General features: G+C 42.0%; 14 protein-coding genes and 2 non-coding genes across 27 annotated transcripts; 7 read left to right on the top strand and 9 right to left on the bottom strand.

The window, feature by feature from the left end:
- Positions 1-5,237: 5,237 nt before the first annotated feature.
- On the bottom strand, positions 5,238-9,473 carry LOC132260108 (bromodomain-containing protein homolog). Its single transcript, XM_059758046.1, has 2 exons — positions 6,586-9,473; positions 5,238-5,950 (listed from the first exon to the last, which is right to left on the bottom strand). Exons 1-2 carry the CDS (start codon positions 9,387-9,389, stop codon positions 5,464-5,466), a joined length of 3,291 nt encoding a protein of 1,096 aa, XP_059614029.1. The 5' UTR covers positions 9,390-9,473; the 3' UTR covers positions 5,238-5,463.
- On the bottom strand, positions 6,132-6,250 carry LOC132261353 (5S ribosomal RNA). The gene has a single exon (XR_009468421.1). It is a non-coding gene; the product is annotated as a 5S ribosomal RNA (ribosomal RNA).
- Positions 6,433-6,551, top strand: LOC132261347 (5S ribosomal RNA). The gene has a single exon (XR_009468415.1). It is a non-coding gene; the product is annotated as a 5S ribosomal RNA (ribosomal RNA).
- A 45-nt stretch (positions 9,474-9,518) lies between the features above and the next one.
- Positions 9,519-11,969, top strand: LOC132259432 (leukotriene A-4 hydrolase). Its single transcript, XM_059757068.1, has 4 exons — positions 9,519-9,795; positions 9,860-9,975; positions 10,041-10,519; positions 10,740-11,969. The coding sequence occupies exons 1-4, from the start codon at positions 9,753-9,755 to the stop codon at positions 11,935-11,937; spliced, it is 1,836 nt and encodes a 611-aa protein (XP_059613051.1). The 5' UTR covers positions 9,519-9,752; the 3' UTR covers positions 11,938-11,969.
- Positions 11,951-12,949, bottom strand: LOC132259433 (uncharacterized). The gene is made up of 2 exons (XM_059757069.1): positions 12,542-12,949; positions 11,951-12,126 (listed from the first exon to the last, which is right to left on the bottom strand). Exons 1-2 carry the CDS (start codon positions 12,884-12,886, stop codon positions 11,965-11,967), a joined length of 507 nt encoding a protein of 168 aa, XP_059613052.1. The 5' UTR covers positions 12,887-12,949; the 3' UTR covers positions 11,951-11,964.
- A 471-nt stretch (positions 12,950-13,420) lies between these two features.
- LOC132259301 (uncharacterized) lies at positions 13,421-15,536 on the bottom strand. The gene is made up of 2 exons (XM_059756867.1): positions 15,404-15,536; positions 13,421-14,276 (listed from the first exon to the last, which is right to left on the bottom strand). The coding sequence occupies exon 2, from the start codon at positions 14,265-14,267 to the stop codon at positions 13,587-13,589; it is 681 nt and encodes a 226-aa protein (XP_059612850.1). The 5' UTR covers positions 14,268-14,276; positions 15,404-15,536; the 3' UTR covers positions 13,421-13,586.
- Positions 15,537-15,694: 158 nt separating this feature from the next.
- Positions 15,695-31,611, bottom strand: LOC132259134 (tyrosine-protein kinase Drl). Its single transcript, XM_059756685.1, has 13 exons — positions 31,597-31,611; positions 31,390-31,508; positions 30,101-30,147; positions 25,941-26,068; positions 25,494-25,731; positions 24,508-24,667; positions 19,536-19,684; positions 19,316-19,464; positions 18,310-18,511; positions 17,130-17,289; positions 16,920-17,060; positions 16,564-16,860; positions 15,695-16,497 (listed from the first exon to the last, which is right to left on the bottom strand). Exons 1-13 carry the CDS (start codon positions 31,609-31,611, stop codon positions 16,386-16,388), a joined length of 1,917 nt encoding a protein of 638 aa, XP_059612668.1. The 3' UTR covers positions 15,695-16,385.
- A 1,295-nt stretch (positions 31,612-32,906) lies between these two features.
- Positions 32,907-33,414, bottom strand: LOC132259947 (small integral membrane protein 12-A). The gene is made up of 2 exons (XM_059757791.1): positions 33,157-33,414; positions 32,907-33,088 (listed from the first exon to the last, which is right to left on the bottom strand). Exons 1-2 carry the CDS (start codon positions 33,284-33,286, stop codon positions 32,958-32,960), a joined length of 261 nt encoding a protein of 86 aa, XP_059613774.1. The 5' UTR covers positions 33,287-33,414; the 3' UTR covers positions 32,907-32,957.
- Positions 33,415-35,598: 2,184 nt separating this feature from the next.
- On the top strand, positions 35,599-37,389 carry LOC132259133 (nucleolin-like). The gene is made up of 3 exons (XM_059756684.1): positions 35,599-35,677; positions 35,957-36,479; positions 36,729-37,389. Exons 1-3 carry the CDS (start codon positions 35,599-35,601, stop codon positions 37,387-37,389), a joined length of 1,263 nt encoding a protein of 420 aa, XP_059612667.1.
- A 17-nt stretch (positions 37,390-37,406) lies between these two features.
- Positions 37,407-39,428, bottom strand: LOC132259811 (chaoptin-like). The gene is made up of 2 exons (XM_059757594.1): positions 38,001-39,428; positions 37,407-37,877 (listed from the first exon to the last, which is right to left on the bottom strand). The coding sequence occupies exons 1-2, from the start codon at positions 39,396-39,398 to the stop codon at positions 37,614-37,616; spliced, it is 1,662 nt and encodes a 553-aa protein (XP_059613577.1). The 5' UTR covers positions 39,399-39,428; the 3' UTR covers positions 37,407-37,613.
- An 8,751-nt stretch (positions 39,429-48,179) lies between these two features.
- On the top strand, positions 48,180-49,525 carry LOC132259132 (carbonic anhydrase 2-like). The gene is made up of 5 exons (XM_059756683.1): positions 48,180-48,231; positions 48,386-48,507; positions 48,594-48,633; positions 48,697-48,976; positions 49,045-49,525. Exons 1-5 carry the CDS (start codon positions 48,180-48,182, stop codon positions 49,523-49,525), a joined length of 975 nt encoding a protein of 324 aa, XP_059612666.1.
- Positions 49,526-50,311: 786 nt separating this feature from the next.
- LOC132259922 (peroxisome biogenesis factor 2) lies at positions 50,312-51,307 on the top strand. The gene is made up of 2 exons (XM_059757745.1): positions 50,312-50,350; positions 50,408-51,307. Exons 1-2 carry the CDS (start codon positions 50,318-50,320, stop codon positions 51,203-51,205), a joined length of 831 nt encoding a protein of 276 aa, XP_059613728.1. The 5' UTR covers positions 50,312-50,317; the 3' UTR covers positions 51,206-51,307.
- A 1,304-nt stretch (positions 51,308-52,611) lies between these two features.
- LOC132261027 (cAMP-dependent protein kinase type II regulatory subunit) lies at positions 52,612-84,326 on the bottom strand. 8 transcript variants are annotated; one of them, XM_059759521.1, is made up of 10 exons: positions 83,775-84,326; positions 78,312-78,532; positions 61,316-61,601; positions 61,150-61,245; positions 60,925-61,072; positions 60,773-60,848; positions 58,785-58,967; positions 56,367-56,443; positions 56,237-56,311; positions 52,612-56,181 (listed from the first exon to the last, which is right to left on the bottom strand). In XM_059759521.1, exons 2-9 carry the CDS (start codon positions 78,520-78,522, stop codon positions 56,285-56,287), a joined length of 1,104 nt encoding a protein of 367 aa, XP_059615504.1. In that variant the 5' UTR covers positions 78,523-78,532; positions 83,775-84,326; the 3' UTR covers positions 52,612-56,181; positions 56,237-56,284. The 8 variants fall into 8 exon arrangements, 5 of the variants coding, with proteins under 5 accessions (XP_059615504.1, XP_059615503.1, XP_059615499.1 ...); XR_009468398.1 differs by lacking the exon at positions 52,612-56,181 and adding an exon at positions 57,277-57,806 and having other exon boundaries at positions 56,300-56,311; XR_009468397.1 differs by having other exon boundaries at positions 56,237-56,443.
- Positions 84,327-84,447: 121 nt separating this feature from the next.
- On the top strand, positions 84,448-88,122 carry LOC132261332 (condensin-2 complex subunit D3-L). The gene is made up of 4 exons (XM_059760118.1): positions 84,448-85,031; positions 85,090-86,992; positions 87,047-87,335; positions 87,472-88,122. Exons 1-4 carry the CDS (start codon positions 84,533-84,535, stop codon positions 88,120-88,122), a joined length of 3,342 nt encoding a protein of 1,113 aa, XP_059616101.1. The 5' UTR covers positions 84,448-84,532.
- Positions 88,052-89,723, bottom strand: LOC132261333 (lethal(2)neighbour of tid protein). Its single transcript, XM_059760119.1, has 2 exons — positions 89,385-89,723; positions 88,052-89,320 (listed from the first exon to the last, which is right to left on the bottom strand). Exons 1-2 carry the CDS (start codon positions 89,653-89,655, stop codon positions 88,134-88,136), a joined length of 1,458 nt encoding a protein of 485 aa, XP_059616102.1. The 5' UTR covers positions 89,656-89,723; the 3' UTR covers positions 88,052-88,133.
- LOC132261334 (sestrin homolog) lies at positions 89,466-110,380 on the top strand. Of its 5 annotated transcripts, XM_059760124.1 has the most exons (7): positions 94,814-94,994; positions 96,038-96,175; positions 98,912-99,116; positions 107,890-108,054; positions 108,437-109,098; positions 109,421-109,715; positions 109,785-110,380. In XM_059760124.1, the coding sequence occupies exons 3-7, from the start codon at positions 99,066-99,068 to the stop codon at positions 109,869-109,871; spliced, it is 1,260 nt and encodes a 419-aa protein (XP_059616107.1). In that variant the 5' UTR covers positions 94,814-94,994; positions 96,038-96,175; positions 98,912-99,065; the 3' UTR covers positions 109,872-110,380. The 5 variants fall into 5 exon arrangements, with proteins under 5 accessions (XP_059616105.1, XP_059616106.1, XP_059616107.1 ...); XM_059760122.1 differs by lacking the exons at positions 94,814-94,994; positions 96,038-96,175 and adding an exon at positions 89,466-89,572; XM_059760123.1 differs by lacking the exons at positions 94,814-94,994; positions 96,038-96,175 and adding an exon at positions 94,710-94,798.
- Positions 110,381-116,753: the final 6,373 nt, after the last annotated feature.

The following is a 116,753-nucleotide window of genomic DNA, read 5'->3' as shown; positions in this document are numbered from 1 at the left end:
CGTCCGTGCAAGGGAATGATTTGCTGACGGGAGAGATGACGGTCGGGATGCGCTTCGCGAAGGACCTCGAGAGCGAGTCTTTTTTAGCGAAAGGGGGTCCCTCGAGGACCCCGACGAATCCCTCCATCAATGCGACGCCCACATCCCCGGTTGCGGTGCCTGAGACCGCGAAACACACCACAGGGCCGCGCCAGAACCCCAATCCTGACATCCAGGATATCATCACAGGTGAGAAAATAATTGATTTACTCAATCCTTTCCATGCATTTAAGGGTTTTCAATTCCTGGGAATTTGCTAAACGATTAAGCGAAGTTATGAAATGATTTGTGTAGAGAATTTCATCCTTTTTTTTCATTAGTATTATTAGAAATGTACCATCAATATCTGAATTTAACATTTTTTTTAATAAAATTTCTTCATGGGTGGTTTTAGTTCAGTGGTTAACGCGTTTAGGACATTCAGAACTACTTTAGAACCACCTTTGAGAACCACCTTTAGAACCACTATTGCTAAAACCTGCTCTTTGGGCCTTTCTTAAGTAGAAAAGTCATTAGGAGCTCATTAAGCAAGGGTCTTGTTCAAAATTCACATTTAATCACTGCAAAATGGTAAATTAAACTGCAAGTAATGACACAATTAGTCGAACTAATGTACAAATTTGTAACGAAAACATTATTTATATTCCAACCTTGAGTTGAGAGTCCTTATTCACATGAATTCTTTTCGCCAGGTGAGTTGAAAATTATAAAACAGCAAACTTAACTTAAATTTTTGAGTGTCTAACATGTCTCAGAAGACCACAATTGATCGATTCAGATGAAGTGAAAAGTCACGAGAGAAGAATTTGCTGCTTTGTAAAGACTTTTTCAGACTTATATTTGGTACTCGAATATTACAATAGAATTTTCAGACAATAAATAAATAAATAAACAAAAGTAACTAACAAATGCAGATTGCGAAATCGCCAAACTCCATCCGAATGTAGTCAAATGAAGGATGTCTTCTGCGGAAGATCATCGACCGGATCTTTGGATTGGTATAGATGATTTCCCTGGATTTAATCATTGAAAGTTAGCATCGGGTTGTCTTCTCGCAGGACTTTGCATACTTACATAATACAGTCTCTCGTGTAAGAAGCGCTGCAAGTCAAATACAGGTCAAAAGTCACAGACTCCAATTTGGTACAAGACCATATAATCTTCTCCATTATGTTCTCCACGCTGATGTTCTGCCTGTCCAAACCCTCGAAGGACACGTGCTGCAGATTCGGCTGCAAAGCCAGGAAGATGCCGATGCTCTGCAAAGAAATGCCTTGAGTGTAGGAGAAGTCCACCGTCGTCAGTGTTCCGTGCCGAGCGATGTGTTGGACGAACTCTTCAGTCACTGCTGTGTGGCTCAGAGTGAGACATTTGAGGTGTTTTAGTGCAAAATTCAGAGTTCCTTTGAAGTCGTAGGTGCACTTGTTGATGATCAATCTCTCGATCCGCGGATTGTTGCTGAGTATTTTGAAGAATGTCTCGTTCAGGACCATTGAATGACGAAGTGTAACTTCACGAAGTCGTCGGCAATTTTCCCCAATTGCCAGCCAAAAGTACTTATCACAAGAGGTTTTACAAGAGTTATCACAAAAGCCTTCAATTGAGCGCATATCGAGGATTTCGAGGCGCGAAAGCATTCTTTCGGCGATCAAACGATGGTCAATGGAAGTCTGCCAGAAACTATAGATGTCTGTTAATTTCAAGTGCGTCGCGATATGTGTTACGATTATGTCTTCGATAGGTAAATCAAAAAATGTCGTACTCATGATTCACTGTCTTTTCCTACGCTTCCTTGCGAAATATATCTTTCTTGTTCAGAAGTTCAAGCCCAAATGCTACCGAACACTTTCTTTTTCGTGTCTTATATATACACTGAAAAGATATTAGAAAATCGTTATTTGTTAAGAAGGTTAAAAATCTCATTCCGTTTAAAAGATCTCTTCATACTAGTTGGATGAACAAAGAAGTTCTTGATAATATTAATCTCTTAAACTGGTTAAAAGTCTGTTTTGTCGTTTTCAAGATCATTTCTTTACAATTTTCAATAATCTGATCACTTCTTCCTGTCTTTCAGGAATTGTGAAGCTTCTGAATGGAAACGTGAATGTTCAGGCCAACACACAGATCAATCGTCGTCCCATCACGACTAGGATCAACAACAGAGGCCCGCCGAGGATTTCTGAGGCTCAGCCAGTGGCAGAATTCGAAGCGACGCCGACGTCTTCGCTTCGTCCACCGCCACCGTATCCTTTCGACCGTCCAGAGGCGCCTGTGCGTCCCTTCCTCACGGGCGTGCCCATTCCCGAGCAGATCGTGCCGTCCATGCAGCAGAACTACCGTCCGGGCTTCATCTCGCAGAACCGGCCGCCGTGGCAGCGTCCGCGACCGCCCAGGCCGCCGCTCGGCACAAACACGCGGCGCCCCATTCCGCCCTACAAGCCGCTGCCGCTGTCCGAGCATTTGGCCGGCAAGGAGCCGCCCACGCTGGTGCCTTTCACCACGACCACAACGGAGATGGCGGCGGAAGGAAACGCAACGGACGCGAATCTGGACGTGAATTCCTACGAGGTGGCGATCGAGGGTGTCGAGAGTGGACAAGACGAGGCGCCGGTGAAAAAGGAAGAATTGTCGAAGAAGAAAGACAAGCCCAAGGCGACAGAGAAGAAGCCTGTGATTCCCGTGACGCCCTTCGAAGTCACCACCACAACTGAGATGGCCAGCATCGTTTCCTCCACGACAACGACTGAGATTTCGCCCTCAAGTGACCCTCCAGCGATCCTCATTGAGTCTTCCATTGAGGAGATTCCTGTTTCTTCATCCATGTCGACGGAGAGTCTGGAGAGAGTGTCGGAAGTGACGAGCATTCCATCGGAGAGTTCCTCAACGAGTACAAGAATCGAGATCTCTTCCTCAGAAGTTCAGGCTTCATCGTCAACTTCACACTCCACGATTCCCTCCTACCATCCTCGTCCGGGGATTGTGCTGGATGATCCGGAGTTCAAGCCTGGCCAGGGAAGACCGAGGCCTTCTCAGAGGCCGGCGAAACCTCATCCGTACGTGAGCAATTCAGCGCATCCGCCGGGCTATGGAGAGATCTTCGACGTCACTCTGTCAGCCATTCAGGGACCAACTGGTGGGAACTCCGGCGTGCAGACGGTGAACATCAAGCCATTTGGAGTGGTTGGATCTGGGGATATCATCGTCTCGCCGACGGGCGACGAGGGCTTCGTGTCGATTGACGGCAAGAGGACGTACATTAATCTGTTCGGGGAGCCAACGGAAGCTCCAGCCGCCGCCACGAAGACTTCCAGCCACATCAAGCCGACGCCCACGCTTCCGCCCACGGGCACGGGCTATGCCGTGGCGGAAACGGAGAGCGTCAAGCTGCCCCCCAGAGTGCCGCAGTACCGGCCCAGACCGCAGCCGCCGGTGAGGATCGACACGTGCATCGTGGGCGATGACTCGACGTGCGACCAGGCGCAGAATGAGAAGTGCAAGACGGACAACGGCGTGTCCAGCTGCCACTGCCGACCAGGTGAGAAAGTGTTCACTGGCATTCCTTTCAGATTCAACAATCCCGCTGTTTTTCAGGCTTCTCCCGGCGGAAGCACAGGGAGCCGTGCCGGAAAGTGGTGTCGCTGCTGATGTCGCTGCGTGTGGATCGAATCTACGAGCGGCGCGTTGTGTGGGACGCCAAGCTGGCAGATCGCGCGAGCGAGGCTTTTGGGCAGCTGAGCTTCGAGACGATGCGCGCCATCGACTCGGCCATGTCCATGACGCCCTTCTCGGATGAGTTCATGGAGGCGCACGTGAACGGCATCTACAGAGGTGATCCGGCCAAGGGATCGGCCGGCGTGTTCGTCAACGTGACGCTGCAGCTGGAGGAGAACGGCGACACTCTGAGACCGGCGCTCAAGGGAGACATTCAGAGGCACTTGCTGGGCGTGATTCACAGGTGAGTTGCTGGCTTCTCATCGTAACCATCGCTGACGGCGTTTTCTTCTGCAGACGCAACAACAACATCGGCAACTCGGCGCTGTACGTGGACAGTCCGCCGGGCGCCGTGACGAGTCTGCAGGACGTGGACGAGTGCATGTCGGCGGAGCTGAACGACTGCCATCCGGACGCGGCGTGCTTGAATGTGTGGGGCAGCTTCCGCTGCGAGTGCGCCGCCGGTCTGCGCGATCCGTGGGCGGATCAGCCACAGAGGGCGGGCAGGACTTGCCAGGCGTGTCCGGACGCCTTCTGCAACCACCGCGGCGTGTGCAGCTACGACGCCGCTGGCGCGCAGACATGCTCCTGCATGAGCAACTACTACGGCAGCCAGTGCGAGATCGACGGCGAGGTGTTGGGCGTGGCGATCGGCGCGTCTGTGGCGGCGGTGATCATCATCGTTCTGACGCTGATCTGCCTAGTTATGTGGAGCCGGCGGTGGCACAGGGAGCAGAAGAACGCCATCGGCAGCCCAGTGTTCGGCTACATGGCAGGCACGCAGGTGAAGACGCCGGTGATGGGCCAGGCGCCGTACCAGATGACGCTGGAGGACAGAATGCGCTGGGCGCAGATCGCCGACGTGATGGCGCAAGCCAATCACTACGCTGCCGAGCCTGTGGCGGCGTCCACGCGGCCCTCCTCGGCCATCTTCGGCTACCCGGGCATGCAGACGATGGCCAGTCTGAGCAACATGTCCATGGCGGGCACTCTGCCCATGCACTCTGGCACCATGCCGCCAGTGCCGCTTCCAAGGTAAGAATGTGATGCGCTAGTGAGTCCCAGAAATTGACGCCTGTGCTTTCAGACTGACCCTGAACAACCGCTCGAGCGGCATGAGGACTCTGGAGAACTCCAGCTCCAGCGAAGAGGAGGACCGAACGGATCTCCTGGGGCGCAACTTCCAGGTGCCGCGGCCCAAGTCGCGCAGCAACACGAGCGTCACAGTAAGTGAGCCACTTCTTGGCCGCGCGTCCAATTGCCGCAACAAGTTGGCACGACATGTGAAGACTCCTCAGAGTGATTTTGTCTACTTCCAGAACCAATCTGGCATCTACTACGATGTTGACTATGAACCAAATGCGGGTGATATGTACGGCGGCGGCCAGACGCCCAGTCACCCCATCCCGGGGCCCCAGGGCATCCCCATGAGCACGTACACGGCCGGTCGCGCGCCGGCGTCGTACTACATGAAGTGAGAGAGTCCTCGCGAGTCAGTAGCAATTAGACAGCGATTTATTTTGCAGTGTACATAGCTTAATTAAGGACAGTACTTTGTAATTAGGGAGTGTTTCTCTATTATTCACGCATTAATCCCATGTAAATTGTATATTTTCCACACACGATGTGAAATGCGCGCCGATATAGCAAATAAAGACAATGGAACGACGAGGATGTCTTTCACTGACCACCCGTCGCTCAGAAGAGGAAGCGTCAGGCTCTGCCTTTGGCAGCTTGTCCGCCGCTCTCGAGTTCAGATACTTGGCTCTGGTAGAACAATGCGTTCTGATACGCCTTCTTCACGGCCTTGCGCTCCTTCGGCTTGCGCGACTCCATCAGCTTGGCCTGGTCCACTTCCTTATCCAGCCCTAGCAGCTCCAGCTTGTTTACCGGCAGCCACTGCCACGTGCGCTTCACGTCGAAGAAGAGCACGAGGAAGACGGGTTCAGTGTTGTTCTTGCGCAGCGCCATCACGTCCTGCGGCGGCACCGGCAGCGGCACGCCGTTGTGCACGAAACCCTTGGGCATCTGCGGGTCGATGATGAGCGCCGGGTACCAGGGATAGCCGGTGCACTTCGCCCAGACGAGCTGCAAAGGCTCCAGGGACGCCGGTTTGTCCTCTCGCGCCGCTTTGGCCTCGTCATTGTCACTCGAGTGCATCTCGCTGTCGCTGTACGAAGAGTCATCGTCGAAACTGGAGCTGAGGGGAAAGATTTTGTGTTATAAAAACTGAATTAAAAGATTGAAGTCTCAGAAGACACGCCTACTTGATTTCCCCGCCCTTTATTTCCCTTCTACGCGAAACTTCGTCAAAATTAAGGTAATTAAGCTATATTTTACATTCATGCAATAAATCTGATCTAATCTGCGCAAAAGGCAGCTGCCAACGGCACGCGGTGTTCCCAGGCGGTCCCCCATCCAAGTACTGACCGCGCCCGACGCTGCTTAACTTCGGTGATCGGACGAGAACCGGTGCTTTCAGCGTGGTGTGGCCGTTGGCGAGGGAAGATCTTCATTTCACCTGGTCATCGTGATTTGGCGTGTGCTTGTAACCACTTTAAATTACTCTCAAGCGCATTTAGTGAACAATGGACATCGCTTATGACCGAATTAGCACATTCCCATGAAAAATGAGAAATGGAAGATCAAAAAAATGACCAATCAAAGTGATTAATTTCCCTCGCCAACGGCCACACCACGCTGAAAGCACCGGTTCTCGTCCGATCACCGAAGTTAAGCAGCGTCGGGCGCGGTCAGTACTTGGATGGGGGACCGCCTGGGAACACCGCGTGCCGTTGGCTCTCTTTTTGCCTCGATTTTCCCTGATTCACTCACCCGAAGTCCGATCCAGTGCCGTCGTCCATGAAGCCGCTGCAGCTGCTGCACGTGCTGTGCGTGAAGCTCATGTCGCTCTCATCGGAGTCCGGAACGTCCTTCTTCGGCTGCGCCCTGTACAGCCGGAAGCTGTCCGGGATGCTCTCGAAGGGCTGCTCCTTGACGGGCGACGACTTCTTCGGACTCCCGCTCGAGCTGGGACTGAACTTCTTCTCCTTCTCCGTCGACGTCGCCTTCTTCCTGCCCGGCTTCCGAGCGACCTTAAACTTGTCCGCGATGGGAACGTCGCAGGAAGAGTCCTCCTTCGTGGGCAGATCGGGCTTCTTGAGCGCTGCCTGGGCTTTCCTCGTGAACAACACCGCCGTGCGTCTGTTCACACCAGATGGCGAGGCGGAATTGTTGGCCGTCTTCACGGGACTGCACGGCGGCGTCTTGGCGTTCTGCTCCTCGTGCTTCACATCCTTGGACGCTGTCTCCTTCGCCGCGGCCAGAGACTCCGCCTCGCGTTCGCTGGTCTCCTGCTTCGTGATGGCACGCTTCATCTTCGAGATCTCCAGTTTGATCTGGCGCACGCGCTTCGTCTTGGTCAGTCCGTGACGCGCCACTGCGCGCTCCAACAGGATCTGCAGCTTAGTCACGATCTTCTCCGTGGGCGGCTGCTGTAGCAGCATCTTCACCTCCTCGTCGATCTCCTGGCCCACGATCTCGTCCGTCTTCTTCACACTGATCAGGCCCTCCTTCTCCAGATCCTTGCGCACCGCCTTAAACAGCGCGCCACCTTGATCGCGCATCCTGGCGCCGGCGCGATAGAAAATCGTGTCCTTGTTGTTGTACGCCAGACAATTGCGGATCATCAGATCGAAGTCCGCCTCGAGATCGTCGAGACTCTCATAGGCGCCGCTCTTCAGCTTCTCCGCCATCGTGCTGAGATCCATCGGATGCTTAACGATGTCCATGTAATCCGGCACCTCGTTCACGTCCACGGGCTCCCGGAAGATCTCAGACGTGTCCTTCTGCTCCAGTCCCTCCAGCAACTTGTGCATGGCCGCCTCGACTGGGTTCAGTTGCATCATCAGCGTCTGCTCCTGCACCTTAATCAGCGCCACCTTGAGCTTCTCCCGCTTCCTCACCAGCTCGCACAGTAGCCGCGCCCTCTCAAGATCCTGTCGCAGCGATTGCCAGTACTTCAGTTGCTGGTACAGCTCCGAAGTGTCCGGCGAGCCTTCAATCCCACTCCTGGCCGCCGCGAAGGTGCTGTGCGACTGTCCCTGACTCTGCAGGCGCCGCAGCAGCGGAACACCGTTCCTGTACTGCCTCTTCAGCGTCCAGTACGCGATCAGGCGCTGGATGAAGGGCGACTTCTTCTGGATGTTCACCAGCTGCGCGATCTCCTGCACGCGCTCAGGCGGAATAGTGGGAATGAGGATCACCGGCACGGACGTGCGCTTCTTCGCCAGTAACTTCCGCGCCTGCTTCATCTTGTTGCGCGACTCCTCGCGCGCCTTCTCTGTCGCCTCGTCGGGCGCCTCTGTGCTGCCCGCCGGCGTGTGAGCGTCGCAGTACGCCGTCTTCTGCACAATGATGGGCTGCGCCTCAGTGCCAGTCACGCTGTCGCGCACCGTGTCCATTCGCATGTGCAGACCCGCTTGCTGGGCGCACGTGACGTGAAAGGCGGCATAGCAGTTCGTGCGGTGGCATTGGATGCACGCGCCCACGGACTTCTGCTTGCAGATGTAACACGAGAGGCGCCAGCGCGCCGTGGGGATGGTCTCGATGGAGTCGATGGGCTCCAGGAAGACTGTGTTTGCGAAGCGCACCTCTGGAATCCACAGCGCACACACAACGTGTGCCCACTGGCCACGGTCGGTCTGCTTGAAGGCGCCGCCCTTGTTGGGGCACAGCACGCAGTCCACCGGGCGGCTGGGCGACTGCAGACAGCGCCGGCAGAGCCATTGACCCTCGGGAATGTACGGCACGCCGTAGCAATCCTGATGCACGGCCAAGTTGCACATGTCGCAGAAGAGGATCACGTTCGTGTTCTGGCACTCGCCGTCCATGCAGATGCAGCACACGGCGTCGTCGTCCACCACGGAGCCGCTCTGCCCATTGGCTGCGGCCTGGAAGTACGACTCCTTCTCCAGTCGATCCATCAGCAGCTCCAGCGAGTCCACGCTCACCGGATTCAGTCCCTGACTCTGCCGTTTCTCGTTGATGATTCCCAGCCACGTGGTGTCCTCCTCGTCCACGTCGTACTCCACCTCGCCGTCCAGCTCCTCGGCGGACTTCTCGATGAACCGGATGTAGGCGTTCGGCCGCGGCGGAGCGTCGCAGATGTTGTAGTTCTTCAACTCCTTCACCGCCGCTTCAGGCAGCTTAATGTGTGGCTCTGGAGGTGGATCCGCCGCCAGCGGGCCATATAGCCTTTTGTACTCTTCCAGATCCATCAGCGGAAGATCCTCGTCCACCGACAGCTGCATCGTGCGCCCCTCAATCTCGAACTGAACAACGCCCAGCGCTTCGTTGTACGTCACAGCTTCTTTGGGCGTCTCAGCCGGCGGGGCTTGCTGTGGCGCCCCCGGCACGCGCGTGCGGCCCTTCTTGCGCGACGGCGTCACCACGGGCGTCACGGTGGTGCCGGTGTCGTGATCGAAGTTCAGCAGATGGTACTGCATCCCAATCGCCGACTTGTAGGACTTGTCGCACTTCTCCACGGGACATTTGTAGGGCGGCGCGGATGCTCTGATGGTCTTGATGAATTCCACCACGTCGAAATCTTGCCCCATACTGCGCTTGGCCAATTCCATCAGCTTTTCCTTTGGAAAAAGGCCGAAAATGCCACAGAAAATGCTCTCTCTTCACGCGGTAAACAACAACACTCACTTCACTGGCATGCAAGACAAACACCTGTCAGCCAGTTGTTGCGCTCTTCGCCGCCAGAGGGTCAGTAGGGGAATTCACTGGAGTGTTTGAAGGTCTCGAGTGTAGCATTTATCGCCTTTTTATCGCTAAAAAGGCAATTTCAAGTGTTTTATTTCACAATATTCAATCAGTCAAGTCCTCAGGCACACGACAAGTACAAGTGCTTGGCAATTCAGTGTGAAAATAGAGAGAAAAACAGGTGTTATTCCACATATTTTGCCCCTCCCGACAGAATTGACCAGTGCAAAATGAGACTGAGCAAAGTTGATCCGAGTTCTTTCTCGAACGCCGGTAAATTTATCTTCATTCTTTGCGCTTTTTTCAAAAGAATTAATTGGTTTTCTCTGGTTATCAGATGAAATCGTCACGACGCATGTCAAGCTGGATTGGACGGTGGACTTCCAGAGGAGTGTCTTGAGCGGAAGCGCGGAGATTTCGATGAAAATCACGGCGACTCAAATCGACCAAATCGTGAGTTCACCAACATTTTTGCTTGAGGAATTAGTTTTTATCTGTTTATCTCGGTGTTTTCTCAGTTCTTGGACGTCAGCGATCTCAAGATCTCCGGTGTGAGTCTCGTGCAGCCGGCAGGATCCTTCCCGGTCACGTTCAGCGTGTCGGATTTCACGGAGAACATCGGATCGAAGCTCACGATCGATCTGCCCACGATGACGTCTGGGAAAGTGACGCTGCTGGTGGAATACGAGACCTCGCCAAAGGCCAGCGGCCTGCTGTGGCTCTCCAAGGAGCAGACACTGGGCAAGGAGCATCCCTACCTCTTCAGCCAGTGCCAATCCATCCACGCGCGCTCGCTCATGCCCTGTCAAGACACGCCGGCCGTGAAGTTCCCGTACTCGGCCAGAGTGCGCCATCCGGAGGAGCTCGTGGCGCTCATGAGCGCCATCCAGAGCGACAAGCAGAAGGGCGTGACGAGCTTCGAGCAGACAGTGCCGATTCCCAGCTACTTGCTGGCCATCGTCGTGGGAGATTTGGTCAGCGAAGACTTGTCGCCGATGTGAGTATTGAGCTCTCAATTGAGTCAATTGAGTTAACTTCTCAATTAGAAATATTGACACCAGTTCCGACTCTAATCGTCTGATCTCACATTCAATGAATTTCGATTCAATTCCTGTCTATTTTGCTGTTCAAAGTAAAAAAAAAATTTGCAACGCATGTAAAATGAGTCACAAATCAAAGATATTGCATTACTCATTGTATTCTTTCTCCTTCTGCAGCACCAGAGTGTGGGCGGAGCGTGATTTGGTGCGTGAGGCCGCGCAGGAGTTCAGCGAGACGAGCGTTTTCCTGGAGAAGGCCGTGGAGATCTGCGGTCCGTACGTGTGGAAGCGCTACGATTTGCTCGTGATGCCGCCCAGCTTCCCGTTCGGCGGCATGGAGAATCCCTGTTTGACCTTCGTCACGCCCACAATCATTGCCGGCGACAAGTCGTTGGTCAGCGTCGTGGCGCACGAGATCTCGCACTCGTGGACGGGAAATCTGGTGACGAACAGGAACTTCGAGCACTTCTGGCTCAACGAGGGCTTCACGGTGTTCGTGGAGGACAAGATCAAGGGCGCAATCAATGGGGAGGCGTTCAGGGACTTCTACTCCTTGCTGGGTCTGAGTGAGCTCAAGGACTGCATGAATGTGCAGCTGAAGGACAAGCCGGAGATTCAGAAGCTGGTGCCGGATTTGACGGAGTTGTCGCCAGACGACGCGTTCTCCACGGTGCCGTACATGAAAGGATCGACCTTCCTGCGATATCTGGAGAATCTCTTCGGCGGACCGAGTGTCTTCGACCCCTTCTTGCGCTTCTACTTGAACAAGTACAAATTCCAGTCGATCGAGAGCAATGACTTCAAGAGCACCGTTTTCGAGTACTTCCACGAGAACAAGTACAGCGAAATCCTCGCGCAGATTGATTGGGACAAGTGGTTCTTCAGCCCTGGCATGCCGCCAGAAGTGCCGGCTTACGACACGAGTCTCGTGGATGCGGCTCAGAAGCACGCACAGCTGTGGAAGGACTCTCAGGATATCCATGAGATCGAGAACTCGCCGCTCTTGCAAACGCCGCTGTCCAGTCTGCAGATTGTGGAGATGCTGTCGAAGTTGCTGGATCAGAAAGTCGTCTTCGGCAGCGACAAACTGACCGCCTTCACGAAGGCTTACAAGTTCGCCGAGACGAGGAACTCGGAGATCAGATTCAGATACTTGAGAATGTGCATTTTGGCGCGCAATTTGGACTCACTCGACGACATCTTCGCCTTCGCCAACAGCAACTTCCGCATGAAGTTCACGCGGCCGCTCTACAAGGAGCTCTCCCAATGGCCGGAGGTCCGTGAGCGCGCCATCGAGAGCTTCCATCAGCACAAGGACGAGATGATGAGAACGTGCGCCGTCCAGGTGGCCAACGACATGGGAATTGCGGTCTAACAATGATACAATAAATTTATTATGCAATCAAATGAGCACAGATTTGCGAGGGCGCAATGTTGTCGTGGGCGTCACGGTGGACGCCTGGTCGTCATTCTCATCCAACACGGTTTCTTTCTCCAGGCTCAGCCGGATGAAGAAGATGGAGGCGCTCGTGGCGAGGCAAATTGAGCCGACAATCGCCAAAACCTGCACACATTGCAAAGTAAGAACTTGGGTAAGAAGATTAATTCAGTTATTTCCACAAGGTGAAGCGCAAAAATTGCAAGGTTTTCTCTGCACGCGCACTTTCAAAGTGTGACGAAAGAGAATTTTATTGCCAAATTAAGAAATGTAAGTTTTCTTTTGGAAAAGATAATGATGTAGAGGGTTTTTGGGATCAATTCTATCAAATTAGGAAACTGTTTTCGTGTTTCTTTCCCTTTCTTCTAAGGAAATAATTGAAAAATACGGATTGTAAGTTAAGTAATTATTCTCTTCTGGAGTCAAAAATTAATCCAATTATCGCGAAAGAGTTAAAAAGTATCCTAATCGCTAATAAAAATCACACTGAAGTCTCACGACTGAAAAGCGGTACAATTTGTGTGAGTCACCGTGTACTTACGCTAGGCAAATACTCGGACGGCACGCGCACGTCGTCCGACGTGATTGTGACGATGGAGACGCTGAGCAGCGTGATGCAGAACATCATCGTGCAGACGGTGTCCGTGATGTTGAAGCAGCGCAGCGCGCATTTCACGGCGCCCGTGGCGAACATGAGGTAGAGCAGCAGACAGCCGGCGCCCGTGGCGGCCGCCGTGATGGGGAAGAGCAGACCCGCGAGGGCCGTGTAGAAGTGGTGGATGAGTGCGCCGGCGACGATCAGCACGATGCCGATGAGCTTGAGAATGCCCTCGGGCGAGATGATGTAGCGCGACTTGGAGAACTTCTTCTCGCCAACGATGGACATTTCGCGCGCGACTATCGAGTGTGTTGTGCGTCGGAAATTGGCGCGCGATAAAGCGACCAAAAACGCGACAGATTGCTGATTTTCGCTAATGGAATTGATAGCAGAAGTGCTTCCGTGTCTCGAAAGAGGACGGGAAAAAGACAGTGGGAAACGCGCTTCGCCACGCAGTGCGAATCCCGAGAAATTCTAGTCATTATGAGCACGAAAGTGCACTTGAAATTGCTCAAACAACGCGTTATGATCAACTTTACTGCACATTTTATGTAAGAGAGTTTCTCGTGTAATACTTAACGTGTTTCATTTCACTTAGTTTCACATGTTGAGGAGAAATTTCAACAAGTGTGTAAAATAGTTGCGATAAGAGGCGGAATTTGAGTGGGTTTTTCTTCTTTTAATGTAGATAACATTGAAATAATCATGAGAACTTGCTGAGGAAGAAAAGATGCTGAGAAACTTGAGGCTTGCGAAGTGTTCTTAAGACACACGATGATGAAATGAGTGAATGTCAGAATTTTTACGGCTCTTTTTGCGCAACGAATCTGCGAAATGCAACTCAAGGCGTTCATTTCAAGTCTTTATTCTTAATTCATCGTAGTTTTGATATGTTATCTTACCAAAGAGAAGTACAAAAAAATAATTACTTCGCGTAGAAAATGATTGTAGAAAAGGTATTCGAGAGTGTGTTTCGCACGTCGGCGCCTCAGTAGAGCATAATCACGCCCTGCGTCTTCTCGTCACAGAGCAGCTCGGGCGGCACGCGGTGCTCCTTGCGCTCCAGGAGCACGGCGATGATGAGGCAGACGATGTTGAGCACGACGATGGCAATTCCGAGGACGAGGATGTGGAAGCTGAGGCCGAGGCGCGCCAGACCGCCGGTGTACCACAGGTTGCTCTGGTCCTCGCGCGACAGCACGTTCTCGTGCAGGTGCAGCAGGAACTGCGCCAGCCAGCACGCGAAGGCGATCAGGTGCGACAGCACGGACGCCACGTTGGCGACGAACAGCAGCACGACGGTGCCTTTGCGCTTGCGGCGCGACGCCGACTTGAGGATGGCCGCGATGCCGCCCACCGTGCTGCTGAAGAGCGCCAGGCCGCCGCCCAGCGCCGTGCCCAGCCACAGCCAGTAGCTCATGAGGTCGGGCTCGGCTGCGATGAACGCCGGCACGGAGATGTCGTGCTTGCGCGCGCCATAGCCCACGTTGAGCTCCTTGGTGCCGGCGAAGAGGCCCAGGTTCACGCGGCCCGTGGACTCGCTGCTGTTGTGTCGGCGCGCGTCCGCCTCCACCCAGCGATCCGTGGTGAAGGCCGCCACCAGCAGCCCCACGGCCACGAAGTTGCCCAGGAACGTGACGAAAACCAGAGAGCGTGTTTTCAGGCTCATCTCATAACTCTGCGGAGGGAAAAGGGGGTTTTTTGATAAGCTTCGAGTACATTTTGGTGTGAGTCACATTTGTAGAAAGCAATTTGCAAAAGGGAACTTGCAGTTTAAGTGCCCAAAATCATAATCATGTTATAGCAATTATCAATCTCTTGAAAAGCAGGGAAAATCGATATATTATTTGCACGCAAATAAAGCAAAAAACACTTGAAATTTGGTTTTAGCTCCAGAATCGAATTAATCAAAGGGTTGTTTTTGTGGTCAATTGTGTGGTTTTTATTAAATCCTGCCGAATGAAACATTTCCAGTGGAATTTCGACCATCGCAAACCCTCATCAAGGGGCCGAAACGTGAGCCTGCAAGTCGATGGGCGGCCAAATTGCCTCCCATCCGCACTAATTGCTGGCAAAGCCGAGCCTCGGGCGAGTGTTTAGTCATCAGAAATTATATTTCGCCTTTGCAAATCCCGATTAACTGGCAAAAGCCGAGCTCGAAGCGACCGAGGAATAATTGGTCATTCTCGATTCTGGGCAGCTGGATAATTCCATTTGCCGATAAGCGAATTTATATCGAATAAATACATATTTGCATTGCGAGCGCACAATAAATGAATCGAAATCCACACATGAATGAGATTATCTGTTTTGGGCGCTTCGCAGCGCTTTTTCCACTGTACAAATTTCCGAAGTGCATTGAATTTTGGGCGCGTTTTGGGCAGTTGGAGAAATTCTCGAACAATTGTCCTTTGTCACGAATTTGTAGGCTTCAGCGAGAAAGAACAATGAGCAGCCCTGAAAAGCGCCGAGTGTGCATTGAAAATATTGATATTTGTTTTTGTCACTTCGCGCTGTCCCACAAAATCTCTGCAGACCACGAAAGATTTCAATGCTACCTCGATGGATGTTCAGAATTGGCGCTGCGGAGGACGAAAATCGTGCTCACAATTGCGCCAAGGCAATTGAAAATGGGATTTTTGATTCCATGAAGGGGCTTTTGTGGGGGAAAATAGCGAGAAAACTGTGTTAAATTCGAGATGCGGAATGCAAAGAGTGTCACTTTGATGACAAAGGGCGAATCTTTGAGCAACCTCATTTCATGATTTCTCCCAATTCCCCAGCGAAACACCGTGCATAACTCACCTGAAATGGTGTTCAACTAATCGAAATCACTTTTGTGTCAGCAGAAGAGTCAGAGGAATGGTATCATAATTAAAATACACTATTTTTAGAGATGTCGTGATTACCAAACACTGCACTGCACTCGCTTACAATGGAGAATCATGGCGACTGTCGTGACAGTTTAGCGGTAAAACGGCGCCGTTAAGTGTTTCGTGTTTCATGGTTTCAAAAGAGTTTCTCGCCGCAACAGTCGTTCCCCCCCAAATTGCCAACAACAAAAAGGCGAAATATTGTTAAAAATACATATTTAATATGAGATACAATCCATTTCATTGTAGACTTTATATATGGGTTCACATTTAATAATAATAATTCGATTTCAACACCAGTTAACATTCCGATGAACACAACGTCTGCTTTTCTTTGGTATGTTTTTAGACAGAAAAATTTTCTTGTGGTTCTTTTCGATACACTTAGATAGAAAATGTGTGGTTTTTACAGATATTTTGTCGCTGAAATGGCCACTTGAGACAGCAATACAGTGAGATTTACAGAAAAAGACATGAAATTACGAACATTTCCTCCGAAAAAGTTATTAGAACAATTAGAATGATGAAAATCACGCTTGAAGAGCGACCCAGCTGACCATCTCTTCGCGCGATGATCTGAAGACAAAGTGTTTTATTCCCATTTTTCCATATTAACATCTCTTTCAAACTTACATATTTCTGAACGTCCATTAAATTAACGATACTTATTGTCTTCCAAAATGCTTCTCTTTGGTATATGGTTGTTCCTTTTGTTGGAAGATATTTAGCTATAGACTTTTAGTGTACTGTGTTAAGATATGGCTTTGACTAGTTGATAGTGGGTTACGATGTGGTGAATGATGGGTTATTTTGGAAGTTACAACATCGTATTACATAGTAATATCATATTCAGATACATGAAATATTAATGGTTCTATTGATAAAGTTGTGTGTGCGTGTCTACGAATATACTCTTAGATGTACTTTTCCAAATCCGCGTGAAAGTCATGCAAATATGCAATGAGTTGTGGGAAAGAAGGTCGCTGCGCGTGATCCTGAAGCCAGCAACACGACATCACAGTGTAGCTGCGAGGGAAACCGCCAATTATTAGTCGAATAGTGGGACATAACCTCAATTTTCCAACTACTCACAATTCATCAGGGCAGTTGACGGGTTGGGCCAATCGATACCCGTCCCTGAGATAGGCCTCCAACTCGAAAGGATCGACTTCCTCGTATGGCATCGCTGCCAGCGTCGTGAGCTCCCAAAACAGCACTCCCAGACTCCAGACGTCACTCGATATCACGAAGAGTTTCTTCTGGAGCGTCTCCAGGGCCAGCCATCGCACGGGCCTGTTCTCATTATCGCCCAGGCAGTGGTAGTCGTCTGGGAAGAGATCCCTGGACAAGCCACTGTCGCAAATTCGCACATTCATCTCAGCGTCGATGCTGCAAAGTGAGGTTATGTAGCTCAGTCTACGAATAGCCCTACTAATAGCGCAACTTACACGCAATTGCGCGTGGCCACATCGCGATGCAGAATGCCGATGGAGTGCAGATGGGCCAATCCTCTGGTGACTTGCAAGCCAAACTCAACTAATTGATGTGTGCTCGGAGGATTGGAATTCTCCCGGCTCTTCTGCAGATAACTGGAATTGCAGATGAGAATCGTGAAAATATTTACACACAGAGCTGCCGAGGAAAAAATCAATACGCACAGTTTGAGGTTCCCATTGAGCGGCCACGGGTAGGCGATTTGGGGTGGGCCTGGCAGTTCCATGCACGCCGCCACGGGACTGTGCAGATTGGGATGCGAAACTCCCATGAGGATGGAACCTTCAGTCAGTAAAAAGGCAACTTGTGTCAGAGAAGCACCATCTGTGGAGGGGAGAAATTTTCCAATTCAATGAAATTTCCAATGATTGTAAAACCCGGCGAACTTTGCCAATTCTGACGCTATCACGGAGCGTTATCAGGTGTGAATTGAAAGTGAAAAGTTTGGACTGGAGAACAATTGGCGCAAAGTTTCTTATAAAAGCATGGGCAATCAAAGGGTGTCGGAAGAGAGGGGTATTTAGCAGTCTGGCGATGTAAGAGGAGTTGGACGTAAATGTATAAGCAAAACCCAGCGTTAATTAGAATTTTGATACCGCGAAAACATTGTGTCAGGTGAAATATGTAAAACAATATCTCTCTTGCTGCATGGCTGAGCTTATAATGGATTAAATTTGAGCGTAATTTTCATGAGCTGAACATTAAGAACACAATATGGATTGTATATCTTTACATTGATTTGATTTATTGTGTATTAAATTTTGTGATTTTGCCTACTATTTATGAAAATTATGAGCAAAATTCAGAACATATTACTGCAAGCATAACGTAAGGCTTTCAAAGTGACCATTGTGTAATACAATATTCTGGCTTCTGGTATATTTATTTCGGTTCGTGCTGTTTATTTTTTAAATTCACCGAATTAATGAGTTTTTGCAGATTTTAATTATCAATTCACACTTTGACAACGTATTATCACAGAATAAAAGTTTAATCAGCCTTTAATGAGGTGTCAACGCAGACTCTTGAAAATTTGATATTTTTCGCACACGATAATTGCGACACTGTATAACGTTGACGAGGACAGGGGGTAAATAAAGAGAGGAGAGGGCGAGACTTTGATGAGAGATAGTCCATTATTCACCGGAAAACTATCGGCGCGTCCCCTGAATTCCCGCTGATTGCGAAATGAAATGTGATATATGGTCGAGGGGGTGGAAATTCCCCCTAAAAATCGTGCCTGTTCAAATATCGCATTGACCCGAAAATCGATTCTGTAGCACTTCATTATCCCGAAATTGTCTCCCTTTTATCTGCAAACGTCCCCTAAGCCAGAGCACTCACCTACGACAGTCTTTACGAGCACTTCGTGCGCCTCTCCAGTCAGCGCGTTCTGGAGGATTCCGCTGTAGATACGCCCATATGTTCCCTCCTGGACGACGTCCCGGCAGTGGATGGTTCCCTGCGGCACGGCGACGCGCCTCAGCTTGTCCTTCGGGTCGAACACGTTGCTGTGAAAGCTGCGCGGCGTCGACAGGCTGCAAATCTGTCACGCAATATCACGTGAATTTCAGTGAATGTGGTCAGGTGTAAAATTGACTCTTTGAATTAATAAATTGGCGCCACGCTGGAATTTTTTCCTCTCTGTATCGCAGAAATTTGTGTCCCACATGAAATATGGCTTTCGTGCCGCTCCCAACGCGCGCTGAAAGCTCCCAATGGGAATTTGAATTGCAAAGCAATTAAATAATTGGGTGGCGCGCCGAGTCAAAGATAGCGTGAAGGGATTATAATGAATTATTAAAATGCTCTTGACGTCTTATTTTGTGATGTTTTTGCTAATTTGGAACAAAGCTTGAATTCTGTCACGATTTCAGGCCTTTCACGCGCAAATACAAAAGACCCTTTCTTTTATTGTATTTTTTAGAAGGAATTTGTCAGAACACATTAATCTCCATTCTTTCACTTATTTTTTATCGAGTTTACATATAAACTATCTAAAATCTGGGATAATCAGACAAATATCTTTTAAAGTTCTTCGATTCCCAAAAGTGATAGGAATTTAAAAAGATAACTTTACAGTCTGCAACACTTTGGAACTGTTTTTAATGATGTCTCGACAGATCTCTTCGAACTTAGCTGAACGTTTTCTCATGCATTTTTCAATTGAAAAATACTCATGGCCGCGCTATTTTTGATCTGATATTCGGTAAAGAATTTTCTGAATTTGTGGAAAAATGTTTTCAAAGCTCCGCCTATTCATAAGCCCCGCCCACTCGCGAAAGCACAAAAACGACTTATCAAAATTGTGTCAATTACGTCAATTACAGTCATGGGAAAGGACAATTACCTGAGTCAATTGAGAAGAAGCGTAGTAGGAGACGCGAGACGGGCAGAGAGATTCGGGCTTGGAGTAGATCGTCTCTGCCACCTCTTGTGCCTGCGGCAGAGCCAGTAGAGCTGTGGCATATGGCGATGGCGAGGACGGCTTGCCGAGCCCTATGAAATTGCGCAAAAATCGCTAGTGATTACAATTCAAACGGCAAATCGCTCTCGAGGGAGACACTCACAGTTCTTCTTCGACTCCGCCAGCGGGAATTTATTGAGGCTGGTGATGGTTGCGTACGAGTCGCTGTTGATGCTCGCCGGGCGTCCCACAGCATCCAGGCGGATGAATACATTCTGATTGCTGCCGTATGCCGCCGTGGTGAAGCTGGTGCTGAGGGTGAAAGAAGTGCCATTAGGCGAATGGCGAGGGGTGGGAAATTGACAGACTCTCGCAATGTGATAATTCATTCCCAGGGCGGAATAATGCGAAAACTTGTAGCAGTTTATAACGTTTTATGGGCTGATTAATTATTTTGATAATTTTTTGGGCTCTTCCAGAGGGATGAGAGTGCGTCGATGACGCCGCAGGCCATCAGGCACTTTTGGAGCTCAAAATTATGAATATTTAATTGATATAGTGGCGCTTGGGATCATTTTGTGCTTCGGCCAACTAATAAAGGCCATATTTTTCGGGAAATTGATATTATTTTGCATGTTATTCGAAATGGTCGCGGTTTTTTGGGGGATGGGCGAATTGATGAGTTGCGAAGGGAGAGCAAATACCACATCGCCAACATTATGAGCAATGAATAAATATTTGGTTGATAAATGAAGCAATTTCCAGTTTTAATCATTTTTGAATTCATTTATGGACTCACATATCAAGAACACTTAATCAAGCCGAAATTGAATTAATGTGTGTAAATTGAAATTGAAAAATTCTGTCGCTCTCATTTCCCGGTTGGGAAACACGTACGTTTTCCAAATGAGTTTCTAATGTCCTGAAAGGACTACATACTATGAGTATTTCTATTCCTGGATCAGTTCTGGTTGCAATATCCAATAATTCAGAATTAAATTGTCATCCAGTATTTCTAGCATTGCCACAATATCGATATTTCTCTCCATTTGAATATGCATTCATCGTGACTTCAAATTGTTGGACATTCAGCGTGAATGAAGATGAAGATTTTAAATAAAACAGACAATGAAGAATTGCTGACATTCTATCGATTTAACAGATCATTGTGGACTGAGATGACAAATCAAGAAAAATTAATTCCTAGTGAGTTGACAATGGAAAGAAACAATGTTTGTGTTCTTGGAAGTGCTGAGGATTTCATCGCTTACAGTGAGTGCGGAATTTGGCACAATAAATACAATAACGATGTTGAAATTCACGACATGGAAATTTTAGTCGGCAGTCGACTTCATCGTGATAATTTTAGCGTTGAAGATTTGAGTAATTTAATCAGAAACACATCGAAATTCTTGATTGCTTTTGATCTAAGCTATCGTCAAATATTCTTGTATAACAAAAGTGCAACGAATTGTCTTTACAATTGCACAGATTTGCTTAACTATTGGCATGAAAAACAAAACATCGATTTTGAGGAATTGAAAAAAAAACTTACAATTATGAACTTATAGTTACCATAAGTATTATTATTTTGGTCGTTTGTGGGTTTTGCATTGTGTGCAATTTGCATTGCTTCAAGAAGAAATAATCATGACAAATTTATGTAATAAATATTATTTGACGAAACAGTGACTTTTTCTATTTCTCAAGACTTCTTTCCCAAATTCTTGTCATTATTGTACAAATTTGAACCATTTCTCATGACTGAGTTGCCAAACCTCTTCTAATGAGTTTCTAATGATTATTTACACCCTGTAATCTTTTCTATGCTCAGTTTTCTATGTGATTTTTGGGCAAAATGTTGCCCTTAACACTTATTTTGAGTGCTTTTTTGATCTTTTCTACCGCATTTTCAATGCGAATTCCCAAGAATTGTAAAATTCTTTCAAGAGGAAAATTTAATACGATAGAGATTGATTGGCATCCAGTGTTTTACGCATGGCCTTATTACAAATATGCTTTTCCTTTTATATGCTCTTCGCTCATGAGTTCTTCTTGTTGGACTTTCAATGTGAGATCTCCGAAAACATTCGATTACGCCTTCGGTATAGAATATTCGATGGATTATAAAAGATTGCGTATGAATAATAAAACATTCAATGCTGAATTGATGAAATACGACGAATTGTCATATATGAAAGAATACAAGATATCTTCATTTAATCAAGTACTGCAACAAAGTGAAGACTTTATCGCTTACAGTGAGTGCAATATTTGGTATACCAGTGCGGATAACACTGCTCACGACATGGGAATCGTGGTCGGAAGTCGACTACATCCCGATGATCTTCGCGCTGAAGATTTGAGTGATTTTGTGAAAAATATTACGGATTTCATATCAGCCTTTGATCTTGTCGATCGTCAAATTTATCTGCATAACAAAAGTGCCTCGAATTGCATTTATAACTTCATTGACTTGAGTTTTTGTTCTTCTGCAGAAAACCGAAAAATTGATGTTAAAAAACACGACGAATCAAAAAGTTATGAATTAATAATAATCATAGTTGTCATAAGTATTATTATTTTGGTCATTTGTGGCATTTGCATTAAATGCTATTTGCATTGTTGTAAGAATTGGTGTAAGAAAAAATAATGATTGTTAGAAATTGTTCCATTTAGAAATCTGGTTTCATCATTCTTAGGATTTGTTACGAAACACTTCTCCAATGAGTTTCTAACGACCTCAAATATCAATTTCATATAATAAGTGTTTCCTTTCTGTTGAATCACTTTTAGCTTAAGTGTAGCAAAATGCAGTTCTTTTCCTTCGTGTGCATTTCTGCAAGTTTACTGGCTTTGGGACAATCAAAAGCCTCTACTAGGAATTGTTCAACAGTTTCGGGAATAAAATCACCCAAAAAATTTGTATATTGGCATCCAGTTTTCTACGCTCTTCCAGAGTTTCGTGAAAACAGCTTGTTTTCATATTTTCTATTCATGACTTCATCTTGCTGGTTGTTCGAGATTGAACATGGATATGAGAGTACTAATTTCGCTTATAGAACAAATCAGGATAAACTTGATGAAATTTGCTACAAGGATCTTTCATTCTGCGATAAATTGGTTGAGAAAAACGAAAGAATTCCTTTTGATTTATCTTACAATTTTAAAGAAGTGAACGTTCAGATTCTGCAGGAAAGTGAAGATTTCATCGCTTACAGTGAATGTCGAATTTGGTACAATATATACAATAATTTTTCCCAAATTCACGACATGGCAATCTTAGTGGGAAGTCGTCAAGACCCTGAAGATTTTCGCAGTGGAAAAGTGTCTCAGGATGATTTTTCTAAAAATTTGGGTGAATTTGTGAAAAATTTATCGAAAATTATCAATTTGTTCAATATTACTGATCGTCAGGTTTATGTGTACAACAAAAGTGTCACGAATTGCGTCTATGATTGCTACAATTCCTCTACTTGCGTATCTCAAGAAATAAGTAACGAAAATGGTCAAAATGGTACAAATATAAATTTTTCAGATACAAATATTGTTGTCATAATTTCAGTGGTTTTGACCATTTGTTGCTTTTGCATTGTGTGCAATTTGCGTGGTTGTAAGAATCGTTGTAAGAATTTGTGTAAGAGAAAATAATGATTATAATGTTGGAAATTGCTTTCGAAGAGTCCATTTGGAAATATGATTTCCTCATTCATTCGATGTTTGTATGAACTTGATTACGAAACGCTTTCTCCAATGAGTTTTTAACGATCTAAAATATGTTCATATAATAAGAATTTTCTTCTTGTTCAATCATTTTTAGCTTAAGTGTAGCAAAATGCAGTTCTTTTCCTTCGTGTGCATTTCTGTAAGTTTACTGGCTTTGGGACAATCAAAAGCCTCTACCAGGAATTGTTCAACAGTTTCGGGAATAAAATCGCCCAAGAACTTATTTGATTGGCACCCAGTTTTCTACGCTCTTCCTGAGTATCCAGAAAACGGTGTATTTTCAAATTTCTTCGTCAAGACTTCATCTTGTTGGTTCCTTGACATCATGATGATCAATTCTAAATTACAGTGTTTGCCAAATCTGGATGAAATCAACAAAGTTTGCGATAAGAATATGAAATTTTGCGACGAATTGGTTCTGAAAAGCGAAATAACTCCTCTAGAATTACTTTATAATGTAGGAGAAATGAACACTCAGATATTGAAAGAAACAGAAGATTTCATTGCTTACAGTGAATGTCGAATTTGGTACAATCAAACCTATGTGTTTTCTCAAATTCATGACATAGCAATTTTGGTGGGAAGTCGACAGAATTTTCGCAATGGAACAGTCTCAAATGAAGATTTTATAAGAAATTTGAGTGAATTTATTAGCAATATTTCAGAAATTATTACTTTATTTGGTATCAATGAGCGTCAGGTTTATTTGCACAACAAAACTGCCACTAATTGCATTTACGACTGCTCCAATTGCACATCCCTAGAAATGGACAAGAAGGAGTATACAAATATGTATTTTTCAGCTATAAATATCGTAATTATAATTTTAGTGGTTTTGGTCATTTGTGGATTTTGCATTGTGTACAATTTGCATTGTTTTCGAAAGAAAAATTCAGGATAAAATGTTATAACCCATTACATTTTGATTAAATGTGGTTTTTCTGAATAAAAATAAATGGCACAGTTGAAAACCTGACTTTAAACTTCAAGAGATTTTTTCCCAAATTGGATTATCAAAGCATTTTTTATCTGACAATAATGAGTTCTCGTCCGTTCGTGACACGAAAATCCTTTTCCCAAGCGCCATGAGCCAGTCGAAGCTGAAATTGGCTTTCAGCAGAGGAAGTGTTCCACCCCGTATTATTTCCTTATTAGGCGGAGTGAAATTGTGTTATTTTAAATTCGACGCAAGCACAGGACGAAATGTGTATCTCTGGCTGGGAATTTATCGAATTTCCATAATTCAATTTTGTGCTCTCTGCGTTGTTTCTATAGCCAAGTTAATTTTGCAACATCCGGCGCACAAATGTAAGCAAAGTGTATCACATTGGCTCACACATCGAGGCGAGAAGGGGTGGTTTTCGGGGGGTGCCTGGGAATGGCTTGTCGCAGCAGATGATGCCACTTACTGGAGCGAGTCCTGTCGGATCTGCTTCCTCGCCCGGATGTACATGGCGCTGGCGATGAGGCCAATCACCAGCACGAGGCCGAGGGCGCACGCCACGGCGCCCAGCAGCGCCGAGGTCTGCGACGGGGCCTTGGCCGGCGACGGCGACATGGAGTTGAGTCCTGGCGAAAAGAAGAAACTTTTCAGACGACCACACAAAAGGCCATACTTCAATGCATATTGAGCATGCTAAGCGAAAGTTGTCCAAGCCGCAGAGATGGCAAACAAGGCTGCGACATTATCTAATATTTAGTGGTGAGATAAAAGCGGCATGTCTCTTATTGTCTCTTTTGAGATGCCTGAAATATTCATCAGCAGACAAAGAGCGATCTTTGGATTTGTACTTGGCCTGCAAATGGGATAATTTGGAGCGAAAATACGCGAATTGTGACAAAGAATTTCGTTAGCAATGAGATTTTGTGATATGCGAGGAGAAATGAGAGGATTTGGTAAGAGATTTTAAAAGGATTCCTTTCACAGCTCATAATCCTATTACATAGCGTGCGGCAGTCAAAGTGCTGCGGAAAGTCTTTTCATTTTTCCTTGCTTTCATCCATATTTAATGTATGTTCTTTTCAGAAATAATAGACAAATAATGAAGTCAAAGCAAAGATATAGGGAAAGTTACATATCTTTGTTAAAACTTGTTAGAATGATTACAAAATCGCATTTTGGGGGCCGCATTGAACCACCCTGATGTATTTTCTGTATCATTTTAGTGAAAAACTTCAACTCTGCACCTGAACTGCCGCATCCTGTGCTTCCATTTCCCTCAACGAATGGGTTTTCCCACCTCCCGAGGGCTAATATTCATATTTCTGGCTGAGAAGCTCTGTGCGTAAGCCCCTCTTCCGCAAACACATTGTCATGTTCCCCTCTGGCTTAGGGGACTTCCTGAAAATAATTCACGCTCAGCATCCCGGGCAAAGAATGGCAAAGCATGCTGACCTTTGAGGCAGATCTTATTGCGCTTGAAATTGAGGCGGGTGTCGTTTCGGCGAGAAGGCGCCCGGATATGAAGATTAATGGCCACTGGAATCTCCTCGGACTCCTTTCCGGAGCACGGCAAATGAACTGTGAAAGTGTCCTGGACTCTGGGAACGACACCCCTGGCGGGAATGCTGAGCTCTGGCGGCAGCAGAGCACCCAACTCCGTGGCGTAGTCGATGTTGATGGAGTAGGAGAGCTAAAAAGGCGAAAGGAGGAGATTCTTCACACACAAACTTTTCTCACGAAGGTGCTGAAAAAAATTCCACACTCTTGTTTTAGCCTCCTTTTCACACATTTCAACCCATTCTTTCACCCCATTTTTTTCCCTGCTCTCAGCGCGACTGTTTGGCAGTGGCGCGGAATTTAAGGTATAATGTGATGTATTATAAATCAAGGATATCATACCGGATGTTCGACAAGGCTTTGCCAAGAAAACTCCAAGTCATTTACATTCGCTGGAACGGGAACCACGAAAAGCATTGCATATGTATTAACCACTCCTTCGTGAACGTAAAATAACTCAGCATCGAGTCCTGGAAATATAAACAATTCGTTTGCATCAAAATGGGCGGGTTTTTCATCGCTCTGTTAATTGAATTGTTTTTCTGTTAATTGGAAATGAGTTTGGCGGACAGTGAAAAGTATCTCTGCAATCCGGGGAAAACACACTGCAGATAAATTGTATACATATTTTGTTTATTTTCCAAACTTCTCTGCATTGATTAAAATAACCATTATGTTTCTGGCTGTGTGCTAGAAAATCCACCCAACTTATGCAACGTTGAAATAATGTGAATAATATTTATTTCATGAATTGCTTCGCATGTGAATTTTTCACGAAAACACACTGAGGGAAAATCGTGAAAGCAGCAGCATTTATTAATTATGAACAAGACTGGACAGAATGTTTGCTGTTATTCTTCCATCATCAAAATGCTCTTCCTCGAGGTGATTTTTCCGTCTTCCTCCATCTCCAAGAATGCCATCATCCGCTCGCATTATCTCAGGGATGATTTGTTTTGCGGGCGAAATAAGTGGGTGGAAAATCTCTGTTTGCGTCTTATTTTCAATTTCGCAGCGCCATTTGAATACACAGTATTTTCTCGAGGAATACGCAATAAATTCCATCAATAAAATTCACTTGAAAGTAAGTATGAAAGAAGAAATCAAGAGACGCTCATTCTGAGGGAAAAAGAACTTGACGCAAAATATGTATATTATAGTTGTGAAATATGAGAATTAAGTTATGGTGAAAATAAGCTTTTTTATGACTCTTCGAATGAAATTCTCAAAGAACTGCATCGTTCCGATGGAGAAATACTCAAAGAGAATAATTGAAATTTGAATAACTAATGAGTCGTTTAACCAATTTTTCCCTCTCAATACATTTCTTCCCTCTGTCGTTCATTTCATATTTAAATAATTCATTGGCCTGCACTTAATTTCCCCATGAATTACTTAAGGTATTAAGCGGAGTGGAATTTAAGTGACATTTTCGAGAAATGTTGTTAATTTTGAAGGCAGATTGAATCCGCTGATTTGCCTATTCATTAATGGCAGATAAAATTGATCTTAGTGACAGTAAAGCATCAAAATCAGACAATACGTTATAAGGATAATATGAGAATTTATAGCCACTTATTCGACTGTGAATATAGACTAATACCTAATACTTGTTGACAATATGCGTAATTTAGATGCTGAATGCGATAGAGAGAAGAATACGACAGAATTATTATCAAAATCGATTGTTTCATGCCTTCCGTGGGTCACCAACCCGATGACAATTTTGAAAAAGAACCCCTTGAGATTTAATTACGGGCAACACTCTGTCAAAGACATCATTAACCCGACGGACAGTGTCAATTAATCGTGAAACTTTAAAATTGTTCGAAAGAAGTAAATGTGTTCCTCATCAGAGTTTCTTCAACTTTCCCTCGTGCGCGATTTTTCATGTTTTCCCGGGGAAAAAGCAATTAAGCACGCAAAGATGAAACGTGAAGTATAGAAGTGGAATTTAAAAAGTTTCCGAAGCTCAATTTTCCCACCCAAAGACAAAAGGCCAGGAGAGTTGAAATTAACATCAATTTGTGATAATATGAAAAAGGGGTGTGGGACTTTATTGAAGGGCTGCTCGGGGAGCAATTTGGGCAGAAGGAATTAGCGCAAATAGACTCATGTTTCATCGTGATAAATTAACTTCATCTGGGCAATCTCGTGAATGCGGTGAATTGAGGCCAGAGATGGAATTAATAGACAAACCAAATCCCTATTTTGGGAGTTAACCAGCTAGAGAGAGAGAGTCACCCTTCTGTCGGCTTATCGGCCGCCCTGATATGATCTGTGACAAATGACTAAAGCGCAGAGTCTCGATTATGATCGGAATATTGGAAAAGTCAATAAGGAGGGCTTCTTTGCGGCCACCATTTGAATAGAGAGGATGAATGGAAAGGTGAAGAAGTGAGGGCGAGACGTGGACTATTCATCACTCTCTCGTGGTGAAGATCTTATCATAATTGCAATTTCACCACAAGAGAGCAGAGACTCTGCTTTTAATAAGGAATGCCTCTTATCGCCCCGGTTCTCCCCTGCGATATTCCGGCGGGCGATCTGGGGAGAGTGTGCGAGGCATAACTCTTCTGCCGGAGTTGGCTCAATGTACATAGTTTCGGGGCGAGATGAGACAAATGGAGGGCCGCCTTGGGAGGAAAGTAGCAATAAATATGGAAATTGAATTACTCATGCTACAATGAAATGAATGCTCCACGAAATACACATCTTCTCTTTCAATCTTATTCAACTTAAGCCATAAAAGCCATTTGATGGTAGATAAACAAATTCACAATGTATCAGACGAGAGAGTGAGCTTCAGCCTTCATGAGAGTGTTCGGATGATGGGTGAAAAAGTCCCATTACCAACTTGCTGGCGCACAATTGAAATGACTACATCCCGAGTCATTTGTATCCTCCTTTAGACAACCCCAAAAGTCTCCTTGTTTTTCAGTCGCCGAATGAAATGGAATCATTATGGATTCCCTATCAAGTTGCAAAATAAATGTTTATTCAAGAAAAATCAATATGCAATTATGGCGAATGGCTGAAGCGAGGAAGGATTTTCCTGCGTCTCCTTTTGTGTATATGTATTATCATTGCAAATTCCGCAAAAAGGACTATCGAATTACGCTTCGAGGAAAAGTGCTTCTGCATCAGAAATCCCACAAAGTATCGGGGAAATTCAGTGGAAATTGTTATGCATTCGCAATACAACTTTCTCACAGTATCGTTTTTCACTGACATTCAGTTTGCCGTTTGGTATATCAAGATGAATATTCGTGGGAGCAAATTGGAAAATAATGTACATAAATTAAGCTCAAGATGAAGCTGCATCTTGAGAATCACAGTTCAAGATTTAATCATGTGCAGTGGAAGAATCAAATGTGCTTAAGAAACTCTTGCTATTCATTAAGAAGAACTTGCGTCTGCGGTCGAAACAATATGTGGAAGATTAAACGAAATAGTATTGAAAATGATTCACAAATAATAAATCAGAATAGTGTTTGAAATTAATTTAAAACTTTTCCATATTTTAACTTTACTCGTCAAAATGTAAATTTTTCTCACAATTTCCTATTTATTTTCTGAAACTTTTTGTTTCTTACTAAAACTATGTTTGTTTCATCATCCTACAAACATTTCGCTCAACACTTTGATATTGCTTAACCTAAATTTTATCATTCAGCTAAAGTTTTTCTATGCAACCAGAATAAGTAAAAAGATCTAAACTTCCAACAATCTCTAATCACGATCAAGAGCACAAGAATGCAAAAGTTTCTCAACATTTCATTAGTATTTCCTACAGAATGTTGTCTAGAATTTTTAATAAGCTTCAATCAATATCAATATCAATAATGCAGTGGCACTTCAGTGTTTATAAAACCCTAAAACCGATAAATATTTCAGAGTTATCGACAATTGAAACAACCCCAAATCTGCAAATTGTAGTTGAATTGCTCAGTTTTTAGGCATGGAAATCGCCTATTAAGCCATGAAGTGCTCGATAAATATCCCCCATAAAATATATACTGAACATTTAATCCCAAATCTCGCTTTATTTAATTCCGGGGATTCACAGAGTCGTTTCGGCCGTCCTTCCGCAGTCCAGACACCCATTGAGGGCCATATTTCAGGTCCGCTAAGGACGCACTTCATTAAAATTTTATCGCCGAATGAGGCACTTTCTCGCATGTTAAATTCACCATGATTTTTCCCCGCATTTGGTAATGATATACCTTCTTGTGGGAATCCATAATTCAGTCCCTTCAGTCATGGCAGTGTCTTGTGATGCCGTAAAATCCTTTCTTCGGATTTTTAGCACCGACGAAAGGAAGCCATAGAAGGCGAAGGAAGTGTTGCAATATTTTCTTTGGTTTATGGGGTGGAAAATAGAGGAAATATCCGCAATACTTCTCCCTCAAGAGATTTCATCTCGAGAATTTTCACACTGTCGCGCAAGTTTGTGATGTCAATGTTGACAATAAGTAGAAGAAATGAGAATGAAGACTCACCCATTAACTTCTTCATCTCCTTCTGATTGATGAACACGTTCAAGTAGCTGGAGACAAATGGCGTGCTCCAGAGCAGGAACACGCCACAGATGAAGGGAGTTACGATCCACATTTCGCTGGTCTCGTCTCGGTGGCAATAACACTTCCCACTGCGGTGCGATTACTCATAAATAAGTGCAGACACATTAAGAGAGCAGTTGCCAGATTATTGCTCTTGAATAAATTTAGGGACGAGAGAGAAAGGAAGGGGTTTTTTCAGAATTCGCAGAGGGTGAATTTATAAACTTCAAATATAATCACATTTCACTTTTAATTCTCTCTCTCTTTTGCCAAGGGTTTAATTGATTCTGATGGGATTTCTGGTGTGTGATTCATTTGCGATGCCGCGTGTTCGGTCCTCTTTTTGTTTGTGGGCTCGGGAAAATTTATTTCACGATAAACACTCATAAATTATGTCGCCGAGCATGGGATAATCCCGAATTTTCCGTATCGCATTACACATGGCATTTTATTAAAGTCTCACGTGATTTTCAGCACTTTATATCATCATTATCACACAGTCGTATTAATTGTGGTGGCGTTTTAGTCCTGTTGTCGCAATTTTTGAATACACAGAGATTTGCCTGTGATTACCACAAACTGGAAAATTCACACATTTTGTGGGGTTGCAATTATTTTTTATGCTCTCAAATGGATTAAAATATGTTTTCATTTGGGTAATTTTCAGCTCAAAATTGCCTGAAAAATCTGTTGGATGTTCGGACACGCTTAAGTTACTTGTCAGAGTGTCTGAGACTACAACAACTACACTCTATAAATTTTACATTACCTCTCATTACTGCTTAACGATGAATTTTGAGTAAAATTGATCCCGACATGAACATTTTGCACTTTACTGTTGATTAGGACTTTTTTTACTTTCCCCGCACCGCTGAAATCAAGCGACAAACTCTGCAAGTTTATCTAACCGCTCAAAGCACAATCAATTGGAAGAGAATTGCTCACGCGAGTAAATGAAATTGTGCTGATAGTTCATGAATATTGCCGAAGCAAAGCGACCAGGAAGCAAATGGCAAATCAATACGTGTGAAAAAGTATCTCTTAATTTAATAAGCGCCCATGTAAAATGGTGGAAAAAATCGCTTTTCCACCCCACAATTTTCACCCCACAACGTCAATTTGGACTATCACGCCAAGCACTTTTCGCATTTTGTCCACTCGTTCGCCGACAGGCCGAAAATTGAGCTGAGAAGCGCGTTCAGCGGGGGTGAATCGATAGTGAGTCGCACACACAGAGGGAAGCGAAATGGGAGGAAAGTACACAGTCAAGAATGTCCTGGCATTTCTGCGGAGAGGCGAAACGCGGGCTTTCTTCACGGCAAAAGATGCAAAACTGAACTGAAATCCTCTTTATGTGTGATTGAGGACAAAATTCATATTAGAGGCATTTAGCGAAGGGGAAGTCAAATCCCAAGCCGGCTGTCACCCGAGCGCACCCTTCGGGCGCACATGCGCCCTCCGTTCACCCCCGACCGCCAGCAAGCACCCTCGGTCGTGTAAAACTTGTTGAATTACGCCAATACTCTTTTCAACCCCAGCGCCGAGACAATTTATGCCAAGAGTATGTCCTACAGGTAAATTTATACACTGCGCGCTATAAATTGTCAGTATAGGTGTTTACACTCAACTTTAATCTACTTTCTCATGTTTCGTGCAATGATGCAGAACTGCAGATTAAATGTCCTCACAGACGGAAGCTGAGTTTCACCATTTTCCAATTAACTTTTCAACAAAACTCTGCATCGGAACATTTTATTAAAATGCACACACACTGATTCAGCAGGAAATATTTAATTAAATCCCCCGCCCAGCGAAAGGGCGCTGAAAGGAGCCAATCTTGCCAGGCAAATGTGCCAAAGCGCGTCCAAAGAGTGCTTTTTAATTCAACTGTATCCACTTTAACGCCATAAATTTCCAATCATTCGACGTGGGAGCTCTTTGTGTTCGGGATCGCTTCACCGGAAGACATTTAAGCGTGTATAATTAATGATTTTCCGAGAATATCCACAGCAGAAATGATGTTTGTATTCATTAGGACTGACCGGAATTTCACCTGGAAGGGAAATTCTGATGCGGGCTCATGTAAAAATCAGGCGCTTTACGGGCAGAATGATTTTGAAATCGCAAAGGAAAAATTATATGCTTACCAATATATATAAAATATATTCGTCCAAGGGGAAAATATAGCCAGATCACGAATATTGCAGCATTTTGGAAAATTCAATATGAGTTTTTGAAGTCGCTTTCATCCTGGGAATTTAATAAATTTATGCTTTATACAAAAATTGAAATTCAGCTTTATACAAATTCAATATTTCATACTTTTGCACGCTTCTCAATGCATCGAAGATCGAAGTTTAGGAAAAAATCATTAAGTGCAAAAACCTCTTTTGAAAATGCGAACTCACCAGATATTTCCTCCTTGGCAAGAGTCATTCTTTTTTCTCATCATATTGAGAATAATTGATATCTCACCGAATTACTTCTATCGCACTTCATCTCACGACAGCTTATCTCACGGTTTGAGATTAATGTGACTACAAATTCGGCGATAAGTCCTTAAATTCCGGCTAATATGCGAAGATCAGCTCTCAAGGAAGGCTTGATAATGTGATGGAAGGAATAAATGGGCCTCGAAGGTGCGTTTGAGGGATGAAAAGGAGGGCAGATATTGCGAGTGATTAAAATAAATATCCTCTTAAGGGGCTTTTCAAGAGTGCAAAATTAGGATGTATTCCTTCCGCGCTTCTATACAGTATCCTTTTATTACGCTATATACACAATATCAGGGCGCAATTTATTTACGTAATGACGGTGATAAATTCCTCTCAAGAACATCCTCACGCAGTCGGAGTTTTTCCACATTTTCCGCATTTTGCAGCCTCCCGTCGTCAGTCAGGCGCTCGGCGCGGTTCTCTTGGATGGACTCTGGAAAAGCGGGAAAGTCAGTGTAGTCACACTCGCTCGTAAATTGCCCATCGCGGCGCCCAATTTACTGCTGTACGGCGTGTATTTGTCCGACAGAAGGTTCTCCAAATTGTAGCCCACGAAGCCGATGACAGCTGCGACCGGCAGCGTGATGTACACAGCGTTCGAGCGCAAGAATCCCAGCACAACAGGCCACATCGCGTTTGTGGAGGACCAGGGGGTGGATGAGGTTCGCCGAGGGTGGCTTTGCAGTGGGAAAAGCGTGTAAATTTGCCTCAAAATATCACACCGACTTTATCACTTGTGCACTGCTAGAAATAAACATGTCATTTTAGTGACGGCGCATGTCGTAAAATGTCATGTGGCGCTGTTTGGCGGAGCTTTTAAATTCTGAAATTATACGTTTGCGCGATAAGATGAGAAGCAACGAGTGGAGAAGCTCATATGAGATGTTTTAGAGAAAAATACACAAATATGGCACTTGACTGACTGGAAAATATTGATCACAATCGTGTACAGTAAATAACACGATAAGCCAATAATTTCTGTTTGAACTTTCATTGGGGCGAGTCACAGCAAAAGACCCACTTTCCAGCCCCTTTCGGCAAGGCCATCTCTTAACTTTGAAGTTCGGGCATTGCTTGGCGTCTTCCGTCGCATGGATCGCGATGCTTTCTTTTCTTCCACGCGTGTCGCACAATTGCCACGGCAGACGGAGTGAAAGTTAAGAAGTTTCTGGACCAAAATGTGTGCCGCCGTGTTGTGCAATGTCTCTTAGTCAATATTTAGTGAGATTGTCGCGCAAATAGTCAGCGCTCGAGTGCATCCGTTTTGGGTGTGATCGGATGAATTTCAATTTCATGCTCTTTAGCACCAAAACCCAAATTTCATCGGCGCATGGATCATGAATATGGAGGAGATGATCTTGGGTGCTTTGCAATCGGTCACAGGATCCGAATTGCAATCATGGGAAATTGAGTGAAAACTCTCTCGCGCGACGCCCACCTGAACTTGTCCACATGGTGAAATGCGCGCGCTGATGAAGAGCGAGAAGTCTTGTTATGCCGCCACTGTTTCATGACCTCTTTTCCACTCGACGAGCCACTGAACGCGTGAGTCTCGCGCTCATCTTCGCTCTGACCAGTGCGAGAGAGTGAGGAAAAGAAGTGCACTGTGAAAAGTGGCGCGCAATCTCTATCGCCATTGAAGTTTACGGAGATTTACAATGTATTTATTTTAATTCCCATTCTCATAAGGGTTTTTAAATACACATTGAAAACAGGCCAATAAAATGTCTTCAAATTATCCTTCGGCGAATAAAAGTAACTGAAATCTAATGAATTTACAGAAGCGCATTGCAGCAATTTCTGGCGCAACGATCAAGAACCCTTAATCGTACTTGAGAAATAACACTAGATGTCACTACTGGACAAAAGCAAAGGAATTTGTGGATTACTTACTCATCTAACTGCTGTAGAATTGGTTTAAGACAAGAATTGTGCCTTTCCGTCCCGTTTTTAGCAGTGCACTCGGCGTCGTTTTACCGTAAAGCCCCACTCAGGTGTAGTCTCAGAAAACTCGCGGAGTTGAGACGACCGGAATTCAATGTGGAGCACTATTCCAAATCAAGACGTTGATCGGAAAGCAACGATCGAAGCGCGCGCGCATCTTGAAGCCACTGTAGCTTTCGAGAGAAAATTATCAGTGAGAAAGTGTCTCTTATCATTGGATTTTCTGCCCTTCAACAAAGGTGAGTGTCATGCTGAAGTCTTCACTGTGTAAACTTGATTCTCGGTCTCCCGTGGGTGGCATAAAAAAGTGATGCAAGAGAAGTGACTCAATGGAGAAATGCTCCACTGAGGATGCACTCAATATCCGCCTAAATGAACTTCAATTCTCACCTGATATGCAGAACAATAATTGTGCTTCAATTTGCGCTCCAGTGCTCGCATATTGGCGCAGCCACTGTAAAATTAATGGTGTCAGTGATGCAGTGTCTTGCTATCCAATTGATTCACCTGAGATTCTGGGAGAAATCACTTTGAGCGCCCTAAATTTCCATCGGACAATCAAGTGAATGACCCCATTTGAACTCTTCCGCCTCTCCTAAGCGACTTAGCGTCAAATTTTAATACTCTTCCTAAGCGTGGAGATTTTACAGCCTCTCAATAAAATCTGTTCATCTGGGTGAGAAAGATTTTTATTGCAAAAATTTCTTTTGCCAGCAAAAAAGGTCTGAATCTTTGCCGTTCAATTGAACGCCTCACTTGCTTCGACATTCTCCTTCCTGGCTGCTCAACTAGAGTAATGGTGTAGAAGTTTAATTGTGGGGTTTTTTGGCCTTAGCAGATATTGCAAGAAAGTGGAGAAAATGCTCCATTGACTTGAGAATCGCTTTAGAAGAAGTAGAGAGAATATTGAGTGGCACACATTTGCGGCTTAAGTCGCGTTCTGCTTGGAAGTTGGGTTGAATTTGCAATATTTTCTCTTATCTTTTTAAGGCTGTTACAATGAAGCTGTCTTTTCTTCTGGAGTTGTTGCTGATCTTCATCATAATCGCCTTCGCAGCGTCGAAGCCCATTGATTCAGGTGAGGAATTTTATAAATTCAGAGTCTCTAAAAGATTCATTATATATTCAGAATCTTTCGTATTCTAAATAATGACTTTAGGCGGAATATGAAGGATATTTCTGATTCTGAATCCTTTCAGCTGTGCTTTTTCATACAACATCAGTATTTCTGATCTCTTTTCCTATGAAACACACAAATTTGTTTAACTAACACAGTGAAATTGCTTTATTTTGGCACCTAAAATCTTCATCTTTGACTGTTCAAAGAAATTAATTGCAATTCTGACTTCTTTTCCAGAAGGTCGGGCTGTTAAGCATGGGATCAAGAAAGTCGGTCTGAGACAGCAAGTTCAGGCGTCCACAGCGAGTCCAGTTGCCGCCGTTGCTGAGGACGACGATGACGACGATGATGAGGATGAATTTGGCTTGGATGATGACGACAGTGACGAAGATGACGATGATGACATCCTTGGATTCGGCGATGACGATGACGAAGATGAGGAGGAAGAGGATGTCTCGTCGGACGGCGTTCGTGATCCCGAAGAGGGCGACGAAGAGGACTTGGATGGCGATGAATTGGGCATTCTGGGCGATGACATCTTCGACATCTTCGAGGATGACGACGAGCCGCCAGTGAAGAAGCCAGCAGCTGTGGCTCCAGCAGCCGAAGTGGCGCCAGCGGCTCCGGTGATCGCGCCCTCGGCCGTCGTTGAGGCTGTAGAAGTCGCAGAATCTGCCATTGTAGTTCCCGGCGCTCCCGCCAAGTCCACCAAACTAAAGAAGAAGCCCGGCCTGAGGAAGCCCATTAAGCCAGAACCCAGGTAAAAGCTGCACAGCATGAATCGCGTTCAAATCAATGGCTAACACACTTACTTTCGAATGAAACACATGAATCGAACATATTTGCATGCATTTAGCGAGAGTTTGGACATAATTTAACATATTTTTCGCACAGAGAAGATAAGAAACTAGTGATTTTTCTTCACTTTCTCTACGGATGAATAAATTGGTTGAGAAAGTGTGTTTTGGCGGAATTTTGAAGACTACAAAGAACTTTTCTTTTCTTCCAGTGTCGAGGAGAGCAGCCACGGTGACGACACGTACAAATTGCCTCACACGGCGGTTCTTCTGGCCCAATCCATGGCCAATGATGGCAACCGAGTGCCGGAGTTCAAGCCATTCATCCAGACCACGAAGCAGGAGGTGCACGATGAGGACGAGCCCGCGGAGGCTTTCAAGAGCGAGCCCGTGAAGGAGGAGAGTGAGAAAGAGGCCTCAACGGAGAACGCCAAGGAGGCTTCCACCACACTTCCCGAGGAGATCAGCGAGTCCTCCAAAGAGAACAAGATGCCCGAGAAGAAGGTGACGAAGAAGAAGGACGAGGGCATCATCGAGGTCATGACGTCATTCCTAGACGACGACGATGACGATGATGACGAGGACGAGGATGAGTATCTGACCAAAAAGGTGGAGAAGCACGAGGAGGAGGACGAAGAGGAGGATGATGAGGAGGACGAGTCCAAAGAAGAGGAGTTGGAAGAGGAGGAGGAGGAGGAGAATGCCGAGCGTGAAGAGGAGGAGGAAGATTCTCCGGATGCCAATGAAACGGAGGACAATTCAGTGAATGAGAGCACAATTGCGAGCCAGAAGAAGGATAAGAATGAGTTTGGCATTGACTCAATTGGCGAATCCCTCGGTCTGTCCAGACGACTGAGAATAAAGCGAAATTAACATAGCTTATAGTCTCCTAGCATTAACTATAGTCGTTAAAGTAATTTATTTATTGTATTTTCGCCTCTATTTATTTATTTATTCCACCCCTCACCTTTCCACACTGCTGCGAATAAAGTCTGGAACATCTCATCATGATATTTTTGTTAGGCAATGATTTTGTACTTAAAGTGTTGAATAAGATGAGATTTTATTACTAAAAATTGTGTGGCTTCTTATTTGCACTATTCGTAATCATCCAAGAGGAGAATATCTTGGAATTTGTTGTCGTTGAAGAGGTGCCAATAGTCCTTGACGAAGTCCTTGCCAACATCCGTTCGACATCCCTGATCGTTCACGATGCAGGCTGGCTTCACACCTGCTTTCACTTTCTCATCGTAGACTTTGAGATTGAAGGACTTTCCCTGCGCCCAAACATGCAACAATTCCAGACAATCACACTGGAAAGGATTGTTCTCCACATTAAGCAGTTGGATTTTGTTTAGCATCTAAAGAAAGGGAGAGAAATCGATGAATATTTCAATATTTAATCAAGAACAAAGGAGGAAATATTGCGATTTCCAATTATAATTTCTCATAATTTCTAAATCATAAGAAATTACAAAACCCACACTGTTGCTTTCTTCAATTTCATTAGTTTGTGGATTCCATCCGGGGATATAGAAGTGTGCCATGTTGTTTCCATTCAGGAGAAGCCAAGAAAGTGGCGTTTGATCGAATGAATTCGGTGAGAGTTCGTAGATGAAGTTGTTGCTGAGATCGAGAGTGTGCAAGTTTATCATCTTCTCAAAAGCCCCAGAAGCTATCGAATGGATCTCATTGTTGGCCAGATAAAGATTGATCGTCTTGCCGAGCCATTTGAATGTATTCCTGCCGATCCTTTTGATCTGATTGTATGTCAAATCAACGGAAATGAGCTTCAGATCATCACTTCGAGACTCAAAAAGCTTCGCGGATCGAAGCAAATTGCTCCTCAAGCTCACACTCTCCGCATTCGGCAAAGAGTCATGAATAAAGAAAGGGTCAATTGAGTGAATGTTGCAGAAATTGCACACGAGTTCCGTGAGACTCCCAAGAGACGATCGCGGCGTCATTTCAAAGACTTTATTAAAGCTGAGATGAAGCGATGAGTGATTAACGAACTTTAACGCGATGTTCTCAATTGTCTTCAGCAGATTGTAGTTCAAGTCTATGTAAATCAAATTGAGGCTGGGAAGAGAGACTGAATACAAGAGATTGTGTGATAAATAGATATTCTGCAGCTTTGGTGCATTGCTCAGCATGTCTTCGTTCAACACATTCAAGTGATTTCCAGTCAAGTACAAATGCTTCAAGTTCGGCAGATTCAAATGCGCTTTCGTGAAGTTTTTCACACAATTATAGGAAAGATCCAAACTCTGCAGCGTTCGACTTTCAATGCCAAACCGCCAAATGTCGTTCTTCTCGAGATCCAACACTTCAAGCTTAGGCAAATACTGAACTTCAGATTTAATGTAGAACGACGTGAGCCTGTTGTTTCCCAGCATGAGCATTCTTAAGTCCCCCATTCGCACACTGTTGAGATCAATGTCCAAGATTTGATTGCTGTCCAAATTCAAGCTGCGCACTCGCACTTGATCAGACTGCTTGAAAGCATCCAGAGAGATTGATGTCAGATTGTTTCTGCTCAGATTCACTGTTTCCAAGCTCTTCATTCCTCTGAAACAATCCACATTCAAGCTCATGACGCCCGAATTGGACAAATCGAAGTGCTGCACTTTCGTCAACTGCTCAAAAGTCGGTCCGCCGCACAGGAACATCTCAGGCACAGTATTCCTGTCACTGGGCGTTTCTGGGAAGTTCACGTGCACAATTTTCCACTTTTCCGCATGGGGAAATCTCAAAAGATGATCGAAAGAGTTGCAGGAAACACTAAATTCACTGTCTTCCTTGCAAGAATTGCAGAAAACATCATTAATCAAGACACCTAAAGCAAAATGCAGCCAGAAAATTATCCTTTTCGGCCACATTTTTAGAGTTCTTTCCTTGAGAGCTGAAAATCGACTGAGATGAGCTGCTCGGAATTGCAAATCCGAGATAATTGCGGTAAAAAGTGTATAACCTTTTAGACATTTTGGCCACGATGATAAGATAATTATGAATGGACAGCAGCCTGAAGTATATAATGGAAACAATGAAGAACCTTTAAAAGGTTTCAGTCTACTTGTTTATTATTTTATTGTGTACATTTCATCATCTGTATACTGAACTTGCTTAATATAATATATAATACTAAATCACTCTACTGTTGTTACAAAAAGCGTTCGTAGTGTTTGGCATAAATTAATTCGACAGAAGGGCTCAAACTATTTCCAATATAGAGACCTGAGAGATAGGAAGCAGTACATTTTCCTGCATTTCCCGCAAAAGTCTTCACCATCTCAAATATTGCATGACAATGTTTGCTCAAGCTTATCTTTTTCCCAAGTTTCTGAGCTATTTTGATGGCATTTGAGTGAATAAAATCCTTTGCCAAGTTGATGAACACTTCAAATGCCTCCTTAGTCAACGTTAGAGCGATTTTGGTTAGAACATCTTGAAGAAAGTCAGTGCAGATGTTCGTGAAGAAGGTCGTGAGTTCAGCCAAAGCCCAAGAAACCCAATCATAAGGAGTATTGCCAGGATTTATTACGATATAGTCAAACATCTTCAGGTTTAATCGCTGCAAAAAAACACAGAATTTGTGCGTGATTAATAAATGTTCAATTATTTACCATAAATTCTACTTGTGAATGAACTTGATAAAATAGCTTCCGACTTTCACTAAAAACAGCTTGAGACCAACTATGCCTTATTAAATATTCTTACTTCTTTTATAGTAAGATATTATCGTGTAGCGGAAATTGTTTGGTCATAAGAATTTATCATCTGTTTCGTATAATTGTGATTACCCAGAAAAAAAAGTATGATTATGAGTGACTTCTTTTAGTTCTCCTTATTTCAGTAAAAATTTGTAATATTCTCAGAAAATAGTTCTGATAAAAAATTTTGATATTTTAATAAAAACAATAATTTATTCAGTGGATTCCCAAAAAACCAGTCGCGGGTTTTGATTTTGGAAGCGTTATGAGTTCGCCCTCGAGACGTCCACTTTAGGGCTTGTTCAGGACTTTGAAATTTGTCTAGCTCAGGCGTAATTGTGCCTCGGCTCAATCACATGTACGCATTTTTCTCAATTTTTCCTATTTTCACGCATCGACGTGGCATTACTAGGACTTCTGAAACATTAAAATGCGCGAGCAAACATTTTTGTGCCATTTGCGAGCAGAAACCGCAGAAAAAATGCCACAATCGAACCACCAGCGAATCCAACATCCAAGCCATTCAAACGTTCTAATCTAAGACGCTTAGAATGCTTGCCAAGGCGGAGTGGTACATCACCAACGAAGTCTTTCATCGTGACCTAATTGTGAAATCTGTTCGCGAGGAGATTGAGCGCTGTAGTCAGATTTGACTGACAAAACATGAATGTCACCCCAACGTATTGGCTGCCCATTTGCCTGGAAAGAGGCGATCTGCACGTTTGAAATGCAATGACCCTAGTGACCTACCCGTCATGCGGTCATTAACATCCCAGAGTTAAATTTGCTGGTAACTTTATGTGTCCCTTATGAGTCTATTCATTGGTTTATACTTATTCCTACCCGTAAAATCAACTGTGTCAAATATCGCTAAATGTCTCTAAGACAGATTGTTATTGTATTTCGCAAGATAGTGAAAAAAAATAGATAAACGTATAAAGTCGTTACACAAGCGTCGAAACATATAGCGCGGTGATGCCATCTCTCTTAAAAAACCTTTTCCATCAAGCAGGCATTAAATTACCAACAATGGTTCTTGCTTTTTGATGATTCTTGGATAGCTGAACACCCATTGGGTTTAGAGTAAACCCCGTATAGGAAAGTTTATAATTGGTTCTAGTTGCGGAGGAGCCCGAAAATGCATTTTTCTGTCGCGCAAACTATTGTTTTTTTTTCATTGTTGGAAGTGAATTTGATTTAAACGACCTTTGCGAACATAATCTCTACGATATCTTATCGATTCCCATGCAAAATAAGCTTCTTGCAAGATTCTTAACACTTCCAAATAGATTTTCCTCCTCATAATCTACGAAAAAGTTTGTAAGAATAAGTTCTTTTCTGATTTTTTCTTATAAATAGAAGAAATAAGTGAAGGTAGTGTTGGAAGTGTTGACTTTTTTGTGGGACACTGCGAAAGTATTAAAAGTGTCAGGAGTCCACCATACAAACTTGGAAGTGGTGTACAGATTTCAGGCAAATTATCCCCCCCTTGGTTTTTTTTCAGTCAGACTGGCCAAAATTTGCGTGAAAATGGCAGAGAGCGTGCAGCTGTCATTTTTCTTTGTGTATGATGAGGCGGATTGAAAAGGTGAAAAAGACCAATATCTCGACTCGGGGGTATCAGACATAACACTCGAGTTATTTTATTTATTATCACACTTTCATATTTCACTTTTTAGTAAATTGAAAATCATTTACCTTTGCAGAAATCCCGAAGAAATCACTGACAAAATCACAAAAAACCCCGGAGAAACCACTCACACTGCACACGCAAAGGAAGGCAGCGAAATATTGAAGAAAAGTGTGGCTTGAAAATATGGCTGACTCTTTCGCGCATCGTTTGCGTATAGACCGCCCAATGCGCTCAAGATGACCCATTGGTCGTTAGGCATAAGTCTATGTTATGTACTAGTCTCAGTCTTATATAGACTTGGGATCGGTCTGTCTACAACTCTTCAATACATGCATATGAGACGCCGAATGGAGTTAGCAAATGTCAAGGCAAATTTTCTTAAAATGTTATTAAATATTCGCACCTGCGAGCTATCGTGTTGAATACTTTCTGATCTGAGAATATGATATATTAACTTTGAATAATTCAAAAATAAGTAGAAGAGTTTTCAATTTTTTTGCTCAGTCATACATTTTATAATCAAGATGCCCTTCATCGCATGATCCCTCTTTCTCGCTCAAGTCTCGCTCCTCTCGCTCGCTGAAGTCATCAACGTGGCGCCACACGCGCCACCATCTTGAACTCATTGCGAGAAAATCACATGAAAACTTTTGGGCTTAATATGCAATGATTTGGAGCCACTGGCATCGATTTATCGAGTTCTCCGGTCATCTTATGAATTATCAATTCAATTGGCATGCTCACATTCCTCGGTCACCTTGGAAAAATTCCGCGGAAAATGAGTGGAAAAATTTTTCATTTTCCGAGATGGGATGCTAATAATCGGATTCAGAAAAAATTTTTCTACAAGACGTGAGTATTTGCACAAATATCTCATGCGTGAAATGCAGCCAAGCGCGCATGTTGGTTTGCGATTTTATTCAATTTGCTTGCCATTTGTCATTTATATATATATTTTTTATATATTTCATTTGCCATATATATATTCTATCGTGTCCATGGAAAATATGTTGCCGAATTGTTCTATCAAAAACACATTTCGTTCAGTGCGACGCAGAGTGGCGAAAAATATAATTCACTTTTTCAGTGCGCTCGAGCGCCGCTGTGCGGAGAAATACAGAAAAATGAAAGGGTTATAAAAAAGGATTATTCTCGCACAGGTTTTTGACTGTTTTTTCGATGCTTCATGTATGTTCGTCAGCTGCTCAAAAGTCGGTCCGCCGCACAGAAACATCTCAGGCTCACTATTCCTGTCACTGGGCGTTTCTGGGAAGTTCACATGCACAATTTTCCACTTTTCCACATGGGGAAAGCTCAAAAGATGATCGAAAGAGTTGCAGGAAACACTAAATTCACTGTCTTCCTTGCAAGAATTGCAGAAGACATCATTAATCAAGACACTTAAGGCAAAATTCAGCCAGAAAATGATCCTTTTCGGCCACATTTTTAGAGTTCTTTCCTTGAGAGCTGAAAATCGACTGAGATGAGCTGCTCAGAATTGCAAATCCGAGATAATTGCGGTAAAAAGTGTATAACCTTTTAGACATTTTGGCCACGATGATAAGATAATTATGAATGGACAGCAGCCTGAAGTATATAATGGAAACAATGAAGAACCTTTAAAAGGTTTCAGTCTACTTGTTTATTATTTTATTGTGTACATTTCATCATCTGTATACTGAACTTGCTTAATATAATATATAATACTAAATCACTCTACTGTTGTTACAAAAAGCGTTCGTAGTGTTTGGCATAAATTAATTCGACAGAAGGGCTAAAACTATTTCCAATATAGAGACCTGAGAGATAGGAAGCAGTACATTTTCCTGCATTTCCCGCAAAAGTCTTCACCATCTCAAATATTGCTTGACAATGTTTGCTCAAGCTTATCTTTTTCCCAAGTTTCTGAGCTATTTTGATGGCATTTGAGTGAATAAAATCCTTTGCCAAGTTAATGAACACTTCAAATGCCTCCTTAGTCAACGTTAGAGCGATTTCGGTTAGAACATCTTGAAGAAAGTCAGTGCAGATGTTCGTGAAGAAGGTCGTGAGTTCAGCCAAAGCCCAAGAAACCCAATCATAAGGAGTATTTCCAGGATTTATTACGATATAGTCAGACATCTTCAGGTTTAATCGCTGCAAAAAAAACACAGAATTTGTGCGTGATTGATAAATGTTCAATTATTTACCATAAATTCTACTTGCGAATGAACTTGATAAAATAACTTCTGACTCTCACTCTAAATTGCTTGAGACCAACTATGCCCTTTTAAATATTCTTACTTCTTTTATAGTAAGATATTATCGTGTAGCGGAAATTGTTTGGTCATAAGAATTTATCATCTGTTTCGTATAATTGTGATTACCCAGAAAAAAGTATGATTATGAGTGACTTCTTTTAGTTCTCCTTATTTCAGTAAAAATTTGTAATATTCTCAGAAAATAATTCTGATAAAAAATTTTGATATTTTGGTAAGACTAATAATTCATTTAGTTTACAATTACTGTTGTTCTGCATTTTATCGTTGTTTTATCAAAAATTTATGAATAAGTGAATTGTTAAGTTGTTGCAAATTCTTCAGTACTTGATCCAGAATCGAAATAGACTTAATAAATACAGAAAATCACCTTCAATTAAAAAGAGCTTTTGTGAGTATGATTAGGTTATATTTTTGCCTCCACATCCAATTTTTTGTCATAATTTTGAGGAATAGTGCTCATTACGTTTATGTTATGATTAAGAGTTCTTGTTGTGTAAATAGAATTACACTATTGCTATGAAATGATCGTGTTTGGGCTGATAAGCCATATTTATATCAAAATCATCTTTGCGCTGCGAAAGTATACAAAACATCGCAGAATTTCATATGTGAGCCATAATCTGCGTAATAAATTTCCGCCAGCGCAGAACAATCTTTCCGCCGGCATTCCTGAGCATATGGCGAATTCTAGGCAGAAATATAAATGGCATTAAGTGTCAAATTTGTCTCAACAATGGCGCCATCATCGTGTTCTCACTTGGTTTCCGGTGTGTATTTAGCCAAATTGGAAATCTTTCACTTTGCCCCCGCCGCATTCACGGGGGATTTATTTGTGTTCATTAAAATTTCATCACAATACAAGCTTAGGGGAAGACGTAAGCGATGCCGAAGCACAGATAGTGAGCCAGACGCTCGAGTGTGGATGAAAAGTGAATTTATTAGTAATATATGTCTGGGGGATGAAATTGATTTTGCGCGTGTGGGGATGTTTAAGAGACTTCATAACTGCTGCTGGAATTTCCAACAATGCCAGAGAGAGAGTGTATGAATGGTCTGGCGAGGGGTGAAAGGGGGAAAGAGCTGCATATTTACAATTGCCAACTTCTCGTTTCCTCAGCAACACGGCATCCCTCCGGCATGGAGAAATTATAGATAGAAATTTAGAGAATTGAGGGTGAAGAGCGTTTATTCCAATATTTTTATTTGTTTTTCTGCATCTCGACAAGAGGCAATTTCCTTTCCTCTCCCATCAAATTGCCCGTTTCCGTGTCGCCCTATCGTTGCCGCATCATCATCCGATTCCGGAGCATTTCCAGAGCTGCTTATCGGGGGCGTTTTCCCAGCCACGCAGACGAAATGTCTCACACTTTACACCATTTTATATATGCAGTTGATGTGTCATCGTAAAACGTTTCATAAAATTGAGTGCATAGGTGGAAAATTGTCCGTACTCAAGTTTATGGCGCGTTAAGAAGTCTCTTAAGAGAAGCGTTTTTGGCACGCTGAAACATCCTTTGAAACAGCCTTTTGCAATATTTATAAGTTCCCGAAGCGTGTGAGTGAATTGACGGTCTTTGGGAAGCTTAAAGAGCAGATAGAAGGCATTAAAAGTAGAAATGGTGACAAAACGCTTAACATCACTTTGCTAAAGATAAATTTGTAAAAATTTAATTTTCTATCTCTCTCCACCGATCAATTTTCATTGTAGATTTCACAGACGTGTTACAAAGTTCTACAATATTGTTCCACAAATTTTTCTCTGTGCACATAAAGAGACACGTTTAGTAAAGCAAATACGCGCAACGATGAGTCAAGATCAGAAAGAGAATATTCCGCCCTCATAAATCAATCAATTGGTGATGCGTGGAGAGCTTTAGCAAGATGTCAAAGCCTGAACAGAGAGTAAAATGTTATGTTTGAGCTTGGATGTAAAAACTGACCACCCGCGCTCAGCAAAAACACACATCCTTCGCATGGGAAGTATGCAAATGCACTCGTGATGGAAGGGCCGTCATAAATCACTTGTAAATGTGTGTTCTTCAGAGGGGAATATTTTATCGACAGTGTCAATCCCTCGTCGTGTCGGGCGAAAGAAGGGCGCATAATGCTAATTGTGATTCATCAAAATGGAAATCGTTTTGGGGACACACAGAAGAGAGTCATTTTGTCACAATTGAATCGCAATCCCAGTGTTTCCTTGTCACTCATCCTGCAATTTGGACCTCCTCCTCAGGCTGGGCGTGCATTCGTTATCACTTGCCGTGCACGGCGCCTCGAGGGGGAGGAAGAACATCTCCCGCGGGTGTGAAGACATGGCATCCGGGCGTGGGAGTGGAAATTTAAAGGGCGACAATTCAACTTAACATAATAACACAATCAGAAGTGGGACGCCGGGGGCTTTTATCATGGAAATACACGAGGCAAAAGAATTTCCACATGCATTGTCGCACATACACAAGATGAGGATCTCTTTTGGGTGGCAAGGCGAGCGAAGGAGGGCGAATTGTCATAGAAACAAGTCGTAGGGAAAATGTTTCGGGTGTTGAGAGTAACGTGAAAGGAGGGAATTTAATCTCGCCGGAATTCTATGAACAATGAAATTTTGATTAAGCACCGGCAAAAATGCTGTTTGGATACGGAAATCTGTGTGTGTGTTTTTTGGCACGGGGAGGCCATTGAAGAGTATTGTACCTTCGGATTTCGGGGGAGAATTGGATGCCCCGCTGCGAGTCGCTCATATGTACAAAAGATAAGTGGAAATGGTGACAAAATCAATGCGGTGTGTCTGCTCCTGACACATTGCTGTCGCTCTGGAGACGAGGGTGCACACAGCGTTCCACTGCTGGGGAGATCATGTAATTTCCGGCCGCCCGAGAACTTTTCACAGTCATTCAAATGCCACAATATCAATTTCCATCTCTCAGCTCTTGCCATCCACTTGTGGCCCTAGGTTAGTAATTAGGGTTGGAATATTGTCTCTCGTCACTCTCTCTGTCGCCTTGGCGGCAAAATTGCTCGCTGAGCATCACTTTGTGGCCCGCAGAAAGGACTTTATTTCAAACTCACACAAGTTTCACATCCAGAACAATCCGCCCTGGTGAGAAATATCTGGTTTCCCGCGAAACTTGACGTTCCACGAGATGTTCAATGTGACATTAGTTTAAAAATAGACTATTATTTTGTTTCCCAAACAAGACACTGATGCCGTGGCCTAATCAGCCTACGTGAGATCGAAGCATCGAAACATTCAGCATGTGATTTTATTTAACATTTGAGCAAACACAGTTCCAAAAAAGTTGAAAAGCATAAGCCAACTTTAGCTTCTGGGTGAACTGGGCTTTTGCGGTTAAACTTGCTCGATTCAAAGTTAAACTCAAGTCAGTCAACATCGTTCTAGCCTAGAACTGAACAACATTAAGCCAAATTCTATATAAACTTTGGGATTAGTCCAGGCGTACAAAATGAAAGATTAATTCTAAGACCAAACCTTAAAAAAAAAATGTAAAAAAGGAAATGGCACGTAATTTGTATCGATAAGTGTCGGTAAGTGTCGATAACTTTAATGAACAAAAATAAGTGTGCCAACAGACTTAAGATCCTTGAATTCGAATCATAATTGGAACTGCGACAATTCTAGTTAATTTTTATACTTAGATTTCTAACCTCAATCTCTAGAATCTGGAAGTAGCTTAAGTTTAAAGAGTGAGATTATTAGGAACTTCTTGATACAAATTTATAACGTACGATAGTAAAACCGAATGCTGATATCTCTTATCATTCTCTTGCTATCAGTCATGACAGCACGACCTGCCAGAAGGACGGACGGACACCAACAGAAACTAGAACATCTCCTTTCGTCGAGATCCGCTTAATGAAATATTCTCTCAAATTTGCAAATAAAATTGGAATTTGTTATAACAAATGGTTCACCACGAAATTGACGCACATCTTCCGAGTTGTTGCGCAATTATCCGATTTTCGCAAAGGCCTTAAAAGAAGCTGTTGACGATGGCAAAGGCAGCAGTCAGTCTTTCGCTGAAGTGTTAATCAGGCAAGATGCGTTTCCTCGTGATTGTGGTCCTCGTTGCTGTGCTTGCGACGGTTTGTGGTAAGTTTGCCTTAAGTTCGCGAATAAAAGGAGAAATCAGATAAGAAGATGAAGTGTTCTTTAGGCCAAGTCTTTATTTGTAACTAGTTTTCTTAAAAAAATCTCTTATTTATTAAATAATCCTATTAATTACACTATTTTCTTCTTCTTTTAGAAGCTCAATTCAGTGGATATCGGCGTCCTCGTCGTCTGCGCAGACCTGCGACAATTAAACGTCTCTCTGAAGTTTCAACTCTCATCGCACAAACGGCTGAGAAGCAGCCTGATTATAATCCGGTAAATTTAGGAACCTTCATCTTTTGAAACTCCGATTCTATGTGACTAGTTTCTTATGCTAAAGTAATCTTTAACTCTCACTTCAGACTGAAGACTTCTATGGCTATGAAGAGGATAGCGAATTCCGTAAGTTTATCTCTGGTTTCATTGCAATTTGAGGTCCTAATTCTCTGTCATGTTTTCCTAAAGCTCCCTCGCGTTGGGGTGAAAAGTGGCCAGTGTGCGCTGGACTGCAGGAGAGTCCAATCAACATTCAGCTCAACACGTGCAAGAAGGATACCGCGCTCTACCCCATGAAGCTGCATAACTTCGACGCCATTCCGCTGACTTCGACCATCCAAAACTTAGGTCACGCGGTGCAGGTCGTCTTCACCTACGGCAAGATCACGCCCTCCATCACTCGCGGATTCTACAGATTGACGAAGTACAACTTCCAGCAGTTGCACTTCCACTTCGGCAAGACCGACGAGTGAGTTCAGCCAGACTTAATCACACTTCCACTTGATCTTCATTGGATTCTTCTGTTCTTTTCCCCAGAGATGGATCCGAGCACACGATCGATACCAAGAATTTCGTCATGGAAGCGCACATGGTCTTCTCCAAGTCCACTTATGCCAGCATCACTGAGGCCTCTCAGGATCCCGAAGGCTTGATCGTCTTGGCGTTCCTCTTTGAAGTCGCGGAAGACGATGAAGTCAACAAGTCGCCGATTGGCTTCCTGGCGGACGTTCTGGCGCAGATCGGCGAGCCTGGACAGAGCGTGACTGTGGCAGACGCCAAGGCGCATCGTCTCATCGACATCATCGGAAGCACCAAGTTCGAGTACGTGCGCTACGCAGGCAGCCTGACCACTCCGCCCTGCTCTGAGGCCGTGACGTGGCTCGTGTCGACCAAAGCCCTGAAAGTCAACCGCAAGACTCTGGACGGCTTCAGGGAAGTGAACTCTTTCGAGGGCAAGATGGCCGGAAACCACCGCCCAGTTCAGCCCATCAACGGACGCGAGTGCTTCATTCACTAAGGACGCTTCGAAAGTATAGAATTGAATGGGTTGAACTGTTTTTCTAGACTAGATTTTGAGGAACTGAGGAAATTGAGCGAATTCAGTTCCTCAAAACATTGCACTCTTTTGAGATGGTTGAATAAATTCTAATCTATATTCCGGATTTATTTGTTTAAAAAATCAGCCAAAGAGCAGTTTATTGCGTTTCGAAAAGCCTTGTGAATGTTGAATTTAAGAGATGTTGTTTGATTGAGAAAGTCGGGAAATCTTTTTGTAAGAGTTTAGAGAAATTGTGCCTCAAATTGCAATGGATTTTGTAATAAATCTAAGACCAACTCACGATATTCCCTGTCGTCTTCATTATGCTGTTTAATATGCCTTAAAGATTAAGGTTTCCTGGACAAGAAAACGCCATTTCACACAATCCAACACCAACGTTCGCTTTATCGAGCTAAAACGAAACAGTGATAAACCATTGTAGTCAAATTTTTGGCAGTATTTTCCTAACAAAAAATTTCTATTCTATTTTATTATATATTTTTTTTATTTTATTCTATTTTCTATGAATAAATTTTAAATAAAATTAATTACATAAAAATTCTGCTTGATTATCAATTGTGTAGATAATTATCGGTTGATGTAATAAAATATTTATACAAATACTGTGAGTTTATTCGAATGTCGTCAACTGTATTTTGCCTGAATAGCAAAGTTCCAAACCGCGGCATTAGTGCAGACGAACTGCAAGAACACAGTGTCAAAAAAATAGCTTGACAAGAACAACACTTCTTGCGATTTCTACTCCAAGGAATGAATTCTAAGTATTTACTGCGCGTGAACCAGGTTCGTCTGCTGATCTCTGTTAGGGATTGCACTACAAATTCTCTCTTACCTCTCCAGCTGGACGCGCTGCAGCTCGACGATGGCATCCAGAAGGTGTTCACGGACAGTCTGTCCAGGATTCTGGACGTCTCGCCGAAGTTCCTCACGAAATTCCACCCGGAACTGGAGCTGCTCCTGCGCTCGGTGCTCTGGCGATTCTCCATCTACCGCGATAAGGCGTCTTTCGGCCAGCAGATGCTCTTCCTGCGCTACAACGAGGAGCAGTTGAAGAGCTGGAAGCTCGCGCTGCACTTCCTCTTCGCCGTGGCGCCGAAATACGTGAAGGACAAGCTAACTTATCAGTGCACGAGCAGCGAGAGCCTGCAGAGGCTTCTCTCGTGGAGCCAGACGATGCTCAATGTCCTCTTCCTACTCAACACCGCGCACTTCCTTCGCACGGGCAGAAGTCCTGGTCTGGCGGACTTCCTGCTGCGCCTGGAGTTCTGCGACGCGGCCGGGAAGCACCAGCGCAATATTGGCTACTTCCACATGACGCGCGAGCTGCTTTGGGCGGGCTTCATCGAGTTCATCGGCAACGTGCTGCCCTTCGTGAACTACCACAAGCTCAAGAGGCGCCTTCGGTGGTTTCTGGGCGAGACGTACGCGGTCAGGAGGGAGAAAATGAGGCTCACGGACAAGAGTCTGTGCGCGTTCTGCAATGAGCGCCCCGTTCTGCCTCACGTGCTCGATTCCTGTCGCCACATTTACTGCTTCTACTGCCTCAGAGGGAATCTGGACGCAGATCCGGATTTCAACTGCGTCCTATGCGGCGACGACGGCAGCGAATTTGAGCAAATCAGTGGATTTAGGCGGTGATTTGAGTGTTCAATTTTAGTGATAAGGGTTAGGAAAGATAATTTAAATTAAATGTTTTATAAGGGAGAATGTTTCATTTCTTCAGCAGATTCAGAAGTTCTTTGAGCAGAGATTTTAAACACAATTGAAACACGTTTTATATGCTTTGATTGTACATCACTAAATTTTATTACTGGAGTTTTTTTTCAGTTAAACATGCATTCTTCCTCCAAATTTCACTTTTCACAGAAATATCCAAGGAAATATCTTTCTCAGCACTTTTTTATTCAGCACTTTACGCATAAACTTCTCAACTCACTGAAACGACTAAAACTTTGTAATCTTGAGCCGCCAAGAAAACGCATCTTGTTCTATTAATTTCCCAAGAAACACTGACTGTTGCCTTGCAATCATCTTTACGAACTTCTTTAGCCATTTTCGGCTAAGCGAATTCCCAGAAATTAGTCGATTACGCATAAGCTTCAAAGATGTGCGGCAACTCGTGATGGACCAACTGTTAAAACGGCTTTGTTTGGAAATTAGGGAAAAATAATTCCTCGAATTAAGCTTTTGCCGTGGAAAATTTGGAGCTTTGTTTGTACAAATGATTTATGCGTCTTTTCGCTGCGTGTCTCACTCAATATTTGTCCTGACTGTTCAGTTCATTGAGGCTAAAATTGGCTTCTGCACGAAAGAAGTGTGAAATTCATATTAATTTACTGAATTAATCATTGCATTTTCTTCCAAACATTCCTCGAATCTCATTTGATTTTCTGCAATTTCGAATGAAACTCAGTCAATTGGACAACATTAAGTATGAAATCAATTGAAAGACAGTGATTTAAATTACGAATAAATATGGCATTGATTGTAATTTTCATATGGTTAGGAAAAAAGGATTTTCTTCAGCTGTTTCACTTGTTCTTTTATTGCAACTTCGTTTAAATGTGTTCCACGACGTGAAGCAAACATTTCATGTTTCACTTGAATTTTGCCGTGTGTTTTTATCCAAGGCACAATCACGTCTCAAAATATTTTCTTCTATCAAACACAATTTGTTCTGGCAATAATAATGATTACCGCAAGGTGACAATAATTAAAAATGTATAATTTTCTTCCGCAAACAAGTATTCGTTGCCTAATGAGCTAAAGTGAAGATAAACAGGGTGAGAGATCAGAGATCAATATTTCATCACTTGAGCAAATATACAATGCTCTGAATTTTCCACGCAATTTATCAACACTTTAGCCATTGTGAAGGGAAATTTTCGGCTTTCAGTACTTAACTGGAGTCACTGGAAAACAATTTGTGCAAACGAAGAAATAGAAAATGTATATTTTCTGCAATTTTCCGCTTTTCCGACAATTTAGCAGAGCTTCAAACCGACGATGTGGAACTGATTCTGGAGTGAAAAATCCATTCAATATAATTTATAAAGACATTTAATAATTCAATATTTGGGCTCTTATACATATTCTCTGATATTCGTGTTTCAATATTATTCACTTTTCATGCTTCCAATTTGTATAATTCAAATTTTGTGTGATTCTCACTGGATTTCCATCTTTTGCCATTTCAACTATTTTATTTATCCTCATTTGCCTATTTTGAGAAAAAAAAATAATACAATTTTCTCTCAATTGCAACTAAACAATTAAATTACTCTTGCCAAGCCGTCGCTTGTCGGGACATCCCAGATGCCTAAAACCTAAGAACCTAATGCAAGTAGATTTTTTTTTATTAAGAATTTATTCTCCACACTTTCTAAATTTACTTGGTTTTGTGTGTGTGTGATTTTTGCCTAATAAATGTAATGTTTGTTGTCTCATCTTTATTTTGGTGCCGATACAATTTAATACAATATTTTTTTCATCTTCCTTTTGCAAGATATGCAAGATATGTAGCTGAATATAGGTGATTTTTTCTCAACTCTTTTTCCATGTCGATTATCATGAATTGCATAAGGACAGTGAATATTTTTATATTTTCATCTCTTTACTTAATAATAACTTTCTCCATCATTTTTTTTCTTTATAATGTAGCTTCTTTGCTCATTGTTTTTTTTCCTCTTCTTCTCTTTATTATGGCAAAAATTATTTCAATATAATTCTTCTAGACTAGACCAATTTTGTACAAGACTTCCGCGCCTTTTTTCACATTATTATTTCTTTTTTTCCATTTAAACTTCTTCTCCCAATTTTATTCAGAGACACTCTCCTTGTGTCTCTTGTCTAAAGCAATAAACTAGGTTTTCTTTTAATCCTCCTATTGCACGGCGAATTCAGTTTTTTTTTTCTTTATATAACTCTTCTTCTTTATGATTTTCTCTACTTAAACATCTTATGATTGGTTTTCTTCTCATCTCATTTTCTTGCTTATTATGAATTTTCAGCTGAAACTTATTATGTACACAACATGTAATAAATAAACATTTAATTCCATTAGTTAAGGATTCCTCAATCGTCACTTAACAACTACAATTTTTGGGGACTTTTCTCCTCTTACACACGATTTATTATGGTCACATTGAGAAAAGATAGGGGACTTTATTTCTTACTTTACTTCTCACTTTTGTGGGGGATGAAATTGGGAAACATCAATACTTCTTCTTCTTCTGCTTCTCCTGCTATTAAACATGCGCTTCTATGGTTATGATTATTTTTCCTCCTCTTGCGTGGGAAAAACACAACATTGGAATAATTTACAGGATTCTCAACATTATGGCAAATAAATGAAAAACAAAAAAAAGAATTTATGTGTAAATAAATAACAAAAGCACTTTGCATTGAGCAGAATTTCCAGCATTCTCGCTCGCACTTTAAGTAAAAATCGTCTTTGACGCGATAATAATGATTATATAAACTACCAGCTAAATTAGGCGTCAGTTTAGCAAAGAAAAAGGAAGAATAATATAAAAGTGCTGTGCTGAGGAATAAATTAGTGGATAGACAGAATATAAGAACCTCTTCTTAAGTGATCTTCCTCCGCCCGAATTCTCCTCAATCCACTCGTCGTCCATTCATTTAAATATTATATAAATAGATCGCATCTATAGGTAAATACTTGTGTAAATTTTCATCATCAATATTGTCTTAACAATAAATAAGCTCAGTTTTTTTCCATATTATTTCTCTTGCATGGATTACAATATTATGGTTTGAGAAAATTTCCCACTGAAGATTTATTTGTTTTGTTATTCTGTTGTCATTTTTTTCTTTCTAACTTTTGTGTGCATTTTGTTGTATTATATATTTGGTAAAAAAAGGGGGAAGAGTGAAACCCAATAGAAAAATGCTTTATTAGAGGCTTCACAAGAGGTTGTTTTTTCTTGCTTCTTATCATTCAATCTCGAGAGGGAATCATTGAAAGTTGCTCCAGCAGGAAAACATACACTTTGTGTGTTGTTTTTTTGGGGTAAATATGTTTTTCCTTTCACAAATACTTCGGGAGTGTTTTTTTTTCACAGTAGGATTTTACACATTGATGGCAAAAATGTAACACCACTTAACAATTATTTATCCTTCCACACATACTTATTCATATTACAATTGTTTGTTTCATGAAATATTTTATGTAATATTCATTTATCTTTTCCTACTTTTCTCCTCCATTGAATTGATTTTTGCAAAATTCCAACCAAAATACACAGCAATTTAAGAGGAAATCTACATTTTCATCATCAATCATTCTGCAACGTCATTCCACTAATAAATCTTTGTCTCTTCGAAGGAATTAAGAAAAGAGTGCTTCAGAGCCTTAATATCTTTTCTGCATTCAGAATTTGACCTTTTTATCTTATTAAGTGTGAACATAATGCGCTAATTGTGTCGATGGCAATCGACGAGGTCTCTAATCTTCGTGATTATCTCTATGGAAAGCAAATGACACGTCTTTTTCCAAATGGTCTAGCGTAGAATGCTTGCGTTGGAAGACGCACTTTTGCCATTTGATCAAACGCCACTAGAACACATGTAATCGTGAAGAGTATAACAGAAGAATTTAGAATATGAAATAGAAATCGATACATGAATATGACTCACCATAATAAAATAAGAATTTGAAATAGGAACAGAAAAGTGTGAAAGTGTTTTGCAACTCCTTCACCGCAATACAAGATCGATTCGATTCCCAAACTTATTTCTCATCATTCGGAGTAAGCTAAGCTAACAGTTTCGTTGACTCATAACGTCATCAGGAAACTGCACCAGAACCTGGCTCATAATGACCAAACATTTTCTCTTTTTTTCTTGCCAATCCGAATTGATTTCTCGTGTGTTTTATTTCAGCACATTTGCCCGTTTGTCCTTTTTCATGCTCAATGCTGACGAACAGAAGAATAAATGCAGGAAAAATACACGTAGTGTGCATAATAAAGTGATTAATTAAGCAAAAACATATTTTCAAGATTTCCCACAAACTTGTGTAGAAATTCGGTGTAAAAGATCAGAACCAACAAATCTTCATCGAACATTTCTATTGCAAATGTGGTTCTTTTCACATGTTCACACGCTAACAAAGCATCTAATTTCTTAAAAGCGAAACTTTTGCGAGAAAACTGAAACACTCTTTTCTTGACTCTTTCGAAAAGAGGCGTAAATAGTAGAATGCCGTTGCAGATGTTTGTTTTTTTTTTTTTTAATTAACTGAAGAGGGAAAAAAGTTGCAACAAAATACATCGAATTGTAAATTCTATACAGGAAATTACATGTCTTACTGAACACATTGAAGAATAAGCTTACAAACAAAGAGACTAACAAACTACGTGGATTCTTTTCCTCCATTATTATTTTCCAATTTTATATCTCCTCAATTTATTATCAATTTAATATTCTTAACTTTTATTCTTTCTGATTTAACTAAATTACTAAAATTCCTCCCTCTCTCTCTCTCTCATTTTTCCCCTTTTCAATCCTCATCTCATCAATGTAAATCAATTCTGAGAGACATTATTCATCATCATTGCAATACTTTGCTCATATCAATTTCCCCCAGGACACTATAATGATTACAAATTAGTTAATCTGCTGTGAAAACAACGTGTGATTCTCTACCTTCCGCGCGCATTCCTCTCCACAGTCCGCGTCGTCATCATTGTTGCCTCATGCAGCCAGAAGAAGCGCAGCACTCTTATCGAATATCACTAATGTTATTTTTGCTGCCAAAGATCTTGATTAATTGTACCTCATAGTCGTCAATGTTGCGCTTCATTATATCCATGCAAGGTCCCAGCAGACGCTCGAATGCATCGACGTCGAGAACTGTTTGTTTTGCGCGCGAGAAACAAGCAGAGAAGAAAGCATTAATTAGTTGACAACGTGACAAAGTCAAGCTGAAAAACATTCTACAGAATTCATATGCCAAAATATGACAAAATTCAGGAAATGTTGGGATTGGTTTTTGTCTGTTTTCATATTTTTGATGCATCTCTTTGCGCCAATTCACCTGCACAAAAACACTTTTGAGGAACAAACAAATCTCCGTTTTGATGGTAAAATGCATTTCTCATGTTCTCAGGAGCCATTTTCATGGTGAAATCTCCCTTTTCATGCAAACTAATGTTTTTCTCTAAGGTTTAATATCGTTTATATTCATATCTAATGGCATTAAATAATAAATGGAAAAGTTGCTTCATGTGAATTTCCATACGAAAAATCTCTATCTCTCTTCATAAGACTTGTTGAGACGCTCAACGATGAGAGCACGTGATTTATCATATTGCTATAAATTTGGAAAATAAAATAAGCAAGATATGAGCGAAAGAAAGAGACCAATCTTTCGCTACGTAATAAAAGAAAATGAATTTGCCATGAGATATGAGTCAAGGGGTGAAAAACTGTTGAGTTGTGTGTCAATAAATAATTATCAAAAATACGTTGGAGAAAATGTCGAGTCGCAATTGCAATTTTGACTCGTTTTCTCCTCATAAAAATCCTTTTTATTGTAATTTTGCATTGACACTGAGAAAATTCGCATCAGTTTTTCGTCCCTCGGCATTTCAAGGCTGTGGAGGATAAACGAGAGAAATGACGAGATGTTCTAAGAAAGGCTAAGAGATTAAACAGAAGAAAAGGCTTACAATCAATTTAATTACCATTTCATATTTTTCTTTCTACTCTCTTTATCCCATTTTCAGTCTAAAAGACATATTTTGCCCAACTCTCCTCGTTCGGCGCCGTGTCTCAAAATTGTGATGCTTCGCGCACTTCCTCGCTCATAATTTCTTCTGAGGTGTCTTCGTGTTATATTCACTGTCATCCGCCCATCTCTAATTTCAGTCTCAATTGAAGGTGTACTTAAGTGTGTTTTTTTTCTCATTTTCCTCCTCATGTTTGTGTCACTTTTATTTTTGAGATCTTGCATGATTACAAATGTGTGTTTGTTTCTCTGTGTTTGTGTCTTTTTCCTTCTCCCTCAAACGCTCAAACAAATAACTTCTTTTTTTTGCTCTATTTCTCGTGATGTGTTTTCCTAAATTATTTGCATTTACTACAACACCGATGATCTACAGCCGAACACCTTGAGCCAGTAAGTTTTTGATTTGCGTCTCATACTCGATAAAATTTCTTTTCATTATATCAATACATTTTCCTAAGAGTCGTTCGAACGTCATTAAATCTAAAACTGTATAAATATTAGTGTTAGTATTGTTAAAAATTACTCATTCTACACATATTTGCAATATTCTTTTTCTCGCCTTCTAAACCACTTTCATAACACATGGAAGAGTTATCATGCTGACAGAATTTTCTCTATAATGCGTGGATTCAGTGGGGGGAGAAAAGGGTGTGAAAATAAAATAGTAAGTAAGTGAAATTGCCTTTTTCTTGTCTTGCTCATTTGCAGGGATTCTCACGCAGAATCTCCAAGTAGAGTGCTTCATCTAAATGTTTGTAGGTGTGAAATCCCCGCTTTAAAACGTCTACATATTTACCCAAGAGTCTCTCAAAACAACACGTTTCTAAAACTGCCACAAACATGCACCAGTAGATTAAGAGAAGATTCAAAATGAAAAGGCAAAAAAGAAAGAAGAAAAAACATAAAGCATTAAAAGTTATATAACAAACGCAATAATTAGAATAGAAATTAGTTTGTGAGTGTGAAGAGAAATTGTTGAGGGGTGAATAAATGTCACTCACGCATCACTTTTCATAATCAAATTGAATCCTTACAGATAAAAGGATACTTTTTCCATTGATTATTCAGCAAGTTCCCGAGCAAATAATCATTTTCTACCAGTTTTTCGAATTATATCACAATTTTTTTCTAATATTGGAGAAGAGAGAGACATATTATTCACCCCTTGGAAATTGTGGCTGTAGAAGAACAGAAGAAGGTTCGGAAAGCCGGCAGACAGTATAATTTTGCCATCAATTCGCACATTGTGCTACATCTCTAAATATCTCAAATATTTGTCTGTGCGCTAAAGTAATTTTTTTTTCATCGTCATCTTGCTAATAATTCAATCATTTCCCAATCGATCAACCTCGAGAGTGAATGGATAGAACAACAAAAGAGTAGAATAGATAGAGAGCAAGGAGGAAGAGATAGAGAAAGTAAACAGAGTAAAATTGCCGCAAGAAGCGATAAAGAGTCACTTACATGCCACTTTAACATTATCAGCAGCATAAGCGGACGCTGCTCTCGATCTGTGCGTTACCAGAGCCAATTCACCAAAATATTGACCCTTTCCCAGGACAGAAATCTCTATTTCGCCCTCGTCCTGCTGAATGCGAATGGACACTGATCCGTCCTCAATGAAGTACATTCCGTCGGCCACATCGCCTGCAAGACAGAGAGAGAAAAGCATAGCATTGAGATCGTCTCACAGAGATACACACATTGCTAAATGACAATAATTCCCCCGCCTCGCCAACCCCCACAAAGCCATAATAGAACTCATAAATGAGGAGAAAAAACAACACACAACTTTTCTTATTGATTTTCCTCATGAGAACCCACACATTTCCAGCGGTTCAGCCAACTTTTGGGCCACTTCGATACTCACTCTCTCACATTTGACTCGTTCTTCACCCTCTCCATGAGATGTACAGAAGTTTAGGTCAGAGTTAATCGAATGTATAATTATTCCCACATTTCCTTTCAAAATCGCCCTGAGAAGAGGCAAAAGTGCCTTCCGCAGAAATGGCACACACACACAACTGGGTATATTAGCAAGGAAGCGAAAGGGGTTCATTGATCTGTCGATGAATTGTTGCTGAAATCCTTCTCACAATCACAAAAGCACTGCTGTAGAGCTCAAAGTAATGTCATTCAAGATTGATTGAGAGCAAAATGAACTGAAATGTGCTTGATTTAACTTGTACAAGATAGGATTAAAGACACTTGTGAATGTGCAAATTACTCCAAATTCAAGTACTTCACTCTAAGATGGTTTCTTCGCTACTAACAGAGTTGCTCTGCATCTTCCTTCCTTTATGCCCTTTTCTTGTTTATATTATATGCCCTGTTTGGCTTATACTAATACGAAGTGTTGCTGCTGAAGAGTGTCACTTTTCGTCGTCGTCTGAGAATTCAGTGGCAAAAGATAAACGAAGTGTTTAACCTAAGCGATAAAGCGTCAAATAAATATCCGCCACTGAAAAGTTGCAGAGTGTTTAAAATTTTACAGCCCATCGTGTGTGGTCTTTCGGATATGAAATATTATTTGTTACGTGATCAATAAAATCCACTATCAATCGAAAATTCAATTGAATTCTGTAGAGAAATGTCTAAAAATAGAGAAAAAAGAGTGATTTTCTGTATTGAATTAGGGTGTAAATCTTGATATCTCGATCCCAGAATGTCAATTTTTCTCCCCAAACATGTTTAAAGAACTCTCAAGCGACTTCGCTTGCTTCAATAACAAAGACATTTCATCATAATTGCCTCACGCGTGAGAGTGTTAAACTCAAGTTCAGTGCAGTTGCTGAAGATCAAGCAGCAAAGATTTAATTCCCACTAATTTGCGCCACACTCCTTCAGTGATGTTCTCGCAATCTACTAAATTCACTTCACATCTAACTCAATTCCATGAAAGTGAAGATTGGCAGAAAGTTTGTGGGTGAAAGACAAATTTCCGCACGAATTATCCACTGTGCAGAGGATATATTGCGACTCGGATCACTTCAAAGTTTTCTCATTCAACTCCCTCAGACAATTTGTCTTCATGCACTCTTTTCTCTCTCTCACACCGAATGTCCTCTTCTGTCCATTTTCCCCAAATGGAAAAGAATCAATATCGAAAATTTTGGACTTGTTTGTCGCCCGCTAAATATTTGATATGATATCGTTGAAAAGTTTTCTGTACAGTTCAAGCGCGCTTTTTCCATACTGAGCGCGACGAGCAGAGAAAGATGAGGTGAAATCACTAAAGTTTCCCAATAGATTTCCTATTATGCCACTTCCTCTGACCTCGTTCTTATTTTTTGCCCACGTGCGTGATATTATTCGAGAGAGAGAGAGAGAGGGTGGAAAACTATATCAAATTTGCCTAACCCTCTGTCAATAGAATATCCACTTTCCCCACTCTCTCCTCTTCGGCAGATTAGTCGAGTTTTGCTGGATGTTTGCCAAATATATTTATTTACCTTGCTTGATAATTCTCTCTCCTTTGCCGTACGATTTTGGTATGAGGGCATCCGCCAGATTCATTCGTTCATAGTTCTGCCAAAGAGAAGAAGACACACACAACATTTAGGGGTGAGCGCAGATCAAAGAAATCATCGCAAAATCAACTTACTTGTAGCGCTTTCAGCATTGGAACATTGTCCAACAGAGATTCATACATTTTCCGCTTTCTGAATGCCGACTTCAGCAGAATCCTCCGGAATGTTTGCCGATCCATCGCCCACAGTTGACCCTCAGTCGCCGCCTGAATAGTGGCCGCTCTGCAAAGGATTCGCGCGCACGATTTAGTGCATTCACAAACAACCATTCAATCTGTCAGCATCTCACGCCCACTCACCTCGGCATATTGTACAAAAGTGCCAATTCACCAAAACTACCGCTGTTGTCGTACGTGTGGATGAGAGTCTCGCCGACAAAAGCACGATATTTTCCCCTGTGCAAAATGTACAAAACACGTCATTTCCATCGCGCGCGCGACGACAAAAAAGGGATGCAAAACTCACGATTCAATCACGTAGAAGTTGTCACCATCATCCCCTTGTCGTATTATGTACTCGTCAGTCCGCACAATCTTCTCGAACATGGCGTCCAGCACTTGATTCATCTGCTCCTTGTCCAGCGACCTGAACAGCAGGATATTCTTCACGGACTCCACCAGGCGCGCGCGCTGCTCGTCCGTCTTCGGGAAGATCGCCGTGGCGCCTTCGTCGTCGTCTGGATCATTCTCCGGATCGTATGTTTCAGCGAAGACAGACTTGCGCCGCGTCGCGAAGCGCGTCACGAGGGGTTCTGCCGAGAGAAAGAGGGAGAAATCACACTTCAAAAGCAGTCCTCAGCAAACAATCAAACACTGTAATGAGGTTTCTAGTTAAATTACAGCCAACTTTTGCCACAATCATTCACAGAGTGAATGAACTCTCTTGTCCTTCTGGCTTAATTTGCTGAATCTCCCAAAAATTCAAAGGGGAAGTCAACTTGCAAATCTTTAGAACCTTGCAAACTATGTGAGAGTATTCTGCAGAGACTTTGAGTAGCACAGAAGCCCCTTGAAAAATTCCCATGTCACACACATTTGGCCAACAGAGACAGAAAGGAGACAAATGGACACGATATGGCACAAAACAATTTTCAACAGAATCATTTCCTCGCCTCACCAATTCATGCACATTGAGAAATTGGCCCGAAATCGTCGCTATAAAGCGTCACGTCACATTACAGTTTTATGCGAGATGAAAATCGTAAAATAAAATTGTAGAAGCGTGACACATGAACAACTCATGATGTAATCAATCACAATTAAAATAGAAGACGAATCAATTTTTGCCACACACTCAATCATTATATTGATCTTGAGCGCACACTTCGTATTTTTTTTGCCTCCGCCTCTCTTTTTTTTCCTACACTCGGCGGCACACGAAAATCGCTGTTGTGTGCCTTCAAAGAAAGTCACTTCGAGTGTGAGATATTGGAGAGTGATTCAAGCGGAAAAAGAGTGTGGCAAAAAAGTGTCCAACAATTAGTGTTCACATTCATTGTCAGTGTCAATTATAGGACAATCAGACACACTTCCACGCATCGATAGCATTATTGGCGCGTAGTGAAATATTGAGACATAATTGACACAAATATCGTCAATCATTTTTTCCGCACTCTCTTGACAGTGAATCAATGATATATGTATATTTCGCCCAATATTGCCATGGCGAATTTTATGACCATTAATAATTCAGCAGAAAGATTCACATCGCATTCCGTTCAGACGATGGATTCTGCTTGATAAATACACATAAAAACAGGCACTTAAAGTTTGAAATTTCCGACTATGAGAAAACATTTTCCTCCCTCCTTCCAATCCAAGCAATTCTTCTGAATAAAACTTGCCAAACTGTCTGCCAGAGCGACGATAATGCTCACTCTCCGGATAAATGTTGTGAAAATCAAACAGAACACCAAACAAAAATTACATCCTCGTGAAATTTCCACCGAAACTCGCGCAATGTTTGTAAGATTACCTACTCTGCGAATTAATAAACAACCCCTGTGTTCTAATCCACACAAAACTCACATCAACTATCAGGCATTCTGCAAAACACCCTCGCAATTCACCACCTCCCATTTTGCCACCCGTGCAGTGTACAGTAAAATATGATAATTGCCAACTATTGAGAGCGAGAGAGAGAAATGTTGGATTTCCATTTCAAAGAGATTATCCCATAAATTTGCATTTGACTGGCGCAGAGTTGAGAGTGTGTTTCTGCCAGATATATTTAAACACTTAATCAATGGGATTACAAGATTGCCATCATATTTTCCACTCAGACTCCCACTTTTCTCTTGCGCGCCCGTAAAATTGAAAATTCAACAGTTTGTCGTGCCAAATGCACATTATCGCGTGGTTTATTCGCTAAGCATCCCACACTCCAGCGCACGTGATTAATGTGTCACACATTAATATGTGATAAAAACACTGCAGCATCTGCTCTGCGGAGAGACTTTATCGTCGCTCCAACTCTGGGCGCGCAGAGGAAGGAAAGTTGGGATAATTGAATTTCTTTCCCACATTTCTCAATGATAGAGACAGACAGTGCGATAATGTATCATCACCCAAATTGATTTTTCATAAATTATCACCCAATACGAGACCAGCAAGTGTCTCCAGAGCAACTAGCAAACTGCCAACATTATGACATGCATCATCACATTAAATGTTCTGACACGCCGTCAAGAGGAAAGACGCATTGTTTGATGTGTCTTCATCGCAAATTCAATTGACATTTTGCACAGTGAGAGAGAGAGAGAATGAGTTGAGAAGATACTGTCGAATATGAATCAATAAATGGCACAATTCACTTGATGTGCAACAGATTCCTTTTCCACACTCATTCCACTTTTCCGCCACACACAAAACTCTCGCTCTCACTTCTCATATATTGATTAGATTTTTGGGGAATATGATTGAATTGTGCACGGAAATCTATCTCTCATTCAATTTATCTCCCGTGAAACATATCCCAGATCAATTACATGCGCTGCTCACAATTGTTTGCGCAGATTGAATGAATAAGATATTCTTATCACACTGTACATGAATGCCTATTGAACTTTGCGAATATCGCCTTTTATTCCACACACGGAAGTGTTTTAAATTTTAACTTTGCAGTAAGATTAAACTCAGCAATTCTACTTTTATATGGAATCGAACCTTTAAAATCGATTGCTATGCAGTTTCGCAAAGAAGAATTCAATTTATCATTCAGTTTTATCGCTTATCTCTCCCTCTTTTCGTTCACATTTCGCTTCAGTTGCGCAAAGTTTTGTCAGGCTCTCAAGCTTTCCAGCAGTTTTGCCACCACAATCGAAATAAGAAACACGAGAAAGCTCTGCGAAATGGAATTGTGCATATTCCTAAAACTTGGTAATTCCCCTCGGAAAATCTCACGTGCCATTGGATCTGGTGAAGATTAAATCTTGTCGAGGACTTTTCCCGGAGAGAAGTTTTCTGTCTGTCGCAGGAAATCCCGAACAATCTAACAATGATTATACATGGCCAACCAGTGACTGTAACCTGTCAAATTCACTTCCCTGGAGCAAATCATCCTCTTATGATTGAAAACGTATCCACCCACACATTCGCTAATCTGGCTAATGAAGCAACTTTTGATATCAATGGCAAATATCGCAAATACTTAAAAGCACACACTTGGCAATCGAAGTTGGACGAGATTTGCACGTTTAGAGAAACGCGCAAACACAGAGGAAAAAAACTGTCAAGATCAACTTTGGATGCATTTTCCATTCGTTGCACGTTAATAGTAAAAACTGACACCATTACAAATTGCTTGACTTTGCATAAATTGACACCTTCAGAGATTGTTGTTGCAGCCTCGGAGAGTTGTTGCTCCATGTAATCGACACCGAAGGAATTGCTAATTAAATCACTCAATCTATTTGTATAAATGGTCATGATTTCTATCTTTTCACTCGTACACCATCTAAAAGAGAGCAAATGTCCACACACTTCTCTGTCCACCCCCACACAAAATTCGATTCACTGTGCACGCAAAAAGGGGAAAAGTTAATTAAAATAATTCAACAATAATTCCAACACAACACACCAACACGATATTTTGTCTTTCTCTGCCCAAAATTAATTCCCATTGAGACGTGTTGTGAATGAAAATGATATTTAATATTTGTGCCGTGAAAAAAAGACCACATTCTCCCCATTTTATATTGCTATGTTCCACCGTTTTCACTCCCACTCTTTTCGCCGCTGCTTCACTATCAATTTTCAATTGTCATCCATTATCAAACGATGTCAAAAGCTTTCTTTTATCATCGCACTGTAAAATGCCACAGAGTTTGCCGATCGTTCACAGTATAAGATGGAAAAGGGAGATAATATTGCATGTTCGATACTATTCCCGGTCAAATGGACACAATTATACATTGTTTATCACACTTTAGAGACTTGTCACGTTGTCTCTACTCGAGCTATTAATTAAAAAGACATTTTACAGCACTTTCTGGTGATGATTCTACGAAAGCAGAGTGTCTTCACAGCTGTGCAAGTGATTGAAAATCCACTGAAAAGAGATTTTCCTTCCTGATTCTCACATGAATCACTCGATTAACAATTTAGGCTCTGTAAATCCGCCAAATCTGACAGTCTAGACGGAAGTGTGTGGGTTTAGATGAGAACTGCAAGTAATACAATTTCACAGTTTTCATCTTTGGCACTTGAAGGACTCAATTATAAACTTACTCAAGCGCCCCAGATAAAACTCAAGTATATTGTCTTTATAAATTCAATTCATAATAAAGACAATTTACTTAGTGAAACCACAAGTATTCACATCAAATAAGAAAAGTAATTTCCTCTCGCAAGTCGTGCAAAATTGTGCGCTTGTCACAGAAAATTACGCTGGAAAGCGAGTTTTGAGGAGAATTTCATTACAGAAAAAAACAACAAGTTAAGCAATAAAAAATGAAGGTCAATTGAAATGTTGCAAAAAAAATCTCTTGTGCCAACATTGAACATAAAGTGAATGATCAATTTGATACGAGCAGAACACAAACTATTATCCCATGTCAAACATTCTATTTTCACCCATTCTTCGGCGTGTAAAATGAGTACTTATGGCCTTTTTCATTACATGGAAAGCAAACGAGCGACTAAATATTTACATTTTTCCATCAACCTGCACTCAGAACTAATGTGAGAAGTTGACAATGTTGTGTGCTGCAAATTAAATGTGAATCGCGCACAGGCGTAGACCTTCTATTCTGATGCCTTTCTAGATTCTTTTTCGGTTGAAATGATAGAAATTTTGTGATCAAAAAACATTCCAGAACATCAATTCATGTGCTTAAACAAGAATTTTTAGATTTCTAATAAAAATATGATCAATTTTGGGAAAGAGAAATAAGAAAATTCGATTTATGAATCAAATGTTCTCCACTTTAGGAATGATTTGACCATTTTATCAACTTAAATTCACATTCACTGCTTGATTATCGGTTCAATGGACTGAATCATCGTCTTCATTTTTTATGAGGCGTAAAAGTAAATCACAAAATTTCCAAACTACGTCCATGTGCTCTTGAAAGTGTGCACTTTCCGATGGCACACACAAATTGGCATGTTGACGGTAAATATTGCACAACTCTTTGAACTGGAAACATTCTGCTGGACTTCGCGTTCAGGTGTTCCAATTTATTATCGACGAGAGAGAGATGAAGCTGAACAATTCGGGATAATTGCCAAGAAGCAGGCAGAAAGTCATTCGTTTGCGTGTTTGTGTGTTTCTCTGACCCACATTGTGAACAGTCGTGATTTTTACCAATTGAATTCATAATCACTTGCTGCGCTTTTTCGACATATTGGGCAGAGCATGTTGTCAGCATTCAATCGCTCTCGCAACCTGTTCTTGCCTTATTCTATCAGCTATTTATGCGCTCGTGTCTTTTCGCCTCAGAACTCATGCTGGCATTTTATCTCAATTCTACCATTTTCAATCACTTAACAATGTCTTTTTGTGTGTCACTGCAATTTCACAATATTCTATAGTTGGCCGAGAGACACAGAGAGAGAGAGAGAGTGAGCGAGGCGATATTACCTAATTACCCTTATTTAGCCACTTTAGAATGGCATGAATGGCGAGAAAATGACCTTTTAGCGCGACACAAGCTTTTACAAGTCATAAATTCTGTCTTACCAAATGACGATAGAACATCGATATTTTCCGTTTCCATCATTTGTAGCTTTTGCTTCAACTGGGTATAATTTATCCTCTGATCGAAATTGCACGTTTCACAGCAAACTATCAATAATTTCGTATATGTGAAACACCTTTAATTCATTGTCACCAATTGATTCATGCCTTTGCCTTCGGCCACCAACTTTCAGCTTGTGTGTGAGTGATAAAAAACTAGTCTCTCGGGTTCGAGTGTGGAATTTAATTTAGAGCAAGAAAAGTAACATGAAACACTGTCACAGAAGGTGTGCGAGAGAGAAAAAACGTGGGATTTCCACTTTCACCTTAATTAACTTTTCACCATACTATCAGTGGCTGAACATTAAAGTTCTAATGAAATTCACGCAGAGGATTAACACCCCGAAATTCACACGTGAAAATCCGCCCGCGGTGACTGAAAAATCTCCACACACGCAGAGAAAGATGGAGAAAAACCGTCTCGACGACTCAACACTTGACAGATGACTGGTATCTCGTGCACTTTGCAATTTTATGAAAAATCTTTCACGCAACCTTCCACAGCACACACGGTCTTTCCTCGCGCGAAGGTGCGGATTCTTTTGCACCGCGCGCGTTTCGCTGCAATTCTCAACTCACTCACGTTCAGTAATTAAATACACAGCCGTCACATCTTTTTGGGCTCCACAACTCTCCCGAGTCTCGCCTCTCCATCAGTGTCAAGTGGTGGTGTTTTATGCTCTTTCTCTCATTTACACTTTCTCTCCTCCGCGCGCATTTCTCTCTCTCTCGGCCATTTTCACCTCAAAACACACACTCCTCCATTGGCAGCTTCCATCCGGAGAGCTTTATGTAAAAATCACCTTTCTGTTCACTGAACTGCTCAATGGGTTCTTCAGCCACTCTTCCATCCATATCATCAAACTAATAAATCCACTCAAAATCTCCTCACCCGATCGCCCCTCATATTCATAAGCTTCACCCCGAAATACACTCGCTGCACTGTTTATCATTGCGCATCATCAACCAATATTCCATTGGATTTCAATAGAAACATGTAAATTATGGCATTTTTTGGGAAGAACTCAGCATAATTAAGAAAAAAACAAAGAATTTTACCAACAAGAAGCGTCGTTCGCAACGTAAATGATTTTTGGAAGGCTTCTTTGAGCACAGCACAAGTCGACCAACACTTTTCATCTTTCTGAAGGCGAGAGAAAACTATAGTTTCCAAACTTTCAGACTTCCCTAATGAATATTTATGAAAATTTGATAATCTGTAGCTTCAAATTTAGATCAATCAGCCAAACAATGTTCTCTTCTCTCTCAATATATTCTAACCTCTGCAAGTTTAGCTAACAACTAATTACATCTCTATGGCAAGATTGAGTTCAAGTTCTGCAATGTTTAGGCCACCATTTCTGCATTGCTTATCAAGTCTAAATAACACAAAAGAGAAGAAAACCTGAAAAAGGTCAGAACGCAGACTACGAATTAATTAAACAAAACCCATCTCTGTTACAATAAAGGATTTTCCAGGAAATTTTCAACGAGATAAAACACTTTGATAGCGCTCAAATTTATAATTCACACCAATTTTTCGGGCGTGAATGTAAATGTTCCCACGAGTGTTGGGTGTGATTATATAGGGGTGTTTAATAAATTATTTACTGTTTATTATACAGCAGCTCAGTCTCTCCCCATTGCAGAATTCAATTTCCGAACCGGTGGACATCGGTGGCAATCTCTTTGCTTGGTACAGCGCACGCTAAAGCCAGGATTCCGCGTGGAATTGGAGACCAAGAGAGAGAGTCTCTTCATCATTTTTCACAGATGAGAGAGAGGTAAAAAGGATGGCGAGTGAAGTGTGGCGGTTCATTGGATTTATAAATAGAGCCAAAGCAGATTCTATAGGCCATATCAGATGATACAATGCCCAGGGAAGTGATCCCTCTCCATTGCTTCTCCTCAGGCATTCATTTCCCTGGCAATCTGCTAATCGAAACTCGCTCCTCCGCACACCCCACATATTCGCAATGCTCTGCTCCACATCAAGAGCTACACTCCCTCCATGTGTGCACAGACAGAAGGCATAACATAGCAGGGAATTTCAATAAAATGGGACAACCACGAATGAGAAGAAGCAGAGATATAAAACAACCCTCAACATGTGAAGAGACTCGAGGGGAAAAAAACGCGCCACTTGCAAAAATCAATAAGTCATGAGACAAATTTTCCAGCAAATTTTCCATGTCACAAATGAGAATCATCTCAACAAAATTGTACGCGATTTATAGCTAGAAAACTCCCCTCGTCATCTTCTCACTCTCGCTCTCTCATCTATTCGAGAAACCTTCGTCACGGACGTTTAAGATTGACTTCACATCGTGTCGAGAGAATGGGTGAAAAGGTGAAAATACAAATAATCTTTTCACTAACTCATTTATTATTTTCATACACTCCCCAAACCGAAAATTTTCACGCACCAATTTACAAAGTCTTTCGCTCTATACTTTCTCATTTCGCCCACCCAATTGGTAAACACACCCCGGGAAGTTTGTTTAATTAAATTTAGCCGCATCCCTAGAGAGAGCTTTCCAAATAATTTAAAATTTAATGGTAGATTCTCTCTACACGAGCACGAAAGTTCATTTGATGTGCAATTGAACAGGAAAAAGTCAATTGAATTGATGACTTTGGAGAGGAAAACTAACATAGAAACACCTTAGAAATGATTTCTAATTGAAAATTGCTTCAAGTATAGAATTTATGGCAAATATTCGCTGTTTACAGTTGACAACTTGTAATTTGTATGGCGCTTTGACACGCTATCAAACACATTTGACCGTGGATTTCCTTTGAAATCTTCCAGTATTGAGTATAATTTACTTTACAACCATAATTTGAGAGGAATTTATAGCTCATTATAATTTTTACAGCTCAGGGCATAATTCTGACCAAAAAGTCACTGTCAAAGAAATACAACGTCTCAAGGTAAAGAAAAACAAGGCGAAGGAGAAATTGTGATTTTCAGCCAGCAGAGAAATAAGGGATGAAAAACAATAATGTAAAATGAAAAGACAACAAATTTGACAGAAAGAATCTTCTCATTGTTTGACCATTTTTTTTTCTTCACGGGAAAATTCACTGTCCTTGTTGTTTCATTCAACTCCCAAGGATTTCCTCTCTGTGGCCTAAGAAGGATTTACTGGGCGAAAAGACCGCTTCGCTAGGGTTCAACAATTCCTTTCTACTTTCTTCACCCTCTCGCGCTCTCTCAATAATATCATATCACACTCACTGCCATAACCCTTGAAAATTTACATTCTCCACACTTCGGCAAACAGCATTTTGGATGGAGAAGAACACTCTTTTCCGTGGGTGTGATTGAAAAATTTTTCGCTACAGTCTGGCAAATCGGAGATTTTCCCCTTCCTTCCTTCCAAAACACACCATCTTGTTGTGCGAATGTGTGTTCACTCGCCTTCATTCATCTGATGGTCAATCGCAAAGTGGCTGAGATATAGCGTGGAAATTCAATTTGCACGAGACTCGATCGAAGAAAAATCTCATATCCACAGCATCTCTTCTATACACAATTCCAACACTATACAATCCTTTCGATTTCTCCCACGCATTTCATTATATCGAAGCACACCCAAGAATTCGATTTACTCTCTTTCCCTCTCTCAAGCACATTCGCTAGACGTTCATTGATGAAAATTCTCCCAATTTCCCTCCCTCTCCGCGCACTTCTCACAGTGTCAAACAATAAAAATGCTACGTGCTAAACTGAATTTTCGAGATGGGCGACACACATAGAAACAGAGGAACAAAAAGGGATTTGAGTGGGATTGGCAGTGAAAAGTGTTGATAGTAAAATAGCCTCCATTATTCTATAAAAAGGCAAAACGTCTCTCCATTCTCTGTGGCAACATTGGCGAGCTCCATTGCATAACTCCGTGTTACTAAATTATTAATTGCAACCTCCTTTTTCTGCAACACGATCTCGAAAAGTGCATTAATGCAACCTGTTGTTTTTTCATCTAATCACAACACTGCAATTTATTCACATCCATAAAGTGAATTCTCCTCATCTTGACTGCCTTTCGCAATTGATTCTTCATCATTCTGAGAGCGATGGAAGATAGAGAAAGAGAGAGAAAATAGACGCGATCACATCTCTTTATGGCCATTATTAAACACACATTACACTCTGTTAATTTGATTTATATTCTCTGCGAATATGGTTTTCCCTTTTTCTCTCAAATTGAGACGCAATTCTGCGGTCACAACACACAAGAGAAAAAAAAATTCCACTGGCTCATGTTCTTATCCAAAAGCTGTGCATCTGTCTGCCATAATATATCTGAAACATCTCCATTAGATGCAAACAATAATAATAATGTTCTCAATTGGCTCAGAGAGAATAACCATTCCTTAATGAATGCAGCAAATTGCAAACGTTTGCCAGAGCCACATAATAAATAAATTGCAATAATTGACAAATTGTCGTGTTTAAATAAATTAAATACACTTGAACTATGTGACTTGAATGTATCATTAAATGCAATTAACTATTCTTTTTTGCACTCTCTCATAAAAGCTCTTTCACCTTCGACGCCAGCCTCTAAGCTCACGCCATTTGTGGTCAATTTAAATTCACAACAATCCTAATATCAACTCCACTCTCAATTTAATGTCACACTCAGTCTAATGCAGAAAAAATGCCAGACGCTTGTGTGTTTTTAGCGTATAATTATCTTACAATTGCCAATAATAATTTGCTAAATACTGTGCGTGATAATTTATTGACAAAACGCGCCATGCTGAAAATTGCATCCATTTCATAGCCAATTGCATTGAGTGTCTCAGCCGTGCAGCAAATGCACGCTGAATCACCCCAAAAATATCCCCATTACTCATCATCATTGGCACACAAATTGTGCGTACGAGTCGCAGACGTGACGTCACCGATTAATTGCTCATCTCAGGAGAGAAAGGCCATTTTGGCCACAACACGCGGTGCGCCAACTAACTCCCGATCGCGAGGAATCTATTTAAAACACACATTTGTGTAAATATTTACACTCTAGATCGCATCTCCTTCAGCTTTCTCACTTCACCCGCCAATGTTATATTTATACATAACATTTTCCACCCCTTTTTCTCTCACTCATCTCGTGATGCCGCATATTTTATTAATAGACAATTCTGTACGCAACACAAGCCATTATTTATTAAAATACCAATAAAATTTATGCCTCTTTCGCGACCACTTCAAGCACTTGAAGACATATTTTCTTTTCATTTCACCTCTGCGCCCTATAAAGAGGCCAGGAAGTTACGTAAAATGTCATTTGATGTGCACATGATGAATAAAACTAGAGCCGAGAGTGAATTTACTTTTTGCTCCGTAAAATATTGAAAGGCTCTCTTTCCGCTCTTCCTCCTCTCAAATTTCCTGCACAGCAAACGAAACACTCTTTTCATCCCCTTTTCAAGTGTATTAAAAGCATTTTGTGCTCTGTGCAAAATTAAGTGCATTAGAAAGTTGAAAAATCATCAAAATGTAAAGAGCTTTTCTAGAATATTAGGAAATTGCATCCTTTTCATCTCACAATATTTTATTTACTGACTTCCGCAATTTATTTAACATGTGTGATCACAAAGAGTAGTGATACTCTCAATTAATTAAAATACTTAACCATGTAAGGCTGATAGGATTCTGACAAGAGAATTATTATTAGATTAAATCTATACTGAATGTTTCCAAATTAGAACAAAATTTCCGAGCAAACGAAGTGAAATTAGTGCAGCAATATTTCAAATGTGAGTAAAATTGTCATTTTTATGATTTATAACTAACTAAACTCTTCAAAAATGCTTTCAGCAAATAACATGCAATTAAATGCGCATTTCAATGTATAATTTCACAAAATACACTCAAATAAATTGGCATTAAGCATCCCGTATAATTAGCATAAATTAAATTAATGCTCATTGACAAATTCATGCTGACAGAATTCAATTAATCTTTGATGATTCTCAAAACTAATTCACCACAGTGATGCCATATTGACAAATGCTGTTGGAAGTGTGGTCACAGTTTGGCAATGCAGTCAAATATCGATTCGCCCTCGAGTACATCTCTGAATATCTAATAATATTGATTATGTTTCATCTTCTGTCACGACAATATGATAAAAATAAGCCCTCGTCTCTCGATATCAGCCAAAATAAAGGGCAAAACTCAACAAAAAAATGTCACATTTTCCTCAGCAGAGACGATGAGGCAAAAATATGAGGATGAAATAGAGAGATACAGTATTATTATCTTCTCTATGATATCACATTATTATGACGAGAAACCTTCATTTCGACAAACGTGAGCATATCTTCGGAATACCTTCATTCGCCTCATTCCCAAAAGTAGAGCGCCAGACAATTCATGGCGGGTATTTTTCAGCTAAACAAAAATACACCCCTGAAAATTTGTGCTCATCTCTGGAAGCATTACAATTCCCTGCTGTCAATGTATCTCTCCAAATACAGCGCGTGTGATGTGAAAAAATGCACGATAAAATGCTAAATTCTGAACATTGTCACTCAAATAATGCCAAGAAGTGTAAGTCGGCTCTGTTCTCAAAATTGTCTCTTGAGCATCATTTGAAATTTGCCTCGTGTTGGAACTTTCGCAGGGAAAGCCCGGAAAATCCCTCCCTTGGCAGTAATATTTCCTTCAATGTGCTCCCCTTTTCATTTGAACGACTTGAGCATCTCAATTCATTTCCTCATCTCGTCACTGTACGTCTTCGCTCGCTCCTTTGGCAAATCATCACATTTGAATGGATAAAATCTGCAAAGAGATTCGCCCTCTATTCCAACAATCGCACACACGCACCGCATCGAGCGGAACTCCGAGACAGCGCGGAAAAAAGACCTTCACTGCGAAAAATTCGTGAATCCAATGCAAATACTCCTGATTTCTGGGGTTTTTAGGTTCAGGTTTTATGCAATTTCAATATATTGGTTTAAAGAAATCTTTAGATGGTTTGTTTTTACATAGAAACTGAACTTTGAAATGCACTTCAAGCAAGCACAGCAATTTCGTAATAAAATAAACTCGATTTCAGAACTCAAGTTTCACTCAACTCAATTTAAAGTTCTGTCCGGAGGTGAGTAAGATATTTCTACTGGAATCTTATAACGTCTTTTTTCTAATCTTCTCTCTTTATTTACCGACTGGAATCATGTCTAAATTTTTCTCTCCACCGAAATAATTTTTACAGCAATTCCAGTCAGTTTTTTCTCAGTGTTGCAGCGTGCAAAAAGCCTTTATTTAAGAATACCGAAAATGTTTTAAAAGCCTCCGAAGATTGAGGGTTAAAACGGATGCCATTGCGACCCTTTTACCCCTGAATTCGCCTCTCCTTTCCGCAACCCAGCATCGTTTCTCTGACCTATTGAATTTTATTGCGGCTACACTTTATGTTCATAAGTTTTTAACTCACTAAAATAGACATGACGAAATAAATTATCTGCTCCACGTGCGTGAGGGCGAAGCATCGGTGGGATTTCCGGCGCTCAGAGGCCTTCGGGGCCCAAAGTGATGTCATTAGGATGGGAAATAAAACGCTTGCAATCACTAAGGACGTGCCACAGCCACCCTCTTGTCTATCAAGACCACCATCTTTTGCGAAAAATTTAACACAAAGTGTCGCACAGTTGTATTCTTTCCCTCTTTTCCTCCCCCGACTTTGCCTCGCTTCCTTTTTATCATACAGTCAAATCCATATCCACCCTCAATTCGCCCCACCAGAAAGAGAGATAACAAATTTTTCACAGTCCAAGAAGTGGATTTCCATCCTCACCCCACACCCCAAAGCCTTCCCATCTCGGGAGCAAATCAATACGATATCACAGGGAGAGAGAAGGACAGCAGAAAGAGGAAGAAACCAATAAATAAAATTTCCCTTCCACATCCTCTTCTCAAACCCACTGTCATATTCCATATGAGAGCTTCTATTTATAGTTTAAAATCAACTCCCACACTTACACTAACCTTTCCCATTTTCCACCTTTGCCATCTTCGCCCTCATGATGATGTAAACTCCTAAACGGTGCACTAAATTGACGCTGTTTGTGTGCTTAAATAAAAGCAACCGTCAGTTAATTAACCACTAACCGCCACGCAAGACATTTGATATCGCTGTTTTTTCTCCTGTTAATATAAACCCTAAAATAGGGCAGAGGAATGCCGTTTTAGCCCAATTTTTACCTATTTTTCATTAGAGAAATTAAAAAATTAATTCTTCTTTGAATAAAACAAGCATTTGCATTCAACTGCAACTACAATTTTACATCTCAGTCAGGCTGTTTATTGAGTGAAATAAACGTTCAATATTAATTTTCATTTATGAAAAAATACACTCTGCATATTAAAAACAGGATGACAAATAAACAACAATACGGCTCTCGTGCAATACAAAGCATTCAATATTCATCTCCATCGCGCTCCACCCTCCCCTAAGCGCCTCCTGCGGAATTCTCAATTGAAAACATTCAGCAGGTGAGCTCATTGTTGTGAGCGAAATGGCATCATTGATTTTTCCCCACTCTGTGACGCCCTTTCGGCTTCCTGGCAACGTTTTCGCGACCTCTCCAAAGTTCCTCTGCGCCTTCATTAATATTCCGGATGGTATTGTCTTGCAATGCGCTCTCTGTCTCTCCCTCTCGACCCGCACTAAACGAAATAATTAGTATGTTTTCATGGCTTGCGTATTATATGCCTAAATGCGATTTTTATCGCAGGTCCACAAAATATCTTTGGCTCAGCACAAAAGCGCCCATCGCCAGAGTCGCTGTGTGTTGATGAGTTGGAAATAAAGAGATGCGATAAGAAAAAAATCCTCTCAATATGTTTACAACATTTTTTCTCCCTCCTTTTCGTCTTTCTGTTTTTTTTGTGCTCCAGCCATTTCTGCTGAGATTTGAAGACTTGTAATTTGCCTTTAGTATCTTGGGAAGGACTTTTTGGTCAAGTTAATTTGAGAATAAAGTCAATATTGATGTTGTGTTTTGCTTGGGCACAAAAAGCATTGCCAAAAAATACACTTTTCCCCTCGACACACAAGAACAAATAGCCATTGAGTATCGACGCTATTCCTTTCCCAGTGAGACATTCTAAGAATAGAAAGCATCCTCCGTCTTTCATCTTCCTTGCCGTCCTTTTCCCCCCCTCAGTAAATCGATATTCAGGCGACTGATGGGAATTTCAGAGACTTCACACACCATAATTGAACTTAAAGTTCGCTCCACTTGAAAATTCACACATGAAAAGCACACTTTTCCCTATGTTACATTCATTTCCTATCTCTGCTTTCCGTATCGCACATTTTTCGTCTCCCTTCCTCTCTCTCTACCGAATTTTTTACCATCGTCACACGAAGCCTTGCATGTAATTGTGCTTTCATATATTTTCATTTCATTTGCCCAGTGCGCGAATTGAGTCAAATGCCAAATGTTAAATTACACTCTCAATGTACATAATATACACGCTCTCTTTTTTCTCTCTCATCATCTGTTGGAATCCGTGAAAAATATTCACATCGAACAAAAAATACGCTTCAGCACACAAAAGGATGGTAAAATATCAATACTTTCCACTGCATGAGATGAAAATAGACGGCAAAGTGAAAAATTGGTGGATTTCATGACAAAATACACACTTTTGCCCTGACAATCGTTGATAAATTGAGAAATTGCGATGCAAATTCCACCCTCAGCGTCCCAAACTCAATTGACCTTCATTCAATTCACTTCGAGATTGAGCCACGAAAAGACAAATAACATTAAATTGCCACAAATTAGTGTGAGTTGTGACGAGAAAAACTTTTCCATTAATCTCAATTTTTCGGCCAAATTTACTTCCACGAGGAAAAATTCTAATTTCGCCACGCGAAAAGAAAAACTCAATTTGATATTTTCTTCCACAGATACTAAAAATTTATCCCACAAACTTCTGTGGGCGATAAAAAAATGAGCACAAGAGAGAAACTTTCTGGTTAGAATTACACGCAGAAAGCGCTATATTTGAGTGACTCAACTTGTAAATCTTCTCACAAGGGGAAGAAATTCGCCAAAAATATGTACACCACTTATTCAACACTTTATCAGCAGCTGTTGTCACAATTTAGCTCTTCACTGTGCTTGAATTTCATAATCTTCGAATTGATCTTTCCATTTATTTCTGTAAAATTCAAAACATTCATTTGCTATTTTTTCATCCAAAATTTATCTCTTTGATCAAAATCACGCTCTCGTTCCAAAAATGGAGCTCCAAAACTTGATTAAATTGATTTCTTTGCAGTGAACTAATTCCAAGGAATGAATATTGTAAATACTTCTTAATACTTCCGTTGACCTGAACACAATTTCCAACCGCAACATCTTTCCTTGTCTTCCATTCCTTTCGCTACTTTGCATTTGGCCATCCATTTCGCCAGGAAAATCGCGTGACAATTGCCCATAAATGCACTTTAGCCCGTGTCACATTCTTGTATTTCATATTTTTCCGTCTCTGCCAGACAATCGAAGAAGAAGTCAAACATTCAACCACCCCTTTTTCCACTGCTTCAAATACACGGAAAAATTGTGTTGCAAAAATAAACGAGAAATATATATATATAGCACGGAAAAGCAAAAAGGTAGATAAACACTGAAAAATGCACAACTTGACGTTCCCTTGAAGTTGCGCGAGCTTTTGCGTCACTCCAAATGGCATTAAACTGAAAGTAGCATTTTCTCAATCGCGTTCTTCCACACGTTCTCGACACATTTCAATAGGACTTCTTGTAATTGGTGGCAAATGTTGGCTAAATTGGGTCACATTCACACCCACAAAAAGCCTCCATGACCGCAGTCAAAGGGGTAAATAATGTGCCTTCTCTGGTGAATTGTACTCAACTAAAGTGACATCAAAGATAGCTTTAAATTTGAATGCGAGAAAGTCGTATTGAGGCAATTTCTCTCATTCAAAGTCCTCTATGTCCGAGCAAGAATTAAGCAATCACATCTTTCTCAGTCTGTTAAGCATTGTATGTCTGCAGATAAAGCCTCCGATTAGTGCAGATCGGCACAAATATTCACCCCTTAACGCTGACATTAAACTTTCAGCCTCAAGACTCACTCGATTCGTGACATGGGTCCGGAAAATCTACGGCCCGTGTCGAGAGGTTGATACTATTTGCCAGGGGAATTGATTTTCTATCAGCACACTCACCTTCCTCCTGGGACATCACGCTCTCATCCGGCGAGGGCGCCTCCACGGCCACCATATTTGTTTTACGATTCTCCTGCAGTCGCGTGAAGAACTCTACAGCATAATCCACCACATCGCCCGGCTGCTCCAAGAGGTAGGCTATTGAGAACTCTAGCAGGACATCACGAAGGCCGTCAGGAACTTGAATCCGTTGCTTCGTTTGGTTAGACATATCGTGAAGTCTGCCAAGAGAGAGTGAGAGGAAACAAGCGCTCAATGCAGGAAAAGCATCTGTGCAAATACATATTATTAAACATTCGCGAGGAATTTCAAGAATATATACACACTGAATATGGAATGTTGAAAATTTACATATAAATTTTCAGCCAAAGTCACGAGGAAAAAAAAAATACGCCAGCATCACCACAAATATTCATACATCTCTGATTACATTCGTCGTCCAGGACAAATGAAAATTCTATTGTGTGACTTTTTCCTCTTTTCTCCCTCGCTGTTTTTTCAGCTGAATGTGTCCCTTTTAATAAAAATTCCATCAGAAGATTAATGTAATTGATGATATTGATGTGCTTTTTCCCGTAATTCCTTTATTTCCACCTTTCCTACTTCCATATTGCCATTGAATTTTATGAATACGCAGAATAATAAACTTTTATGTATGCAGACTTTAAGCCATAAATAGACATGAAAATAGCATTTCAACATTTCACATCTCTATTGTGCTTCCTTCCTTTCTCTCTTTATGCTCAACTCTTCCTTCAAACTCCGTTCGTTAGCAAGCACAACTCTCTAAGTTTGATTTGGCGTCTTCGAAACGAACATCGGAAGTTTATCTGACTACCGATAGTGGCGCCGATTTAGAAAATTCAACTTTATTTGAGCTTTTCCAATTGAACTTCAAGAATAAATTACAGACGAAAATTTAGGCTTAGTTACAATAGAACATAGAAAAGAGTTTTTCTTGTACATCAGAATTATTTAAACGTAAAAATAATAATGACTGAAAGCAGTTGGCATTGATATTTCCAAATTGGCTGTGAAAACTTATGTATATCATAATGTCAATCATTAGCCGATACAAATTGCAATTTGTGCAAATTTATTTCAAAATAAATATTTATAGAATTTTTATATATTGAAACCTGTGCAAATGCACTTCGTTTCCGTTGCGCAGCATTAAATAAATCATAAACCTCGTTGGCAATCATCCATGAAAAAGTGTGATAAAATTTTTACACTAGGCTGTGACGTCATCGCAAATCGGCCATATTGGATAAATCCAGTGCTTTCACTTTTCAGTAAATAAAGAATTGACTCTCAGCGATCCTCGGTCGTCAATTGGAGCAAATTCAATTGATTATGAGTGAAAAGAAGTTATGCAGAGTATGTGAGAAAGTTCTTCGTGCGTTCTGTGCTTCAATTCTCCCTTCTGTGGCGAAAAGGGCGCTTTTGCCGTGGAAGACTCAAGCTCACGTGCCAATTAAAAAGTTATTCCCCTGAAGTTCTCCCTCTTCGCGCGTGAAACATTCGAGACTCCGCACCTCAGCCCCAAATTTGTCCCACACATTCTCAACATCTCTATCTCTCCCTCTCTCTTTTCCCGGCTTTTCCGCCCTCGCGGGAATTGTGAGCTTTATTGCAGAACGGGCGGAAAATATTTGCACAATATGAGGGCGACCCATTGAATTACAACTTAATTGAGGTGCGAGAGCGACAGTCAAGGTGACAATGAGACACAAGAACGTGTATTTCCAGGCATGGCAAAATTTTAATGACACCCTCAGTGCACATTTCTTTCTCCCAGTGAAACATCCAATAAATCGCCAAACATGCGCCATTCTCTCTCTTGGGGAATTCTCACCCAGCGAGTTAACAGAATTAATTGCATTCCAGCGAATAAAACAATTCTCAAGCCGATGAAAATCACCCCTTATTGAACACCCTTCCTAATGAATTAATAATTTGGCATTCATATTTTGTCGCACGGGACAATTTTTTTCCCTCAATGGAATGTCTCCTCTCTCGTTTTTTTCCATCGTCCCCCACTTTTGACAAGCATCGCACTTTTCCATCGAATTGCAAAGCAATTTGGAAAAGGAGGAAAAAGTGCCGAAAAGAAAGAAAATCAACGTGAAATTCATTCAACGTTGCTGGAAGAAATCAATTTCCTTTTCCACCCGTTGGAAGTTCACAAATTTCAAATTGGATGTATTTCCATGCGAAATTGATGTTGAAATGAAATTGTAGAGTTGAATACAAATTGTGCTCTTCTCCACTTATCTGCATCACTTTCAACTCTGTTCTCATTTCCTTCAACTCTTGCCAGACGTCTTGGAAAATCCAACATTTGAGTATCAATTAATCACTTCTGCTTGTTCAAAGAGCGCACACATTTTGATAACAATTGAGCAGCAGAACTCACGAATCTTTTTTTCTCTAATGTGCTCACAAATTGCCAGTGGATCAGTGCCAATGATCGTGAAAACAGAGTGAGTTTGCGGCAAAAGTGATTTAATTGAGTGAAAATTGTGAATTCATCTCTGCAGCATTCCTCCCTTGCACGATCTTCCTTCTAATCTTATCACGCGTCAACTGATATTCCTTCCCAATTCAAATATCACGCTCTCTCCCTCACTCGTCTTCTGACGCGATGCCGCGCTATCAGGCAATAAACAAAGAATTATCTCCATAATATGCGTGTAAAAGCTGTATTACGCGAAAAAAAACGGCGTGTATTCGTGCAGAAAATTGGTTCGTCACGATAGTCTGCCAGAGGCCGCAAACACACAATATTAGTTGAATTTTTGAGCTCTTTGCACGCGGCATTCTCATCTTGGCGGTATTCATTCTACATTTTCCTGCTAATGGCACATCTAAATTCTTGCAAATACTCTCTATGGCTCAACACCCACTTGTTTTTCATCCCCAGTCAATTATTGCCAAGGAATTCTCTCTTTCTTTCGCTCTCAGCGAGAAGACAGGATGCCAGGAATGGAGAACATCCACTTTCATTCGCCATTCGCGCGAGTTTTCTTCTTCAATTTCTCACCGGATCTTCCCTCAAACGCAGGGACGCGAAACCTTTCCACTGAGTCCGAGGCTTTTCTTCATAGCATTTCACCTTTCCAAGAATGACACTATTTATAACTTAAATTCGCTAATAATAGAATTTTACCAAAAAGAACATTTTTACTGACTTTTCATGGCCAATCAAGAAGTTTCCATATTTCGAAGACAAGTTTTACTGCACAATTTGCCTGAACTTCAGTTGAAGATCATCAATCGCACTAGCAAAAAAATCCCACAGCAAATATGAACACGTGACATTTATTGAAAAAAATTACATGTTTGTTCAAATGAAATTGACTTTCATCCTTATTAAATCTCATGTGAATTGCAATTGCCAATCATTGAACATTTTTCAGCCATAAGACACGCAATTCATTTCCTCTCGCAATATAATCGGCCAGTGGTTTTATGGCAAAATGATATTTGCAAAAGTAATATCAATTCAATGGAAATCCATACATTATTTATTGAGCACATCAGCGATTGTCCATTATTATTTATTTTACACCGTATGCAAATCAATTGAGATTGATTAATTTTTCACGACACAACATTTATCACAATTTTCTTCTGATTTGAATTCTAAATGCCACAATTTATATTAGCTTTTATCACATAGAAAAAGCCTGATTATTATAAATATTCCCGGGTGGTTATTTTTAGAAAATCAACATCCTCGAAATAGAGGAAAATGGACATTTTAAAGTGAGTGTATTTCAGGAAATTCACATGTGTGTGTGTGTGGAAATCGCCCACGTTTTTCTGGCCTAATTGGATGAGGAAATACAGCACGCAGACGAATTAATTAGCCATCCCTGACTTAATCTTCTTTTTTCAGAATCAACTCGCATAAAACACACCACTTATTGTTGATACCCACGAAAAGCATTCGTCCCAATAATGGGCTTTCCGTCGAATGAGTACTTCTGCCACGGGCAAATAAAAGTGAATGAAGAGCGAGAGCGAAACAACTAGAACAATTTTCTCTAGTTGCAGAAAAGCTGCTTTCTTTCCCAGAAATAATTCCACTCTTCGCAGTTTTACTACTCGCACAAACAGCATCTAATCCTTCAATTTCGCAACCTAATTAAGAATCCGCTTCTCTCTCTCATCCCCGGACGACGGAAACGCGTTCGAAGCCACCTTAAGGAAAGGCGGAGCCACGAAAAACAAGATCCCCTGGCAAATAGGCCTATTTGCAGCAATGTGTCCTTGCTAAATATTCAGGAAAACGGATGTCCTTTCCTTCTATTAATCCTCTAATGATATTCAAATGAACTCTCGTTGAATTCTTATAAATTCATCCGTTTTTGGATCATGTTTTACACATTCTAAGTTTCAAGGATGCTTAAGAAATTGCTCAAGACTTGATCTGAAGCTCCTAAACTTTCATTTTTTGCTTCTTTTATCGATGACATCTTGTATGTGAATTTATATGCTAAAAGGTAAACTGAGGAATTTGTGTGTTTTCAACAGCAGTACAAAAAAATGCCAAAGAGTATTTTTCTGAACACTGATCACTCTTCTTCTTGCGACTATATTGAGGGTCTTTTTATGAAAGATCATTAAATTCTTCAGTTTTCGAGATTATTTTGGGATCGAAATCGCCCCAATTTCCCCTAATAAAAGTCCACCTTTTCCTCTGATTGGCCACAGAGGGGAAAAAAGAGCGAAAAATATCATTTTATCAGCGAGATATAAAACAATAAATTTACATTTTGATAAAATGTGTGGTGTTTGCACACATTGTGCCTGCAAGTTAGGTAATAATTTGCTTGAATTAGTCAACTCATGATATACAGCACGGCAATATTTATCAGCCTTCAACATCCAGCTTCTAATCCTAAATCCATAGCTTAATCACAGACTTAACCAACACTTTCGCAGATTGGCGCACTTTCTGTGCTTCTCCGAAGTGTGTTATTCCGTGCTGATTGCAGAGTTGATTGCTTGATATTCTTCAAATGCAATAAAGATAGCGATTATCAGCAAGGATTTGCCGAGCGGTCAATGAATTTTTTTCACGCACAAGTTCAGTGTTGCAACAATTGCAATGAGTGCAATTGTGAATTGAGGCTAATCTTCTCTCTCCCTCTTCAGGCGCGCTTTAATTAGTTTGTCACGGCGGAGGCGGAAAATCAAGATAAGAAAAGCTCATTTGCGGCTGCAAGTCGAGTGCAAGAGTCGTAAAACGGCCGCCGCGGGGGCGGATTTTTCCATATGTTCGATTTTTCCGGGGCGCACAAGGTGAAAAGTCGCCCCGGTGCGGATTTTCCGGGCCTCTTCACCTGGGGTGTGCGACAGTCTGGGGTGGAGTCCTGGGAAGTGTCCGGGGGTGAGCGAAGGGCTTTTCCGCGGGCGCCCGCAAAGCCATTGATTTTTCCCTTTAACACTCACCACTCTCTCGTGTGGAAATGCTGCACTTTTCCTCCCAATGTCGCGCGCTCTCCGGCCAGTGAATTCGTCTGGAGACAGGTGCTCTTTTCTCCTTCCTTCACGCGCGACGAGCCACAAAAGAAGAGAGCACGAAGAAGGTATTTTTCGATGGCGCTAAAGAGGCCCTATTTCTCCACAATTCCCTCTGGTTCACACACTCGGCACTCGCTCACACATCACTCGAGCAAATTTCACGGGACTGTAATTCAATTATCGAGCTATTTCCACTGTTTTTCCATTGAACTCCAATGCACTCAACGCACAATCCACTCACGTCTTCCCCGAAACAAAATGGTGGCACACGCCGAGAGCTCTTCGAGTGGCTCTTCGCGAGGCCTATTCAACCCCCCACCATCTCACCTCGACTGACACTTTCTCACCACTCCATGTTGCTCAGTGTTGCTCAAGGGCCAGAGATCTGGGCGGCTGTCAGTGCAAGAAGTAAACAACGCGGCGTGGCTTCAGAACGAACAATCCCCTGAAAAACACCGCGAAATTCCGCGAATATGTATGAAGAAGAGACCAAAGCGATGCGTGAGAGTGATTCGCATCCTGTTTACCTTCAGTTGGCGCTACTGTCGCAGTTCTTCGATGAGAATCTCGACGGCGAGACGCTGACGGAGATTCTCTCTCAGGAGAACGCTTCCGCCAACTTCCTGTCCCTGCCGCTCGTCAAAAGGGTCAAGAATGATCCAGCCTGCGTCTCTCTCCTCCTGGAGATGTGCTCAGAGATGAGGAACAACCGGAATTACGTGCACTTCGAGCGTTCAGAAGGGGAAAGGAGCGAGAGAGAAATATGCACGGTTTCCTGGGAGAAATTGCTGAAGAAGATCCACAAGAACTCCTACCTGACCTTCATTCAGTGCCTCTCGAGTCTGCTGGAAGTGGATTTGTTGGATAAAACCTCCCGGAAGCTCGCCATCCTCAGTGCGGACTGCTTCGTGCTGACTTTGGTCATTCCGGGAGCGAAAAGATGCGAAGTTTTCGATGAGACTCTGGTTCATGCCATCGCCAGCTTTCCCAAACACTTGGAATCCGGGAGTCTGGACAAACACGATGCGACTGAGTTTAAGATATCACTGCTGACGCTGCTGGAAGACCTGCAATTCCTCTTCAAGCACGTCTCTCTGGAGGAATTCGAGGATCGCCGGACATCCATTTGCATCTCCATGAAGAATATGATCTTGTTCTACTATCAGAACGGCTATAAGAACACAAGTGAGTATTGTGAGAGCGTTTTGCGAGCTTTTTCTCATCGGTTTTCTTTACTTTTTAGCCGATTGCAGCCTCACAAGGAAGGCTTATGAAGTTCTTCGAGATCTCTGTTGTCCTCTCCATGGCGACATCACGAAAAACCTCTCCAAAATCTTCTCCTTGACCAGCATTCTGCACAATCACGCGCCCTCGGGTGTCAGGAGTGCGCTGGAGAAGGATCTTCTGCACGTGGACAACATTTCTGGCTTCTTCATTTATCTGCTCGAGCAATTCCCAACAAACACCGCTGAAGTGCTCACGAACTTCATCAAGTCCACTCTCTCCAACCCAGAGGAGAACATCCGCGCTGAGCAGTACAGCGCAACGCTGGAAATAGCGCTGAAGTATGAGAAAGCGATCTTCGAGAAGTGCAACATCTCAATTGTTCCATATTTGGAAGCGATTGTCTTCAGTGAGGATGCAAATCAGCGCGCGAATGGCACGGATTTCCTCACCAGAATCGCTCTGATGGATTACCAGGTGAACTGGAGTGTGTTTCAGGCGGAAGAGGACAAGACACTGCGGGAAATTCGCATATTAAAACTACTCTTGATGAAGACAATCGATGTGAACAACAACGTGAAGATGAAGGCGCTTTCTGGGCTCACGAAGATCTTCGCTGGAGGGAATAGGAATATTAGGAAGATCATTAGGATGCTGTTCAAGCATCCCAAAGACGAGGAGGAAGAAATGTGTGGGATTGACGAGCTCGAGGAAGTCTCTGTCGAGTTCCCGAATTATCTTTATCACCTGCTGAGTAACAATTTGGCGCACGTGCGAAAGAATGCACTGGGATTGCTGGAGAATCTCGTGGCGTGGAATGAGAAGCTGCTGGACAATGAGGCGTTCTTCGACGAGATGTCACGATTGCTGGAGGACAGCTCTTCGCTGGTCAGGAGACAGATTGTAACCACACTCAGCGCACTCATGAAGGCGTTTCCACAGAAGGAGTCGATGATCAAGGGCTGGACACACTGTATTCTTCGGCTTATGCGCGACAACGACGCGAAGATTGTGGAGGCAGCGATGGAGAGCCTGAAAGTGGTGATCTTCGACAACATCGAGCGGCACGAGGACTCGTCCACGAGTGCCGCGCAGATGCCCTGGATCACACTGCGCACGATGATGCAGCAAGAGCACCGCGGAGTGTTGCGCAGCGCCATGGATTCCTGGATTCGCAACAGCATCGTGACGCAGAAGACACTCGCGATCATTGAGAGTCACACGAGCACGGAGAACGCCACGGAGGCGTGGCTGTTACTGTCGCTGGTGGCCGGGAAGATGCACAGCAAGAATCCCGACATGGTCGTGACTGTGTTCATAAATGCACTGCAGGACGATTGTCCGGAGAATCTGGTGAATCAGCATTTCATGCTGGAGATCATTCATGCCTGGATGACGCACTTCAGCCGCGCCACGCTCAACAATCTCTACATCGAGATCCAGAAGCGTCTGACGGAGGGAAATCTGCCCACGTCGCTCATCTCGCCGCTGTACAACGTGTGCCTGAAGCTGCGCCAGGCGGCCGAGATGGAGCACGATCGGGAGTGGATTATCACGCTGAACGCCATCGCGGAGGACTTCATCTGGACGGAGAGGCGCCAGCTGACCAGCGGCGGCTGGGAGATCGACCGGAAGATGATCAACTTCCTGTACATCTACTCAGAGACGAGCGTGGACTTGAGCCAGAAGCCGCGCCAGCGCATCCTTCAGCTCTTCTACCAACTCCTGCGCGAGAGCAGGGTGATCCAGGCGTCGAATCCCGCCAAGTGCTCAACTTTGGTCATCACCGTCACGCGCCTGGCCATCAGGGATTCCGACATCGCGGCCGAAGTGCTGCCGGAGCTCGGGAAGCTGCTGCGGAGTACGCAGCACAGGAATCTCGCCTGCAACATCATCGTCTCCCTGACGGACATGTGCAAGAAGTAAGTTGTCTTCTGCCCACACCCTGAATCCTCCTAAATTCCGCCCTCTTCCAGGCACACGACGCTCGCGGAGCCAATTATGCAGGAAGTCGTGACGAAGCTGAGAGCGTCCGTGAGCGCGGTGCGCTACAAAGCACTGGCGGCGCTCACGAGTCTCGTGATGCAGGACTACATCAAGATGCGCGGCAGGCTGCTGATCAACATCCTGGCCACGATCGTGGATCCCTGCAGGCCGATCGCTAGGGCGGCGGCTGAGATGGTGCTGAAGTACGTGGAGGAGAAAAACAAACTTCTGCTGCAGACGAGCTTACTGGAAGTGATTTACGTCTACAATGGCTACATGGTGAGTCGTTTTCTGTTGTAGTTGGGTAAATTTAAACAGCAATTTTAAAACAGAATCAGAATATTGAAGTTAATTGAAATTCTAGCAAGAATATCGTGTCTGAAAACAAGTCAAAAATCACACTCTTGCTTTTCAGTACGAGAAATTCGAGATCTGCAGCTCTGCAGAGTTGGACAACGAAGTGTGTCCACTTCAAGGCAAGACAAAGCGTCCCCTCAGACTTCTGCTGTACAGATTCTTCCTTCAGAATCTCTCTGATCTGCAGTTGCTCATGTTCCTCAAAAACGTGGCGTCCATTCAGGAGAAAATCCACAAAGAAGTGCTGATCAAGACGCCAGAAAGCATCGCTGCGCTCGAGGATTTGCTAGATGTATTCATGAGGATATGCGAATTCAAGTCCTGGACAATGCTGAAGAGTGCCGGAAAGAGTGGTGCTCAGGATGACGATGAATTGGCACAAGAGGAGGTGAATTTGGTGGCGCCTGTGGCGAATGCTGAGGAAGGAGTGGTGGAAAGTGATGCTGGAAGCCTTAAGCAAGCTGTGCCGGTGCTGGACAAAATGGTGGCGATCCTGCCGAAGTTCGTGGCCACAGTTGAGGCCTTCGATGGGAGCTTGAAGGGCAGTTTGAGTGGCTTCTGCGAAGCTGTGTGTGACAATTTCAAGTCATTCGTGGAATACGCACAGCCAGAGAAGTTCTGGAAGAAGTATCGCGACACGAAGCGCGCCAAAAAAGCAACTGTGCAGCCGGTGAGGCTGGAGGAAGAGACGGAGGACTTTGATCTGTGAGAGTTTATTGGTCATTGAGACTTAAGCATCTTCCGGCAAATCCCACCCAGAATCGCCACGTGACACACGTGAAGCAGAAGACTGGAGAAGTTCGTGCTTGGATAAGTGTTCCACGTGAGCTCGATGAGCGCCAGCAGCAGGAACTTGACGCTCGTGCGGAAGTCCGTGCTCCAGACTAGGTGAGGCAGCGTGTGGAAGTACCAGATATAGAACTGGTAGTGAAGGCTCCGCGAGAAAACCATGCCGATGAAGTTGCAGAGGAAGATTGGTAGCAGAGCGAGCTGAGAGCACTTGTCGAAGTGGATGGAGTACTTCTCCTCCTCCTTCTCCTCCACAGGTGGTGCGCTTGAGTTCATCTTCAGCCCCTTCTCGAAGGAGTTGAGGAATTTCTCCTGATCCGGCGTCAGCTTCTCTTCCTCCTCCTGGACATTCTTCCTCTTGCGACGCTTCTCGCGCTTCTGCGCCTCCACTTCGGCATTCTTGGCGTCGATCTGTGGCTGAAGCTGTGCCTGGAGTTGACGCAGACGACAGTAGTTCTGCAGGAAGCGGAAGGACGGCCGAGCAATGATGAGCAGGAAGATTATGTGGCCCAGAAGCAATGCCACGTGAAAGTATCGATTGACGAAGATCTCTTCGGGCAGGAAGCGATAGTTCACTGTCCATTTGTGCTCAAAGACACGTCCCAGGTCAAAGCTGCCCTTGATGTACTCGACTGGATAAGTCAGGAGGAATGGCGCTCCGAGGATGAGTTGAATCGCAGCGCAAATCGCCAATTGCACAACTGTTTTCACATATCCGAGATTTGTGATGTAGAGAAGGAGGATTGCCGGTGCGAACAAGAGGACGTTCATCTTCACGGACACGCCGAGGCTGAGGAAGACGCTGCCCAGAGTCCACTTGGCGTCCAGGAAGCAATTGAGGGCGGTGTAGAGGAAGAGAATGGCCACAGGATCGTTGAACAGGCGCAGGACGTAGATCGAGTGGATCCTGTAGGACGTGAAGGTAGTGATGAGGAGGACGTATGGAGGCACTTTCCGGGACTTTGAGTAGAGTCTCAGCACCAGGAACATCTGCAGCAAGTAGATGCCGATGAAGATGAACTGTGCCAGGCGAATATTCCTCCCGAAGCCGGTGAGGAAGTACAGCAGGCTGTAGATGTAGAGGAAGCCCGCGGGATATACCAAAGGACCTGTGTCACCTATAAATAGCCAACCCGGAATCATCTCTGGTCTATTTATAACTCTGCTCTCCGGGAAACTCACCGCGAAGCATGGCGTAATTCAGCGTGCCGTTGAGGAATCCCTCGCACTCCTGCATGTACGCCAGCCAGTCGATCTCCGTGTAGGACACTCGCAGCACCACCAGCGCGTTCAGCAGGAGCTCCGCCAGCAGAATGGCCCAGGAAACGACCGGCAGCCAGGAAGGGTCGAAAAGCAGGGACTTTGCAAAGGTAATTGACACATATTTCCGCAGAAATTGGGTCACATTGCCTGCTTTGGCGCCCTGGTGGTGAGATTGCTTGAGTTTTCCCATTATTTCCGGGGTTTTGGGGCGCTTTTCTGCCCTCACAAATGCCACATTGTGTGTTTATCCGGCGAACGTCACCAAAACTGAGCAACAGGCCAATCGAGGTTATGTCGATTCGCGCTCAGTATTCGCGCGGGCAATTTGAAAGAAAAAACCGCTGGGAATATATAGTTTTCTCATTTTCAATTAATATGGTTTATATTATTTCCCGGGTGTTTGCAGTAGTTTGCAGTGTTTTCAACACACCCTCTTTTGTTGAATAACGCGCTGGAAACATTGTTTTCAGTGCAAATCATGCAAATTGTGTGATTGGCGAGCGCGAGAATGACGTGAATGAATATTTTGACGATAATCACAATTGTCGCGCTGCATTCATCATATAAATAATTGTCTCTTGAGTCTCTTGAGATAATTCGTGGTGAATTAAAAGCAAATGTGTTTAATGGCATAAATTTAGATAAAGAATTAAAAACACACAATAATGGCGTGTGTGTGTTGGTGAAACTCTGGTTTTTGCTTGTGTTCACCTACATTTACATGCTAGGCTAGACTAATACAAAACAACGCGCTTCTTGCGGGTTATTTTTTCCGCTCTCGCGCGATGGTTGATGGCAATTTGATGCCAGAGAGAGAGTGACTAAAATAAAAGACGTAGCGATAATATATCGCCCAATTGGTGAATCTCGCGGACGATCCTCCAAATTCTTGGCAATGATCGCGCGCGATCACGTCGATTTCTGCATAATTTCTCATGCATAATCATGATTTTATCGTGATGTTATGTTTTTTTTTCTTCTCCTCCTCCTTATACGAACGAAAAAAATAACACCATCGATTTTGGGGGACAAAAGTGTGCCTTCTTTTCCTGATGCGATGGCAAAAATGAGAACCGTTGGACGTATCTTTTGGAGCGTTTGGTGCTCAAAAGTTCTTTCTTTTTCTTTCGGTTGTGCAATTTGAAATGCCATGTCACGTATTTTGATACATAAATATCTCTCGCGCGAAGCCCACAATATCACAAGTGCGGTGCACATTTGAGAGCAATTGCAGCAATTCCAAGTGGGAAGATGCTTGAGATGCTTCTCTGGGTGCGGCAATGTCGATCGCGCGCTTGTTCTTCGCTCGAGAAACATCTGCTTGTGGAGTGACAAATTGATTGCTTCTCTCTGAAGTGTTTGGATCTCAATGGGATGCGAGAGATCAGTGCGAAAGTCCTTCAGCCCGAGCAATTCCTTAAATGTGTAACTCATTTCGATGTGACTTCTTGGGAGAATATCAAATGCCACTCGAGATATAAACAATACACATTCCTTCTTTGGGACTTTTCACATTGGGATGATGACAATTTGTGGCTTTATTGCATCATCTTTTACAGCTTGAGCGCCGAAAAATCATCCACAAATGTGTCATCTTCGCATCTGTTAATCTCGAGGATTTTATAGTGGGATTTTGTGCAGTTTTTCTCACTCACAATTTGCCATTGTGCTAAGAGAAAATGAAGAGAAAGGAGATCTGAAGATGTGTAGGGAAATGCAGGGATTCTTATCACAAGAAATCACATTAAATGCATTTTCGGAAGCCTCTTGGTAGAAAATGTTACCTCCCTTTGTTCTTATATTTATGATAATTAACTCCACGGTTAGAAGTTGGTTAGATATTGGTTATTTTACAGTAAGACGATGTTGAGAAAATTCTGTTGTCTTCAACAGCAGTTGAATTTTGACACAGTTCGATTGGAAACTATTCCAAGAGGTCTTTTTACTCACCATTTTACTAATTTACGATATTTAAACAGCAAAATCGTGCAAATTTCAGGGTAAATAATTGTATTTGAGGAATTTTTATCATATTGGCGAAGAAATTTACGCCTCTTCGACTGCCAATGTTTCTTGAGATGATAAGAAATTGCGGATTTTGTCAAGTGTGCAAATTAGCCCCGCCTTTCCCTGATTGCAACTCATGATATTCGATTAGACTCGTGAAAAATTAACATTTCGTCGTGTGAAAAGGATTGAAATTTATCGACTTTCGAAATGTTTTCAGCCTCTCTTAATGCACTGAGAGAGTAATTTGTATTGTTAGAGATGGAATTGTGCCAAATATTGGTTAATCCAATGGGAAATTGTTATTTTTAACAAATCATCTTGGGTATTCGGAATGGTCAAAACACTTGGATGAAGTTTTGTGATTTGTTCGTGAGATGATGACTTGGAAGTGCAAAAGAGAGAATGAAGAAAAAAAATGCTAGAGTAAATAATAATAATCAGTCTGTGAATTCAAATATTTTTGGGCAAGTCTTATCTCTTTTGGTGGAAGAGGAGAAAAAAAACACATTAAATTTCCATGGATGATGACGACGAGGTCGTTTTGTTTGGCTGCTGGTATCGAAAGCGGACACGAAAGACTTGAAAAATAATTTACATATGTGTCGCTATATTAATATTTATTGTACAATTAAGCAATAACAGGGCTGCAATTACTCAACATTTGTCAAGATAAACACTGGCTGGGAAGAGATCTGCAGAGGGGAGGACATGATTTGGTGAATAGGCTGCTATTTTTTTGCTCTCTCGTGGGCAAAGAATTCCGAAACATTTTACCAAATTGAGGCGCACACTAATTGGAAAGGCGCGAGATGTGTTTGTACAGAAGGAAGAGCAGTCTGGATGCGAGAGACAATGTGATTTGTCATCGCGCGAGTGTCAATAAGTAGTATTAATTTTAATATTCCACAGCACCAATAATAAATTTCACTTGGCCTCTTTGTCTCTCTTCCTCGGGCTTTTTATCACAATCACCTACAAATTGAACTTGTGCAGATAACAATGGGGAATGCAATTTATCTCTGTATAATTGTGTATCGACTGACATTTTTTTCTCTCTGTCCTGAGCTCGCATTGGTTACACAAGAAGTAGACCAACAAAAGAGAATTCAATTGATTTGCTCGCCTAATCACTGTAAGATACTTGACTTTATGTCTTTAATTTGTGTGTAAAGTGATAAAGAATTATCTCGTTTTCCACTTGATTTTATATGTTATCGTCCACAATGGAAAATGACGGAATGCGACCGCGCTCGATTGCTATAGCTGTTCTTCACGGACACTCTGCGTGATCTCATCGCCAGGAGGCTTAACCCTTTGTGTAATATGGAATCAAGAAGTTCAGTCTTGAACAAAGACATTTTTCTGCTCAAGAAGTCATTCTAAAGTTTTCGTTTTAATTGATATTTTGAGAAATAAAGCGAAATCTCAAGATTTTTATGGATCTTGTTTGAGCCATTTTAAGAAATTTGAAGAGTCTTCAAGAATTCAAAATACATCAATATTTTTCCTTTGAACTAATCTTTTTATGAGTCATTTTTCGAGGCAATCGCCATGAGAGGGTTAAGCAAAACCCTTGCTAAGCATTTCCCATTCAAAAAACTCCACCATAAAACACACTTGAACTCATGTGATGGCAAAAAAGTCCACTGATAACCCAAATTCGCGATTACTTCCAGTCGATTCATCTTTTTTTCTGTTGTGCAAATTCTTCCGAACCAGATCCAAGCATTAATTAATATTCAGGTCAGTTAAATATAGGAAGGCAAAGTGGCAGAAATTTATGGGTAAATTTATTTGGTGAAGTTTGTCTCGTTTATTTGTGATCGTGAAAAAGGCTCCAAAATACGGATGATTATGTAACATCTGGGTGTTTACATTGAACCCGTTTGCTTTCGGACCGGGGCGAGAGAAAAAAGTTTATGCTCGAGGTGAAAGAAATGCCCCGAAACAGACTTAAAATAGCCACAACTTTTCGCCAGTCATTTAGCATGACTGTTTTCTGATATGACAATTTAAATAAATGCATCACTGTTTTGACTAATTCTTTTGCGTCAGTGACTTTTTGGCTCATCGTCGAGTGAGTGCGGAAAAAATTCCAGTGGAGCGATTTTTCCAGTTTATCACACTTTAGCTGTTTTCCTCGCATTTCACTCCAAGGCTGCGAAATGCGATAATCCTCTTCATCAGGTTTTGTGGTGCGCATTTCTGTCGAAATTCCTCGGCGGCCTGCAACGCATTGCATTTGTTTACTCAACGCCAAGAGAATGGCTTTTGTACCACAAATGAGTCTTGAGCAGAGAGATAAGATGATGTATGTACATAATTTTCGTATGTACAGCGATTTCTCTCCCGTTCTTTCTCCGTGCCCTCTTTCATTCTGCCAAGCGGGCAAGTGAGAATGCAGCGCTCGATCGTGTGTATTGGGTTGTTTGTTGTTTTCCAGAAGCTCGAGAGCATCGTGAAAATCACTCTGATTTCACTCTGGGCCGCTCGTGTGTATTTGTGCGGTGTTAAAATAATAGTGTTTTATGATAATAATAGGACTTTATTGAATGCTAAATTGTTTTGCGATTGTATAGAATTTGCCTACGAGTGTGTTTTTCTTCCACTTTATGGTTTCACTTACACTCGCGCTCTTGTTGATCGACAAGCTCCCACCGCCCACTCGAAAGCACACCTTAGGCTTCGCTAGCGTCACGAAATGGCCGAGGGTGAAAATTTCACGAAATTTTCACCCCACGCAAACTCTGCATAATTCATGTTCATGTTTTGCACCTTTAGGAATCCAAAATGTTAGATTTTCTTCGGTTGATTGTCTTCATTATGTCATTGTGTATAATTTAATGAAAATCTTGAGCATCTCGAAGTGTTTCGCGTTGAAATTGTAATTCTGCAACGCAGCCAATAAAGTGAGGCTTGAAATTCAATTTTGCCCACATTGGCCACAAAGTGCTTCGGAGTGTTATTGTGGGAAAACTCAACACAATTCGCGAAGCACTTTCTTTGCATAATTTCCTTCAAATTGAGTAAAGAAGAGAATTTGATGGTGTATTTTGTTGGGAAAGTCTTCTCATTCTTTCCCTCCGCTTGGGAATGTTTCTGAAACTTTCGCAAAGTTCCCACGAAAGCAGCGATCCCGCTGCGGATTGTCACCCGTCGGCGATCCCCTGCCGCCGCCTCCGCGGCTCTGCACGCACACAAGGCGCCCGCCGTGTGCCGACCGGTTGGCAAGGCAGTGTGTGTTGCCATGTTCGGGGGAAGCGAGACTCGGCGTGATGCTCGAGCAGTGAAGTGATGTGAGTCGAGTGGATTGTGTGCGCTGGGTGAGTTGCGATGCTCGCGATTTGGACGAGAATCGAGAATGAGTAGCAAGTCGATTGGCGAGAAATAATCATCTCAGAGTTTTCTGTTCTTGATCTCTTACGAATTATATTGTCTCTGTAGTTTATGTGGATTTTCGAGGGGGAGAGAAAGGAATCTTTTGCGAAGAAAAGGGATCTTCGGGAGAGTTGAGAACAAGTGAGTTTGCCGGCTAATCTCTCTTGAGTGGAGTTTTGTGCGGTGATTTTGAGTGACGAATGTTGCGCACATTTCGAATGAAAGTGTCTCGTTGCACACCTTACCGGTTTTTTCTTCCTTCGGTTCTCTGCTCAAATCACGCTGCCGAGTTATCATATCTCGAGTGGCGCGCGTCTTGTTACTGGGCGGCCGGTGAGAGACTCACTGTCGCTAAACGGTCTCAATTTCACTCTTTTCTCCCTTTCTTGAGTGTGATGTGTGGAAATTGGCTCAATTTTCCGCCCCGAAATGCCGTGAGTTTGTTGGCTATTTTTGGCGCAGCGCCTCGTTAAATGATTCCTCAATTGATTGCCGAAGGAAGTGGCTGTTCTTCACAATGATCAAATGATATTGAGTCCCTTTTTGATGCCCTCCTGCGCGCGGTGCGAAGCGCGATGTGCGGTGGGCAAATGTGTGTGACAATTGTAATCGCCACAATTGAAGTTATCTGTTGGCACGTCTTGCGTTTTGTAATTTTATCCACATATTTATTTTATTTTCAACACCCAGTGTCCTTGGCGATGTGTAATAGATGGACGACATTATGAATAATTTATTAATCGGGACCATTGTATTGATAAATAATATTAAAATGACATGTATGTATTGTCCACTTGGCTGAATTCACTTTATGTTGTCGCCAAAGATTGCCTCTCGCGGTGTGAATTTGCACTGTCTCAACGAGTTTCTCCTATTCATAATTGATGAGATATTGCTGTGTGCTTCCTATTCGCAAATTCTGAAGAGTGAGAGAGAGAATTTTGGTATGGCTTTCGATTTGGCGGGGCGAAATTTCGCGAGTCGATTGTGACGTCATGGAAAGTGCCGCAAAAATTCTATTTTTCCATGATAGTCGTGTGAATTTGGGCGAGTAGAGAAAAACACCATCAATTCCTATATGCACATCAGCCACCGCCTGATAAAAGCTCTATCGCAACCGCTGATATTGTGCTTGTTTTGCCGGTTGCGCGCCGTGCAAAATAACATGAGTAATTGTGCTTTAGGGTGTTGAGGAGCATTTCACTGCGTTTATTCGCCTGTTGCTCACCGACAGTGAAGCATCGTGACTTCTTATTCACGCACAATGTGAATGTTGTTTGTCCTGTTGTGAAGGCCCAGAACAGTATAAGGATTGAAAGCAGGTGAATATTGTCGTGATTCTTGGGCAGAAAACGGCGCGCTGATTTGCTAAAATTTTTCATTATCATCCACTTCGACTGCTAATTTCGACTGTTGGTCTCTTTTGTTGCTCATTTGAATGGAAACTTGGCAAATAGACACTCGCGCTCGTCGATTGAATCAGCTGTTTTGTGCCAGAGAGTGCAGAGAAGGCAGAAAAAAAGAAGAAGTGATGAAGAGAGATATTCTGCCCGCGGCGGACGGAAGAAAAGAGGGTGTTAATTCTGCCACATGGTCTGAAATAGCGCTCACGTTGTGTTGCATCTCGAATTAATTAAATTCATAGAATTCGACCAATGCGAACAATCGGTATTTGTCTCCCATGTTGATTCAGCTGCTCTTTTTCAAGCCACCACATAATTAGAAATAGAAATTGGATGACACACGGCATGGCAAATGCAGCACATCCACAGACTGCTTGGCTCCCAGAAATACAGCTTCGAGAAGCTCTTACGTAACTCTCCTTCGCCAGAATGCACAGTGTGCAGAAAAAGCCGGGATCGGAATGCGAAGAGAGGGATTTCTGGTGTGTTTAGCAAGTTTTTTTGCAGAAATGTGAAGGGAGAGCCTCGTTTTAGGGGGTGTTTTTAGACAAAAAAAATCATAAAAGTCTTTTGGAATGCAGAAATGTAGAAAGTAATGTCTTGCGCACAATGTGATACTATAAAAATGGCACCGAATCATAAATTAATTTAAATTATGGGTGACAGAGTTTTGTACAATTATTTGGACACGATTTGAGGAAAATATTTTATTATGACATCAAGAATAGGAAGGAAGTTCTCAAGATTCTTATTCAAATTTGTGAGATAAGATAAGTTTTAGGCTCTGTTTTTGGCGTAAAAGACTTACAAAAGCACAGAGAGAAAAAAGTGTATATATTTATGGGAAAGTCAGACTTCTGAGTCAATTTAGAAATTTTCAGTCCGATTCTGTAGAACTTCAAAACTGTCCCTGAAGTGTGAGATTAATTGAAATAATCGCCTTAATCACATAGCCTATAAAGATGTGCGAAAGAACGGACTTTTGGCCACGAATGGCGCATTGCTGGCCCTCAACACATCATCACCCACTGAATGGTGTATATTTCATGGAATTCGATGGTGCGAAGAGTGTAAAATATGACTGATATTATTTATTTTGGTTGGATGAGAGGCACGAAGATGAGGAGAAAAGGAGGTCACACCATTTGTCCTTTCGCGCAGCTCTTTTTCTCACTCAACGCCATATGAAATATTGTATAAATTCTCTCGCGCCCGCCCTTATCAATTGGCCGAGTGTTTTCTATGGATGTTGATTGTAATTTTAGAAGTCCATATTGCAACAATGTTGAGGCACTTTGTGGAGTGCTATTTTCAGTGCTTATTATCAGGAATCTCATGTCAGCAGAAGGCGCGCGATTGTGTGTGTGCGTGCGAGGGAGCTTTTAATACGGATATTTGCAATTCAGTGACATAAAAAGATAATGAATTTTGCAAATATGGCCTCTCAAGTGTATCTGGCTTCTCTCAACATTTGTACACACTTTTGCCTCTCTCGCTGGCGTGCTGATAAAATGTTGTCAAATGCAAAAACAAGGCTTAAGTGTGGAGGATTTATAGATTTTTCTTAATCGACCATTGAGACATTTTCCCCTTGAGGATTTGTCTATTTTTCACACCGCATTATCGCGCTATCATCGCATGATAACACACAGCAGTACAACGCACCTCTTTTGTTGTCTTGCGTGTGTTTTAGGCGCAGGAGAAGAAGAGTCGCTTCAGGGATTTGCGGCATCTTAAGCCTTCCCTTTTCGTGTTTGTTCTATTTTATCCATCGCGCTTCTGAACTTGGATTTTACCGGCCATAAAATCACGGTTGACTCACGGCTTTTGGACTAATTTATGTAATCATGCAAAGAAGACTCGACAAAGAAGGTAAACTGCTGAGGTCGAAGGTGTTTTTAAGGTGTGCAGAGACTATGGCGCTATTCTTCAGTGGAAGCTTCCGTATTTGTCTTTGGAATTAGCACATTTTCCCGTGTCTCTCCGTGCAGAATGCCGCGTGATATGTTCCTCCTGGCGGGCGTTGAGGCGTGCTGCAAACCGTGTGGAAATGTGTACTTTGTTGCTGGAGCTTCTTTTCCGGGCGTCGATTGTGTAGAGCATAATGCACTTTGGTCGAACAGAGAAGGTTGGAACGTGCGCGTTTCTGATAAATGCAAAGTTCATTGGCCTCGTATCATCGTGCGAAGGCGAAAACACAGTGGCTGTGTAAAAATTCCAATTTGTGCCTCTTCGGCTCTCCTTTGCCAATGTTTACAGAGAGACCCAGAAAAATCTTCATGCCACATGTTTAAATATATAATGAAGGAGGGTGAATAGTTGCCTCTTTTGAGCCTCCATATCTCAGTCACTTTTTGTGTTTACTACACAGCCATGACGATGATTTCTAGCTGCGCGCATTCATGGGAGAGCTTTTTGTCGGTCAAGAGATAAACGACAGGGAGAAATTAAGGAAATTGTGGGTGAAATTTATTGGGCGCCCGCTGATTGTTTTTATCATTAATGCTTAGCCGTACTGCGATGATAGGTCGTTGGCCTCATTTTCTCGAGAGATTTCAAGAAGGAAAAATAGCCGTCATGCGTCTTCTCTTTTTTTATCAAACAGCAATTTTTTAATATATCACATTTTTTTCTCTCTCTTAATTCTCTTTTCAGTGAAGTTATAAAGGAGGAAATTGAGGCGCAAGTTGAGAATTTATTGGAAGAACTCTTTAGTGACAAAGAAGTGAAAGAGAGAAATATTGCGGTTGAAAAGTGCTGGCAAGAAGGAGATTTTACAAGAGATTCGCACTCGACGGACGATTTCTACATGTTTTCTATGGTGGAGTGTTACACAGATATGGGACAAATTGGCCAAGACGTGAGTATCTGCATTTTTTCTCCTTCAATCTCTCGCTTTATGTTATAGCTGAAAAGCGGTGTGCACAAGAAGTACACCTATTTTCTATCCACTTTCCTTTTTCACTCACCGCAAAGCCAATATGCAACAAAGTCACTCGAGTGAATTCAATGCAGTGAAACACACGATGAAATTTCATAAATGCCTATCTTGACGCTGAAATCTTCTGCAGTATTTCATTCCCTTGCACTTTGTGCTCAATTGAGAAAAAATGCTAATGGTCCGTCGTCCCTGTAATATATCGCGCCACTCATCTCTCCTGTGGTGCATAGAAAAGTACTGCGCTGCTCTCGAATTTCCAGAAGAACAATTAGAGTAGGGAAAATGACGATTGTTGTCGAAAAATGCCCACAAACGGAGTGCTGAGAAGTCGCGAATGGGCGGGGCAATGAAGTAGGCGGAGTTTCTGATATTTTCTCAAGAATATTCAAAATCTCGTGTCTGCCAAATGTCACACTTATCACTGAACGCAGTTGTATTTCATTCGTTCTCGTCTTTGCTATTCATATCGTCATAAAATGTATGCTAAAGTGCGTGGGTTTGATTTCCATTTTTTTCCTATGCATATAATTATTATAGAATTTATTTTTTTCAATCTCACCAAGTGTGAGTAAACAAGGTAATTAATTGTGGCATTAGAAAATGGTGTGTGATATTGTTGTTTTGCTCTGGCGTGTCACTGAAAAGTATGTGTCTGAGTGTGTGTTCTCATTTTTGAGAAAGAAGAAAATTCTCGGTACGCAAACAATTGCTCGCATTTTCAATGTATGTCTCTCGGCGCTGATGCCGACTAATCCTCTGGGTAAACACTATAAACACACTTTTCGCCTAGTGGCCTCCTTGGTACAATTACCCAAATATGCGAGCCGAAATTTTTCACACGTGTGCGAAGGAAAATTCGCCGAGTCACTGAATCCATGCCGGGTGTTTTTGTGTATTGAAGTGTATTGAGGAGTTGCATAAATTTGTCTTTATTGGTCTTTTCAATTAACGCGCTGGCAAAGTGAAGTTGAGGCACACGAAAAAGGCCGGAGATGATTTAGGATCACATGCAGATGAGATGAAAAAGCGAGTTGTTGTGGAAATATTTTATTCAATTTATTGCCCACGAGTAAATTATGCTTTTTAACGGTATCCAAAGTGATTTGTTGTGGGCTTCTTTCGGTTATGTGAAAAGATACTTTATTGAGGCGATCACTTGACCTTCTGCGGTGTACAAATTTAGCTGGAGTGTCTCTTCCCTTGAGCAGATTACCGAGCGGAGGAGGATTTAATGGGCAAATTCAGTGTTTGTCCATCAATATATTGGCAACAATCAACAAACAGTGGCTGTCATCAGACTCTCCCTATTTTTGCTGGACAAAACACCGCGTGCGAATGTGTGTGTGAATGAGCAGAAGTCATTCCAGCTGATTCGCATAGCGATATGCTAAAATTATTTGATGTTTCAAAGTCATCTCCATAAATTTTCCACTTTATACTCGCAGCTCGGTTACACTTTTAATGCATTAGAGCAGAGCGGGGCGATTCTCTTGCATATTACTGTTGTGAGATTGCTCAACAAGAAGTTTTTTTTCTCATAAAATGAATATTAAATTTGATGGCAAATTAAAACATCATTTTTCATGTTATTCTTAGGCTCAAATTCGAATTAATTTTGGAAGAACAGTTGAAAAGATCTGCGATTTCACTTTCAAATTGTTCTAATTTTTAAACTATCGTGACAAGACATTTTATAGTACTCAGGTTTGTGCACTCTTAGACCTTTGATTGCTTTGTGTCTTAAGTCATCAGTCTTTAACAGGATGGGAAAGCAACGCTGTATGTCAAATTACTCCACTTTCCCCTATAAGATATTCTGCCAGCGCTCTTTTATCTGAAGCAGTTTCTTTGATTCTCAGTCCCTTGGCAAACACAGCATTCCTTATCAATTTGTGGGTGTCCTTGTTGAAAATTTTCCACAAACAGCCAAATAATGAGTGAGGGAAAAAAGCTTTTGGCAAATACTCATCGTCTCGATGTGGATTCCCTTATTTAGAAAACCCGACGCGATGTTATTCAATGTTGCTTCGCGACCAGTATCAAAGACTCTGTGCCACTCTTGGGCTGTTTATCTTATATTTGCTGATTTTATATGGGAGATTTCTGCCTCAGAATTCCATTGAAACTTCACACTGGCTGAAGTGAGACAGAGCGAGGAAATTTATGTCGCAGGATTTAAGAGCGCATAGTCGTTAGAGAGAGGAAAAGGTAAACATGACGATGTGGAGGCACAATTTATATTTATTTGTGTGTATAAAAAATGAAGAAATTTACGTGAAACTTGTTGATATTTTCGCTGGTGTTTTTTGACCTCTCTCGTGAATATTTGTGGAGCATTTAATTACGACAAAGAGCCACAAACATGTTGAATACCATTGACTAAATGCGCGCTCTTTCAACCCAACAAGACTATTTTTATCATATCAACTCATGGTGAGGAAAAAATCCACCTCAACATGTGCAAAGGCATTTTCAGAAAGGCTGTTTTCGCAAGATGATGGCATTTGTTGTGTTCCCCCTGCTCAGAAAGAGATTACTTGTCTCGGTAATTTGTTACTTCCTTTGCGGCCAAGATGGCATAATTAAGTAATTTTACTGAAGGAAATAATCACTAATCTCTTTAAGTTATGGAGTGATTCTAATTTACACGTTCTGCATGAATTCCTTGCAACTGCTCTTGATGCGTAATGTTCAAAACAATCCCAAGGAGTAAACACAATTTTCATTATACCTCTCGCATTTCTCTCGCTGTTGTTGTTCTTTGATAAAGCTGGCAAACAGCGTGAGTGCATGATAAAAGCTATCACAAGAGTCTGTTGTCTGGGGTGGAGAGTGAAAAATCTTTCACTCAATTTACGTCATCGCGTGAAATGATTACGAATTTCGCTGTGAATCAATTGCCCATAAAGATTTAACCGCACACATTGCGATACTGTCCCATGGAAAATCATATTATTATTCGCTCGAGAGATGCGAGGACTCTCACTAACGCACAACATATGTTTTCCTGCTTCTATAAATAAAGGCATTTCATTAAAATTTATTCTTTTACGCAATTTCTTCAATTTCTTACATCACATGTCGTTAAAATCTTCAAATCATCCCAGCGGATGTTTTTTCGCATTGCCTTTGACATATTCTCACGTCGAATTAATCATGCTGCCATAAACTGATTAATCTGCTTAGCATAATTGATTTAGGAGGGAAGAATGCACAAACAATGATCAGCAAAAAATAAGGTTAATACACCTTAATGTGATGCAGAGAAATAAGAAGTGGATAAGAGAAAGCTCTGCTCGGCTTATGGTTTAAGTGGGATTTTAGGAGACAAGTCACAAAATGTGACAGAAATTGTTACAAAATAGTGCTCTTTAGCAAATGAACTCTTTAAGCGCGAATTTTGCTTCTATTTTACGGTTCCATTAAGTAATTTTATTGCTGTGACTTTTTAGAAAGGTTCAAAAAATGGTTTTTTGAAGCAAAATATCTCAGAATGCAATTAAAGGACATTTTGAAAAATGTTGGCTCTGGATTTTAGATTCCTTTGCGCGCTTTGAAAGAAATATTCTCAGATGATTCTCAAAACCATTGAATATTTAAATATTGTATTCATGTAAGCGTTCGAAGCAACATTATGAAACCTATGATTTGCATTCCTCCCAACTCCATTTATTCATATGACTTCATTGATTTTCCTGATCGATCGCAGCGAAGAGTTTTGTGATGTGAAATCCCAGGGCAAGAATTATCAATCGCTTAAAGTGTGCATGTGTGTGTGTGTGTGTGTGAATAAAATTGAGGCTGAAGTGGAGAAAAATCTCATGTTTTCTCGCAATAATACTGTTTTTCTGCTCACTCGAAATCCAATAAACACGAAAGTTGCAGGAGTGAAAGGGTATGAATTTAAATAATTGGCTTCTGATATTCGTGCGTATTTTTATGTGTCATGTTTTTTGGGGGGAAATAAAGTGTCTGTGTGGAAGTTTTGTGAATTTCTCTCGTGAGGGCATTTGAAAGTCTAATGAGTGCACTGAGTGGAGTTTAAGACAAATAAGACAGCACACTTGAGATTGCGAGGAATGGATAAATGGGGCTGAAATATTGGTAAACATCTCAATTACGGGTGAATGGCGATTTTCGTACACTCTCTGAGAAAAGTAATACTGAGGACTTGAGACAGTTATAAATCCAGCCAGAGTTTGTGGGGCAATTTGTATGGAGAGGTGAAGAAAGACTGTGTGTTTGTGTTGATAAGCAAATAGATGAGATAGAGCGAATGAGAAGGAAAAAGAGTTCACAAAATACATAATACTTGAGTCTGACTCAAGTCTACCATGGCAAATACTGAGTGGATTCCCGTCAATCATCAATTATTGTTGGGTGTGCGCGCGAGTGTTGAAGAAGCGCGACAGAAATGCGGTGTGGCAATAAAGAGAAAAAAGAATATATATTGTGAATGTGAAAATTCTGAGAAATCGCCAGTCTTTCCGAAGAAGTGCCATGAATGCAATTACTCATAACTATCGAGGTGATTTGTACGCTCTTTTTTTTCTCTCTCGTTCAATCCAAACCACATGTCTTGTATTAATTCACTGTAAATAAACACACTTGCGGTCAATTGGTGTCTATCTATAGAAACAATATACAGAAGAGTGTGTTTTTTTCTAGCCCCATCAGCTCCGCGATAAGCAATTTTATTTATGTTCTTGTCCATGATTGCCACAAATGGATTGTCTCGGGAGGAGAGATATAGACTCATGAGAGGCCATGCCCAGAATATGTGTCACACGAGCAATATTCGGGCATGAAGAGAGACTATTTTTAGGCCTCCGGCTGTGCTTTATCAGGCAAAGTTGCCATGCAATTGCCATCCCAAAATTGAACAATGGGCTCGCGAGAGTGAGAATAGAGCTCAATTGGGTGGGTTCAATTGAATTAATAAAGTTGGCTAAATGAATTTATTTTTCATCAAAAGCACTAAAAGCTAATTTGTCGATTTTCACTCTCTTCTGGCCAATTGAGTTGTGTCTGCAAGCAATTAAAAAATTGCTCTCAATAAATTGTACAACTTCTCAAGAGTGCTTTGGCCTCTCTTTCACGAGGAAGTGCACGATAGAGGCGCGCGAAGCGTCATGGCAGAGAAGAAGATATGGTGAAAAGTGCAGCAGCTGGGCTTTTTTTCAGGAAGAGGAGAAATTATGATGATTGCACTGAAGGTTCAAGAGCGATCTTTGACTGCATTGATTGTTTTATTTGCCATTGGAATTAATATTAATTCACATTCAGTCCCAACAATATGTGCATGAATAAATGTGTGCGTTCAACAGAGAAAAGCCAGATAATTCAATATTGCCTCGAGCAGTTTCAATTTTATGCCTTTTCTTCTCGCACTCCGCGTGCTTCTTTTTTTTGCTACAAAGAAGTCGAAAGACGCTATCATTAAATTTTATGTGTGTTTGTTTGAGACTATAAATACTACAATTATTATATTTTGTGCTTTAATAATGTCCCTTTTTAACTCTTTTGCGTGAAGTCTCACTTTCTACGCTGTAATCACGTTTCTAGAACACTTGAAGTTCCTTAGGCATCCGCTAGTGGCGCCAGCATTCGCCTAGCACGCGCCATCTTGTGTTTAAACCTTCTTCTTATCATCACTTCCGTATTTCCCATGCGATTTTGACGATTTAGGGCTCAAAGAAGAGATCTCGCGATAGCGAAGTCAGCATAATGACAAAGCTTAGCATAGAGAGTATGATTGTCAGCTGTTTTCAGCGCTGAATTGGCGTGCATGACGATTGTGTGCAGAACAAAGTCTCGGCATTAATTAGTATACATTCGATGCCATGTTGACCCATTCAATATTGTATAGTTATGGAAAAATGTGCAGAGAGGAATTCTTTGGGTAAACATTGATACAATACACTGTGTTTTTTCACTTCTTTTCATAAGTCCCCGTCAAGGCTTCACCTTGAATTTCATCTGTCTCACTGGCATAACATTTTTTCCACTTGATGCCTTTATTTTCAGCACTTCAGAATCTTTTTTTTTTCTCTCGGTGCCCATTTTTTAATTTCCTCCACGTGTCTCGTCTCTTTGTGTGTCACTTTTTTACCCCACTCGAGGCATGGGCTTTCAAAATAATGAAAATGACCTACAATTTGTGGTCAATTCTTGTGGACGAGCGCGCGCTGGTTAAAAATGCTCTATTAAAAGTGCGAAGACGTGCGTTTGTGGCGCCAAAAGACGTGATGATCGTGGCGGCGTGATTTCTTTTTGCCTCCTCTCCAGAACGCTGTAAACACTTGAGGAGAGATCTAGAGTAATCTGAATGGTGAATGAAAATATAATTGATATTCTGCATATTTTATTGACGTGCGTCGTCAATCAAAAAGCCCAAACAAGTGCTTGAAGTTGTTTTCACACAGCATAATACACATTTCTGGCCTCATGGAAATTGCCTTTTCATGGGCGAAAAAGTACTCAATTGAGACACTCCGAAGAGGCAACACACAATAGCGACGATATTCTCGCTATTTGTGTATATTTTTGTTGATTTAGGAATAGATTAAGAATTAAATTTATAGCGTATGCCAAGGTCTACGCTTTTTTTTTCCTACACAAGCGAGAAGAGAGCGAAAAAATACAGCTGAGAGAACTTCCGTCCTTCATTCGACACTCTTGTTGGAATTGTTATTTAATTCGTGGTCTGAGGAATAATTATAAATAATGCTGGAGCCCTTCTTTATTGACTGAGCGGCGCGAGAGAGAGAGAGAGGAAAAAAAGCCACATAGGGAGATACTGTGTGCCACTTTTGAGTGCGTGCGATGTAAATTAGCCGAAAATATCCAACTTCACCTTGATTAAATTGATATGATCTCTCTCGTGTGCCTTCTTGTGTGTCAGGTTGTTCTGAGTGTATACGACTGTTTGGCGGGAATTTATGTACTTCTCCTCTTGTTTACACCGAAAAAACACTCGCGATAGATCACTTTTTACACCGTTTCGGATGATGTCCAACTGCCAGTGGCGGAGTGATTGTAGGTAATTGTTCTCCTGGGGCAGAATTTAACCCACTTCACTTCCTTCCGAGCTTATTTGCTTGATTTTACATATTGAAGCTGTCTTAGGAATCCAAATACAGCAAACTTAGAGCTTCATTTTTTAGCTACACCTCTGATATGTTTGGTGATAAGCCAAGCGTTGAACAGCACGTAGAATATTGACGGGACTTGGAGAAGGAAAAGTGCATAATTTGGCAAAAGTGCGCCTTTCTAGTCATGATCAAAACAACACGTGTTTTCTATTTGTTCTAAGCTCAAAATGATGGCATTTGCAATCAACAACTGACGCACGTGCAAATACGGGAAATTGTTATTTGCTCAATGATTTGATGTGCACATTTGCACCAAATATTCTTAACACAACGTTACATATTTTGAATTTAAAATGAAATCTCATAACTTCGGGTGTGTTTCAGAGAGCCAAAGTGGCAGAGAGAGAGAGAGAGAACAGAAAAAACCTTAATTTACACATTGAGGATGTTTGGGCATCAATAAATGTCGGTGAGATAGTAAAAAGGCCCAAAATAATTTACAACTTTCTTCCGCATGGGGTTTTTCGTCTATATAATGACTTTCTCATCACTTGTTGCACACAGACTGCTCACAGCGCGCCAGCACTTTCAATTGACATGCACATGCGGCCATGTGAGATTTGTTAAAATAACCTCTGGGTGTCGAAACGGGGAGCAGATGACACTTGATTAATTGTGGCAAATCATCAGCTGTGAGCCACTCTATGGCAATGCTATCGCATCAATTTACCCGCTAAATTGGATCAACGGCTTCTGTTTGGGGCGCGCAGAGATCGCTTTTTTGCCCAGCCACTGGACACGCAAATAAGGCATGATTTCATCAGTTCAGCTGGGATTGAGTTTGTCGCGTCTCTTCTGCCAGATGATGAACTAGAATAGTCACTTTGTGCAATTACATCGAGTGCTTGCCAATGAAAGAATCCTTTGACGCGCGCTCACTTTGTATAACAGAGTCAACATTGTTGCACTTTGCAAGATTCTAAGCTGCTGTTGCTGACAAATGGCTAACACTCACGTGGACTTTATGGGCAATATTTTCCTCCAAATAGACTGGTGAAACGACAGATTTTCCCTCCTTTCTCCCAATGGGAATATGTTAATGATCTTTTCCCGCCAAATTCGTGACATTTGACTTGAGATTTATGAGACTGAAAATAGACAATCTGGCTAATGGAAGATGATCTAGAGTCGCTTCCTTGATCGTTAAAATTCCGCCTACAAAATATCAATAACACAGAGCAAGAGAGAGACAATTTGACCAATGTTCGTACACATTCCGTCCACAAATTGAAGAAAAAAAATAGAAGGAGCGTTAGGTACACAATTTCTTTCAATTATCTCTCCCTTGATATTGAGTTAAAGCAGCGCGAAATTTTCCACTGATACTAATCGCTTTCGATATCTCATGAGACTTCTCAAATTTTGAGGTTGCGAAAATGATAAACACTTCTCACAATATTGATATTGGCGAATTTTATCGCAAACAAACAGTAGATCGATTCTCATCGAGACTCACACAAAGGCAGGGAAAGAGACAGTTTATTTGATAATTGCTACGACGGCTGCATGACTCTTCTTCGTATCACTTCTTCTTCTAGTATATACTGCAAAGGTATCCTATGGATAAAATAGACTTGGACCATGTCTCGCAGGTCATCGGCTACCATCCCAGCTACCTGGAGCACTTCCTCAAGACACAGAAGTTCATCCTGTACGCAGATGGTCCCCTGCCATACAACTATCGCAACTATTTGGCCATCATGGTGAGTTTGCAATTGTTTACACTCGCCTAACGTGTTTACAGCTCTTGGACACGATCATATTTTTGCCTTCGCGCCTTTGTTCTGCCACACGTCCAAGAGGAATTTCTCTTCAGTTTACACTGCAATTTCGCGCCAAGTGATTGATCTATGGGGCTGTTTTGGGGGGAGCAGAATAAACCAGATTGCATGAGGTGAATAACTAGTGTACTTTTGAATCGGTGCCGAAATTAGATGAAATGATGAGGAAATTCGGATCAGTTTTGTGTTCAAACTTGAGAATTTCGAAGTAAGATTAAACTTCATTCATGACACTCTTTAGCCCCGCCCATCTGTATGCCACGCCCCTTATCTTGTCCGTTCATGCGTTTCTGCGGTTTTTCAGGCTGCCTCGCGGCACCAGTGCAGATATCTGATAGAGCTGTACGAGCAGGAGTTTCTGGAGCAGGGCGGCGACCGGAAGTGGCTGGAGGGCCTGGAGCACATCCCCGCGAAGCTGCGCGCCATCTACTCGGTGAACAAGATCTTGGCGCACCGGCCGTGGCTGTTGACCACGGATCACATCGAGGCGCTGACGAAGGGCCGCTTCTGCTGGACACTGGCCGAAGTGGTGCACGCCATCGTGATCCTGGCGCACTTCCACTCCCTCTCGTCCTTTGTGTTCTCGTGCGGGCTCACGCAGGAGCTCAGCCAGTCTAGTCAGAGCCGGCGCCAGAGCGGCGTCGGCACGCCGGGCAGCCGATCGCCCACCGAGGAGGTGAAGAGCGTGGATGATCTCATGGCGCGCATGCGGGATCTGTCCAGCAGGAACATCAAGTGCTCGGAGGCGGAGCTCAGCACGCGCTTCAAGACTGTGGAGATGCAGGCGGCGGAGCTGGCGGCCGGCGCGGCGCGGCTCACGGCGGAATTGCCACCGAAAATGTGCCAGTATGTGGAGGACGCGGCCTTCACGTATGTGGACTTCGCCAAGCGCGGAGCCGACATGCCCACCACGTTCCGTGTCCAGGACTACTCCTGGGACGACCACGGATACTCTCTCGTGAATAGGTGAGTTTCGGGCCTTCGTGAGCGAATTTTACAAGCAATTCAATTCAATCGCAGAGCCAAAATCTTCACCCAGAGATTTCTGGACTCAATTTCCAGTTTTTACTTAAAAACCATTGCCGAATTGTCTGTTATGGGATGTTTTTCCCTCGAAGCACCAAGAAAAGACGGTGTAATTCGCAAAGTTCCGTTGAAGGCGATCTTGCTTCTGGGGTCAAAACTTGGGTGATCTTGACTTAAATTCCCATAAATCGCTCACTTTTGGGCCGCTTGGCTGCCGGATGGAGTTGAGGGTCGGGGAATAATGCCGCGCGCTTCCTTGCAGACTCTACAATGACGTCGGCTACTTGCTGGATGCCAAATTCAGGGCCGCGTACAATCTCACGTATTTCACGCTGGCGGGGCGCAGCAATGTGGACACGAGCAAGTTCCGGCGCGCCATCTGGAACTACATCCAGTGCATCTACGGCATCCGCCACGACGACTACGACTACGGCGAGGTGAACCAGCTGCTGGAGAAGTCGCTCAAGATGTTCATCAAGACGGCGTGCTGCTTCCCGGAGCGCATCACGAAGAAGGACTACGATAGTATTCTGCGCGAGCTGCAGCACAGCGAAAAGGTCTGTCTTCGATGGTAGAGTCTGTGGACGCATTTCCTTACGCCTTCTCTCTTATCTCCTTCGCTCTAGGTTCATGTGAATTTGATGATCTTGGAGGCTCGCAATCAGGCGGAATTGCTGTATGCACTGAGAGAAATTATGCGTTACATGACATGATTTCCAACCAATTGTGTGGAGAGAAAGAGACCCGCAGAGATCGCGCCAATCGCGAAGCGCACAAAAACAGATTAATTTCTTTATATTATAATTCGCTCATGAGACGACATGAAGATGCGTCGAGTTACAAAGCGTAGAGTTTATCTTATAAAATTAAAACAAGAACTATATTTTAATGGATTTTCACATCAAAAAAAAAACACACACACATAAAAAAAACACATTGAGTCGTAAGAGTCACAGTTCGAGTGGAAAGAGAAAGAGAAACACAGAATATTTTATGTACAAATTGATAAGAATGCATGACGAGAGGGCGACGTGAGGGGAAGGATGTCTCTTGTGATAAAGATTTTATTCATAAATGAGATGGAAATCAATCGTCTTTCCCAGAAACTTTGTACATGAGAATATTGTTGCATATCTTTATAAGTGGAGTGATTCTTTTTGTGATCTGCTGTGCCAATAAACATTTTAAAATGATTTTATTAAAAACATTTTGCTACCGTCAAGCGTTTCTTTTTCACTTGTTAGAATTCCGCCGGACATTCAACGGTTCGTAACTGAATTTTTGAAATGTGTTTCATGCAACGAAATAATTCAGAAATATGAAACACGCAACTAGTTGCACACAACAGCGTATTTGTATGATTGAATTGCATGAAACATGAAGTTCTTGCGTGAAAATTGCACAGAATATTTTCTATATTGACTGTTTTATTACAGAAACATATGAGATTGATGATTTTATTAGGCATCCTCGGAATTTGGAGAGTTCAACGCTTCAGGAATATTTGCATCCACATCAACACTAAAATCTACGCCGACAAGGAGATCGATTAATTCCACTTCTAAACTTGTTTGCATGTCTAAATCCAAGTCTCCGCCCAAGCCCGTATCAATATCCACGTCCAAGTCTATGCAGAGGAAGAAAGCAATAGGAAACGAATATGGAAAGATTAAGTTACGTACGAGTTTCAACTGTCCTCATCTCGAATCACACTGAAAATGACACTACAACAGCTTAATTAGGAATTCTTACCGTAAGAATTCACCAGAAGGAAGAGCATAGAAACGGCGATAATTGCGTAGGAAAATCTCATGATGATTAATTTCACTTGAAATTTTGCAATCTAATAATATTTGTCACAGAGACATAATATTTGGCAATGAAAACAACTATTCAACTGTAATCAAGAATTAATATTAATAAAAGTATTTTGTGTCTCCAGACTTTGTTGAATTTGTCTGTTGTGAGAAACATTTATCTTTACTTCGCTTCTTCGCTTGTCTTTTATGTAGACATTAACCGAAGATGACTTTCAGATATTATTTGCTCCAAGCGAGGTGTTGACACAGACTTATTTTGCACCTCTGAGACAATTTTTCACAGGATTTTCATCACTCTGATATCATCTAAGTTAATATCTCGTTACTTTTCAAAATATGATTCTTTACTGAAGACGCACTCTTAGTCGATACACTGTGACTTTTGGGTCTTATTCAGCAAAGACACACAAACTCGAAATCATTTATTCCGAATACTAAACAATTTTAATAATGCTGTGAATTCTCAATAACAATTTTCCATATTCATCTTATTGGATTCCCTTGCCAAAAATGACCTGCAAAACACTTGAAGAAATTGAAAACAGACACCGGAGAACAATAAAATTTTGATAAAAACACACCCATTCGCCTGTCGATGGCGAATAACAGGCAAATAAAAATTCCTCTCTGACCATTTGCTGGCTTTTTCGTTGGGGTGCCTCTTCGCCAGTCGCCTCGATGGCCAATAATTTATTTTCCAAACCAGAAATATCCCACCGAGAGGGAATAATAACATTTTATTGCGGTCAATATTCATTTCTTAAAGCTCTCTCTCGGGAGGGTGCTTTTCTTCAGGCATTTCACCGCCGAGGGGAGTTTTTTCTCTCCGTCTTCAAATTGAAAGCAGCTGAAGCTGAATATTTCTGGTAGTTTCACAAGTGAAAGAGTGTCTCTAATCAAATTTTGCTTAATTCCTCTCTTAAATTCACATTTTGCAAGTATTCATGTTTGAAAGTTCCAGCTGGAATTCTCCTCCCTTTCACTCCGCCGCGCCCCTCGATTCGCAGCAAATCCCAGAATCATCAGTGAGAAATTGTCATAGTTGTCCTCTGATGGCTGACTTCACTCCATCCCTCGGCCGGGATTCCTCGGAGGGCGCTGAGCATCAGGAGGATGTCGACGACGTGCTGATTCCGAGGTAAATCGCATTGGATCTGCATTTATTTGAATATTTCAGAGACCGAGGGTGGCTTTCGCCGAAAAGGGGGCCAAAAGTCTCAGGGATTTAGGCGGAAAACTTCGCGCAATGATGCTCAATGGAGTGAAAGGAAAAATCACTTTATTTGTCAGCAGGTGTCTCGATATCTTCTCCCTCGGTTCAGTGATTGATTTCCCTGTGTGTGCGTCCAGGAAGAAGGGAAAAAATCCCATTTGGGAACTTTTAGAGCTAATTATTTCATTTTATGTGGCTTTTCTCGCTTCGTTTGCGCGCCACAATTTTGCCTTTCCCGAGGGAATTCCTCGTGCTCACTAATTTGGCCAGATTTCACCGCCCCAAACCATCCGTGGAGGAGCAATTTGGGGGCTGGAACTGCCACTCGGGGACACTCTAGCGTGCACCGGCTTCGTTTCTGGCCGGCCTCTTGTTATTCCGCTATGGAAATTCCCTCTGACTTGCATAATGTTCTGCAGGAGCCGCCGAAGAGACGAAAGGACTAAAGCAAACAATTCTTTTCAGAGATGTTTTCTTGATAAAGTTTCGGCAAAATTTCCGTTCATGTGGAAATCACAGATAATTGCATTTGGAACTGGTTTACATTAAATTAATCATGATTAGATCGCGGAATTTCGCCTGCGATCACAAGAATTTTGTATTTAACGTTCTATCTTGTTGTATTCGGAGAAGTTGCATTTTTTACGAAATAAACTCAGCGTGCTTAAGTCTTTTTTACATACAATTAATAGGTAAACGATTCTATGGAACTTTATATTACTATTGTTATTATTTATTGATAGAATTCTTCAGTAATTGCAAGAAGAAAATATTTATTTTGGACTGAATTTTCACGCAACCTTTGACTTGAAACTTCGAAAAAAAAACGGTCACTTTCGAAATGAAACACTGTCCAATGTTTCATTTCTTCTGCTAAACCCCCGAATCTAAGGCAAATGTGGAGCTCTAATTGAAAGAATAAGAGCGGCGCTGCAGTGACGGAAAGTAAGAGAAAATGCTCAGGAGTGATTTGTTGGGAGAAACGTAAAAAAGGCTGGATGCTTTTCCTTTTCGCCTCCCCGTCGAGGAGATTTATTTCACTCCACGAAGGGTTATTGCGGAATTTATTGCCTTCTAACTACACTGGCTTTTTTTCCTGTGTCGAGAAAGAATAGTAAAAATGCCACACGAAAAGACTTCAACAGTGTGGAAACTCATGGAAAATTGTACTCTTTTTCCACTTTGACAAACACTCTTCCGCAGCTTTTTCGACATGGCAAAATCCCACATGCGAAAGGCGTGTGTGTGTGTGTGTAATTTGGTGGGAAAATTAGCGAAAGAAGTTTTTGCAAATAGTGGAAAATCTCACATTTTCCCCACATATGCTTCGTCGTTCTTGTCACTGGCGGGAAATTTATGGTTTTCCCACAAGAAATTCTAGTTTGCTGGCTAAGGAAGATTTGTTCGCAGCTCTTTTGGCTCGATTTCAAAATCATTTGCATTCACGCATAAAAAATGTTTGGGATAAAATATTTTTTAATTTAGCCTCAGGATAATTTCCCAAAAAAAATTTTTTCATCGAAGCATTTTCAATGAAAATTTATGCTCGAAGGTAGGAAAAATATTGTGCTTTCCCCATCCCGTAAATATGCACAAAAATACAGCGAGGAAAAGCGGCGCGCGGGGGCGAATTCTGGATTCCATTCGGCATCACGGCTCTGCGATCACGATTATTATCATTAACATATCGTTTGTGGCTGAGATTTGGGGCGGGTTGAGCCTTAATTTTCGCGGGAGAAAGAGCACAGCGACAGCAGGAGGCGGAACATGTCATCCCGATGCTCTCGCACTTGGCATTTGCGCGGCATTCAAATTAACCCGCCGCCCCGCGGGGAATCGTGGGAATTGGGGTGGGAAGCCCCTGTCAAAATACACGCCGTATCATCTTCCATCGAGTATCACCGAATCGCGATAAATGCGTGGGCTTTTTCATGTTTATTAACTTTTCCACTCATTGGAAATTATTTTTTGCCAGCGATTTTTGGGCGGATTTGCTGGAGTGGAATCAAATATGCTGGGGAATGATTTGCAGCAACTTCCACTCAACTTCACCTGCGTGAATTTCGGTGGATAATATTTCCAACTTTAAAAGCATCATGAACTTAGAACCTCTTTAGTGTTGAATACTTCAGCTTCGACCGTTTGGAAATACAAATCAATTGATTCTTTTTATAGTTAATGAAACTGACAGTCTTAATTTTCAAGAGAATTTTAGACAAAATGTAGGCGTTTAATGTTCTGTAGCATATTTAGAAGATTAAATCGAATAATTAGTTCTCATTATATAAATCTTAACATAATATTTGATGAGATATCAAGGTAAAGTTGAAGAGTGTCTTTATTTAAGCCATTCTCGAGTGGAAAGCTGACATTCTTGAGTTGAAAAATTGGCGCTTGAGGAATTCTGCAAGCGGATCTTGAGCTCCTAAGATGGCCAAATGTGCTGGAAGTGGTCAAGCCTCTTGTGGAGATTGGTCAGTTTGCCAGAGGACAATGAATGGCCATCGAGGATGAGACTGTCTCGTGAGAAACCACACCCTTGTTGGCGCGCGAGGGTGGAATCTCTGCTGCTGATCGGCACGAGGGAAGATAAGAAGTGGGTTCAAGTGGTGGGTGGTTTGGCGGCCCCTTCAAGGATGTGTGGCAGAAGCAGCACTAATTTATGACATTTTTACGCTCCGTTTATTTTATTGAGAGCCCAAACGAGTGAGAATAAAAGTCAGAGAATGGAATAAAATGGCGAACACTGGCTCGTCTTCCTCAATTGCTTCTGCCAGGAATTAATCGTCTCGTATGGCGAAATGAGATGAAATCAGTGATTTGTGCGAAATGGCAGTGGAAATTAATTAAGGATATATTCGCTGTATGCGAGGAAAAAGTGTCGTCACGTTTCATTTAGTCACAAATTTATTCCGAAAATTTCTCCTCTATCGCAAAAGAGGACACCATCTTGTGAAGCTCCGTAGAGATAAGATTTATTAATTTTCCCACACTCTGCCAATGTCCTCCTCCAAAAACTTTCCAGCGCTATCGCAATAAAAGTTCGCCCAGAATGGCTAATAACGCCTCTTGTGACCAGCGAGAAAAATCCCAATTTAGCAACTTGCTTTATTGCCACTTATTTTATGACTTTCATGCGGTTTTTGCTTACAAAACAGAGAAAAGAGTTTCGATGGCATCTCATTGAGATTCTAGCTGGCGATCAGGCATTCATGCTAAATCGAAGAATTTCCCTCGGCGGAAGTGGCAAGAAATTGTTATATTCGAAGCATTCTGCTAATGAGCATTACTTCTAAATTGAATTTAATTTAAATTTCGCGTGGATTTTCCACATTTCAGCCACACACACACATAATCGCGTCAATATTTTCCATCCTATCGTCCTTCGCCGCAGGTGAAAAATATTTCCACAGCCAGAAAGGAAAGGAATTCAGGCGGGGAAACACGATAAAAAAGTATTTCAAGCATAAGTGAAAGTGTGTTTTATTGATGGGTGTTTCGCGAGGGGGTGTTTTCCCACCCCCGCGGGCGAAAACAAACACTCGACGGAGGGTTTCACTAGTCAAGTGGGTGAAATAATAAATTCATGAATGTTTAATGAAGAAATTGAGCCATATATCGAAGCCAATGAGACCGACACATTTTCATACCTGTAATTAGATTAAAGTGCTGGATAACAGGTGAAATTAAAGCCACTCTGCGGGACTGCAGAGTGACTTTCTTGCCATGTGCGATCTCATTAGGCCTGAGAAATGGCACATTCCTTTCCGCACATTTAGATGAGTGATCCCGATTGCCTGGCAGAGCCGCGTGAGTGATTTTTGCTGCCTCGCAGGACCTCTCTTCCCCGCAAGTGTGTTTTAGCAAGGAATTTTGGCGCAGCTTAAGCGCGGCTGTGGAAAAATAAACACGCCCCGAAGCACTCTGAGGGTTTTCTGGCGGTTCGCAGGAATTAGATTGAAGGCGACTGAGCTGTGAATGATTCTGCCTCAAATGCTTCTCTATTTATTTTCCAAATAATGCGTGAATTTTATAATAGAAATAATAGAAACGCATGACTGACCACATTAAGAGCCCGAAGGCAGGATGAAAACCTCCGTCCATAAATTGTCTGGTAAACAATTTTCCTCGCTTTTTTCGCCATCCTTTTTCTTCCATCGTCCCCCAAAGAGAGAGAGAGGCTGAAAAATGACGAAAATTGTCAGAAGGAATTCTCCTCGGACACATCAGGGATGTTTCCTTGTGATTTATTTTCAATACACTCCTCATTTGACAGCCTCATTATCCCATGGAATGTGTCCCTGCGCCAAGGAAGGACACCGCAGAATGGGAGAGAAATATCACTTTGCCACTTCATAAATAACAAAATATACATCGTAAAAAAGTTTGAGGGTTTTATGTGTCTTTTATGACTTTGCGGGGGGTTTCACTCCCCCAAAATTCGACGCTGTGGCTTTTCCTTCCCACAGAGCGATTGGTTGGGTGTCGAAGACGCTCCAATTTCTCTCCTCAATACCACAACAGAGTTGACAATCTCTGAATTCAAGCAGTTTCCCAGATAA

This window comes from Phlebotomus argentipes, unplaced genomic scaffold, assembly GCF_947086385.1.
Source record: "Phlebotomus argentipes unplaced genomic scaffold, Phlebotomus argentipes genome assembly scaffold_18, whole genome shotgun sequence".
Classification (NCBI taxonomy): domain Eukaryota; kingdom Metazoa; phylum Arthropoda; class Insecta; order Diptera; family Psychodidae; genus Phlebotomus; species Phlebotomus argentipes.
Note: the sequence above shows the minus strand (reverse complement) of the source record. Positions and strands in the feature narration are given on the sequence as shown.

Bases quoted from the DNA above. Each gene is read 5' to 3' on its own strand.
- LOC132260108 (XM_059758046.1), bottom strand. From the start codon at position 9,389: ATGGAATTGGCCAAGCGCAGTATGGGGCAAGATTTCGACGTGGTGGAA. The intron at 5,951-6,585 runs GTGAGTGAATCA...CTTTCCCCTCAG, and splicing joins GGCACTGGATCGGACTTCGG to CTCCAGTTTCGACGATGACT.
- LOC132259432 (XM_059757068.1), top strand. From the start codon at position 9,753: ATGAGACTGAGCAAAGTTGATCCGAGTTCTTTCTCGAACGCCG. The intron at 9,796-9,859 runs GTAAATTTATCT...TCTGGTTATCAG, and splicing joins GAGTTCTTTCTCGAACGCCG to ATGAAATCGTCACGACGCAT. The intron at 9,976-10,040 runs GTGAGTTCACCA...GTGTTTTCTCAG, and splicing joins CGACTCAAATCGACCAAATC to TTCTTGGACGTCAGCGATCT.
- LOC132259433 (XM_059757069.1), bottom strand. From the start codon at position 12,886: ATGTCCATCGTTGGCGAGAAGAAGTTCTCCAAGTCGCGCTACATCATC. The intron at 12,127-12,541 runs GTAAGTACACGG...CAATGTGTGCAG, and splicing joins CGTCCGAGTATTTGCCTAGC to GTTTTGGCGATTGTCGGCTC.
- LOC132259301 (XM_059756867.1), bottom strand. From the start codon at position 14,267: ATGAGCCTGAAAACACGCTCTCTGGTTTTCGTCACGTTCCTGGGCAAC.
- LOC132259134 (XM_059756685.1), bottom strand. The intron at 30,148-31,389 runs GTGCGACTCACT...ATTTGTCTCCAG, and splicing joins CATTTCGCTTCCCTCTGTGT to CTACTTGAACGTGTTCATCA. The intron at 24,668-25,493 runs GTCAGCATGCTT...TCTTTTCGCCAG, and splicing joins CAATAAGATCTGCCTCAAAG to GACTCAACTCCATGTCGCCG.
- LOC132259947 (XM_059757791.1), bottom strand. From the start codon at position 33,286: ATGTGGCCTGTTGTGCTGGGATTCTTGCGCTCGAACGCTGTGTACATC. The intron at 33,089-33,156 runs GTAAATTGGGCG...CCGCTTTTCCAG, and splicing joins CAAATACACGCCGTACAGCA to AGTCCATCCAAGAGAACCGC.
- LOC132259133 (XM_059756684.1), top strand. From the start codon at position 35,599: ATGAAGCTGTCTTTTCTTCTGGAGTTGTTGCTGATCTTCATCATAATC. The intron at 35,678-35,956 runs GTGAGGAATTTT...CTTCTTTTCCAG, and splicing joins GTCGAAGCCCATTGATTCAG to AAGGTCGGGCTGTTAAGCAT. The intron at 36,480-36,728 runs GTAAAAGCTGCA...CTTTTCTTCCAG, and splicing joins CCCATTAAGCCAGAACCCAG to TGTCGAGGAGAGCAGCCACG.
- LOC132259811 (XM_059757594.1), bottom strand. From the start codon at position 39,398: ATGTGGCCGAAAAGGATAATTTTCTGGCTGCATTTTGCTTTAGGTGTC. The intron at 37,878-38,000 runs GTGGGTTTTGTA...CCCTTTCTTTAG, and splicing joins AAATTGAAGAAAGCAACAGT to ATGCTAAACAAAATCCAACT.
- LOC132259132 (XM_059756683.1), top strand. From the start codon at position 48,180: ATGCGTTTCCTCGTGATTGTGGTCCTCGTTGCTGTGCTTGCGACGGTT. The intron at 48,634-48,696 runs GTAAGTTTATCT...GTTTTCCTAAAG, and splicing joins TGAAGAGGATAGCGAATTCC to CTCCCTCGCGTTGGGGTGAA. The intron at 48,977-49,044 runs GTGAGTTCAGCC...TCTTTTCCCCAG, and splicing joins CACTTCGGCAAGACCGACGA to AGATGGATCCGAGCACACGA.
- LOC132259922 (XM_059757745.1), top strand. From the start codon at position 50,318: ATGAATTCTAAGTATTTACTGCGCGTGAACCAG. The intron at 50,351-50,407 runs GTTCGTCTGCTG...TTACCTCTCCAG, and splicing joins ATTTACTGCGCGTGAACCAG to CTGGACGCGCTGCAGCTCGA.
- LOC132261027 (XM_059759516.1), bottom strand. From the start codon at position 78,522: ATGTCTAACCAAACGAAGCAACGGATTCAAGTTCCTGACGGCCTTCGT. The intron at 58,968-60,772 runs GTAAATAAATAT...TCTGTCTTGCAG, and splicing joins AGAGAGAATTATCAAGCAAG to GCGATGTGGCCGACGGAATG. The intron at 56,444-58,784 runs GTAAGTGACTCT...CAAAACAAACAG, and splicing joins TGATAATGTTAAAGTGGCAT to TTCTCGACGTCGATGCATTC.
- LOC132261332 (XM_059760118.1), top strand. From the start codon at position 84,533: ATGTGCTCAGAGATGAGGAACAACCGGAATTACGTGCACTTCGAGCGT. The intron at 86,993-87,046 runs GTAAGTTGTCTT...GCCCTCTTCCAG, and splicing joins CTGACGGACATGTGCAAGAA to GCACACGACGCTCGCGGAGC. The intron at 87,336-87,471 runs GTGAGTCGTTTT...CTTGCTTTTCAG, and splicing joins ACGTCTACAATGGCTACATG to TACGAGAAATTCGAGATCTG.
- LOC132261333 (XM_059760119.1), bottom strand. From the start codon at position 89,655: ATGGGAAAACTCAAGCAATCTCACCACCAGGGCGCCAAAGCAGGCAAT. The intron at 89,321-89,384 runs GTGAGTTTCCCG...GGCTATTTATAG, and splicing joins GAATTACGCCATGCTTCGCG to GTGACACAGGTCCTTTGGTA.
- LOC132261334 (XM_059760122.1), top strand. From the start codon at position 99,066: ATGTTTTCTATGGTGGAGTGTTACACAGATATGGGACAAATTGGCCAA. The intron at 109,099-109,420 runs GTGAGTTTCGGG...GCTTCCTTGCAG, and splicing joins GGATACTCTCTCGTGAATAG to ACTCTACAATGACGTCGGCT. The intron at 109,716-109,784 runs GTCTGTCTTCGA...CCTTCGCTCTAG, and splicing joins AGCTGCAGCACAGCGAAAAG to GTTCATGTGAATTTGATGAT.